This window comes from Meles meles, chromosome 20 (genome assembly GCF_922984935.1).
Source record: "Meles meles chromosome 20, mMelMel3.1 paternal haplotype, whole genome shotgun sequence".
Lineage (NCBI taxonomy): Eukaryota > Metazoa > Chordata > Mammalia > Carnivora > Mustelidae > Meles > Meles meles.
In genome coordinates, this window is record NC_060085.1 from 57,280,870 (window position 1) to 57,404,352 (window position 123,483).

Consider the following 123,483-nt stretch of genomic DNA (forward strand, 5'->3'; position numbering starts at 1 on the left):
CTTTGATTTTCAGTGAGGATAAAAAGATCATGCATGAAAACAGCATCTGAAAAGTCAAAAGCTGAGTGCACACAGAGGGTGTAATTTTCTCCTGCCTGGGAGAGAAAAAAAACCCAGGATATCATTTCGTTAGCATCCAAATGCAGCCCTTTTTTTGCCTAAAGACCCATTTAGTTCTGGGACAGCAAACATCTTCCCACCTCGGGGATCAAAGATTGGCGTTTGAGAACAACAAAATGTTTCATGGCAGCTCCAGGACAAGTTTTTTACTTTGCTTTCTCTCTCTCTCTTTTTTAAAAAATGACTAATATATCCTTGGGTCAGTGTGTCCCTGAGCTGACCTTAGCAACATAAAACTGAGACTAATTAGTGTGGAGATAATACAGATGGGTCCACTTCCTGTTTTCATGGACATCTCAAACTTGGAGAATAAAAACCAGAAAAGAATTCTACTTTTAAAAAAATACGTCATTGGGAATATCCTTGGCAGTGGCTTGGATGTCAGGAGAACTGGGTTTTAATTATCAGCAACCCGAATAATAAGAGACTCTTAACTATAGGGAACAAACTGAGGGTTGCTGGGGGTGGGGTTGGGGTAACTGGGTGATGGACATTAGGGAGGGTGCTTGAAATAATGAGCACTGGGTATTATATAAAACTGATGAATAACTGAACTCTATCTCTGAAACCAATAATAACACTATATGTTAATTAGTTGAATATCAATAAATTTTAAATTAATTAACTAATTAATTCTTAGTCTACCCACCGAGTGGTCCTGAGTCCCTTCAAAAGCCACTTACCTTGTTCAGTTTCCAAACCTGTAAAGGGGGTTGGTCTTACTTATCTACTGTGACATAACAGAAAAAAATATATGTATTGATCTTTGCCCCCAGTTCCTGGCACAGAGCTCCTAAAACCTTTGTAATTTCCTATGTCATAAGAGCACTGGGAACGTCTTTTGTTCTAATATTTGGTCTTTGACTCCAGTTCCTGACACAGAGCTCCTAAGTCTCTTGGCATTGCCTGAATGATGGAGGGGTGTCTTTTGTTCTAGTGAGGTGACTCTTGGTGGGCTCCTCCGTAGCTTCAGGCTGGAGGTGGTCCCCAGAGAGACCAAGCCGTGGTCAGAAGCTTGGAACTTTCAGCTCGCCCCACCCCAGTCCTCCAGAGAGGGGAGGTGAGCTGGAGATTGAGTTAATGATCTCTCATGCCTGCATGAAGAAGTCTGTGTAAAACCCCCAAACCGGGCTGTTCAGGGAGCTTCCGAGTTCCCGAACACACCCACGGGCCTGGATAATGACACACTGCAATTTCACAGGGACAGAAGCTCCTGTGTGTGGGGCTCTTCCTGAGTTTGCCCCCATGGACCTCTATATTTAGCCTTTATACTAAACCGGTAAGTATAAGTTAGTGTTTCCTTGAGTTCTGTGAGCCGTTCTAACAGGTTTATCAAACCTGAGGAGGGGATCATGGGAACCTCAGCTTAGACCTGGTCAGTGAGAAGTTTAGGTAACAAGCTGAATTCGTGATTGGGGTCTAAAGTAGGGACAGTCTCGTGGGCCTGAACCCTAACCTATGTCCAGGTCGATGGTGTCAGAAGTGAATGGAATGGTAGGACACCCAGATGGTGTAGAATGACTCGATGTGTGGAAAATCCACACATCTGGCGTCACAAGGGAAGTTTGGTAGCCCTGTGAGAGCGAAGCGGAAACACAGGAGTGCTCTGTCTACACACTGCCAAGCCGTGAGGAGGAAATTACATTAGGAAAACAGCTCTGACCCTGTAAAGAGTCCAGCACCCAGAAGAAAAGGTCCACACTTCTCCCTTTAGAAGGATCCACAGGGACACGTCCCCCCACGCGCACCCCTGCTTGACACTGGGTTGGGGGTTGTCTGATGGGTTCTCAGAACATCTTCCATTTTCCACTATTCTAGGGTAACTTGCATTCTATTACTTTAAACTTGAATTTATTTTTGTTTGCAGCCATTAGACATGTTCTTGCGAAAATCCAAACTCTTGGAAAATACATAGGCAGAGCTGTTTTGGGTCCCAAATGAAAACCTTGGCTTTCAGCCTTCCCCACTTGACTGTTAAAAGTTCTGGTTACCAGTTCAGATAAAGGGTGGGAAGTCCCCCTCCCCAACCCCCACGCCACCAAGCAACGTTCCAAGGCCCACTCAGTGTCCTACAATTCAACCCCATTCTGACACTCCCCACTCAGGAGAGCACTGGATCCCACCAGTCACACTCCCCACTCAGGAGAGCACTGGATCCCACCAGTCACACTCCCCACTCAGGAGAGCACTGGATCCCACCGGTCAAGGGCTCAGTCCCACAAGACTGCCCTCCACTTCAGATGCCAATTGAAAGTCCAGGTTGTCACCTGTGCCTCTGATCAATGGGCTCTAAATCAGAGATTCCCTCAACCCACTCCTTGCGGTTCCATTAATTTGCTGGAGCCACTCACAGATTTCAGGAAACCTGCTTACTCACTAGATTGTGGATTTATTACAAAGGTTAGTAAAGGAAAGAAACTAACAGTCTGGGGTGCCTGGATGGCTCAGTGGCTTAAAGCCTTTGCCTTTGGCTCAGGTCATGATCTCAGGGTCCTGGGATTAAGCCCAGCATCAGACTCTCAGCTCAGTGGGGAGCTTGCTTCCCCTTCTCTTTCTCTGCCTGTCTCTTTGCCTACTTGTTATCTCTGTCAAATAAATAAATAAAATCTTAAAAAAAAAAAAGAAACAGTCAAATGAAGACAAAGAAACTTCTGTCCTCACAGAGTTTGGGCACAGTGGTACATGGAAGTGTTCTGGTCCCCAACGTGGACAGTCTTGAACCCCCTTTTTTAAATTGAAGCCTTCATTACATAGGCACAATTGATTAAATCATTGCCTGTTGTGATTGATTCAATCTCCAGCCCTTCTCCCCTCCCTGGAGATCAGGAAGTGGGACTCAAAGTTCCAACCCTCATTCCTGGTTGGGTCCTCTGGCAACCAGCCCCCATCCTTAGGTGCTTTCCAAAAGTTTCCTCATCAACACAAATCCAGTTATGGCGGAAAGGGGCTTGTTATGAATAACAAGACACTCATTCCACCGTAAGGGTTCTGAAGCAATTTTGGGAACCACGGACAAGAGACCAAATACTATAACAAAAGTTGCTCATGAGATTTCAAGGGTTTGGGGAACTGTGAGCCAGGAACTATGGACATAGACCAAATACATATGAGAAATGTAGTTTGATCATCTGAAAGATAAAATATGTATTTCCTGTAAATTATATCTCACGCACTGGGAACAACCTGAGACACATCCTTCTCTTATTTCCCAGTTCATCCACTGGAGGAGAGGATACCAGGGCACTCGACCAGTATCTATCTACTCCATCGACGTCACTGTTTTTGGTTTTTTTTTTTATCGTTAAGCATGCTTTAAAGAGCTGTCCAAAGCTGATCTTTCTTACAGTTACAAGAGCTTAAAATCATTGTCTTGACGTTGTTAAAAAAATTCAACTAAGGAAATTTTAAAGATCTTAATGGCTTCATTTGATGATTCAGGAATCAGGCAACATCCCACCCAGCACATAGAAAGAAGCTATACAAAATGAAAGATCTTTATAGGCAGAGGAAACAAGGAAGTTACATCATATGAAGAGGAGGTTGGTTATTGGAAGGTTACTTTCCTGTAGGAGATGCAGTTTCTATCAGGCAGATGACCTCACTAGTGCTGATCAGGCAACAAGGTTTAAGATTGCGTTTCTCTGAGACCCAGCACTGCAATTAAGTCTCAGTTTGGTGACGTGGGGTTTAGCATAAGTGACTCTACTTTGGGCCTGTTGTCTTGTTTTCAGTAACATGGTATTTCCTTCAAACTATAGCATTCATGTGAAAGTAGGCCAAAAAAGGGAAAAAAACCCAAGAACGTCCCTATTATGAAATTTTACTGTACATTTAATACAAGTACCAATGTCAATCTGTAGCTTTAGTTCATTTTTTTAATTTCATGAATACGGTTTACATATATGTTCTTATATTGAGTGAAATTAGAGATGTTTCCAGTTGGCTCACATTCACAAAAAAATCTTAAAATAGATATCCTTCCTTCTATCTCCTTATACACATGTGAGAATTTCTCTGTAGTCGTTTTGTCAAACTTGGGTTGTAACCTATTCGTGGGTTAAGAAATCAATGTAAGAGGTTTTAGCCAGGGGCGCCTGGGTGGCTCAGTGGGTTAAGCCGCTGCCTTCAGCTCGGGTCATGATCTCGGGGTCCTGGGATCGAGTCCCATATCGGGCTCTCTGCTCAGCGGAGAGCCTGCTTCCCTTCCTCTCTCTCTGCCTGCCTCTCTTGTGATTTCTCTCTGTCAAATAAATAAATCTTTAAAAAAAAAAAAAGAGGGGCGCCTGGGTGGCTCAGTGGGTTAAGCCGCTGCCTTCGGCTCAGGTCATGATCTCAGGGTCCTGGGATCGAGCCCTGCGTCGGGCTCTCTGCTCGGCAGGGAGCCTGCTTCCCTCTCTCTCTCTCTCTCTCTGCCTGCCTCTCTATTTACTTGTGATCTCTCTCTGTCAAATAAATAAATAAAATATTTAAAAAAAAGAGGTTTTAGCCCTTTTTTTAACAGTTTTAGTAAGATACATTTCACATATCATAACATCTACTGATTTAAAGCATAAAGTTCCGTGTTTTTTAGTATTTCAGAGTTGTGAAATCACCATTATCTAATTTTGGGGTATTCTCAAAAGCCCCCCAAACACACCTCATGACGATTAGCAGTCACATCTCATTTCTGCTGCCCACCATACAGCCCACTCCAGCTCCAGGAACCCACCGATCTATTTTCTACTCCTACGGCTTTGCCCATGCTGGACATTTCACATAAATGGAATCAGATAATATGTGGCCTTGTGTGTCTGGTTTCTTTCACTTAGCGTAATGCTTTCAAGGTTCATCCGTTGGTTAGAACATATTGGTACTTCCATTGTGTGGATATACCACATTTGTTTAACCATTGGTTGATGGATAATTGTTTCCATTGGCTATTATGGAATGTACGAGGTATGTTTTCTTATCTATGGGGACTGGAATTACGGGATCATATGAGAACTCCAGATGTTTAACCTTTGAGAAGGTGCCTCATTCTACATTCCTTCCCATCAATGCGATGTGGAGGGTTCTGTGATGACCCGCCTGAACTGCCCCCCTTATTTTATTATTCATAAAATAATTTGAAGATTATTAAAAAATAAACACATTTGAGTTTCAGCAAATGCAGAAAGAGCCTTTTTGGAGCTTCCGTTATCTGATTAAAAGCAGAAACTTCTGGAAGTGAGGTTGCCATAAATCACCTCTCCAGGGGAATTTTACTAGCCAGAAAGAAGGCAAAGAAGATCACTCATATCTATTTAAACAAATATTGTCACAAACTTTTTGTTCTGTTTGTTTCCCTAGAAACTCATTTGCTCTTCTCATAGAAACCTTTTCTTCCCAATCTCTCTCCCCTATTAAGTTAGGTATGTAAACTCCCATCCTGTACTCTTTAAAGAGTCATGTTTTTCTGTGAACTCCACATACATATGTTAATAAAAGTTTTCTCTTGCTAATCTACACCTTGTTAGCTTAATTTACAGGGCTCCAAGAACTGAACCTAAGAGGGTAGAGGAAAAGGTTTTCCTTCCCAACAGTTCCAATTTCCCCATATCTTCACCGATACTTGTTATTGTCTGTCTTTTTTATTATAGCCATCCTGAGATGTGAAGTAGTATCTTATTGTAATTTTGAATCGCATTTCCCTGATGGGAAATGGTATAGGACATCCTTCCGTGTGCTTATTGGCCATTTGTATGTCTCCTTCAGAAAAATGCTTATTTGGCCACTGTGTCCATTTTTTAATTGGCTTATTTATGTTTTTATTATTGAGTTGTAATCCAACAATTTTTAAAAAGTTGAAATGTAGAAAAAATGCTTAGAGCTGCGCAGGTATGTATTAAACTGCCCAGAAATCTGGAATACACATCAGGGCGATCACCTGTAGGTAGAGTGGATACCGTTTCATGAAACTTTGGTTTGAATCATACAAGTGTATATGTGAATTGTATTTCTTACTGTGGATTGCATTCGTAAAAGTTCAAATCCCATTATTTTAAGGTGTCTACTTAGGAGATGACTTGACTGGTCATAGAGTATACCCGTATTCAAGTTTACCAAGTATGGATCCCAAGTCCCCTTCTGCAAATCTGAAGGCCAAGAAATTCTAGAAACCCCTTTTCCTGTATCTTTTTTTTTTAAAGATTTTTTAATTTTATTTATTTGACAGAGAGAGATCACAAGTAGACAGAGAGGCAGGCAGAGAGAGAGAGAGAGAGGGAAGCAGGCTCCCTGCTGAGCAGAGAACCCGATGCGGGACTCGATCCCAGGACCCTGAGATCATGACCTGAGCCGAAGGCAGCGGCTTAACCCACTGAGCCACCCAGGCGCCCCCCCTTTTCCTATATCTTTGCAACAAAGTCCTGTGGCAGTGAAAAGTGACCTCAGATAAGCTAAGGCTATTTAAAGTTTATATTTATCACATTTAATCTGAATATTCATGTTTCACTGCAGATGAATCAATGTGTTGACATTAGGTGTAGCTCCTGAACTCATTAGGAATGGTAATGTAAAAATGGTATCTGTACCTTTTACTTTCAAAGTAAAAAAAAAAAAATTTTTTTTCCAAAACAAATCTGATTGCAAAGATTTCCAATAAGAGCTTGCAGACATATGTACCAAAAAGCTCTCCAAATTGGTTGAACCAATTTACACTTCTTCCAGCAGCATGAGAGAATTCATGTTCCCCCGTCTCTGTCCAGACTTGATAGAGTGAGACCTTAAAAGTTTTTCTGACCAGTGAAAAAAGCTAGCTTGGGAATGTTTTAATTTGCATTTTCTTGGTTTTCAAAAGGGATGAACAGATTTTCAGATCTTACTGGCCATTTGGGCCAGTAATTTCCTCTACTGGGAATTGTCCGCTCACATGTCTATCTGTCTTTTCAGTTATGATTTCTTTGGCTCTCCACAAATGGACTCCAACACCATATTCATGCAATTATAATTTTCAGCTGTTGGAGAACTTGGATTTATTCTGACAAACTTATGTTTTTTTCCCCGCTTGAGATAATAAATTTAGAAGAGAAACTAAGAAATTCCCAGTAAGGATAATTTCTGCCTTTCCCAATACAAGAAATATTCAGGGCCCATAGTATAAAAATGGCTGAAAAAAGACGTTTCTCCCCCTCCCCCCAACTAATTAAATTTTGAATTCATTTAAGTTTCATGTGGATGCAAAACCCAATTTATTCAGACAAGCCGGTTTATGACTTAAAGGATACTCCAGTTTGCCACAGTCTAATGTGTATTTTTGTGATGTCAGTGTTGAGATAATGTCAACAGTTGAGCTAAATATACCTGTTTGGTCACTTAAATGATTAACTTAAGCAACTTCCTCCATGGGCAGGGAGGGAGACTGGAGCATCTCACAGGAAGTCACCCTCCCACTAACAGGAAGTTGCCTGCCCACCAACAGGAAGTTTCAGGTGGAAAGTCACAAAGCTGCGAGGTTGACAGTCGCAAAGCAGGGAGGTTGACAGAGCTAAGCCTGTGGTTTCCTCCTTCAAGAAGGTAATGGAAAATTATGGAAAACCTGAAAATGGAAAAGCTGCTCTTGATCACTGTGTTGCTGAGGCTGGGGGTGAAATGAGTTTCCTAACACGTATTTTGTTGCCTGGGTGTGAATTTTTATTTATGGTTTACATGCAGTTACACATTGTGGATGAAAGGACTACACTCAGAAGAACATAATGAGTAGAATATTGTGGGTGCTTCTTAATCAGAATACAAAATTATTTCCATTTGAAGAGTCCTTTGCAGTTACCAAATGCTTTTTAGAAAGTTTTATTTGAGTTGTGGGGCACCTGGGTGGTTCAGAGGGTTGAGCTTTTGCCTTCAGCTCAGGTCATGATCTCAGGGTCCTGGGATCGAGCCCTTCTTTGGGTTCTCTGCTCAACAGGGAGTCTGCTTCCCCCTCTCTCTCTGCCTGCTGGTCTGCCTACTTGTGATCATCTCTCTCTGTCAAATAAAGTCTTTAAAAAAATAAAAAATAATACAAATTTTATTTGAGTTGGGGAGGATCAAGGGGAGAGGGAGAAAGAGAATCCCAAGCAGACTCCATGCTGAGCCCAGAGTCCTGTGCAGCGCTCTATCTCATGACCCTGAGATCATGACCTGAGCTGAAATCAAGAGTCTGACACTTAGCCAACTGAGCCACCCAGGCATCCCTACCAAATGCTTTTTAAAAAAATTTTTTTATTTATTTCTTATTTTTTTTATAAACATATAATGTATTTTTATCCCCAGGGGTACAGGTCTGTGAATTGCCAGGTTTACACACTTCACAGCACTCACCATAGCACATACCCTCCCCAATATCCATAACCCCCTTCCCCCTCTCCCAACCCCACCTCCCCCCAGCACCCCCCAGTTTGTTGCTCTGGCCAGCCAGAGCAAGGGTATCAAAGCAAGCATCGTCTGAAGGTGGGCAGCGGGATTAAGAGTCACTTATGGTTTGTCTCCCTCCCAATCCCATCTTGTAAATGCTTTTATATTAAATATATTCTTTGACATATTTTTAAAACATTTTATTTTTGAGCAATCTCTACACTCAATGTGGGGCTCAAGCACAACCCCGAAATCAAGAATCACATGCTCTACTGACTGAGCCAGCCAGCCAGGATCCCCTGATATTTTTAATACTTCTTTGAGATGGAAATTGTTGGTCCCATTTGTCATTCAAGAAAACTGAGGCTACAGGAGAGGAAGTGGTTTCTATTTAGTTCACCTAATGGGCAGATCTGGGAACTAGGGTAATGGGATAAGTTATAGATGGGTCTTGAGCAAGGACCACATACTCAAAGGTCTACTGGGCTGGCAGGTAATGGAAATAATTAAAACTGATTGGGAGGCAGTAGGGAGTGGTGGGGACTGTGGCAGACCAGAGAGGTCACAAACCCTCTTTTAGAAGGTGGCTGCCCTTGATTTCCAACATAATATTGCCATGTGGGAATGTAGTAGGCCCAAGGTTGCCAGTGTTTCTGATTTTTCAAGAGAGATTACAAATGCAGACTTTATATCAAATACTCTGATTTTGAAATGTTTACAAACAATTCAAATGAAAGAAATCTGGGTAGGTGTTTTTGGCAGCTGATGAAAGGGAATAGAGGACTCCTAGCAGAGTAAATATTTGAATACTGTTTTAAGCACTGTCCTGAGAACTCTACATGTATTATTAATCAAATGTTTGTCCCAACTCTGTGAGGGAGATACCATGAAGGTTTCCATGTTACAGATAGCTGAAAATGTAACTAAGTAAATTTCTCAGGGTCACGCAGCCAATAGAGACCAGTGCTAGGATCTGGCCAGCCAGAGCAAGGGTATCAAAGCAAGCATTGTCCGAAGGTGGGCAGCGGGATTGGTCTGCTTTGGTTGCAGGTGGTAAGAGGATGGATGCATCATTCACAAAGAATTTAAAAACAGTAATAAAAATGGACTAAAGTTCATCTGCTTTTTATTATCACCATGCACAGTCATTAATGTCAGTGTGTGTTTATCACAGTGATGAAATACACAAATCCCTGGAAAAACTCCAGCAGGTCTGAGTTCTAAGGAATTGGTGTGGCTACTGTTGAGGAGTTTTAAAAAACCTCTTCTTCCTGTTGGTGGCAAATACATGTAACATAAAATGTGTCATCCCAGCCATGGTTAAATGCACAGTGTAAGCCTATTCACGTTGTTTTGTAAGCAATTTCTAGACTTTTTCTTTTTGTAAAACTGAAACTCTGTCCCCCATTAAACAATTCTTCATTCTCCACCCCCAACCTCTGGCAGCCACTGTCCTACTTGTGTGCCTATGAACTTGATTGATCTAGGGACCTCATGTAAGTGAAATCACACAGTATTTTGTGTGTGTGTTTGACTGTCTTATATCGCTTACAGTGTTCTTACGAGTTGTAGCTTGTGTTAGAATTTCCTTTTTTTTTTTTAAGATTTTACTTATTTATTTGACAGAGAGAGATCACAAGTAGACAGAGAGGTAGGCAGAGAGAGAGAGAGAGAGAGGGAAGCAGGTTCCCTGCTGAGCAGAGAGCCCGATGCAGGACTCGATCCCAGGACCCCGAGATCATGACCTGAGCTAAAGGCAGCGGCTTAACCCACTGAGCCACCCAGGCGCCCTCCTTTTTTTTTTTTAAGGTGAGGAATATTCCACTGTTACTCTTCTGCTACCTTTTCTTTATCCATTTATCTGTTGATGAACATTTATGTTGCTCTCACCTTCTGGTTACTGTGAATAGTGCTGCTTTGAACATTAGAGCACAAACATCTATTTGAGTCCTTGATTTCAGTTGTTTGGGTAAATATCCAAAAGGGGAATTGCTGGATTATACAGTAGATCTATAAAAATAGAGAAAACACCAGACTGTTTCCGTACTGGCTGCACCATTTTACATTCCCACCAGCAGTGCACGAGTGTTCCAATTTCCCCACATCTTCGTCAACACTTGTTTTGTGTGTGCGTGTTAATTTTGAAGTAGCTGATGGGTATGAAGAAATAGCTCATTGTTGTTTTTCATTTGCATTTCTCTAATGAATAATGATGTTGAAAACCTTTTCATATGAGTATTGGCCATTTATAGTTCTTTGGAGAAATGTCTACTTAAGTCTTTTGCCCACTTTTTTTTTTTTTTTTAAAGCGGGCTCCATGCCCAGCGTGGAGCCCAACATGGGGCTTGAACTCATGACCCTGAGATCAAGAACTGAGCTTAGGTCAAGAGTCAGATGCTTAACTGACTAAGTAAGCCACCCAGGTGCCCCTTTTGCCCATTTTTAAATTGGGTTGTTTTGTTTTTGTTATTGAGTTATAGGAATTCTTTATGTATTCTGGATGTTAACCCCTTAATATATTTTGTAAATACTTCCTCCTAATCTGTAGGTCAATTTTTCATTGTTGATCACATCTTTTTATGTGTAGAACTTTTGAAGTTTGATGTTGTCCAATTTATCTTTTTACTTTTGGTGCCTGTGCACTGTCGAATTTTAATAACATATAAGTTCTAAAATAATACACTTACAAAACTTAGGCTGTAGTAAACAATGTATTATACATGGATGTTAATTCAGGAAATTCCTAGTTACACAATTGGCTCCCCAGACACATGGATTTAGCGCGTGTTTTTGTTTCCAGAGTAAGTCTGTAATGTTTTTGGCATTATTTGAATTTGCTTTGGGAATAGTTATTGTCTCCAATCTCTAGGGCAATACACACTCCTATGTTTACACAGTGATTTCAGAAGAAACAATGATAGTATAGTGATTGTGAGGACAATGAAATGAAACCCTTTGTGATTCAACCATTTTGTGTAACCACTTATAATTCTTATTTGGTTTAAATTTTATTTAAAAAATTTTTAAAAAGATGTTTCCATTTATTTATCTTGGAGAGAGAGAGTCTCAAGCAGACTGTGCACTGAGAGCAGAGCCCAATGTGGGGCTCCATCCCAGGACCCTGAGGTCATGACCTGACCCAAACCCAAGAGTCGGACACTCAACCGACTATGCCACCCAGATGTTTTATTTGGTTTAAATTTTAAAACATGCAACAGAATGCCAACCACAAGGGGTAATATTTCTGATAAGTGCATGTCTTACCTTATACTTGAACTGTTTTACTGAATCTGCATATTAGCCTGAATTGGAAATTTATTTTTTCATTTTGTCGCTTTTTTATTTAATGGTCAGTCTTCATTATTGCAACAGGCAACTATATAAATGTAAGTTTAAAAAAATACATTAATGTCATTAATTATAATCCACTCTTTTCCCCTTTTTGATGGTAATATTTTATTTTTTATTAAACACTTTTTTCTTTGCTGGCTTAAAGCTCAATAAAACAGCAAAAAAAATCATTTTCCCAGCCATGATTATGTTGCATTTAACGTTCACTACTGAAAATACATTTAAAAAATGATCCTCCGTAGGGTGTCAGATACCGGGGACTTGAGGTATCTAGATGTGTCCAGGCTGGGAGAGGGGTGTGGGAGCTACACGTAAGAGGTTACACTGTGTGGTAAGTAGGGATGTGTTTTAGGGCCTGAGGACTGTGGGAAGGAGTTTGGATTCTCCTCCAAAGGCATCTGGGAGGCTCTAGGGCACCAGCTGGGGGAGGAGTGCACTGTGATCTGTGTTGACTATTCCGGCTCCCGCGTGGAACTGCGTGGCCTGGCTGGGGCATTTTGGGGAAGCCAGGAGTAGGATCTCCCCTCCTCTGGTTTTGGTACCGCGGAGAGGTCTGAGGGCTCCCTCGTGTGTTCAGCCAAGGGCTGCCCGTGTCAGGCTTTGCGGACTGGGTTGACACATGTAAGCCTGAGCTTCCTAGGGGGTCTGGCAGTGTGGAGCTGTGATCAGAGTGCTTGGGGTTGAAGGAAGCCAGGGGCTGAGGATGAAGGGCTCCAGCAGCCCACAGGAAGCTAACTGGCTAAAGTAAATGACCATGGATTCTGATGGAGGATGAACGTGTCAAGTGTGAGACCTTCCCGAGAGTATATGTACGACAGAAATCAGATCCACAGGCAGGCAGCTTGTCTGCACATTGATAAAGAAGAGCAATTTCTGTAATTAAATAGTGCCATTATCTTACACACGATGATGTTTTGGAAATCGTTTTGCAAAGGCTGGAGCCATTCCAAAGCTCCCAACCTTCTTCTTCTTCTTTTTTTACTGAAATGCTGAGCCTTCCAGCTCAGAGACCCACGAAGGTTCGTGTTGAGTCCCCCTTTCCTAAAGTCCCATGACCAAAACCTAGCTGCCGACTTGTGCAGCAGGGAAACCACTCGTGCTGTGCTGGGTGGCCAGAAGTATGCTACACGGCAGGCAGACTCAGCAGGAGGGGGCTCTGAAATACATACCTGTATGTACTCTGACGATAAAGGGGAAACACAGAAATCTCCAGAGGAAAAGCAGAGATCAAGGGGAAACCTAGAGGTTAAAGGCTTACTTCAGTCAATTGCAATATGTGAATCTTACTTGGATCCAGATTCTTAAAACACAAACTATGAAGAAAAACGACACTTGAGACAGTGGGAACTTTGAACTCACTGGATATAACTGAGGAATCATTGTTAATTTCTTGGATGTGACAATAGTGTTGTGATTGTGTATCTATAAAAGACTCCTCCTCTTTAAGAGATATGCACATTGAAATACAGACGAAATGATAGGATCCCTTGGATTTGTTTCAAAACGACATGGGGCGGAGTTTGGGGTGATCGGCAGAAGGCACGGGATTGGCCATGGATTGTGGTCATGGGACTGAAGGGTCATGGGTTTCATTATACTACCCGATCTACTCTTGTGAATGTTCGAGATTCTCCACTGCAAAACTAAAAAAAGAAATTCTTGTGAAAAGGTGGTGGATAGGCTCTAATATGACAACATCCCATTAGGGGAAAAGTTACCGGCCTTTTATTTTTTTGAGAGAGAGATTTTATAATAAAATTTTCATTTTAGAGAGAGAAGGGGCAGAGGGAGAGAGAGCATTTCAAGCAGACTCCGCGCTGAGTGTGAAGACAAAGTGGGGCTGGATCCCATGACCCATGAGATCATGACCTGAGCCAAAATCACGAGTTGGACGCTTAAGTGACTGAGCCACCCAGGTGCCTCTTCCCTTCCTTTTAAATTATCCCTCTACCCTTATCCACTCAAGGAGCAAGGCCCTTTGATTGGGCCAGTCTGTCTTCCATATTGTCTAGTGCTTGATCATATCCCAGTTAAACAGGGAGAGCAGGCCTTGGGCTCGGAGCCTTTGCTGGGACACCCTGTCTGTTTGTAACTTGATGGTATCCCTTTGTCTCATTGTATTTATTTTTTGGCTACTTCTGTTTTTGCAGCTGTACTGGTTTTCTATTTACAGAAGTGACAAAGTTTTCTTCTTAAATACATATATGTAAATAATCTCATTTAAAGACAAATAGTACGGAGGTGCCCAGATGGGTCATTTAGCTGAGTGTCCAACTCTTGATCCCAGCTCGACTCTTCATCTCAGGGTCGTGAGTTCGCGCCCTACACTGGGCTCCATGCTGGGCGTGGATTCTACTTGAAAAAAAAAAAAAGAGAGAGAGAGAGAGAGTACAGGTGGTACTCAGATATGGTAGGATTTTTTTAGGGTGGGGGAAATGACAGAAGTGTGGGAGGCAGTGATACCAGTCACAGGAAACATTTCCTTATTTTACTTTTCATGTGGACAACCGTCCAACACAAATCTGAGGTCCCTTCCATGCTGTTCTCTGTGCCTGGAGCAAGATAGTCTGCCTCAGGCCCGCCATCTCCTTGAATTTCAGATAAAGCACTTGACACAGAGAAGGTAGGCCAATGGCAGGCAGTGGAACCGGATCACACAGAGAAGGCTTGCTGGCAGAATGGACCCCAACTGGGCCCAGACACCATCCATTACTAGGTTCAGAGTCAAAGGAGGGGGACAAGTATAAGGACAATGTAAAGGGGAAAATGTTTTATCCATCATTTTGTTGTCTCCCATTGGTTGTTTTCTGCTGGGGGAAATATCCTGACTGTCAGGGGGTTGGCAAGCTATGTCTACCCAGATTCTTTAAAAAAAAATTTTTTTTTTTAATTTATTTTAGAGAGAGAGAGAGAGAGAGCTCAGAGGAGTCTGGGGAGGGCAGAAGGAAGAGGGAGAGACAACTCCCACCGATGGTAATGTCTTGCAAAAACAGAGGAAAATACTGCATTCAGAAAACTGACACGATACAGTCAAGATACAGAACGTTGCCGTCACCACAAGGGTTTCCCCCATTGAGCTTCTATGGTCACGTCACACGCAGGCCCACTTGGGCAGACCCTCACCCTTGGCAATCACCCAGAAGCTCGCCATTTGTAGAACTTTGCCTCTTCAAGGATGTTGTATGAATGCAGTCACACAGTACGGAACCTTTGGGGATTAGCTGTTTTTCCCTGGAGAGTCATCTGAGGTATCCATGTATCATTAGCTTTTTCCTTTACTGCTGAGTAGGACTGCATGGGATGGGTGGACCACAGTCTCTTTAACCATTATCCATGGAAGGACCTCTGTGCTGTTTCCATTTCAGGGTTACTCTGAATAAAGCTTCTATGAACATTTTATGGACATTTTACTGGTGAACATAAATTTTGACTTTTCTGGGATAAGTGGCCAAGAGTATGTATGTTTGTTTTTAGTGAATTAATTGTCATATTTTACAATCACAATATTTCACCTGTGAAAAAAACCATGTTCCTGATTTCAGTAATCACAACATCTGGAAAGATGGGGCACAGCAACTCATGATCCTAATGGCCAGAACACTCCAGTCCCCTCATGTCCTGCCTAGTCCCTTTCTCCTGGTTGCCAATTTAAGTGGGCAAAATTGGAAATGATGAGGTTATATCTATCTATATCTCTCTAGATATAGATATCTATCGAGATATAGATCTATCTATATATCTATAGGTTGATATATCTCTATATAGATATATCTATATCAATCTCTATATATAAGTACAACTGGGACGAAGTGCATAGATATAGATATATTGATCTAAAGATATATCGATCTATAGATATGTATCTACATCCACAATTTCTCCGCTCAAGCAGAAAACACTGGTTGCCTATGGGGAAGGGCATCTAGTTATGCGACAGTGAGTGGGAGTCACTGTTGGGGACCCCTTTGGGGCCTTTTTAGTTTAAACCATCTGTGTTACTTACTCAAAAATGAATGAAATGTGAAAACAAGAACACTGAAATTTCTTCATGGATCTCGCCTCTGGTGCTGCTTTCCTCATACTGACTTCTCTGTTTCTTCAGAGAAGAGAACCCATTGGAATTTCCCCCTCCTACAGCACCTGGTTCTACACCAGGAAAGCCTCCCAGCTCTGGGATCTAGTTTCCCCTAATGCACACAGTCCCTGGTCTGAGATCTTAAGGCTTTGATCCCAAAACATACCCAAAACACATCCCAAAGCCTGGGAGGCAAGCACACACATGTGCACCTCTCTGAATCCCAAAAAGGTTAGTGGCGGCCACCTCCAAGAAGCCTTCCCAGCCTGACTGAGATTCAGCATCTTGTCCTGCAGTGGCATTAACGTGTGCCTTTCTGGTTACAACTCAGTGCACACTTCCTCAACCTTTTACTAGAGCTGGGCTGGTGCACCCTCGCCCCACCCCTTTCCTGACCTTCCACTAGACTCCACCCCCCCTCCCCCGTGCGTGCAATAGATGAACATTTTAGAGGCACTGGTGCATGTTGTGGCCTCTGAACCCACGGCTCATGCAAGTCAGGACAAAGACCTCTACAAACCATAGAGCACAAAATGTAGACTGCATTTAAGAGCTAAGATTTCTGCATGCAGACGAATTCAGTGATGCTGAACTGAGGGGAGAGTGGGCAGAGTGTGCTCTGGCAGTATTGGCCCTAAATCCACCCTTTTGGAAACCTCCCTAGGACTTACAGAAGACAGCAGGTGTAGCACAGAAAACAAGGGCTTTGGGATCTGAGAGCCCTAGCGCTGCCCTTCTTGTTGGGTGATCTTTGGGCCACTTAGTCCGTTTCCTCCTGGAGGAATGGGGATCATAAGTTCTCTCTGGCAAGGCTGTGTGGAGGTTCAAGTGGGAGGAAGCACCCTGCCGGCCTTCAAGTGCTTCAGCGGTTCGCTGCTGTTTATGGTACCAGGTCCCTCTTCTGTAAAGTACGACCGGGACGAAAGGCATCTCGGCACTCCGCATCCCAGATTTCAGGGGTGCCTGTCCCTTTGCGTGTTGACGGTCAGTCACTCTGACCGAGCGCACTGTCATGGTCACGGGAACTCGGCGGCCTCGTTTGCCCTTCTCCCAGGCCCGGCTCAATCGCCCGAGGCGCGGAACACAGCCGAATGAATGACTGCACCAACGGCTGGAAGGCTCCACACTGGCGCCCGGTAACAGCCAGCGAGTTTGAAACCAGAAAACTGCGCAAGGATTCCCCCGAGGTCAAGGGGTGCCCGGCAGGCGCGCGCGTTTAGGCTAACTCCTTGTGGGCGCGCTCCCTAGCCCCTCATTCCGGGCCGGAGCGTGGCTCAGGCTCGGGCCCCACCCCCACGTGTCCCGGGGCGCGTGCCCCATCTCATTACCCACCCCCCTCCCCCGCCCGCACTGCGTGGCCCAAGGCGCGCGCGCTCCAGAGCCTCCCTCCGCCCGGCGTGGTCGAGGGCGCGCGGGCCCAGGCCGGGGGTGGGGTCGCCGCGGGCTCGGCCCCCTCAGTTCCCGCGCTCGTGCCCAGCCGGGGCCCAGGAAGTGGCCCTAGGCCGCGGTCCTCGCTCCGCCTCCTCCCTCCCGCGCTTATCACCTGCTGGCCCGGCGCGCGCGGGCGGGGAAGGAGGGCGCGAGGGGGAGCGCGCGGGCGGCCAGGCGCCGGGTCGCCGGAGGTGAAGCGCGGCGAGGATGGCGGCGGCGCGGGGCTGGGGGCTGCCGCTGCTCCTGCTCGCTCTGTCGGTGCTGCTGGCGCTGGGCCCCACCGCCGCGGCGGCCAAGCTCAACATCCCCAAAGTGCTGCTGCCCTTCACGCGGGCCACGCGCGTGAACTTCACGCTGGAGGCCTCGGAGGGCTGCTACCGCTGGTGAGGCGCGCGGCCCACGGCCAGGGGAGGGAGGGAGGGCCCTGGGCCCGGGGAGGCCGGCGGGCGGGAGCGCGCTGCAGGTGCGCGGGCGCAAGGAGAGCGCGACCGCAGCTCCCGGGACTGGTTCGGCGGAGCCTGCGGGCGCGCGCGGCTTCCGGGCCAGGGCGGGGGCCCGGGCGGGTGCCGCGGGAGGAGGGGGGAGCCGGCAGGGCGGCCGGGCGCGCCCCCACCAAGCCAGCGCGCAGCAGGTGCGCCGGCGCGCGCTGCCCCGGCACTCGGGCGGCGGCCAGGCGGTCAGGGCCGGCCGGAGCAACCGGCCGCGGCGGACTTGGCGGCGTGCTCGCGGGTTGCCGCCACTGCGCATGGCGCGGCCTGGGCCTCCGCGCCGCTCGGGCTGGAAGGCAGCGGGGCCTGCCCGCCGCTAGCTGTTTGTGGTTTGTGCGCCAGGAGGGGCGCAAGAGTCCGCCTGACATGAGGAACTGCGTCGGATGCTGCGGAGGGCCCCAGGAAGGCCTTACTAGGAAAGGGGGTCTTCAGGACTTCCCGTATAGGGAGAGGAGAGCACTGGAGCGCCAGGGATGGGGGGGTCCACGTGGTCTTACTTCCCCTTGTCCAGGATTCCGGGGAGCAGGTGGTCGAGGCCCTAGTCTGGAGACGCAAGTGTCTTGATTTTGTCTAGTGATTGGGGACTCATGCCCCGTACCGGACTGTTGTGGGAACTGGGTTTGTGGAGAAGCCTGAAAGCCATGTGTGGGAAGAATCCTATACGATGTTAAGCCTCTTTGGGAGGAACATAAACCTTGATGAAAGGTGTTGCGTAGGAAATCCTAGAGGCCCATTTTACAGATGAAAAATGAAACGCAAGGAATGGTTGGTGATTCACCCCACGTTGTCTAGGGTGGGGTTAGGCTTTATGCTCAAAACTTGGGCTTTTCTCGACAACTCCCCTCCTGGCTTCCTGGGGGTACTCAGGAATTCTACATTCATTGTGGGGCGGTGGGATCTTGGAAACCCCAGAAACTAATGAAACGAGAGGCCTCTCTTCTCCCCCTATTTCCGCCTAGACAGAGAGACCTGGCTAGGCCCCTGGCTGGGCAGGGTGATGTGGTCCAGACCTTCTGTCCAGCCGTCTGAGAAGAATGCAGCTTTTACTCCTGCGGGTTGGAGACAGCCCTGGGTGTGACTGGGGCCCCACCCACACTTACAGCCCCACCTTGCTACAGATGAAAGGAGGCTCTCTTTGCCTCTCCCTTTCTTTACCTGTTTGATGCCTGGTCAGTGTTGAAACTGACCGAGGTGTTTCCACTGTTACAGAGAACCAAATGTGTGCGTGTATGTTTCAGGTCTGTTTGCATATCAGTTTGTGCATATATGCAAGGATGGTCCCCAGGGCTCAGAGGAGCATTCTTCCTCAATAGCAGTAGTTGAGGCTATTTATTTTCAGAAAGTCAGCCTTCTGAAATAAGGTCATGCTATGTTAGCCAGTTGTATTTTGGGTTTAGTGCATTATGCACCTGGAGGGGTCTTGTTCCTGGCTGGGTATCAGAGGCTGAACTTGGGCTTAGGGTTTTCTGTATCCTTGACTAAGGCCTTGTCTTGTGTGGGATGATGAGCTGTTTAGTCCATACTTTCAGGAGATACGTGCTTGTTCTCTGGCTGAACTTGTCTGTCCTTCTTGATATATGGGCAAGAAAGAGGAAGCCAGTTATTAAAAACAGCTGCCTTCAAATGAATCCCTTTGGATGTATTTTTATGTAACTTCCTTTGAGATTCTATAGCTGCATCCCCCCCCCCCGAAGTAACCTCCCCCCCCCCCCTCCAAGTACATTTTCTTTTCTGAGAGAGTCTGGTGGTTTTTAATTTGCTTGTATAGCTGCTTAGGAAGGGGGGGGGGAAGCAGTCCTAATTTCTCATGCATCAGAGAAGTGCTAATACCTTATAACTTGTTTTGCATCTGATCCATAATTTTTATTGCAAATGTGTGACTGCTTAGCTTAAGCGTCTCCTCAGAGGAGTTGTGATTTTCCCCTTCACAGGAAAATCTCCCATCAATCAAGCATAAAATACTTATTTTTAGTAGCGCTGCTCCTACTTGAGGCCTCTGTTGCTTTAGTTTTTGAAGAATCTCCTCTGGAGGTTTTTAAGAGTTGGCAAGCGGACAAAGCTGTGTATCCTCAGTTATCTAAACCTGGGAGGAAAAACATCCTCTTCATCCAAGAAGTTCATCATTAAGTCTGAGATGAAGACCAAAATATAAAAAAAATTAAAACCCTCCTGGACTTTGGGGGAATTTTTGCCCACTCCTTTGTATTGGGGGCCAGGCTCCGAGATGACTGAAATCACGTTGTGTCTCAGCCAGTGGCTCTAAGCTCATTTTTCCCATTTCTTGATTTTAGGGCATCAAATAATCGGACAGTTTTCGGGCCCTAGGAGCCTTAGAGATCCATGTAGTCTGAACTACCCACATTGTCCTCTGAGCTTCTGAAAAGGAGGGGCTCTGTGTGATGTCCCGTAAGCACAGGTGACGCCCAAGTACCAACGGTTCCACTTAGATTTTTCAACTGCACAACGGTGCAAAAGCGATGGGCGAATGTAGAAACCGTACTTGGAACTTTGAGTATGGCTCTTTACCCAGGCTGGCAGTACACTTTCCCATGACCCTGGGCAGTGTCAGCGGTCACAGCTCCAGGCCACGTGATCACAGAGTCGGTCACCAATACCCTTACAGCCATCCTGTACTCCTACAACTTTCTGTTTTTCACTTTCAGCATAGTATCCAGTAAGTTGCATGATACACTCGGCACTTTGTGATCAAACAGATTTGTGTTAGCGGATTCTGCCCAACTGTAGGCAGACGTCAGTGTTCCCAGCATGGTTAGTGTAGGCCAGGCTCCCACACGGGGGCAGTGGGGGGTTTGGTGTATTAAAGGTACTTTAGACTTAATGATTTTTTAACATTTTATTTATTTGTGTATTTGACAGAGAGAGAGAGAGCACATCAGGGGGAGGAGAAAGGAGAGGGAGAAGCCGAATCACAGAGCAGGGAGCCCGATGTGAGGCTTGATCCTAGGACCCTGGGATCGTGACCTGAGCTGAAGGCAGATGCTTGACAACTGAACTACCCAGGCGCCCCTCGACTTAACGGTATTAGGTTGGGTCTTTCGGGGCCTAACCCCGTCACTGGTAGAGGAAGAGCTGTGGCGAGAGTCTCTGGGTTGTGTGGAAGCTCACAGGGACGCCCCCGTTCCCACCACATTCAGGGACTTGTGACCTCTGATGCATTTGCTGGATGCTGATTGAATCCTTCCCATTGCATTGCTGGTTATATGAGACAAGTTTATCCTTTTTTCTATTTTGTGTTACTGGAAGTGTTCATTAGGTCTTTTTTTTTTTTTTTTTTAAGATTTTATCTTTAAGTTGTCTTAACTCCTAACATAGGGCTCAAACTCACGACCCCTGAAATGAAGGGTTGCATACTTTGCCAACCGAGCCAGAGCCAGCCAGGTGCCCTAGGTCTTTTTTGTTTGTTTGTTTTATATACAAAATGACATTACATGGAAAATTGGGAAAGTAGAGAAAAAGAGAAATATACCATAATCTTTCAACTGTTACAGGGCTCGTCACCACTTGGGCTTTCTTGTGGGCACAGCTTTTCGCCCTTGGAGCTTGTACTTGGTGTGTGGGCCCCTTGGTACCCTCCTCCGCCAACCACCAGCTCACATTAAGACTCAAGTATTTTCCTCCGGTGCTTCATTATCTTCCTAAGCTTTAGGTGTCTGAGCACCATTCTGCTTGGTAGCTGTTCCATCATCTGCCCATGCCTTTCCCTGTGATTGAAGTCCCAGGGTGTTTTGGTTTCCCCAGTGCACTGCCCCATCTTGGAGAAAGTGTCTTCGGTTGGTTTCCTGGTTGGGTGTGTGTGTGTGGGGGGGGGGCTGTTGTGCAACCTCCTGGGCCTCTAGGTGAAGCAGGCCTCTTGGCCGGGGGTGTCTGACTGGATAGTGAGGGGAGGTGGTTGGCCTGGTAAAGGGCATCCTCCAACCCCCACTGAAGTGCCATGCCCAGAATTCCCCACCTTTCCTGCTCTGGAAGTTCTCCCCAGGGCACCCCAGAGCTGCCTGGAGTGTCTAGGTCCTGAACCAGAGTGCCCTTCTCAGTCACGGGGATAAGGATTCTTGGGGAGGCAAATGGGAGCCCTACCGGCTGCATGGGTCCCCACTCAGTGGGCTTGTCTTCAGTGTGTGTTGTGGCCCACACACATCAGATCCCCCTTGGGAATCCGTGGGTTTGAAAGAGCCAGCAGTCCCTCTGTCCTTGCTGACCTGTAGCGGTGCGAAGTCCAAGGCCAGCAGCACCTCCCTCCCTGCCCCCCGCCTCGTGGAAGGAAGCAGCGGAGTGGGCCCATTACAGCCTGGGGAACGTGGGAGAGAAAGGGGGAGGGGAAGGGTTTCCTCTGGCTTTCCTGAAAACCCCTCTACACACCGAGCCTGGCTGGAAAGTCATCCCGCCTGGCTGTCTTCTGCCAGAGGAGGCAGGAGAACCCCGGGGAAACTGGAGAATCAGGCACTATCATTAGAATAAAAAATTTACACTGCGAAAGCTTAACCCCAAAAGTGAGTTTAATTCAGCCGGAGGCCCACCAGTGCTCACTGTGAGGACCCATCCTGCCCAAATGCCCTGTGGAGGGCGGTGGGGGGCAGCACTGATCAGCGATGACAGCTGGGGCCCACTTTCCAGGTGAGGAGTATTTGTGACTTAGAGCTAATCCAGGCAGCGTTCTGGTCCTGGGTCATGGGATAGCGAAGAAGCAGATGGCACCTCCCCGGAGCCTGGAGCTGGTTGGGAGGGTTCAAGAATCACCCCAGATGAAAGCAATGGCTGCGTCTCTTGTGGCAATAAGTCTGCGATGGACATAAAACAGCGGGCCGTGAGTCTTGCAGAAAACGGTGGGGTGTGGTTTTGAATGGGCTGGCCGGGAGAGCCCTTTCTGGAGCTGACCTGGGACCTGAGCGGGTACTGGCCCCAGGCAGCAGCCAGGGCCTCTGGTAGAGCTCGCCGGCAGAGCACAGAGAAGGCGTGCCAGGCGAGGGGAAGGGCGAGGTTAGAGAGGTTGGCAGGGCCAGGCCATGTGGAACCTTGTGGGCTGTGGTGAGGAGGCAGGGAGGGGCTTGCCCGGGTCAGGACTTGGGCCGTGGTGGCTGGGGACCAGCTGGATCTCAGGGCCTTGCTCTCTGCTCTGCATCCGCCGTGAAGGCTGCCTGCAGGGCTGCTGGGGCCTTGCTCAGTTCCCTCCCGTGGTCCACGGCGGGAGCTGCCGCAGGCAAGTGTCTGTTGACTCGAGCTGACCTGGTCCTGGGTTGTTTTCTTCCTGCTTCCTTCGTGGTCTGCGCTGCCAGCCTCTCTGGGTGGCTTCGTCCCCACAGGCCTGTCCCTGCTGCGGAGGGGCCGGAGTCCGCAGGTAGATGGCGGGGGGCTGTGCTTCCTTCTGCCTCCACCCACTCACCCCTGTTCTTTGTGCATCTCACTTCCCCTTCCTGGACTCTCGCTTTCTGGCCTGAGCCTCCCACGTCCTTGGGTTCCCCTGCCCAGCTCCTGTGCCTGTGTTCTGAGGAGCGGGGAACGCCCCGCCGCAAGGCAGTGGGGCCCCAGAGCTCCCAACGGACATATGGTGTGTGAGTGGCCCTCGGGTCACACTGGGAATGGGTGAGATTTACCCTTTGGAAATCCACTGTCAGTCCTTTAGTTGCTCAAAATTAAAGCTTATCTCTGGCGCCAGTATGCTATTCGCCTTTTTTGTCTGTTTGCTTTTTTATTTTATTTTATTTATTTATTTGACAGAGAGAGAGGTCACAAGTAGGCAGAGAGGCAGGCAGAGAGAGAGGGAGAAACAGGCTCCTCACTGAGCAGAGAGCCTGATGCGGGACTCGATCCCAGGACCCTGAGATCATGACCTGAGCCGAAGGCAAAGGCTTAAAACACTGAGCCACCCAGGCGCCCCTGTCTGTTTGCTTTTTAAATTGTGGTGAGATACACATGTAAAATTTACCATCTTAATCATTTGTAGTCCCCAGTTCAGTGGCATGAACTACGCTGTCCCCATCGTGCCACCCTCAGCACCCTCTGCCTCCAGGACTTGTCCATAACCCTCAGCTGAAACTCTGTTCCCATCAGACAGGAACTCCCCCTCTGCCTCCCCCCATGGCCCTTGGAAACCACCACCGTTCTGCTTTTCAGAACACCTTTGAATATTTGCCTGTCTCCTGAGAGCGGGCAGATGGGCCCAGAACCTTTGCAGGCAACGATGCCCCCCTGCCCCCGCAACCTCCCCCCCGCCCCCCAGAGTCTAGCAACATGGTTTTGTTTCATGTTTGTTTTTATGGTTACCTGAGATGTATGGCAAATGATACGGGCTTTCCCTGTACACTAGCGATACACGGTTTCCTTTTAAAGGACTTTTTCTTTAAAGAAGCATCTGTTTAAAAGAAAAAAAAATGAGAAACAGATAAGATACAAAGTTTCGCTGGCTGTGACTAGACCAGGAAGGGCAGCATAAAGAAGGGGGCCTTAGTGGTGGGGACAGGTGGGCAGAAATGCAGATGTGTGGCTACGGGAACCAAAATAGCAGAACCAAGGTTGTTGGTTTTTGTTGTTGTTGTTGTTGTTGTTTTTTGCTAATCTCTTGGTATTATTTCCCCCAGTTGATCTTAAAAACAAAACAAAACCCCTTTTTTGGTAAGAATGATGACTCACCGCGAAATTGGGGAGCCAGGGATCAGGAGCCGGCGACTGGAAGAGCCATGTTCAAAACCAGGTCGCTGACCCCTAAGCCAGCTTGATTCTGGGGTTGGCCAGTAGTTGGTTTAATACCAGTGACACTTTCCAAAAGCAGTGTGAAAGATACAGGTGGGATAGTGATTCAGGAGAAGGTTGAGGCCATCTTCTGACAGAATCTGGGAGCCCAGGCCCTCCCCATGGGCAGCCCCCAGGTAGGGGCCAGAGGCCTTTGGCCCTGTTTCTAATAGTTGTGCCTTCAGCACAAGGGAGTAAGGCATTGTCCGGACCAGGGGTCCAGGACTGGGCTGGACTGAGCCGTTTTTCTAGAAATGGGACATTGGGCTGGTGACTTAATACCCGTGCAGAGGTCTCCTCAGGTATCAGGTGGTTTTTTGTTTTGTTTTAGTTTTAAGGAGGCTCCCCACCTAACGCGGGGCCTGAGATCAAGATCTGAGCCTAGATCAAGTCAGAGGCTCAACCAACTGAGCCACCACCCAGGCGACCCCCAAATGGGGGTTTTAATAGGATGTTCAAAGCAAATGAAACATTTGGGGTGCATTTCGCTCTGTGCCTGACAGAGAATAAGCATCTAGTAAATGCAAGGGGCTTTTGTTTCTTTTTTGTTTAAAAAAAAAAAAAGTAGTCTGAATGAAATCAAGCAATAAGCCTTAAAGAATTCAGTCAGGGGTGTTTCTTTTGTCTAGACTCTTCTGACTATATGCAACAGGAAACACAAGCCAAAATAGTTTAAATAACACAAAGGAATGTTGCATTGACTCCCCAAAACGGAAGCCCTGGCAGAATTTGTTTCCGGCTTCTGTCCTGCAGGGGTTTACATGATTGTCAGCAGGACCTGTGTTCTCAGTCCTCGTGTCTCTGCTTTGGCCAGGTGTTCTCCTGGGAGCCAAGGTCACAGGTCCAGCCATACAGTCCCCAGAGTTAAGTCTAGTGGGGCACAGGCCGCATTGCCCATTCTGGCTAACTTACCTGGGCATGTGCCAGGGTCTGAGCCCCTCTCTGGTCAGGGGAGCACAGAGTCGACTGGCCAGACTGTAGCCTCCTGCCTTCTAGTGTTGGGAGGAGTGTGAGCATTCTGGAGCCTTATGGTCTGAGAGCCGAAGAGAGGCAGCACCCACGGAAAAGCTGGGTGCCGTTACTGAGAGAGGCAGATAGAGGCTGGGCAGCCAAAATCCAACACAGGTCTCCTACGGGCATGATATCCTTGCCTCCTGTTGCATTTAGGACATTTGGTGAAATTAAGTTTTTAATTAAAAGCCTTCTCCTAAAGAAAATTCCAAACCCAGGTGGCCTGTCTGTAAATCCTATGAAATATTTAAGGAAGGAGTAGTACAAGTTTTTGTTTTTTTTTTAATAAACTCTTTCAGGAAAGAGACAGGAGCAGTTATTTCCTAATCATTTTCAGGAGATCATCAACTTTCTACTGATTGCAAACCAGACGAAAACATTACAAGAAAAAGAAATCCGCGGGCCAAAAGCACAAACTTCTTTCATGAAATAATAACAAATCAAAACCAGAAAAATATTAAAAAGAGGGATGAGTCATCATGACCCACCAGGGTAAATCCCAGGAATGCAAGGTTGGTTTAACATTAGCAAGCAGTGTAATTCGCAATATCTGTACAGTTAAAAGAAAAGCCATGTAATTAATTGTCTCCATAGGTGCAGAGCAGTCAGGGCCTGTTCGTGATAAAAATCTGTAGCAAACTAGGAATGGAAGGGAATCTATAACCCGATAAAGGACCTCTACTGGAACTCGTACCAGAGTCTTGTGCTAGGGGCAGTGGCGGGGGCAAGAAATGAACGTGCCACAGGCTCTGTGCTCATACTGTCTCTGAGGGAAGTCAGACGAGAAAGAGGGTCGCTGCTGAGGCTTTGCCTTGAGCCACTTGGTCTTACTGATCCTTTTGCCTTGAACACTCTTCTCCCAGATAGTTGAAAAGCCAACCTCTGCCTCTCTTTCAGAGATATTTAAGGCTGTGTTCATATGTCATCCCCTCTGATAGGCTTCCTCTGACCCTCCTGCCTTTCCCATCCCTACTTTATGTCTGTCCCTAGCCCTGTTGTGTAAGATCCTATATTTACATAATTTGTTTTTTAATCCTTATTTCCCACTGAGACGTAAGCTCCATGAAGTTGGGGATTTATATGTATTTTGTATTTTGGTGTATCCCCAACACTTAGAACAGTACCTGGAATACGGCATATGACCCAGTGAAAATGGATTCAGTGAATGAAGGAAGGAATGGTCCTCCCCCAAGGAGGACCAGTGGGGCTGTGGGTGCTGAGAGGAGAGGGGTGGAGGAGGCTTGGGGATGGGTCCATGGAAGAGTTGTCATTGCAGTGGGAGAGCTTGGTGCAGGGCGGGTGAAGTGGCAGGAACAGCAGCCGCAAAGGAATGGAGTGCTAGAGCTGAGAGCAAGGGGGAGGAGGAGGGGCGGGCTTCCGAACAGAGGTTAGACGCCAAGTGCAGTGGCTTGGGGTCTTGCCAGCGGTGTGGCCTTGGGCCAGCAACCCTGTCTCGGGCCTGAATCTTTGCTTGTGGTTCTGAGGATATCTGCCGTTGGGGATGGGGGGCCCCTGATGAAGCTGCTGTGGGGGCCCCGACAACAGAGACCAGGGGAAAGGGGTGGACAGGGTGAGGCATAAATGGTCACGATATGGAAGGACCTGCATTGTTTGCCTGTCTGCCTGCCTTCATTTATTTTTAATCTCTACACCTACCTGGAACTCGGACTCACAACCCTGAGATCAAGAGCCACACACCCCACCAGCTGAGCCAGCAGGTGCCTGTCTAACTTTCTTTAAAAAGCAAAGTTCTGGGGCGCCTGGGTGGCTCAGTGGGTTAAAGCCTCTGCCTTCGGCTCAGGTCGTGATCCCAGGGTTCTGGGATCGAGCCCTGCATCGGGTTCTCTGCTCGGCAGGGAGCCTGCTTCCCTTCCTCTCTCTCTGCCTGCCTCTCTGCCTACTTGTGATCTCTGTCTGTCAAATAAATAAATAAAATCTTAAAAAAAAAAAAGAGCAAAGTTTTTGTGGTCAGAATTGCACCAAAGACCCCTTCTTTGGGAACCTCCTCTTATTGCCTGATCTTCGGAGCTTACTATGTACAAGCCCGTGATGAGAGCTTTGTGTTTTCTACTCTACCTAATCACCCCAATCCTTTGCAGCAGGAATTATTTTTATTCCAGTGTGTAGAGGAAGAAACAGAGGCCCAGAGAGGTTAAATCGTTTGCCCAAGGTCAAACAGCAGGTGTCACTCCAATATCTTAGGACGTGCCCTTGCAGCAAGCAGACTGCCCCAGATGAGAGAACAGAATGAGGCATGTCACTGGCACCCAGGGCTGCTTACCAGACTGCAGCGGGGACTCCGGGGAGCCCTTGGAGCCTGTCCTGTGGGCCCTGGGCAGGGGGCGGGGGTGCTGGTATTGGGACGGTGGGGCAGACCTGCTGCGCGCCAGCTGGGAGGTACAGAGGAACCCCGGATGTGCAAGCTGGAACACCACAGATCCCTTCTGCGGAGTGGCAGTTAATTTAAACTGGGGGGCAGAGGCGGGCTCTGCGGCAGAAAAGCCGTGCGAGCTAGGACCTGTTTCTTTGGCGGAACACGATGCTGTATGCAAACGATTGGGCTGTGGTAGCAGGGACCTGGCTTCCGTGGGTGGCAGGTGACACTGCGGCCATCTCAGCTGTCAGGCCCACATGCAGACCTGCCTCCGGATGTCATTAGTGCTTGTCTGTCTCCAAGCCCTGTTGTGTCCCAGGCTCCGACTCTACACCCACCCTTCCTGAGGATGCCACATGCCGAGGATGCCCAGGATGCGTGTGGCCCCTGTGTTAGCTCCCGTGGCACACGGTGCACTGTCCCTCACAGGGGACTGACACAACCAGAGAGGGGGCTCCCTGGTGTGTTCAGAGCTGCCAGTACCGCTGGGCAAGGCTACGTGGTCCCCGTGTTTCCCGACACCTTGGAAAATGGCAGTGGATACAGTAGCACCAGAGAGAAGGTGTGGCTGCTGGGCGAGGCTCAGGCCCCCACTCCTGGAGCCCACAGGCCCCCCACTGCCAAACTACAGACTCTTCCTGCCACTGTCAGGCTTGGGCCTTTTTTTTTTTTTTTTAAATGTTTGACCCATATTGGAATTCGCTTTTTCCTACAAAATGGCTCACTTTTTAGGATATTGATGTTGTCATCAGTATTAACATGCATGAGTGCACGAGTTCGATATGTCTGTTTTTCCTCCAGTGCTTGCAACTGAAAGAATAATAACGAAAATCCATAAAGAGTCCAGGAAGAATAGTTCCTCTGTGTATCCTCTCCTGTGTTGTGTGTCACTCCATGGAGAAAACACAAAGTGGGGTAAACAGCTGACCTTCCCATGACCCCTGGCCCTGCCACTTACAGCAGTGTGGCTCTGGGGAAATGGCTCCCCCTCTCTGAGCCTCGGTTTCATTGTCCCAGACAGGCCTGCTGGAGGACAAGCAATCTGACGGACAGACATATTCACCCCTGGGCATAATACGTGGCGGGTGACTCCCTTTGCTGTCTTCTGGCCTCTTCCTGTATTAGTAAGGATTCTCTAGAGAGACAGGACCGATAGTATATAATTTTATTATATATAAAGAGATTTATTAGGAGGAATTGGCCCATGTGATTATGGAGGCTCACGAGCCTGAAGATCTGCAGGGGCATGGGTGAGCTAGAGACCCAGGAAAGCCCATGGTGTAACTCCCATCCAAAGCCTGGCAGGCTGCAGACCTGGGAAAAGCTGATGTTTCAGTTTGAAACATCAAAGGCATGTTCTGAAGGCAGGAATAAGCCTGTGTCCCAATTCAAAGGTGTTCGGGCAAGAGAAAGCCTTTCTTACTTGGAGGAGGGTCAGTCCTTTTGGGCTATCAGGCCTTCAACTGATTGGGTGAGGCCCACTGACATTGAGACAATCTGCTTTACTCACTGCACTGGTTAAATGTTAATCTCACCCAAAAATGCCCTTGTGGAAACACCCATAATAATGTTTGCCCAAGTAACCTCTTAGCCCAGTCAAGGAGACACATAAGATTAATTATACTCCCCCAGCACACACACACACATAATATATTTTTTAAAATTTTTTAAAAAGAATTTATTTACTTGAGAGAGAGAGAGAACAAGCGGAGGGAGGGAGAGGGAGAAGCAGACTCTCTGCTGAGCAGGGAGCCCGATGTAGGGCTCCATCCCAGGATCCCAGGATCCCAGGATCATGACCTGAGCTGTAGGCAAACGCTTAACCAACTGAGCCACCCAGGCGCCCCCATATATATATATTTTTAAGTTTTATTTACTTAAGTAATCTCTCCCCCCAACATGGGGCTTGAACTCATGACCCCGAGATCAAGAGTCACACACGCCTCCAACAGAGCCAGCCAGACAAGTGTCCCATGCTTTTTATCCTAATCAAAAAACGGTCCCTAGAGGTCTCAGCCCCAGCCAGATGTGAAGTGCTCCTGCCCATCATCCCGTCTCTTATCTCCTCTGGCACTCCCTTTCTCTGTCTGCCTGGCTTGACGTGATTAACAACGATGTCTCAAGAATTACCCGTCCATCCTCCCTCTCTGGAAAAGGTGATTCATCTCTTGCCAGATCCTGGCAGCAGAAACATTGCAGAATTGCATACGTGTGGCCAGCTCTTCCGTGCCCAACCCTGGGGCCAGCCTGACTCTTCAGGAACACGTATCTGTACGGTGTTCTGAGCCCACCTGGAAAGCTGCGGAATGCAGAGACCCCACTTCTGTGTAGCCGGGAGGGGACTCGAACTGCAAAAGACACCCAAATTTGGTCTTGGATCACATATGTCCTGGCCCTCGGCATGGCCTTTAACTAGTCCCCTCTTCTTTCTGAGTCTCAGTTTACTTCCGTGTGCAATGAGGAGGGCACAGCAATAGTTCTCCAAGTTATGTCTGCTGTTGGGGACATGTTTATATTTAGAAGTTGAAATAGTACAAAAAAGAATAATGTAATGAATACCGATACTCGTACCATCAGGTTTAGCCATCGTCAACAACTTCTGTCCTTGTTCTTTGTCTGCTGCTACAGCCCTAGGTTTTCACCCCTACCCCTACCCCCCTGCAGTCTCTGGTTGGACTTTGAGTCCCCATGGGACCTGCCCGACAAATTCCCGGCAAACAATTTTGAATGTGCTTTTTTATCCGTCTTCCACTTGACCCTCACTGTGACCTGGGCACATAAATTGCCAGGTTCTGTGGCTCTTTAGTGCCCCTTAAAAGTAGGTCCGAAGCAGGCAGGCCTCAGGATGTCCCAGAAAGAGCAGGTAACTGAAAAGAGCCCTTCTGCTACTTAACTAAACCACACCCAAGGCTGTCCTAAGCTGTCCTTTAGGGGGCTGTCACGAGGACAGCAGGACAGGACAGGAGGCCCAGCAGGACAGCTGGGCCAAGTGTCGGGATGATGACATCTGGGATATGCTGGGTTATACCCTAAGTCTAGTTGAAATTAACTCGCTGGTTACTTTATTTTTATTTTTTTGAATTTACTTATTAGAGAGCACAAGTGAGAGGGGAGGGGCAGAGCGAGATGGAGAAGCAGACTCCCCACCTACCAGGGAGCCCGGAGGCTGACATGGGGTTCGTTCTCGGGGCCCCGGGATCACAACCGGAGCCACAGACGGATTCTTAGCCCACTGAGCCGCCCAGTCACCCCCCACCTATTACTTTAATACGGCTTTTTCATAGGAACTTGAAAAACAGGGATGCGTTGGTGGAGCCCAAGGTTTCTAGGGCAGCGATGCTGCTCAGGGTCAGGTTATGGATGGCGGCTACACATCCTCATTTGCAGCCTTGAGAATGAACCCCCGCGTGAACTGGAGGCTCTGGGCAATAGTGATGTGTCTGTGGGTTCCCCTGTCGTCGCAAATGTGCCCTCCTGAGAGGCATGTTGACAACGGGCAAGACAAATGTGTGTATGTGTGTGTGTGCTGGGGGTGTGGGTGGAAAGTATGGGAAGTCTCTGTACTTAGCACTCAATTTTGTGTGAATCCCAAACTGCACTGAACAACGTTCAATTCATCTCACCTGTTAAATTTTTGTTAAGAAGGCCATTAAAATCCGCTAAATGGGATCTGCCTTATTCCTCTTGGACGGGGCTGCCTTGAGGCCCGCATCCGGATGTAACCTAGCTTGGGAGTGAGAGGTGCGCTGAGGCTAGCGGGGTCTCTCTGGGGTGGCTGCGGAAGGGCTGGGCGTGGGGGATGGGGAGGCGGGAGAGAGATTCTCCGGCCTCTCCAGCTTGACCTGACCTAGCCCCATTCTCCTCTGCCTCCGATTAACTTGCTGCTGTGCAGCAGTTGGAGGAGAGGTGGCTCCCCCTGTCTCATTCTTGAGACTGAGATTCAGAGAGTGGGGAAGGGTTTTCAGCCCAAACCAAGAGTCCCGATGTCTGGCCGCCAGGGGCCGTTGAACGTGACGTAGACCACACTGGTTCTCAAATGTAGAAATGGAAAATAGGAATTGGCTTTTGAAATAGACCTTATTTTTTTTTAGAGCAGTTTAGCTTCATAGAAATTAAGCCAGAATTACAGAGATTTCCCATATAGAATCCCCTGCCACATTCCCCACTGTCAACATTTGTTGTAATCGGCGAACCTACATCCACACGTCATTGTCACCCAAAGTCCATAGCTCACATCGTGGCCCCTACTTGACGTCATACATTCCGTGGGTTTGGACAAATGTGTAACAACCTGTACCACCATGATAATGTACAGAATGGTTTCCTGCCGTAAAAATCCTCTCTGCTTTGCCTCTTTATCCATCCTTCCATTGTTGTTGTTTTTTTACTTTAAAATTGTGGAATAATTCAGATTTACAGAGAAGGTACAAAGGTAGTACAGAGATCTCCTTACACCCTGTCCCCAGCTTCCCCAAAGTTCATGTGTCACACAACCAGGAACCTTGGTCAAATGAAGAAACCAGCTCCGGTGAATAGTCACCAACTTCTAGACTTTTCGCAGGTCACAGTTTTCCCATGGAGGTTCTTTTTCTGCTCCTGGACCCCGTCCGGGATCCCACATTACGTTTCTTTGTCCTGCCTCCTTGGTCTCTTCTGTTCTGTGTGAATTCTCTAATTTTTTCGTTTCCACACTCAGTTCTGTGTGTGTATACGTGCCCGTGTGTGTGGTTTAATGGCCTTTGAACACAAGTTTAGAGGGGCTCCGGGGTGGCTCTGCCTTCAGTTCAGGTCGTGATCCTGGGGGTCCTGGGATCGAGTCCCGTGTTGGGCTCTCTGCTCCGTGGGGAGTCTGCTTCTCCATCTGCCTCGTCCACGCCAGCTCGTGCTCGCTCTTTTTCATGCTCTCTCAAATAAATAAGATCTTAAAAGGAACAAAGAAAACTATGTTCGAGTCGCACAGCTGCCAGCAGCTAAACAGAGTGCGTTTCCAGCATGCCGTGAGCCTCATTGCCTCTCATCACCTCCTCTCACCTTCTCCTCTGCATGTGCATTCCTGCCCCGTGTTGTCATCTTTCCTCAGTTGTTCACATGCTCTTTTCTCAGAGGAAATCCCACTGCGAGGAGACCACGGTGTATTTCCTCGCGGGCTGGGGGTTCCTTGCATGACAGTGGGCGAGCTCCGTGTTCTGAGTATGTTCATGGAGGTGTTAATCCGGGCACCCCCCAGCTGCTCAGCATGGGTCTGTGATGTGTGTGCCACGCTGTCATCCTTAGGTGCCTGTGGTGGGGCCGCTGTGCCTACCTGGCCCCAGGAGAGGCGCTCGGTGACAAGCCAGAAGACTTGGAGAGGTCTTTTGGGCTCTGTTTCACACCATTGCTTTTTACACCGGGCCCTTTTTTTGTTTTGTTTTGTTTTGTTTTGTTTTAAACAAGTTTCTTTCTGAATACTCCAGATCGATGGTGTTCCGGGAAGTTTAAGCAAGGGGCTGGGAAGGAAGCAAAGACGGGTAGTTCCTGCTGTGTTCAGGCCGCTGTGCTGAGCACAGCCTCTAGGAATGAGTGCTGGACACTCTGCATGGGGGACACCCCTTCCCTGGGTCCTGGAGTACACCGTAAGCGCCCTGAGGGCAACACCTTACCCCTGCTCTGTACAGTATGCAATGGCTTGAATTGTGCACCTGCTTCAGATCCCTCCGTGGCTTGTCATTGCTCTCACAATAAATCTAAGCTCTTTGCTTGTGGTCTCCAGTACCTCCCCGATCTCGGCTCCTGCCATCCCTTTGGCCTCAAGCCCCACCATCTCCTTTAAGGACTTTCTCCTCCCAGGTTTATTGAGTTGTAATTGACGTATAACATATGTATGACGTGGGGCACCTGGGTGGCTCAGTGGGGTAAAGCCTCTGCCTTCGGGTCAGGTCATGATCCCAGGGTCCTGGGATTGAGCCCCGCATCACATCGGCCTCTCTGCTCAGCGGGGGGCCTGCTCCTCCCCCTCCCCCGCCTGCCTCTCTGCCTGCTTGTGATCTCTGTCTGTGAAATAAATAAAATCTTATTAAAAAAACATATGCATGACGTGTAACATAGTATTAGTGTAAGGGGTACAACACAGTGAGGTGATGCACGTGTCTGTTGCAGAATGATCACCGTGAATCTGGTCCATCACACACAGTTACGGCTCTTTTCTTGTACTGACAACTTTTAAGATCTATTCCCTTAACCAACTCAAATATGCGGTACAATACTGTGAGCTGTAGTAACCACGCTGTACCTTCCATCACCAGGACTTATTTAATTTATAACCAGAAGTTTATACCTTTTGATCCCCTTCGCCCATTTCCTCCATCTCCCACCTGCAGCAGCCGCCAGTCTGTTCTCTGCTGCTGTGAGTTTGGTTGCTCTTAGAGTCCTCATACAAGTGAGATCGCACAGTTTTTGTCTTTCTCCCTCTGACTTATTTCACTGAACGTAACGCCCTGAAGATCTATCCATGTTGTTGCAAAGAGCAGGATTATCTTCTCTTCTGGCAGAGTAATATTCCACTCTGTGGGTGTGTGTGTGCGTGCCACATTTTCTTTATTCAGTTGACCATCGATGGACACTTAGGTTGCTTCCATGTCTTGGCTGTTGTGAATAATGCAGCAGTGAACGTGGGGTGCAGATATCTTTTCAAGTTAGTGATTTCATTTACTTTGGATGTATTCCCAGAAGTGGAATTGATGAATCATATGGTAGTTCTATTTTTTTTTTGGAGGAACCTCCATACTGTTTTCCACAGGAGCTGCACCAATTTGCATGCCCACCAACTGCGCAGGAGGGTTCCCTTTTCCCCACATCCTTGCCAACACTTGTTATCTCTTCTCTTTTTGATGATAGCCATTCTAACAGGTGCGAGGTGTGAACTGTTGTGGTTTTGATTTACATTTCCCTGTGAGGATCAGACTCCAAATTTTGAAAGATTTTCAAGGAAAGCCATTAGCAGCTTGGGGTGGTGGTTAAGAACACAGGCTCTGGTCAACGTCTCCCATCTCCTTGACCTTGGCCTCTGTCCATCTCCTTGACCTGAGTCCCAGGCCTCAGATCACACTAGCCCTCCTGTTCTCTGAGAGCTCCTGGCTGCTCCCACCTCAGGGCCTTGCCCCAGACATCTGATCTTCCTGTGGTAGGCCCCGAGAGGCCTCCCCAAGCAGCTCCCTGGCACCCCCTGTCTGCAGAGAACCATAACCAGCTCTGTAGGAAGTATCTGCTCTGCTCATACCCACTCATTCCCATCCTGCCTGGATCCCAAAACTGTCGTCAGGCCGTGTCATAGGTGAGAAACCATGGCACTGACCTTGGGTCACTCCTCCTGTCACGCTCTCCCTTCCACCTGTTGTTGTCAAGCCCCGTCTCTCCATGGGAAGGCAGCTCATAGATTTTACTGGTCTGTTTGTGTGTGATGTGCCTTTCTCCCCGCGTCACCTTACTGTCAGCTCCGGGCGCAGTGGACTTTACGGTTGCTTGCTATCTTTACAGTCAGCGATCTCCAGGTTTTGTGGGACTTATTTGGTGGTGGCTAATGCTGGGTGCCTGCTGTGACACACGGTGGTTCTTCCTTACCAGACCCCAGAGGCAGTTTTCCCACCAAGAGAGAATTCTTCCTAGTTCCAGACTAGTCTGATCAGGCGACCATCTACTGAACATGGAGGTTTTTCCCCCGTGTTTGGTCTCCTGGTTCATTTGCTCGGTGGGCGCGTGCGTGTGGAGGTCCCGCGCACCCAGGTGGTCGCGTCTGCCAGGCACTTCTCCCTGGGTGGGAAGATCCTGGACACTGCCCACCTCGATTCTGTGTTTCAGTCTGGGACGGAGCCCGGGATGGGGAACTGCAGCTCTGGCTTCCGGCCCCGGCTGTGTCTCTTGGGGTAGCTCCAGAGAGTAAATTCTGACCTTTTTGCCCCAGGTCATCGACCCGGCCAGAGGTGGCCAGTATAGAGCCACTGGGCGCCGATGAAGCCCAGTGCTCCCAGAAGGCCGTGGTGCAGGCCCGCCTGTCCCAGCCTGCCCGCCTGACCAGCATCATCTTCGCCGAGGACATCAGTAAGAGCTTTGAGTGCCCTGTGGGAATCCCCGTGGGGGAGGGGGACAAGAGACCGGAGGCGGCACCCCCCCCTCGCCTTCCCTGCATCTGTGCCCCCCCGCCCGCCCCCCCCCCCACCCCCCCCCCCGAGACCTCAGCCCCACAGCCTGCTTCTCTCTCTTGTTGGGTCAGAAGATGCCCAGGCAGGACCCACCCTGGCCCCTCCCGTCAGCACTATGTCCTGTCTTCCCTCTGTGGAGTCTGCCTTTCATTTCTAAGTAATTACTTGTTAACCAAATAACTCCTCAATAGGTCTTGAGTCAAAATGAAAAAAAGTTGTTGCAGTTCTTTTACGGCCCATGTTTAGTTTAACCTGTTATGGTTGTAAACTGCTTGGAAGATAATTAATGGCATTTTCTGGCATGCTCTCTGCCATTTAACATGATGCGAAGTTTTTGTTTTTAGAGGGTTATTTTTAATGGCTCAACACCATTCCTCACAGGGGCTTGTCCTATAAGGATCCCCGGCTGTTGGACATTTAGACTGTTTTCCGTGCCTGTGGGGTGTTATATAGAAAAACAAATATATTTGTCCAGGGGACAACTTAGGATTCTTTGGAGTTATTTGCTGCCAAGGATGGGTTCCGAGTTTTACATACGAGTTTTTGGAAAGCTTTTGATGTGGTGCTTTCTAACGAGGTACCATGAGTGGGGCCCAGGTGGTTTCTTGGTGCCGGGAGGGTGGGCAGGAGGTTTTTGTGTCTCCTGCTGTTATCTTTCCGCTTAGGAGTCCCCTGGTGATGCCATTTATGAATTGCCCTTATGGAGCTCGTGAAAAAGGCTATGCGCTCGTTCACACAACCCTTTCATTCTGCAGTACAGTTGATGGTCTCGTATAAAAACCAGTGTAAGCTGACGAACTCCGGGTGCAATTCCTAATTGGAGCATAGGGACAAGCACTCCAAACTGCATTATCTTCTTGGGTGCTAACTCATCGGAACGTACCCTGGGCTTTTAACTTAGTGATCACACCCCAAGCAAAACCAGGTTTTCTCTGAGGAGTTTTCTCGTGTGCAGCTGTAAATGTAGGTGCTCACGTTGCTGAAGAACAAGAGAGGCCATGAAAATGCCTCCGAGCCCTTACTCTGCACGGGTCTGTGCTGACTTCCGGAAGGCCCGTGTGTTGGTCAGCGGCTTGGATGCTGAGGGTCAGTGTGGTTCTCCCAGCTGCACATCGTGGTGGTGGTTCTGTTGGGTGCTGACGTCCTTGCCAAAGTGCGAGAGCACCTGACCCAGGAGACCCTGGAGGTGGAGTGGCAGTCGGGTGCCGTCTTCTGTGCCAACCCCTCCGTTCCCATCCCCCAGCCACAGGCCAGGTCCTCCGCTGTGATGCCATCGTCGACCTCATCCACGGCATTCAGATCGTCTCCACGACCCGTGAGCTCTACCTGGAGGACTCCCCCCTGGAGCTGAAGGTCCAAGCTCTGGACTCTGAAGGTGAGGACAGGCCCCCGACAGTTTGCTCGCTGTCCCCTCACGTCCGGCCCTGCCGTTTCCCTGGGGAGGGTGGTTCCGGCCGATGGCAGAGCTGGTGCTGGGGAGACGCTGACGAGGTCAGGACCACCGAGTGGCTCTTGGACCCTCGGGGGGCTGACACTCTTTGCCCTCTGTGGCAGGGCCAATGAGATAGGAAATTTGGCAGTTTCTAGAGGCTGATTCTGTGCCCGGGACCGTGCTGGGTAATGCATGTCTTTGGGAAGCTGACCTCCGGTGTCATGGCAGCAGTAGGAAGCTGGGAGATGCTCCCTGGGTCACTGCGCTGGAAACAGTGGGAGTGTCCTCCTTGCCCGGCTTTGAGGGCTGGGGTTGGCTTCCTGGTCCGGGTTGCAGGGTGCACCGGGTCGCCTCCCTGTGCTGGCCCGAGTGCCGTCGTTCACTTTACTTCACCAGAGTCCAACTCTGCATTGTTCTGGGGTTCTGAGGAGATCTGTTCTTGGCCTGTCTTGGGTGCAGCCTGACCTCTTGGGAAGCTGAGCAAAGGGAAACTTGCAGGTTAAGATTCCCGTTGGAGAAAGTGACTCAGGCAACAGATGTCTTTCAGAGGAGGGATCTCCAAAACGTAGGCCCAGTCCTTGGCTCACCTTGCCTTTGAAACCTTCCCTGGCCACTCCAGCTCCCTCTGCTTAAAAATAAAATTCTCTAGATTGGAACTGCCCAACTTAGGGTAGTATCTGCACTGGGGGGTGGAGAGTTATTTGTGGTAGGGGCTGTCTCATGCTTTGTAGGGTGCTCAGTAACATCTCTGGCCTTCACCCATGAGAAGTAGTAGAATTCCCCAAGTTTGTTATTTAAAGACTTTGTTTGTTAGAGAAACACAGAGAGAGAGAGAGAGCACAAGTAGGTAGAACAGAAGGCAGAGGGAGAGGGAGAAGCAGGCTCCCTGCTGAACAGGGAACCTGATGTGGGGCTCAATCCCAGGACCTGGGATCATGACCTGAGCCGAAGAAAGATGTTTAACCTACTGAGCCACCCATGCACCCCAGAACTCAAGTTTTGATGACCGGAAGTATCTCCAGCCATTGCCGAGTGTGCCCGGAGGACAAAGTCACGGTTCTAGAGCATCGATCAGGTCCCTCCTTCCTGTGCATTCATTTACCAGATAAGTTGCCTCACTTATCTGATCTGCTCTCTGGTCTGTGAAACTGAGCTAGTGACGCTTATGTGGGGCTTGCAAGGACTCAGTGAGAAGCATGTACAGGGCTTCGTGCTGGGCAGCACAGAGCGGGTCTCAGTGAGCCAGGTGGCGTCTGAGCAGTTCCACCTGCCGGCCGTCCCGCCAGGTGCTGGGAAGGAAGGGCTGCTTCTGCCCCAGTAGCTCAGGCTGTAGGGGGGACCACGTGCATCCCAGTAGGTGCTGCTTGTCATCAAATCAGATGTAAGGCAACCTGGGCACGTTGGAAATTGGGTGTGGGGGACAGAAGCTAGGATGGTCTCTTACGGACATGCTGTTTGCCCGAGCCATGAAGAGTGTGTTGTTTGCCCACCTTGGAAGGCCATTTTCTTCTGGAGTAGATGAAATTCACAGCAGGGTGGCAGGGCAGGGGATGTAGGAGGTAAAGGACCTTGCATTGCCCACATGGGGTTTGCACTTGGTCTTCAAGCGAGGGAACTGGGGGAGGGGTTTGCACAGCGAGATGATAGGAGCTCCCCACGGGGATGACTCATTGATCTTGGGAACAAATGACCACACTTGACGCCATGCTGGGGCCAGGCACTCCTCTGAGCACTTTGCATGTTCTAACTTCATTTCACGGCCAGTGATGAGACCGAGGCACAGAGGGTGAACACACACACACGTGTGTGCAGGGAGAAGACATATAGTTAATATGTAACACAACCAGAGTCTGAGCTCCGGCCTAGTCCTTTAGTCCACTCTCTTGGCCTGGGCTCAGCAGACTGTTCCAGTGAGGGGCCAGAGAATAAAGGTTTTAGACTTTACTGGCCACGCCGTCTCTGCTATTAACTACTCGGCACCCCCCACTGTCGCTCTAAAGCAGCCCTAAAGGTTGTATAGTGGCTGTGTTCCAATAAAACTTTATTGACCACCTGCTCTTGACTACTCTGTTTTATTTCCTGCCTTAACTTACTTGAAAAAAAAAAAAGATTTGTATACCGTGACATTCATCCATTTAAAGTGTACGGTTTGGTGGTTTTTCATATATTCACAAAGTGGTACAGCCATCACACTAGCTGACTTTAGAACATTTGCGTCAGTACAGAAAAGAAACCAAGTACCCTTGAGCAGTGACTTCCCATTCTTTCCTCTCTCCGGACCCTGGCAACCACTACTTTTGGTGTGTATAGATTTGTCTATTGTGGACATTTTCTATAAGTAGAATCATACAATGGTACAGTCCTTTGAGTCTGACTTCTTTCACTTGGCATAATGTTTCCAAGGTTCATTCACGTTGTGCCGAGTATTTCCTTCCTTTGTATGGCCGAATGACATCCCACTGTGTGGAGAGAGCACATTTGTTCATCCAGTCCTTTGTTGATGGACATTTACGTTGCTTCTACCTTTTGGCCGTTGTGAATAATGCTGCTGTGACTATTCATGTGCAGGTCTTTTTGTGGACGTGGTTTTCATTTCTCTTGCGCATCTGCAGGGGCGGAATTGCTGGGTCACAGTGTAACTCTGTGTTGGCCTAAAAGTAATGGCAAAGACAGCAGCCCGGTTTTCTGGGGCTTCTGCTAAGCACTGTTTTTTTTGGCTTCTGAGATCCCACAGGTGGGGTGGAGCAGGACCTGGGGCCCATCTGGCACTAAGTGCCTTACCCTTTGCACTGTAGAGGGAGCTTTTCCAGATCCCAGATGCTCTTATCTGGGTTGCCAGCCAGGCAGGGAATGCAGATGAGGACTATTGCGGGGGGGGGGGGGGGGGGGGGGGCAATAGGGCATGGTGGGGAGTGTGGCAAATCCAAGACCATGATCCCTTCTAGCAAGGCTGAGCCAGCCACTGGTCTACAGAGGGACACTGGCCTAGGAAGCTGGCTCTGTAGACTTTCCAAGAGAACTTGGGAGTTGGATTTATTTGGTGCATTTCTTCATTTGAGATGATGGGACATAACTCAACAATGTGAAAGCAGCATTGCCTAGGTGAAAGCAAAGCCACAGCTCCTAGGAGATGGGGCCTCAGAGCCACTGGTTGCCATCTCCCACCCCATTGCGGGGTGTTGATTGACGCCCAACCAGACCTTGTACTCACACTAGAGTGTTAGGACCCACTCTAAGTCCTGTCTCCAAAATCATTACTGGGTCCCAATTGGGCTCACATGTCCTGACATCCCAGACCGCAAGCCGGACTGCAGAGCTAAGTCTGGCTTGGGTGGCTTGCCATCTCCTCCACACAGGGACCCTGGGAGTCCCAGCATCCAGGGGAGAGATGAGCTGTTGCCCTTCATCCCCTGACCCTTGAAGCCTCAGTTTCCCTTTCTTGAAATGGGGGTATAACACCTGCTTTGCAGAGGGGTGGTCCTGAATGCATTTTCCTCTCCCCCTGGCCCCAGGGAGTTAACTCTGATGCCTTTCTGCTCCCCGCATCCTCCCCCATCTGCTCCTGCAGGGAACACATTCAGCACCCTGGCTGGGCTGGTCTTTGACTGGACGATCGTGAAGGACACGGAGGCTGATGGGTTCTCGGACTCCCACAACGCTCTGCGGTAAGAGGTGCCTCACCTTTGCAGGAAAAGCAGGAAGGAGGTGTCATTTGGCTCCACGCAGGGTGGGGGCTTTGAGCAGCAGCATCAACATCAGCAAGGAACCCAGGGTCGTCAGGATGCTGGCCGGCATCCCCCATGACTGAGCAAGGACAAGCATTTCGGCTCCCACAGCTGTATGGGAACCTTGCTGCTTCTGCTGCCCGCTGGGGTGCGCTCTGGGTGTGGGAAATGGTGAGGGAGGCTGGCATGCCCAGGTGTGGAAGAGAAGACTTGCCCCAGATAATGGAAGCCGTCACATGGTACAGGGAAGGGTTGCACGTGGCCTCAGAGAGCAGCCCTCCGCTGGGGGTGAGTTAAAGGGGAGACAGGTTGTGGCTGGGAAGACATTTCCAGCCCTCACAGGAGCAAGAGGCTGTTGTCCAGCACTGGGGGATACAGATGGGCTTGTTCCGTGCTATGTACCACCATTTTTGCCGTTTTGCAGACATAGAAACAAAGATTTAAGCCGCTGGTCAAGTTGGTCAGTGGCAGAGCTAGAACTGGACTCACATCTGTATAAATCTTCACTAGCCGATACGGTAGCCGCCGGCCCTGGCTATTTACATTGACATGAGGTAAAATGAAAACCCCAGTTCCTTGGATGTACTGGCTGTGTCTCACGTGCTTGTTTGCTACGTGGCTAGTGGTTATGACACGTTGCACAGAGAAGATGGGGAGCAGAAGGTCCTGATGGCCAGTCCTGGTGGAGACCCAAGGGCTGGGCTCATATCCCTTGCTACCGTGCAGTGCCTCAGGCCTTATCGAATCAGGTTTTAAAGTCTCTTAAGGGAAGAAGATCTAATTTTTAAAAAATATTCTCTTATAATCTTTATAAATTTTATTTTAATTTCAGTATAGTTAGCATACAATGTTATGTTAGTTTCAGGGGTATAATATAGTGAGTCAGCACTTCCATGTATCACCCAGCGCTCATAAAAGTGACCCCCTTAGTCCACATCCCCTATGTCATCCATCCCCCCACTCACCTCCCCTCTGCCAGCCACAAGTTCTCTATAATTAAGACTCTCTTTCTTGGGTTGTCTCTCTCTCTCTCTCTCCTTTTTCCTTTGCTTATTTATTTTGTTTCTGAAATTCCACTTGTGAGTGAAATCATATGGTATTTGTCTTCCTCTGACTGATTTATTTCACTTAACATACTCTCTAGTTGCGGAGGAAGACTTAAAAAAGAAATTCTTTTAAAGATCTTTTTTATTTGTTTGGCAGAGAGAGAGCACAGGCGGAGGGGAGCAGCAGGCAGAGGGAGAGGGAGAGGCAGGCTCCCCGCTGAGCAGGGAGCCCGATGTGGGACTCGATCCCAGGACCGTGAGATCATGACCGGAGCCAAAGGCAGATGCTTAACTGACTGAGCCACCCAGGTGCCCCTTTAAAACTTTGCAGCTATTTTCAGCTTACAGAAAACTCGCAAGTATAGTACAAAAAATGGTGTCCCAACCATCTGAGAGCCAACTTGATGTCCCTAATTATTTTAATGTGCCTTTGCTACCACGAAGACATTTTCTGGCATACGCGCAACATCATCAAAATCAGGAGATGAGCACTGATGCCTACAGTCATCAGACCTCATTCAAGCCTTGCCAAGCTATCCTAGTTATGTCGTTCACAGGAAGCACAAAACCCAGCCAGAGTCACTGGCTATCTGTCGTCCTATCTTTCTCAGCCTAAGATAGCTCTTTGGTCTTTCTTTCTTTTGGGACCAAGATGCTTGTGAAGATTTCAGTTCAGTTGTTTTGTAGAATGTCCCTCATTTTGGGATAATCTGATATTCCCTCCTGATTAGATGCAGAGCTTTGCATCTTTGGCAGGAAGATCACAGAGGTGAGCTTCTGTATTCTCCTCATTGTATCGTATCACGGTTTGGTGGTCTGTCACGGACGACGTTCACGGTCATCACTTGGGGTTGATGGTGCCTGCGCAGGTGCCCCACTGTGAAGTCACTGCCCTATCCCTTTGCAATTAGTAAGTATTTTGTGGGGAGTTAAGAATCTGGTCTTTTGCTTACACTTTTCCAAGTCCAGGCTTTAGGGAACATCTCGGCTTAACCCATGCCTATTCCCATGGCAGACATCACTGATACTGTGCAAGGTGGGTTGCTCTTTTGGGTCAGAGATCTTGGGGGGGGGGGGAGGGAATGGGGCCCTCAACCTTTGTCTTCTGCATGAGCTCTGGAATTTCTGGTGTCTCACAAAGCCAGGAACATGGGCTGGACAGTCAAAGAGACCCGGATTCCCAACCTGGCCTTGTCACTTCCTGCCTATTGCCTCAGTCAAGGAGTGCAGCCCGTCTGGGCATCGGCATCCCCCTCTGTCGGAGGGAGGGGAGTATTGTGGCTAGTTCTGAGGGCGGCTGTGTGGGTCCATATGGTATTCGGAGCCCTGCTCTGGGCCTGACACCTGCTAGACATTCAGAGAACACTGGTTCCCTGCCCCAGTCCGTGCTAGCAGGTGCGTTTCCTACCGTGACAGCCCCCTGAGCGTCCACGCACTCTGCACACGAGCTGAATGTCAATCAAAATCAAAAGCACTAAGGCAGGTTGCAACCAGAGTGCCCTGGGTTTTTCATTAAAAGCAGCATGTGACACCTAGTCAAACCAGACAGGGAAGTCAGTCACAGCACACTACCGCAGCCGGCAGATCCTGGGGAGAATGGAAGCATGTCCAGCACACTGCTCTTGTTCAGGTGGAAAGGCGGGCTCCCCTGTAAGTCACAGGCTGCGAGAGAGAGAGACCACGTGGAAAGGGTCCCTCAAGCCAGCCCTGCTTCTTGCCTACACAGTGAGGTCTCTGCATCCCAATTTCTCTCCCAATGTGGGGCTTCTCCCCACAGCCCAATGCCTTATCGTGGGGCGGTAAGATGGGTGTGATACCCTCTTCCCAACACTGGAGGGTCATTGAACATCATTTCCCAGTGGCAGGAGCTGGCCCAGAGGGGTGGGTAGAACATCACAGGAGGCCCTGGGAGCCTGGTGGGCACTGCTGGCCCCACCCCAGCTGGGTCTGTGCCCTTGGGCCTGCTTCCTAGTTTCCGTGGGCCTCACCTGTCACACCTGTGAGCGTGAAGCACTTTGTCCAAGCAGGTGGTACTCATATTTCAGGGTTTACCATCATCACATGTGGATTTTGATAAAAAGCACAGTGCCAGGCTTCTTGCAGACAAAGACCTGTACGGGGCCCAGGAATCTGCACTGTTCACCAGGAGGTGGGCAGTTCTGATGTAGGAGGTTTGGGGGACACATTTCTACGCGGCGCCAAGCAGGGTACCGCCACTCACTTAAGGGTCTGGCCCCTCCCAGGAGGTGCCAGCAGCCGGTGAATCTGTCAGGGTCCTTGCTTTTGCAATCAGGTCTGATGACATCTTCCTTCTCTAGAATCCTCACGTTCTTGGAGTCCACGTACATCCCTCCTTCCTACATCTCCGAGATGGAGAAAGTGGCCAAGCAGGGGGACACCGTCCTCGTGTCCGGGATGAAGACAGGGAGCTCCAAGCTTAAGGCACGCATCCAGGAGGCCGTCTACAAGGTGGGCCCCCGGGCTTGGGGGGCACTGAGCTCCTTGAGGTGGCTCACGCCTGTGAGCACATTTAGGCATGGTACCGTGAAAGTTTCACTCTTCATGAACTGGGAACTTCAGGGTGTGATTCTGTGTTTCTATGCGTTGGGTTTGGTTTTTGGAGGAGGGGTTCCACAGCTTTTGAGGGAGGTAGTTGGAGGACCAGAGGGCACCATCTCCAGAGTCACAAAGTTGTTGGTCCGTGGTCCGTTTCGAGGCAGGTCAAGGAAGGGGATGCCCATTAACCCACTGATGTTCAGCAACCCCCCTGCACTGGTCCCTGTGGAGGGATGCAGCCAAGCCTTTGGAGCTCTGAAAAAACTGGGGGCTTCCAGGTGTCCTCCATGCCATTCCCTCCTAGGTCCCACTCTGAGCCCTGGACTGGTGGTCCCATCTGTGGAGAGCTAAGACTCATTCCGTCCCCTCCCCTTCCCCCAGTTACCCTGGCCTCACTAGCACCTGCTCCGGCACCATCTGGAGAGGGGTATAGGACAGCAGAAAGGAGAGGTCCTGGTTCTTTCCGCGTTCTCATGGGCACATGTCTGCCCTGCCTCCATTGAACTACAACCCTGAGACCTTCCTTTCCTTTGCCTGGTTCCTGGAGCTCATACGGGAAGGGTGTGGTACTCCATCCACCATTGACTTTCTAAAGTGACAGATGAGAGAACGCCTCCTGATGCCCTCTTCCTTCGTTTAGCCTGTAGACCAGGGGTCGTGGGGGGTTTTAGAAGCACAGGACATGCCATGTTACAGGGGCTCATCCCGTAGCACCCTGCAGATCGTGTTTGGAGACCATTTGCCTCTTGTTATTCGGGGCCTGAGCCCAGCCTACCCCGCCCCTGAGCTGGAGTCCCTCTTGTCCTGCCTGGTGTCTATAGGAGGCTTCCCTGCCTGCCACACTAGAAAGCACTCTCCAGAGCAGATCTGGGCCCAAGGGCTGCTTTTGTCTCTTTGGATGAGTCAAAGATACTATGCAATTACCTATTAAGTGAGGAAACCTGTAAGATGTTAGACCTGGGGCCCAGGAGACCCCTAAGAATTTGGGAACAGACGCAGAACTGGTCAGTACCCATGGGGTGCTGATCGACGCCCTCTCCACCTGAGACAATATATTGGCGTATCTGTGGATGAGAATCATTTTCTTTGCCAAGTTTTCTCCAACTTGATGAGTTGCCAATAGATCAAAGGCAAGGGAAGGCACGGGCCCCCAGAGACTCCGGTGACCCAAGGGGTGTGCTGGGTTCGACACCGGTGATTATTCTCCCATTTCAAGTCTTTCACGCCATTTCCTGATGAGGAGGGAGGTCATGGCGTGGTGGGGGTGGGGTGGAGGGACACGTGTCGCTCCTCTTTTCAGGTTTGCTCTCGGCTCCCCAAGCTCCCTGATCTTTGGGCTTTCGTGACTGGAGCCCCTGAGCCCCTGGTGGCCACAGTATCCATGATCTCACTCCTTACTTTTCTTTCTGTGTAACTATGATGACTGCACACTGAGCTATAGTGTATGTTAATGTAAAGTGACGTGCTCAGCACGGTCCAGCAGTAGCCACTGGACACGGGCCTTGTGAACACACAGGGTTCCCCGGGGCTTTGAGGGGTCTGAAGGTATGGGGCTCAGAGCATTGCCTTGTTTCTTTACGCTAACTTCCCTATCCCCATGTAAGCATCCTGAGAAGTTCTAGATTCTCTTTTTCCTGCCCACACAGCTCCCTGTTCCCCATTCGCACCTCACTTCTTCTTCTTCTTCTTTTTTTAATAAGTAGGCTCTGTGCTGGGTGCGGAGACCAGCGCCAGGCCCAAACTCACGACCCTGAGATGGAGACCTGAGCTGAGGTCAAGAGTTGGAGGCTTAACTGACTGCACTCGCTGAACCCCCCTCCCCCCACCTCACTCTTTTTATCCTCTTTCTTCCAAGCACGTGCGCCCCGCGGAGGTCAGGCTGCTCATTCTGGAGAACATCCTTCTGAACCCGGCTTACGACGTCTACCTGATGGTGGGGACCTCCATTCGCTACAAGGTGCAGAAGATCAGGCAAGGAAAGATCACAGGTGGGTCACTGACTCAACGTGGTCGCCATGGTGGAGACTACCCTTTCTATCGTTGTGGTAAAACGCCCATAACAGAACTGCCATTTTCACCATTCTTAAGTGTGTGGTTTGGTGGCACTGAGATAACTCACATTATCATGTCACCATCCCCTCTAGCCCTCTCTGGAACTTTCTCATCTTCCCAGAAAATACGAGCTCCGCATTCGTCCTCCCCCAGCCCTTGGCAGCGGCCATCTTTCTTGCTGTCTCTGTGACTTTGACTTCTCTGGGGACCCCAAAGAAGATGAATCCTACTGTATTCATCCTTTTGTCACTGGCTTTATCTCATTTAGCCATAATGCCCTCAGGGCTCATCCACATTGTAGCGTGTGTTAGAATTTCCTTTCTTTTTAAGGCTGAATCACACTGCAGCGTATGAGTATTGATATTTGTTGAATGCTTATCCATTCGTCTGTCGATGCACGCTTGGGTTGCTTCTGCGTCTCGGCTATTGTGAATAGTTTTACTAGGAGCATGGGTGTGCAAATACTCTTTTCAGGACACTGCTCTGGTCCTTTCGGGTGTGTATCCCTCCCTTTGTTTGGAGAGCGTCAGAAGCTGTGAGTGCCACACAGCAATGGGTTTGCCTTTGGTCTGCTACTAAGTGCCGGCCAGTCTTGGCCGGCTACTGCCCACCCTTTGGGGCTCAGTTTCTCCTTCAGATACCTTGAGGCCTTTCTGCCTATGCTTTGAGGCCAAAGTTAATTAGTGGATATGGATTTGTTCTGGTAATTCTAGAACGCTGTGGACCTGGGGTACATTTTATATGGTGAGTCTTCTTAATGCAGCACCCATCCTCCTAAGAATTATTACTATTATTATCGCTTTTTAAAAAAGTTTATCCATGTCTCATGGCCAGAGCCCAGGAGGTCAAGAGTGTCACTCACCTGTCCGAGGGCTTTGACATGTGTTGAGGCAGTTGTCTCCCCCAGGTTGGAGGGTCACTCTGTGATGCAAGGTCTTGTATAAGAAGCACATAGATGCTTTGGTATCCAAGAAACTTGGGTTTTGTTCCATAGAAGAGGTCCTGAAAGACCCTGCCTCACCTGGGAGCAGTGGATCTGGGGAGCAGTTATACTGTGAGAGAGCACTGTTCCCCTCAGACTGTGGAAGCTGGGACGAGGCTCCTTCTGGGTAAGAAGCAGGGCAGGGGCTCGTGGCCAGAGATCTGAGAGCTGGGCCCCAACCAGGGAGGGCAGTCAGCACGGTTAAGGGTGGATGATTTAATGAAGAGGTCTTAAGAGCCCACCCCGAATTAGCTCAGCTGTCACAGTCCAGAGGAACAGCACATCTCAGGGGACCCAGAGAATTTGTGGGCTGGGTCGCTGATCTACCATAGATCTCAAAGGGTCAGAACACACAAAAGATAGCCCAGGACAGGAATTAGGAATGTTGTTGCCTCCCTTTCATCAGTGGAGAAACGGGATCGAAACTTCCTCCAAAAATGAACACAACCTGTGTAACTGATGGTTCTGGTTGACTCAGGTCTGGAGCGGCTTCCACAAGGAAGCCTCCAGACGTGAACCATCAAGGTCCACCGTGACCTAGTCATACAAATGGAAATTCTGCTCATTTGTTTTAGATGGATTGGGCTTGGGTTTTTTGTTTTGTTTTGCTTTTTAATTGATGTACAAGTCACATCACTGTCATTTTGAATGAGCTGACTGGACAGGGCTGAGGACTGATGACAGGACAGGGATGTCAATTTCTGCTGTTGCCTGTCTCATGCAGCACCCTGCATTGGCTTAGAGAATCCTAGGTTAGAGGCCAGTTACCTGGACTTAAGAACATGCAGATCACTATAACCCCAATTAATTCTTTTTCTTTTTGTTTTTAGTTTTCCTTCCTTAAAAATTTATTTTTTCCTCTTTTCTTCCATGTCTTTATTTCCCTTTTGTCTGCCTCCCTTTGTTGGGTGGCTCACTTTCTTGCAAGCCTGTTTATTGAGCACCTACTCAGTGCCATGGTCTGCGGGCTGCTGCATATGTCACCCGGGTTCCTGCCTTCCTGGAGCACACAGCCCAGCAGTCAGTCTGATCGTTACTCTGCAAACATCTTACAAGTGGGGGCAGGGGAGGGAGGAGAGGGGCTCTTGGAGCTCCTAAGCAGGGGGATGCGTGTTGCCTTCAGAGCAGTGTTTCCAGCAGGTGGGGGGTGGGGAGACGCTGGTCCCTCCCCTCAGTTCTTAATGGTGTTGGTGTTTGTGCTGCTTGAAGACATGATTGGCACAGTAACCAAATTACCAGACAGAACAAAATGCGGGAAGGCCATGCTGACTGAGGAACTTGGTGTCTGAAAGAACTTGGGTGGAACGGTGGAAGGGACAGAGACAGAAATGCACCGAGGCTGGGAGAGTCACCTGCCGAGGCTGGTGTCAGTGACCCGGGTGTCAAAGGGACTTGGAGCCCAGCACCCCCTTGAGCTGTGGCTGCCTAGAACTAGCTCATATGGGCTGTGTGAGCAGGGGCTAGAGCCAGAGGTAGGGGAGTGAGCTTCCCATCCTCCTGGACTCAGATCCTTTCCAGGAGCTCCATGGTCATCCCTGGAGCCTACCCTGGTGGGGGGGTGGCAGGGGGTGAAAAGCATGTCCAGAGGGTCAGCCAGGCAAGGTCAGGAGGGTCACAGAGCCTGGTCTCCTAGAAGCATGTGGGCTTCCTGGCTTACAGAAGGGCAGCCCTGGGGATGGCCCTTTGCCCCCTGCAGATGATAGATGGGCTGGTCCGGTGCCCCAAGAACAGCCTTCCTATTTTTACAGATAGACCGTGACCCTGAGCGTCTGCAAAGCCTTCCACATTCAGTGCTTTTCATAGTAGCAAGCTCTGCATTCCAAGAGGTGTTCCAGGACTCAAGCCCCTTATTTTCATTGTCTTAGGATTTTGTAATTATGTTGTCATGCAAGATCTTTTGAGAATCAGTATGTTCATTTCTCAAAATGGCCTCTTTGTGTGGAGAAGTTTAAATAAGGGAGGAAGCTAGCACTTCATAAAACAGCATAAAGTAATACTGCTTTATGCTGTATTGATTGAGCAGTGGAGTTATTTTCTTACGGTGTGGATCCTTGATGCTCTGCTGCCATATTCTGAACATAGAATCCTCAAGAATCTCAGCCCAGTTTGGCTGGGCTTCCCCCGGGTAGAGAACGAGGAGATGGGCTGTGTATATGCTAAAGGATTCTCCATTCTAGCATGTGCCGGAATCACCCAGAGGGCCTGCGCAAGCTCAGAGCTTCGCCGCCCCCCCCCCCCCACCCCAGAATTTGTTTCAGCAGCTCTGGGGTAAGGTCAGTCATTGGCAGCTAGTAGGTGACATTGATGGTCCAGGAGGGCCCATACCTTGAGAACCCTCTGCTCTACGGCAAATTCTTGGGGATTTATCAGAACAAACAGAAGATACCCTAAGACAGGAGGTGGACCAGTTGCCTCCCTTTTAGAGTTCCCTTGGGAATTCTTGGAAGTCTAAGGATGCTCTAGCTGAAATTCCTCCTGGCCTTGTCCCCGATGCCTGCAGGCCCTGAGCTGGGACCCAGGGAGAAATGGTGACCAAGGGTACGATCTGTGGCTCTCCCTCCCTCCGCTCCCTTGCTGGAGGGCCAGGATGTGGCCACGCCTACAGGGTCCTGAGCAGGTTGCTTGGTAGGAAAGTTGAGGGACAGGACTGGGAGGGGTCAAGTAAAAGTGTTCCTGTGCTCTTTGGTTTTTTAGTTTTTTGGTTTTCTTGCTTTTTTTGTCTTCCTATTGTTGTTGTTGTTGTTGTTTTTTAATGTTCAGTTAGCCACAGTATAGTACGTCATTCGTTTTTTGTTGTAGTGTTCAGTGATTCATCCTGCTGTCTTTGGTTTGAATCCCAGCTCCACCACTCCCCCGCCGGAGAACCCTGTGGGATTCTTGCCTCGATTTCCACAGCACCACCGTCTTGAAGGTGTGGGTATCAGCAGTACCCGCGCCAGGAGTTGTTGTGGGATAAAATGTGGTGATGAGCCCCTAAAGCAGCAGGCACGGTCCCGCCACATCTTGTTTTTGTGGTCAGCAGTAGCCATTTATAAGAGCATTTGTGGTCACTACCCACAGAGTGTGGAAGATGGACGCTGAAGTGGCAGGTTTTGCAGGGTCCCTCATTTCCTGGGGAAATCGTTTTTCATCCCGGTCCAGATTGAGTGAGTTCTCTTCTACAACGTGACACTGAGCTGGGAAACCTTGATGGATGGTCAGGATGGTGACAAGAGAACATTCTTTGCAGATCCTAGATTGAGCTCCCTAAACCCAGTGGGAAACCATGGACTGATGCCTTTTGGAAACCCCCCACTCCCAGAGGCCACATGGCTCCAGTGAGCCCCACCCTAGGCCCCTCGGTGCAGCAGCAGAATTCACTTAACTCATGGATTCTGCAGGCAGCCTACAATTGCTGTCAGAAGCTGTGCTTAATTAGGAAAAAAAAAAAAAAAGCAGTTTATGACAGTCACTAAAAAACTGATTGCTTCTGAAAATTCATGGAGTGTCAGTTTTGTCCACGGGCATAGAGAATACTGTTAAAATTTAAAGTGTCGAGAAATTATAACACTGTGTGTTAACTATACTGGAATAAAAAAAAAAAGTGTTGAAGAAACTAAGCAAAAAAAAAAAAAAAAGAAAAGAAAAATCAAGCAGTCATACGATGGTCGGGTCCAGGGATTTGGGGTGGGGCGGGAGTACTGGTTCATAATGTTCCCTGTCTTTGCTCTTGTCTCTCCCACTTGGTTCTTTCTGCTTCTGGGCGGCCAGAGCTGTCAATGCCTTCCGAGCAGTATGAGCTCCAGCTTCAGAACAGCATCACGAGCCCCGAGGGAGCCACAGGCCAGTCCGTGGCCATCTTGGACCAGGAAACGTCGACGGTCACCGCTGTGCAACTGGGACAGAGCAGCCTGGTCCTGAGCCACAGGAATATCCTTTCTCCAGCCCGGCTGCAAGTCCATATGCGCGTCCTGCAGAGGAGATTGGCCTGTTTAGGAGTCATTTTTCTCCCCGAAAGCTTGGCTCGGCTAAAAATAACCCTGTTTTCCCTCAAGGTCTGAAAAATCAGAAAGAACTGAAATAGCAGCACGGCTGTGTGGCATCGCTCACCTCCGTGGGTGACTCACTAGAGAGGCTCCGGGCTGGGAGGTGGTGGCAGGAGCAGAGCCTCGCTTCTTACCTCCAGAACCTTCCCTGGCACGGACAGCCCCATCCAAGGGGCCTGCCCAAGGCTGTTTGACACCAGCGTGTGGGTTGTCTCTGTCCTAGCCTTGTCCGCGTGGTCTCCAGTGTCCCTTGCAAGAGACCCTCCCCTGCTTGTGTGGGAAGCATGGCGGGGCCTCTGATTCTAGAACATGGCTTTGTTCTACTTGGCCTCAGGCAAGAGGGTTTTCATCCTCTCTTCCATGCATGTGATGTCTCGGTGGTAATCAGGCTGCCCTAGCCTTGCTGAATCCTGCCACCTGCTCTGTTTGCCTTCATGTGTTTTGTTCCTTAAGTAAGAATTCAGGTATCCGCATGCAGGGTGCTTCCAGGTTACCCAACAGCACCATCTACGTGGTTGAACCCGGATACCTGGGTGAGTCTGGTCATCATGAGTCCTTGCAGATGCTATTGACAGGAGTTAAAAAAAATAAATAAAGGCAACAGCAGTTGCTCAGAAAAAGCTTCACCCTGGCCAGCTCTGCCAGCTTTTTTGCCAGGGCTGCTCCCCAGTCCTTCCTGCATTGATGCACAAAAACAAGCAGAGGGTAGGCCAAGGTCAAGGTAGGTGGGTAGCTCCAGAAGGAGAGAAGTGTTTGGGTAGAGTCCAGAGGGTTTTGTCTCCTCCTGCTTCCTATACCACGGCTCTGTCCAGACCTGACCATGGCTGTGGACATCTAGAGGTTGGGGGCCCCAATGATCAGCTCAGTGACAAAGGAGGCCCTCAAGCAAGGAGACACTTGGTAAAAGTCTCAGTGGGGAAGAAGGCGAGGCATTTGACCAAGAGAGGAAGGGAGGAGCCTGTGGTCACGGAGGACCTTTCGGGGCAGAGCCCGGGCCCAGAGCTGCTGTGACTGTTGAGTGTTTGAGAGATGTCTTGGACACACGTGTAGCCCAGGTCATAGAGATGATGCTCCCTTCGAGTTTCCTCCCTGTTGACGTACCTGCTGGGTGTACTGAATGGGTTCAGGCAAGAGAATATGCAGCAAACCCCCGGGTCCTCCTGTCAGCTGCCACACGAGCTTGCTGACTGGTGCAGGCCTGAGCGGACAATGTGGAAACACCAGGCAGGGTAGCCCTATGGGTACTAGGAGCCTCATTCATTCAGAAAGGCGTCATTCAGGTGTAGACTCACTGTGGATTCAGATGTAGACCTACTGAGGATTCAAAGGGTAGACCTACTATGGATTCAGAGTGCAGATCTTGTGTGGATTCAGAGGGTAGACCTACTATGGATTCAGATGTAGACCTACTGTGGATTCAGATATAGACTCACTGTGGATTGAGAGGTAGACCTACTGTGGATCCAGAGCGCAGACCTACTGTGGATTCACATGTAGACTTACTGTGGATTAAAGGGTAGACCTACTGTGGACTCAGAGTGTAGATCTTGTATGGATTCAGAGGGTAGACCTATTACGGATTCAGATGTAGACCTAATGTGGATTCAGATGTAGACCTACTGTGGATTCAGATGTAGACTCACTGTGGTCTTGGAGAACAGACTCACCATGGGTTCAGAGTGCAGACCTATGGATTCAGATATAGACTTACTGTGGATTCAGAGCGCAGACCTACTATGGATTCAGAGGTAGACCTACTGTGGATTCAGAGCGCAGACCTACTATGGATTCAGATGTAGACTCACTGTGGATTCAGAGTGCAGACCTACTGGGGATTTGGTTCATACAGTTACGATGGATTCAGAGTCTAGCCTTCAAGTGGGCAGGCTCAGGTCTGAATGAGCCCTACAGCAGCTGGTGTGGGATATGCTCAGGTGGTGCTGGGGCCGCTGAGGGCTCTGCCCCGCATCTGCATCCCCAGGGCTGCTGGTGGGCATTAGGTCTCCCCGTGATTAGCAGCTGTTCTTTCTCCTTGGAAGAGTGCAGGTGAACAGTGTGTGGGTCCTACAGGTATGCCTCCTACCATCTTCTTCCTCAGCAGCATGCCCCTGTGGCCCAAGTGGTCAGGCTTTGTTGCCTGCCTGTTTTGTAGGGTTCACAGTCCATCCTGGTGACAGGTGGGTGCTGGAGACCGGCCGCCTGTATGAAGTCACCATCGAAGTGCTTGACAAGTCCGGCAACAAGGTCTACCTGTCAGACGTGAGTGCCTGCCTTGGGTCCCAGCGGGGTGTCAGTGCGGGATGTGTCTCCTGGAGTGGCCCCCCAAAGCTGCAGAACCCCCATATAGGCAAGCCGAGTTCAGGAATTGCTGATGGTGCTGCTATGTTCATGGGGGACAGTACCGTGACATCCCTGGTGCCTCTCTGGACTTTGTGAACCTGCGAATCTCTGCCCCCCCAGCCCTACCCCTGCAGGGCCCAAGTGGGGAGAGGGGGGCCACAGGCTCAAGAAGGTTCAAGAAGGCAGTGATGGAAAGTAGCATCTGCCAGCTACCTTCCTGCTTCCTTGTCATTAGCCTGAGACTTCATGGTGCTGAGAATCTGTCTCTGCCTGCTCTACAGAAGATCAGGGAACAGTTCCTGACCTTTCCCTGCGGGCCAGGAATACTTGTAACTGTCTAATGCCCGTAACTATGACCTAGGCCAAGCTTAGCTTTCTGGCTCTAGAAAGGAATGGCAGACATAGAGGGACAGGAAATCTCGGCAGGTTTTGGTCCTTTGTGAGAAGTTCCCAGGATCATCAGCTAGAAAGTCTGCGACCTTCTTAGGGGCTTCTGGGGTTTTAGAAGAAGGAAGCAATGTTCCCCCTTGGGCAGCTTTGCAGGTCATTGCTTTCCTTGTGTTGTTTTACATAGACTGTCGATCAACATTTTGGGGGGAAGAAAGCTCTAACAGATATTGGTGACCTTTTGGTGTTTGCTGGTTTCCTCTTTGGAACCTCAGGGTCTGAGAAAGCTGACGATAGTAGGCTTTGGGCTCCCCTGAACACCGCATGGGTAATCACAGCAGGGCCATGTGGGGAGAGGGTAGTTTCCTGGGAGGGGGTCAAAGGCCAGAGGGGACAGAGCCCAGTTCTACATCTCGTCTAGCTGCTCTGCTGGTTTTGGAGACCTCTGGGCCTCAGGGGGCCCCGTGGCCCAGCCTGGCTGCTCTCTGTGGGTCACATTGCACCTTTCCTGCGTTCTGACTCCCAGACACACTCCCAGAAACACCTCTTTCACTCATCCTGCCTCCCTTCCAGAATATTCGCATTGAAACCGTGCTGCCTGCTGAGTTCTTTGAGGTGCTCACTTCCTCCCAGAATGGGTCATACCATCACGTCAGGGCAACAAAGAGGGGCCAGACGGCCATCGAGGCAGCCCTCACCTCCGTGGTAGACCAGGCAAGTCGGCACCTCCCTCCCTCTGTCCCCTGTGCCCTCCCAGGCTGGACACGCACCGGGGGAGCAGGGTGCCCAAAGTTCAGCCTGGTGCGCCACTCTTGTGGGTACCATGGGGGTTGCCTCTCATCCAGGCTCGTGGGGGCATGTCTGGTGGCATGGCTTTGGGCCTTCCCTGTCCCCTATGTCCACACGGGGTACCCCTCCTCCTTTGCCCTTTGCCAGCCTCTGTCAAGGTAAGCCTGCCCTTCTGGGATTGGGGTGGAAACCCTGTTAGGGAAACGGAGCTGGACTCGTATGTCTAACTGTGCCGTTTCCAGGAGCCATGAACACCCCTCTGGCTATTTTAGCTCTTGGATCCTTTAAAGTCTTTTCATTTTCCCCCTTCATTTAAAAGGCCAGTCTCTTCTAGGCATGCATGAGCAGTTTTTTATTGATTGGAACATTAGCACGGGTATTCTTATCTTCCTACCCCACACGAAACCTGTCCTGGCCCCTTAACAGGCAGCAGAAAAGAACGGTCTGCAGGCCAGACTGCAATTCCTACCAGTCTGTCACTGCAGCACCAGGGACTTTGGGCAAAGTTGCTGCAGTGCCCCATGCCTCAGTTTCCCCATCTGTCAAGTGGGGGTAACCACAGCATCCCAGGTAGGGTGCTGCGGAGGTGAAGTCAAGCAGCATTTACTTGCGTGGCTGTTCCAGAGCCCTGGGAAGCTGTCTCCATGGAGACAGAGAAGGCTGCAGGGTATCTAGCATCTTCCTTCCTGCTCCCAGACCATCAAGGAATCTCTTTGTGACCTGATCTCCAGGGAGGGGCGGGGGTCTGCTTGACTGGGAAAACCTCTGATGACCTGGTTGTCATGGTGATGTGCGGCACCCTCACCTCTTTGTAGGACGGAGGGGTCCACACATTACGGGTGCCTGTGTGGAACCAGCAGGAAGTAGAAATTCACATCCCCATCACCCTCTATCCGAGCATCTTGACGTTTCCGTGGCAACCAAAGACGGGCGCCTATCAGTACACAATAAAGGTAACCGTGATTCCCCACTTCTGGGTGCATTCTTTTGGGTGTTTCCGTGGGATTGGGGCTTTTCACCCACCCTGTTTCTTTTACTATTACCTTCTAGTGGTTGGAGAGAATTTAAAATCAGGGAATTATATGCTTCTTGTATTTTCTGGGGTTTCTATCACAGCATTGTATTTTGGTAAACAGAAAAAAAAAAAAACCCTGAAAAACAGAAAAGAAAGCATAATAAAGAAAACCTGGAATACAGATTTAACTTCCACCTGCATTTTTTGTTGTTGTTGTTAAAAACAAAAAAGATTATTTTCTACAAGTAGTGTAACTATCCCCGGAGAAAAATGTGAAATTCCAGGGAAAAACATCTCTAACTGTGTCCCTTGTCTGTCAAGTGTTCTCAGTCTCTGATATTCATGTGCCCACCTGGCCTTCACTGGCAGGGACTGACTCCCATGGGGGCTTGAGTCCCCATCAGTGACCAGTAGAGTGCCCATCAGTCCCCGCTGCCTCCCTGGCAGTGAGGACTGTCACTGGGATCTGCTGCCTGTTCACGCAGGTGTCTCCCCTTCCTGGTCTCTCTTGGGCTCCGGGGTGGTGGCCCCTGATGTGGGAAGCCACTGGGCTGTCTCTACTCCATGGTGGACGACCAGGAGTGGCAGGGGTATGTGCTGGGAGGGAGTGTTGGACCTGGTCAGGGAAGTAACTTCTAGCACCTGACTGTGGCCCAGGGTTCTCCCACTCCAGTCTGTAGGTGCTCCCTGATCTGGGGCCACTGTCACAGGTGACAGTGGGTGTCAGCCACAAGACCCCCAGAGTATGAGGAGGAGAAACGAGGCAGGGCAAAGAGAGTGAGGTGGGGAGATGGTCTCCAGCCAGAAATCAGCCGATGCCAGGGTTTTCCATGGGGTAGGAAGCTGCTGACCATGCGAGTCAGAGTGAGACAGAAGGACGGACAGAAAGACCAGGCAGGTGGACTAACCTGACGGTTCTTCTCTGCAGGCCCGTGGTGGGAGTGGGAACTTCAGCTGGTCTTCGTCAAGCTACGTGGTTGCCACTGTCACTGTCAAGGGTGTGATGACCACAGGCAGTGACACCGGGCTCAGTGTGATCCAGGCGCATGATGTGCAGAACCCGCTACATTTCGGGGAGATGAAGGTGAGACCTCAGGGGCCCGGAGCTCAGGATGGCGGTCTCTAGCTACCTCCTCACATCCAGTCCTCGGTCTTGTACTTGGTATTGGTGGTGGGCAGGGGGATGGACATGACATTCCCCACCAGCCAGGGGATGGGACACAGAAGGGCCAGGGTCAGCATAGGTGGAATTTCTGAAAAGGAGATCAGAGAACACAGAAGACATGAGATACTCAAAGGAGTCATTCTAGAAAACTCCTCAGACCTGAGAGGTCTGAATCTCCAAATCAGAAGGGCCACTGAGTGTTGGTAAATTCACAATGAGAGGGAGGCACCAGACTCCAGGACACCTGGCTCTGACTCCTTTCCTCTCCATGTACTGGGCCCCTACACCTGGCTCTTCATCACAAGTGATGTTGGACCAACTCACTTAGCATAAGGCCTTGGGTGGGAGTGGTCACCGGCCGCTGAGCCTCTGCCAGCCCCACCTCAGCCTCCTGACTTCTTGACCCTGACCTCAACCTACCATTGTTACTTCATTGAGAGCAAAAGTCAAAGCTCCATATGTGATGTGTCCAATCCCAGCCTGCCCTTTTATTATTTGGAACATGGATGGACAGATGATTGTAGTCTTTTTATTTGGATCTGCATAGACACACACACACCCATCGAAAGATTGATCTCATTCTCGCATACAAAGTGTTGTAACTGAGACCCTTCAGCTACAGCCCAGTTGTGGAATATGGGATAAACTATGACCACCTTGCTCCCTTCCCCTGCCTCAAGCTTCCTGATGTCAGCACAGGTACCACCTTTCACCTGGTTGTCCGACCAGAAGTCCGAGGACAGTTCCTCGAGAGACAGTGTGTGTCATGGCTAGAGCCTGGTTCTGGGGCCAGACTGCCCAGGCCAGACTCCACGGTGGGTGGGCAAGTCCCTTAACCTCCCGTGCCAGTGTCTTCATCAAATAGAGATTACTAAGAGAATCTTCTTAAGAAACAGGCTGAGGGGATTGAACTTAGCAACATTTTTCAAATAGAACCTGGACTAGGGAAAGTTTTGTTTCATCAAAGTGTTAGCTGTGGCAAGGTCACCTCTTGCCCTGTACTGTGGCCTTCTTTATAATTCCTCCAGTAAGCCGAGCTGCTGCTTGGCTCAGGATCTTTGCACATACTGTCTCTTCTTCCTACAACGTCTTTCCCCCACGCTTCTGTGTGGCCACCTCTGACATGCCCCTAAGGTCTGAGCTCCTGTGTCACCATCTCAGAGGGGCCTTCCTGGACTCCTCTGTCCCTGAACTCACTCCAGTCCCAGCACCCATGTCCTCCAAAGCTCAGTCTTATCACTGACGCATCCTTGGTGCCCAGAGCATGGCAGCTCTTAGTAAATACTGGCGCAGGCCCTTCCTCTCGCATGGAGCCTGCTGACCTCCGTCTGCACCCCTGCCCTCCAGGTGTATGTGATCGAGCCCAGCAGCATGGAGTTCGCCCCGTGCCAGGTGGAGGCCCGTGTGGGCCAGACCTTGGAGCTGCCCCTGAGGATCAATGGCCTTATTCCTGGCGGGGCCAACGAGGTGGTCACCCTGAGCGACTGCTCCCATTTTGACTTGGTGATTGAGGTGGAGAACCAGGGCGTGTTCCAGCCGCTTCCAGGTAAACCAGCACTGGTGAGTGGGTGGGCGCCAGACAGGGATCAGGCCAGACTGCCGAAGTTCTCAACATGGGCTGCCCCAGATTCCTAAACGGAGGGCTTGAGGGTTACAGCATCAGGAATGGCATCCGTAGCCTTGTCCCACCATCAGCAATGGTCCGGTCTAGCTCTTGCCCACGTGTGAACTGCTCTGTTGCTGGGCTTTCAGAACCTCGGGTTCCACATCTCTAAAATGGGTATCATCCTAAGTAGAATTGCATGTCCTCGTGCCCGTTACAGTATCTAGATGGTAGGAGGAGCTCAGAATACACTGTCCATGGGGATTTTGGGTGGTGACAGAGTCCTGACACCTTGGTGGCATGCAGGGTCCGACCCCCTGAATAGTCGAAGCTGTGCACATTGCTCTGTCCTCTTGGGCATGCCGGGCAGGGTTTCATTGGTGATATAGGTGGTCTCAGTCTCTTTCCCAGGCAAGATTGCCCAGGTTGAGAGGACACGCGATGGGACTCAGGTCCTGGTTCTCAGGAAGGGGCGGCCCCAGGCTCCCAGCACCCTCTGGGTCAGTTTGAGGTTCCACCCTCTCCCTATTGGAGTTGGCTGCTGGGGTCCCATTTCCTCCTTGTCCTCATCATTGAAGTCCCCCTGAAAGTCCTGGGGCTGTAGGCACTGTTAGGGTCCGTGATCAAAGGAACAAGACTGACACAAAGCGAAAATCAAGCAAAGTTTAATTTCGCGCCATGCATCAGAAACCAAACTGCATTAGAAACCAAACTGCATTAGAAACCAAACTACATCAGAAACCAAACTGCATCAGAAACCAAACTGCATCAGAAACCAAACCGACTGGTAGGTGCCCGAGTCTTGCTGGGGACCACCACCTCCCAGTCGCTGGGGTCCCCCCTGGAGGCTCCCTGCCTCACCCTCACTGTACCACAGACCCACTCCCGGCGTGGCTGCACCGTTGGCTCTTGAGAGGCTGCTCCTGATGGCGGCGCTGCCCGAGGCGGCGTGGCTGCTTGCGGCGGCGCTGCTGCTGCTACTCTGGCTCAGGGTGGCGTCGCTCGTGGCATCGCGGTGGCGCCGCTGCCGCTGCTGCTCTGGTGCACGGGGCGGTGCCGCTGGCTGTGGCGCCGCTGCCGCTGCTGCTCTGGGCGGTGCGGTGCACGGGGCGATGCCGCTCGCTGTGGCGCTGCTGCCGCTGCTGCTCTGGGCGGTGCACGGGGCGGCGCCGCTCATGTTACAGCTCCAGGCGGCTCCGCTGCTGCTGCTGCTCTGGTGCACAAGGCGGTGCCTCTTGCTGTGGCGCCGCTGCCGCTGCTGCTCTGGGCGGTGCACCCGGCGGTGCCCCTCATGTTACAGCTCGCTCGCGGTGGTGCAGGGCTCTTGCTAAAAAAAAAAAAAACCCTCCCCACCCAGCCTCACGGACCATCTTTTATAGAGGTGGCTGAGCCCAGCCCACACACAGGTGGCCAATCGGATTTCAACCTACCACAGTTAATATATGCACACCCCTCTGACTGAATACGGCGATCTGGCCTGGCCCGCCCCTATATCCGGGGTTTACAGTTCCTCTGCCTAATCAGGCCCCTACAGGCACCAGGGAGCTTCTGGTGGAGCCCCAGGGCTTTGGACTTGACAAGGCTCAGTGCCCAGGGTGGGCACATCTCAGCTCTTGCTCCGCCCTGTCCCCTTCTCTTCTCCCAGCCTCCACTGGTTTTCAGCATCCTGTTCACTGAGCACCACGTAAGTGCCGTGCTCTGGGGGTTCCTGGTAAACACGAGGGCATGGTGTCGCCTTCATGGCCCACACAGTCTAGCAAGACCCATCCTTCCGCAGGCAGTTATGGCACTTGGAACGGAGTGCGCCTGCGCGGAAGCCCAGGCCCCGGAAGTCCCTCCCACTGTTGGGCGGGTCCTCGGCAGAAAGGCCCCAACGTATTCCCGAGCAGAAATATGCCCAAGGTGGGTGCCTAAGCCAGTTTGGGGGTGTCTGGGAAGGCTGCTTAGAGGAAATGAGAGCGGAACCCGAAGGATGAGAGGGGACAAATTGGGGAGCGTACCGAGGAGCGGGAAGAGTATGTCAGAGGCCAGAGACCGCAGAGGCGGTGGCACGTTCCAAGTTGGGCCCAGGTTCGTGCAGGTGGATCTCTCATTGCTACGGTGGAGGCCGCAGGATGGGGAGAGCCTGGGTACTGGGGGAGCCCTGAGTCTTCCCACCATGCAGGCTGGGTGGGAGGAAGCTCAGGGGGCTCTTCTGCCATGTGTCAGGACCCCCGGTTCTCCAGCACCCTCTTCCCAGCTATGCAGAGAACCTGGCGTCCTGGCTTATAATTTAGGGCCGTGTCCAGAAAAGCGCTTGCCCAGACTCCCCGCCAGCAGAGTCCACGCTCAGACCTAGCATTTCCCTGTCCAGTGTATGTAGCTATGAACACAAATCGGCCTATTTGGCAGAGTTGCAGTTCCCGGAGCTTGTGGGCTCTGCGCGTGGACTCCCTAGCCCACCCTTGGTGGTATAGGGACTCCTGCCCAGGGCACAGCAGACTTAGCTCCTTGATCACCCCAGCCAGGAAACAACCCCAGTGCTCATCAGCTAGCAAATGGATGAGCAGACTGGAACCCTTGCAATGGAGACTCAGCAATAAAGGGGAGCCAGCTATCGGCCATGCCACAGGCTAGATGAATTTCAAACACATGCTGCGTGAAACCAGCCCTACGCAAAGAACCCACTTTATTGATGTGCAGTGTGAGGCAGACTGATCCTCACAGAGAGACTGGTCATGGATGCAGGGTTTCTTTTTCCGAAGAGGAGATGTTCTAAAATTAGCAGTGATAGCTATGCGACTCTATGAACATGTTAAAAACCACTGAATTGTGAGTACCCTCTAAATGGGTGATTCTGTGGTGAGTTATAGTTCAATGAAACTGTTATTAAAAAGAAAAAACTAACAATGAACACTGTTATGCTGTAAATAAACAAATAAAAATAAAAAAAAAAAGAAAAAACTAAACTGGGACACTTGGGTGGCTCAGTCGTTAAGTGTCTGTCTTCAGCTCAGGTATGATCTCAGGGTCCTGGATTCGAGTCCTGCATCGGGCTTCTGCTCAGCAGGAAGCCTGCTTCTCCCCCTCTCCCTGCTTGTGTTCCCTCTCTTGCTGTGTCTCTCTCTGTTGAATAAATAAATAAAATCCTTAAATAAAAAGAAAAACTAAACTATGGTGGAAAAAAATCGGAATGTCATAGTGATTGCTTCTGGGAACGGTGCGGGGGTGGGAGGAGTCACCTGAGAAGGAGCGGGAGGGAACCACAGGGGCAGGTCATGTCTCACATCTTGGTAGAGGCTCGGGTTTCACAGGAGGATGTGTTTGTCTGAACTCATGGTGTGGCCCACTTAAGATCTGTGTATCTCACTTTGTGTAAATTTGACCTTAAGAAAAAAGAACCAGGAAGAAATACTGATCTGGAGATAATTATGCGTATCTAAAGCATTTCGAATGAAGTGTGCTGATGCCTGCAACTTACTTTTAAATGCATTGAAAAGTAAGATCAGTTGTTGGATGAGTAGGGGGATGGATTGCTATGCAGTAAGAGAAATGCACCGAAATATTCTTTGCAGAATCTAGGGGATGGGTATGTGGGGTGTCACGGAAATTTTTTCTACATGTTTAGAAAGAAAACAGTAAGATGCTGCTACCCTCCCACGAGAATGGCTTTTTTTTTTTTTTTTTTTTAAATCGTGGGAAATACTGAGTATTGGTAGGAATGCTGTGTAGCTTCTAGTGGCAATATGACTTGATGCATCCATTTTGGGGAAGATATTTGGCAATAATGATGAAGAGTGAAGATACGCGCGGTCCTGTCAGTAAGGATGGAGGACAGACATACCGTACTCTTAGGGGTACACGTAATAGAAATGCTAGAATATATCCAGCCCGGAAAAGATGTACACATGCCGGTTCATAGGTACTGCTATGAGCCCCACCCTGCAAACAACCCAGATTTTTGCAGTAGTATGGGGACATCAGTGGCTGTCTATTCACACAGTGCAATCATACTACAAGTGTGGATCAAAGGTCTACCTCATGCAAAATAGAAGGAGGGCTCTCACCACCAATACTGAGCTCAAGAGGGCAAATACAAAGGGGTTTATGTGTAATGATTCACTGTGGTTAAAATAGGGCAGCCAGCAAAATTAAACTGGTGGTGAAAAGTCAGGTAACAGCGGTTTTCCTTTGGGGAGGGCTAGCAACCAGAAAGATCTATGGGAGATGCAGGGTTATAGGTCATCCTGTTTCTTGATCCTCGATACAGGGTGTGTTCAGTTTGTGGGGAGGGATGGGGAATCACTGTGAATTGTACGCTTATGCTACGTGTATTTTTGGTATGGGAATTAGACTTCATATTTTTAAGTTGAAAAAATTAGATTTTGTATGAAGGCCAGGATGAAGGAAGGGCTGTCAGCCTGTCATGTTTTTGTAGGCAAAGGCAAGTTCACAGTAACCATTTGACTCTCTTCTTACAGGGAGGCTGCAGCCAGGGTCTGAGCACTGCAGTGGGGTCAAGGTGAGAGCAGAGGTCCAGGGCTACACCACACTCCTTGTGAGCTACAGACATGGCCACGTCCACCTGAGTGCCCGGATCACCATTGCTGCCTACCTGCCCCTCAAGGTGAGCCTGGGGTCCCTGCCCTCCACCTCCTCCCCCAATGCGAGTAATTCATTGGCTCTGGCAAATTTGTATTAAAACCCCGATTGGTGAGAATAGCTTTTGGAAGAGCGACCACTCCCTCTTGTCTGAAATCGGGAGGTATGTTGAAGGAGCAGAGCCTCCCCAATGGGAGACAGTGATTGTTAACACACGTGTGGATGATAGGTTCCCTGCAGGGGTCCGGACAGGAAGGCTTCTGGTCCACTCCAGAGCTATCCGGGTCTTGATGGAACCCTGGGATGGCACATGGTGCCGACTCTAGCGTCTGGGAGATGCAGCTCAGGTCTGGATTGTGCTGTCTGCCCTCTGTCAGGCAACCAGCTGGCGTGTGAGTCCCCCTTCGTCCATCTGTGGCCAGAGGCAGCTAAAGCCTCCGCAGCTCAGAGCCCACTGTCTCAGCTTTGACACCGACTCCCTAGTCACCAGCTCTGACACCAACTCTGTGGCATTGGTTCATTTCATTTTCCAGACCTCTCCTTTCCCTGTCTGTAGAATGAGACTAAGACAACACCTAAACAGTAGGGTTGTGGTGAGGAGTAGCAGAGCTAATGAACGAAACGGGCTTGGAACAGTACCTGGAAGGGAGTGAGTGCAGTAGGGTTAGTTATTAACATGTTAATGAAAGAGAACCAGACCTTCTTCCAAGGGGGGTTTGGAAGGGTTCACACAGCAGCTTGCAGAAGGGGGAATGGCAGACATACTGAGAACTTCGCCTCTCACACGGGAGGCCCAGAGTCTGTGAGTTGGCCCCCCCTGCAGGGGAGGGCGAAAGGGTCATCCTCCTGGAGGCCCCCTCCTCTGCCAGCCTCCCAGGCTGGGCCAGTTAAGGCCACATTTCCCTGACATCCAGCATCAGCCTCTAGAACGGCTCTGGTGTCTGTGGTTTGTGGGAACAGGTTTTCTTCCCTCTCTCATCCATTAGAAATGGAGTCAGTGAAGTTAGAGCCTTTTATCTCTGAACCTCTAGCCCTGAGCATAGTGCTTAATACAGAACAGATAACCACCAAGGGTTGGTTTTGTGTTTCTTTTGGGTAATTGACATGGGACATACTAGTTCCGCTGTACAAGGTAATGATTCGTATTTGTATACATTGTGAAATTGTCACCCCAGGAAGTCTAGTCTTACTCTGTCTTACCAACTTTCTTAGTCATAATCTACTCTCTTAGCGACTTTGAAATATGCGACACAGTGTTATTGACTCTAGTCTCCGTGCTGTACAGTACATCGCCAGGAGTTACGTATTTTATAACTGGAAGTTTGTACCCCCTGACTCCCTTCACCCGTTTGCTGCCCCACGCCCCTCCCCAGCAGCCCTGCCACCACCAATCTGTTCTCTGTCTGTGAGCTCTTTTTCTCTTTTATACTACAGTGAGATCATACAGTGTTTGTCTTTCTGTCTGATTTATCTCACTTAGCACACTGCCCTCAAAGTCCAGCCATGGTCTTGCCCATGGTAGGATATCTTTCTTTTTTATGGTTGAAAAATATTCCTGTGTATGTGTGTGTATCACATTTTCATCCATTCATCTGTTGCTGAACCCTTAAGTTATTTCCATACCTTGGCTGTTGTAAATAATGCTGCAAGAAACAGGGGAGTGCAAATATCTTTTCGAGTTAGTGTTTTCATTTCCTTTGGTTAAATACCTGGAAATGGGTATTTTTTGAGAAGGGTTGTTTTATTTAGAATCAATGAGTGTGCACCTGTGTCCAGACTTACTAGCCAGGACGGAAACCAACATCTCCCTTAGCTCTCCCCACCCCTCCCCTCCACTGCCAAAATCTATATGAACACCTTTTCTGCACCAGTCCTTGCTCTGAAACTTAGGAATGCACAGTACAGAGAACACACAGAAGGGGCATCTGGGTGGCTCAGTTGGTTAAGCGACTGCCTTTGGATCAGTCCATGATCCCAGAGTCCTGGGATCGAGTCCTGCATCGGGCTCCCAGCTCCATGGGGAGTCTGCTTCTCCCTCTGCCCTTCTCCCCCTCATGCTCTCGCTCTCTCTCAAATGAATAAATAAAATCTTAAAAAAAATAAAACACACAGAAATCCTTGTCCTCATGAACAGACATGCTGGCAGAGACAGTAATAAACCAGTGCTTCCCATGGAAAAAGTGAAGTAGGAGAGGGCGATAGGGAGGGTAAGGAAGGGGGAGGGTGGCAGTTTAAAAATAGGAAGTCAGGATCCCCTTCCTGATCAGGAAGCAGGGGTAGGGCTCAGAAAACAGGGTTCCAGAGATGGGCAACCTTCTTGAAGAACCCTGCCACAGCCTCAGGTGGAGTTTCTTTAGGACCCTGGGGAGGAAGTTCCACAGGGCTCTTCCTTGGTGCTTGCTCCAAATGACCAGACACCGTATTTAACTGGGGCGTGTGGCTGAAGTATCAGAGGCAACCGACTGAGCTCACTGTCCCAAGGTGAGATTAAGTGTGAAGAAAATATGGACATGTTCCCTATCGAGGCTTCCTGACTGGACATATTATAGGAGAAGGATATAGGTCTCTTCTTCTCTTTTTTTATCTTTTTTCTGTCTTGATAACAATTAAGATGAAGTTTATTTACATATAACAAAATCCAAAACTGTGGCTTAGCCAGTATAGAGGGTTTATTTCCCTTTCACATGAGAGCCTTCACATGGGGCTAGTGTGGCAGCTCCATAGTCACCAGGGCCTCAGGTTTCTATCTTTCATCATTCTAGTACATTGCTTTCATCCTCACGTTTGCCTTATAGACTAAAATGGCTGCTGGAGCTCCAGCCATCACATCTGCATTCTGTGTAGCTAGAAGGGGAAAGGGCTCTCCTCCCAGCTGAGGTAGTTTTTTCTAGTAACCTCGTCAGAAGTTTAAAGGAACAGTTTCTACCTCATTGTCCAGAACTTAATCTGTTGGGCATGTCTATCTTCAACAGAGGCTGGGAAATATTTTAGCTGGACAATTACCTACACTAACAAAATGGGGTCCTTTCTCTAAGGAAGAGAGCAGTGTAGAAACTGGGAAAGCAACATTCAATGACTGTTTGCTTGTCCATTCACCAGTTTACTCTGCAAATCACCTCTGAGTAAGGTACACAGTTGGTACCTGACCCAGGCTGGGGAGACAGAGATGCAGGGAGAAGTCCCACACTGTGCCCTGGCGGGCCACCAGTCTGTGGGGAAGGCAGGTGCTCAGATAACTTCAGTGAACATGGTAGAGGGAACGAAGAGCTCCAAGGGGGCAGGTCACTGCTGAACACAGAAGTAGAAGGAAGGCCTGCTTTGCAGGGAGTTTGGCTGATGAGTGCACTCGAAATCGTGTATCTCAGGTGATATAGGAGGCCGTGAAATCTTCCTGGGTCAGATCAAGGAGGTGTTTGAATGCTGGGTTGGGGTGGGTATTTATTCTCTTCTTACCTAGCAGTGGACAGCTGGTGAAGGTCGGGGAAGGACAAAATCAGGTCCACATGTAAGATGGGACTTACATGCCCTGCCCCCCGAAATACATGGTAACCCCCTCTATTTGGACCTTGGAGGGGCTCCTGTTTGCTGGCTACCTCATCCTTTCCACAGTCAGCACCCCAGTTACAATTCGGCTTCTGTCTGCTATAAGGATTGGCATCCTTCAATCTACCAGCAGATTACCGCCTGGGAGTCCCTGCTGCCTGGGTCTGGGGACCCCACCTGGCTCTCCATTCCCACAGTGTCAGTATGACTGAACGTGACGATCTCTGAGCCTCTGGGACAGCCAGGTGCAGTGGGGCCCTGAGTTCTGCCCACCCCACCTCTCTCTTTCTATCTCTTGATCCTGGACCCAGCGTGAGCATTCCTGCGAGTGCGCGCCTGGATGCCGGCTGCTGGAAGTGTAGGCTGTCTGTGCTGAGGGCCTCCTGATGTCTAGACTCACCCTCTTGTTCTGCAAACCAGGTTCCCAAGGCCCCAGAGTCGGGGTCTCATCTGAGGTGCAGGGGCTCTCTCCTCTCTGGCCTGGCCAGTTCAAATACCTGTGCCTTCATAGCCTCCGAGGAACCTATACGATTTATGGGTGTCCTTCATTAGCTGGGCTGATTATTAACCTTTCTTCCTGTCACAGGATGCTGTGACACGTTTATGCCTGAGTGGGAAGAGCATTACACGTGAAGGTGATAATTCATTGTTCTCCAGCTGTTAATTACAGGCCACGTGGTGCCTTTACCCCATCTTTCCCTTTGGACTGGCCGAGGAAAAAAAAGTCCTTTGGCCACATTTACAGTGACCTGCTTTGCCTGCAGCGAAGTTTTGCTGGTTGTAGCATTGAGACTTGGGGAAGAACAGAGCACTGGACTTGGAACAGACTGGGTGAACCTGGATACGTGGTTTCACTTTGCTGGGATTCATGCTTTCCATCTGTAAAATGGGGATGACAGTTAATAATGATGGTTGGTAACAGCAGGGGCCATTTATCGAGCATGCGCAAGACATGTACCTCAGGGCTTTTGTTCACATGCCCTTGAATCTCTACAGCAATCTTGTGAGGCTTGGGTTCTTGTTGTGCCATTTTACTGGATGGGGAGACTGAGCCTTATAGAAGTTAACCTGCTTAAGGTCGCACAACTGGCCAGTACCAACTTCATTCTAGTTGTGGGGACCGAGAAACATAATCACATGGAAAATGGTGGCAGGGAGTGAGAAGGGTGGTTGAGCTGGGAAAAGAGGTAGCCGGGGACAGGAGGTTCTGTCTGAAGGAGTCAGAGAAGGCATCTCCGAGGAGGTGAAGTCTGAGCAGAGGCCTGAGTGGTGCAGGCCAGGAGGCTGTCTTGAGGAAGAAAAACGAAGGCCCTGATGGTGCTTTGGCCATTCATGTGCAGGAAAAGGGCTCTTTTGATGGTTTCGAGACCTGGGCTCACAAGCAAGGTAGAGTCTGTGGCTGGGGCACCCCAGGTTTTTTGAAATTGCACGTGTGTGTGTACGCACATGCGTACACACATGTGCATGGAGGGAGGCCTGGAGAACTGATACCCAATTAACAAATTCAGGAAAGTGTCCATATTGCAAAAAAACAAACAAAAAAGTTCAAAGGACAGAATTCTCATTGACAAGTGATGCACTTTCTTTGCTAAGGGTTTAGTGTAAGTACCCAGCCCAGAGAACCTGGGCCCAACAGGCACAGGTCATGTCACCTTGCCCTCCTGCCTCCATCTTGGAGGGTATGTGGGTCTTAAACCTGTCACTCAGGTCAGACTCCCCGTCCATATGGAGGAAGATGGCCGCTTGCTGGGACACGGCTGCAGGTGACAGCCGAGAAGCCATCAGTCTGTACCTGTGAGGACTTGAAGCTCTCGGCAGTTGGGGGATGAGAACCTAGCCACCATGGGGGTGTGAGCATGGAAGGACCTGGGTGGAGGATTAGGGGCCCTGGTGAGTGCCTGGGTAGACTGGAGTCTATACTGACCGTCCAGTCTTCGTGACAACCCAGCAATACATTCTGGGCTCTACCTACAGAGGGTCTGAGATCGGATGTTCTGCCCAGAGCGGCACGAAAACTCAGGGCTTTATGGATTCCAGGAGAGTAGAGCTTGGGGAAGCGGGACCGGATGTAATTCTGGATGCTCTAGGCAGTAAACCGAAGACACGCTCAAGGTGTGTTAACAGTGGCCTCCCCGCTGCCAGCATGCTGGCCATTCTGAGCTAGAGGTGGCCCTGCCCATGTGGATGCCAGTCTCTGGCAAACGTTACACCTGTGTGTATCCATGCCCACAGCAGACATTGCTAATCGATCCTGGCATCCTTTTTTGCCTGATGCTGATTCCACCTTCAGAACCAGTCCCCCTTCCCCCATCTTGCCAGCTGTTGCAAGCCTGTCAGGGTAACAGGTATTTGCAATGCTTGCTGAAAATGTTGGGGATCATGAGAGGTCAAGGGATCCTTGAGGCCAAGAGTAGGGGACTGGTGCAGGTTCCGTCACTGCAGCATTGCGGTGACCAATTCTTCAGACTGATCTGTTTCCCTTTCTTCTCGATTTTAGGGTTTGCTTTCGGTTGATAGTTTTTCTCTTTAATTTTAATGCATATGTAAGTTGTTTATGTGGTTCCAAAGTTAAACCTGTCTTAGGAGGATCCTTGCAAGTCTTGCTTTCACTTCCCTTTAGGGAAGTTACACATGGACTTCTGACTGCCTGGTGGGTCAACAGCTCGAACCCCGGCATTGTTCAAGGGTCAGCTGTGCGTACAAATATTGAATAGTTACACTATACCCCTGAAACTAGTATAATGTTCTATGCCAATTATACCTCAAGAAAAAGTAAATTTTTCCTAAAGGGTGCACGTTTCTCTACTGACTCACCAACAGAGCATGTGCTCAAACCTCCTAGATTTTTTGCTAATCTCATGGTTAAGGGTTTTACCCGTGATTTTACAGAAGAGGCAAATCCGTTTACCTCCCACCACCGCCCCCCACCACCAGGCAGTGTATCAGAATGGGCACATAGTTCTTCTCAGAACACTCATATGCCTTTGGATCTTGATGACAAACCGCAGTGGTGCTGTCAATGAGCAGACCAAGTTCCACGGAAGGGTTGCGGTTTGTCTGACCTCCGCGGGGTCAAGTCGGTGGCAGGGCGAGGACTCCCGTGCACATGAATGCTGACTTTCCTTCACCCCACCCCCCAATAGGCTGTGGATCCCTCCTCTGTTGCCTTGGTGACCCTTGGCTCCTCAAAGGAGATGCTGTTTGAAGGAGGTCCCAAACCCTGGGTCCTCGAACCTTCCAAGTTCTTCCGGAACATCACCTCTGAGGACACGGACAGCATCAGCCTGGCTCTCTTTGGGCCCTCTACCTCCCGGAATTACCAGCAACACTGGATCCTCGTGACCTGCCAGGCCTTGGGAGAACAGGTGAGAGGGCAGCCATCCCTAGACCCATCTTGTCCAGAAGGAGGGGTGTAAAATCCCCTTCCCTGAGTACTCTGCTGTGTGCTTACAGCGCCATTTCCCAGACAGGCAAACTGAGGATCAGTGGGATAGGCAGGTTGACCCCTGCCAATACAGGACAGCTTTGCTAGAGCTAGCTAGTTCTGGCTCCCTTTCCACTACTGGGTGACTTCTCTCCCTGGGCTTCATCATTGCCTGCCACCAAACTGGGGGATGGGACAAAACCTGGTGGGGGGTTACAGTCAGAGGCAGCCAGAGTCAGGCAGATGGTATAAATGAGCCCAGGTTTTGCAGATCTTTTCAGTGTTTCAGGATAAGCCAGGAATCCCGATATTTTTTTCTGCAAAATCCTTCCATTTTTATTGCAATGCTAAAAAACAGAGAAATTCGGAGACTGAAAGACTGAACCCAACACGTCGGTGATCTGAGCTCTCATGGGGATGGTGTGGGCTAAAGAGAGCGGCAGCTCACCTATCCAGGCCTCCTGTGCCTGCCACTCCAGAGGCTCAGGGCCCAGTGCTCATTTTGCTCATAGTAAGGACATAGCCCACAGGGTACCCCAGAGCCGGGAAATCAAGAGCAAGGTGGGAGGCCAGCAGAGATCAAGAGAGCTAGGAGAGAGCCCGTGTCTTTAGGGAAGTGGAGAACGTTAGGGAAATGGAGAATGCCCTTGCACGCGCAGTAGCGCAAAGGATGTCAGTTGCTGTTAGAACACACGCGCTCACATCACCCGAGGTACACTTACAAAGCTTGCCCAAACCCAGACAGCCTTGGTGTGGATGGAGAAGATGCACAGTGAAAGGCCCTGATTCCCACTGGCTTTGTTTTGTATTTTTTTTTTAATTAATAAGAAAACTTTTTTAAAAAATTAAATAAGAAAAATAAATAAATAAGAATAAACTTAGTCCGGAAGGAAATGAGAAGTTTCTCCTCCCTGGCTTGGCGTCCTCATCCATGTCCCCACTGGGCCATAGGACTTGGTCCTCTGAGCAGAGGCCCCTCCGGGATCCTCCCACTCCGTGCCCTGTGCCTCTCACTTCCTTGGGGCATTGCGGTGGAGGCGGGGGGCCTACAGGTCAGCATGGAAACCACCCTTTTCCTGCCCTGTGGTCAGGAGGTGTGAGGGGCTCTAGGATCGGACCACTCGGTCCTACGACAGTATCATGTCTTTTGAGGGGCCGAAGGTGCTCCCTTGGCATGGGTCATTCGCGGGGGTGCTTGCAAAACTCAGGCCTGGCCAACAGACACATGAAAAAGTGCTCCACGTCACTCGGCATCAGGGAAATACAAATCAAAACCACAATGAGATATCACCTCACACCAGTCAGAATGGCTAAAATTAACAAGTCAGGAAATGACAGATGCTGGCGAGGATGTGGAGAAAGGGGAACCCTCCTACACTGTTGGTGGGAATGCAAGCTGGTGCAACCACTCTGGAAAACAGCATGGAGGTTCCTCAAAATGTTGAAAATAGAACTACCCTATGACCCAGCAATTGCACTACTGGGTATTTACCCTAAAGATACAAACATAGTGATCCGAAGGGGCACGTGTACCCGAATGTTTATAGCAGCAATGTCTACAATAGCCAGACTATGGAAAGAACCTAGATGTCCATCAACAGATGAATGGATCAAGAAGATGTGGTATATATACACAATGGAATACTATGCAGCCATCAAAAGAAATGAAATCTTGCCATTTGCGACGACGTGGATGGAATTAGAGCGTATCATGCTTAGTGAAATAAGTCAATCGGAGAAAGACAACTATCATATGATCTCCCTGATAAGAGGACATGGAGAAGCAACATGGGGGGGTAGGGGGATAGGAGAAGAATCAATGAAACAAGATGGGATTGGGAGGGAGACAAACCATAAATGACTCTTAATCTCACAAAACAAACTGGGGGTTGCTGGGGGGAGGTGGGATTGGGAGAGGGGGAGCGGGCTATGGACATTGGGGAGGGGAGGCGAACCATGAGAGACTATGGACTCTGAAAAACAACCTGAGGGTTTTGAAGGGTCAGGGGTGGGAGGTTGGGGGAACAGGTGGTGGGTGATGGGGAGGGCACGTTTTGCATGGAGCACTGGGTGTTGTGCAAAAAGAATGAATACTGTTACGCTGAAAAAAAAATAAATAAATAAAAAGGGAAAAAAAAAAAAAAAAAAAAAAAAAAAAACTCAGGCCTGGGCTTGACTTCTGAGTTCCCAGGCTAAACTAGACTTCAGCTTCCTTCTTCTGTTGCCTCTCTAATGGTGGCTTCTGCAGCAGCCAAGTGAACTTCTCTCCAAGAGAAGGACAGCATACAGGCTAAAGGCCCTCACACAGCCTCACAGGCCGGAACCCCACAGCCTGTTGTCTGGTCCGTCTGCCATGCAGCTCTCTGTCAGCGCACTCCCTCCCAACACCTGTACCCCTTTGTAATGGATCTTCCAAGTCTATGTGGGCTCCTCATTTGAAAACCCACAAGCTTGGGAATTTGCCCTACAACTCTGGGGTCTTCGGAGGGTCCCAGCAAGCTGGGAGGCCTCACTGCTCCCCGTCCTCCCTGGGTCACAGAGCAGGCAGTGGTTGGGCCAGCATTTGTAGAGGGCCCTAGAGCCCCTGTCCAAAGGCCTCTTGCACACTGAGAGAGCCCTCTCCCACACATACGTCCCTGGCCCTTTGTAGGCTGGTGGTGCAGGTCTTTTTTTTTTTTTTTTTTTTTTAAAGATTTTATTCATTTATTTGACAGACAGAGATCACAAGGAGGCAGAGAGAGAGGAGGAAGCAGGCTCCCTGCTGAGCAGAGAGCCCAGTGCAGGGCTCAATCCCAGGACACTGGGATCATGACTGGAGCCGAAGGCAGAGGCTTAACCCACTGAGCCACCCAGGCGCCCCTGTGGTGCAGGTCTTATCTGCCCGTTTTACAGGGCAGCAGCCTGAGTCCAAGGGAGCTGGCTCATGAGGCCAGGCTCACAGTGGAACAGGCACGCAGACTCTGACTGCTCCTCTGTTCTGCCAAGGTCATCGCCCTCTCAGTGGGGAACAAGCCCAGTGTCACCAACCCCTTCCCTGCACTGGAGCCCGCCGTGGTGAAGTTCGTCTGCGCCCCGCCCTCCAGGCTCACCCTGACCCCCGTCTATGCCAGCCCGCAGCTCGACCTGTCGTGTCCGCTGCTGCAGCAGAACAAGCAGGTGGTAAGTGAGCAGTGCTCGGGGAGGGTAGCAGGTCCATGCCGCGCCCTCACCTCCATGCTCAGTGGCCCCTGCTTGGGTCCTGCTCCTGGCCGGCTTTTACATATCAGAGGGTTGGGGGCTGAAGACCCAGAGAGGTGAGGGGCTCACCTAAAGTCCAAGTTGCTCGCGACAATGCCAGGTGGAGGTAGGGCGCCTCTGGTCCCAGGCTCGGCTTCCCCTCTCTCTGCGCGGCACTTGGCAGCTGGTAAAATCTCATCATCTTCAGTGACTTGGGGGCGTTGAGGTGGGCCTTTGGTCTGTGGGTGGCCAGTGTGTGTATGGTCAGAGGGGAGACTGCTGCAGCTTTCTCCATGGGTGAGGGGAACGTAGGGAAGCCGTGTTTCAAATGTACACATGGGAGGGGAGGAAAATCTTTGGGGATTGCTCTGACAGGCAGGGATGGAAGATGAACCCCACAGGTCTGGTCCTCCTGGGGTTGTGGCCAGTCTAGCCCTCTACCCCAGGACATCCAGAGGCCGGAGTGACAGATACAGAGGACTCTGGAGCCCTCCTGTTCAGGCTCAGGGGCACCAACAACCTCCCGGCCAGCCCCAGCCCCCAGGCCCTTCTCAGAGGCAGAGACCCGGCCGGCAGCTTTTCCTTCCTTCTTCAACATGTGTTCATCCAACACCTTCTGTGTGCCGGGTGCAGAGTCCTGGGTTCGAGAATACAGAGTACTCAGGACAGGTGAGGCACCTAGAGGGGACAGGAGACCAGGAGGCCCATGGATAGCAGACGAGCAGGACGAAAGGTGGGGATTGCTGTGGCGTGAGGAAGACAGGGTACGATCCCTACCAGCAGAGGCCACTTCAGATGGGGCCACGAAAGGCCTCTGTCAGGAGGACACTACCATGTCAGGCCCCATGGTCAGGAGATGCCAGCCCAGAAGGGCTGAGGTAAGGGTATCCCAGGCAGGTAGAATGGCAGTGCAAAGGCCCTGAGACTAGCCTAGGGTCTCTGTGTTCCTGCTGCCCACACGGTAATCAAAACAGTTGTGCCAGGAACTCTCACCTGTGTGCCTCATTGCCCATTGCCAGGAACATCTGGGCAGCCAGGCTTGTTGGATCCCATTCATGGCTTTGCCCACGAGGCCTGGAGGTGGGCAGAGTCCCAGAGGAAGAACCTAGATCTGCCCACTCCCATGTTTTCCGTGCTTCCTCTATGGCCCCTGCGGCTGGTTCTTTCCTCCCAGCCCCAGCCTTACGATCAGCCCCAAGGCGTGTCCAGCTGCCCTCTCCCTTGGTGGCTTCTGAGGGGCCCTGTGTCTCCTGGAGCCACCTCTAGGGATAGGACCCTCTTACCTCTTTGCTGTTTGCCTGGAGAGGACTCAGTGCCTAGCCTTTGTGCACACAACGGAAGTGCACACAACGGAAGCTTTCTGAAGCTATTTACGTGGGTAGCCTATCCCAGCGGGAGAGGAGATTTGGGGTTTGGCTCCCCTGTGGGTAAAGGAGAACAGCTTTGTGTCTGGCCAAAGTCACATTTCTTTGCAGCTCCGTGGGGGTCCCCAACTCCAGTGTCTAGGACTCAGGAATAGCTCTGCCTGTCTGGCGTGTAACTCTGCCTCTCGGCCCCTGCATTCCCTGCAAGCCTGGGTGACTTGTCTTCCTGCTGTCCTGGCGGGCGTCTCCTTTCTCTCAGGCTTTCTGGATTGCTCAGCTCTGAGGTTCTGGGCCATGGGAGCCCCTCTGTTTCCCCCGATGCTGGTCCCTTTAAGGGTCACTGCCTTAACAGCATTCAGCACAAAGGGAGGGTTCTTTGTGCCCAGCCTCGGTGCACTCTCCTGCCTCCCCCACTGCTGGCCAAGTGGTACCCCCCCTGTGGTTCCTCTCGACAGGTGAGGCTCTGGGGGCTTGTCACCTTGAAGCCACATTCACCCCTAGCCCAGGCCTGGGTGTCGGTGGCAGGGAGCAGGTGGCTGTCGTTTCCAAGCTGAAAATCTGTGTATCCGGGACTTAATTCTTCTCCCTGATTTGACGGGTTTTTGAGATGGGTGTCCTGAAAGCTTCACATCTTAAATCACTTTCATGTATTTATTTAGCACATTATCCCTGAAGAATATAGTCAGGTGAAGTCCAGACTCTTCTGGAAAACCTGGCCTGTTGGTCCCCTGGGTGTGAGGCCAGGAGTCAGTCAGCAGCTGACATCAGTAGGGACTGACAACTGGGGCTGGATCCCTCCTTGAAGGACCCTGATGACAGTGGTCTTCTAGGGTTGTAGGGGACAACTGTGGGTGGACCGAAGGTGTTCAAAGCAGGAAATGTTACCCTTTTTACCTTATTCTCTGCTTAGACCTGGCCGGCAGCTTCCCATTCCCCTAGAGCAAAAGCCAATCCCTTTCTGTGACCACCAATCCCTGAGTCCAGGCCCCTGTTAATGTCCCTTCCACCTGCTCCCCCGTACTGGGACACCCTGTCATGCCACGAGCACCCCAGAACACGCCCTGTGTGCGCCCCCAACTTGCTGTTCCCTCTGGCTTGGCTTCACTCCTGTGTTCCCAGGCCTCCCTCCCTGCCTCCTTCACTTCTTTATTCAAATGCTACTCCTTGGAAGGGTGTCCTCAGCCTTTAGAACCTACCCAAAGTTTTTCCCTTCCCTCAACATTTTATATTCTGGCTCTCTTCTCCCCCTGCCCCCAAGCTCTTACCATCATCCAGTGCCGTAGAATTTGCATGTTTATTTCCTTCTTTGTGAGTCTCTAGAAGAGCACTACTTGGGGTAGGAGGTCAGTAATGTGATGGACAAATGAACACAGGAATGAGCATCCCATGCCCATGTCCCTGTGTCTTCTGCCCCCCCCTTTTTAAGATTTTATCATTTATTTTGACACAGAGGAGAGAGAGAATGAGTGCATAATCAGGGGAGTGGCAGAGGGAGAAGCAGTCTCCCACTGAGCAGGGAGCCCGATGCAGGGCTCGATCCCAGGACCCTGGGAGCATGACCTGAGCTCAAGGCAGATGCTTAGCCGACTGAACGACCCAGGTGCCCCTCTGCCCCTGACTCTTGCAGGGTCAAATGCCTGGAGAAGCCAGGTGGGGTGCTGCTGAAGGAAAGGGGCCAGGGGTAGGGGACAGGGATGCTAACCTGGAGAGCAGGCACTCCTTTGCAGGACAGCCTGCCCCCCTCAGCTCCAGCCCCTTCAAGCCCAGGCTGGCCAAACCTTTTCATTTTCAAAGAAAAAACCAGGCCAGGCAGATCGATGGGCATCTTCCTTGTCTTCACACTCTGGGCACCTGCCAAGTGAGCTGTGTCTGGCCGTCTGTTGGCTGTGACCTCGGGGTCAGCGTGGGGCTGTCTTTCTTGACGGAAGGATGACAGTCAGGTTGCGGAGCATTGCTCTGAATGGGCTTGTGCGTGCCATAGATCTCACTCGTCAGGAAATAATGGACCTCAGAGACAGGATCACTGGCCCATCCATCAGGCCTGGTGTTGCGGAGCTGTGAGCTGCACAGGCACGGCCCCTGCGATTTCTGATCTCACTAGGGGACCTTGAGAAAGATATATCTGTGCCATGCATTCCCGGGTGCAGTATCAATTTAATTTTATACCTCTCCAAAGCCAAAGGCCACCCAAGATGTGTTTGCAGAGTAAATTATGGGCAAGGCCAGACACCGGAACGCAGCTGAACAGTCAGAGTGACAAAGTGGAACCAGACTCCGGCCTGACCCCAGCCCTCGGCTCTGGTCATCCTGCGCTCAGCTCACTGCGGCTGAGCCCCGTTGCGCGCCAGGATGACTGATGACCCGGGGCATGTGTGGAGCCCTCGCTCGACCGGTACTCTGCGGAGAGGCCACACAGGGGAGGCCGCAGACTCACAGGGGAGGCCTGTGGGCTTTAAAATCAGACCAGCAGAGTTCCACCCCAAAACCTGTGTGACCTTGGGGAAGCTGCTGGATGTCTCTGAGTCTCAGCCTTCCTGTTTGTTAAAATGAGGATAATGTTGCCCCAGATGCCCGTTGGAAGGATCCAAGTGTGCTTGGCACAGGGTGTTAATGTCCTTCCCTGGGAGCACGGTGGTGGGGAGGGGGGAGGCATTAGTTCTCCACCCGGGTTGCTTCTACAGGAAAGAGAAAATGCTGCTACTCATCCCTGCCCAGAGTCAGCAGCTGCTGGGTGGAATCCAGACTTGTTACAAGATCCTTTGCATCCCTGGGGGTTTGTGCTGACCTGGGTTTAAAATTTGCTGTATGCTTTGGCTCGGTGTCATGTAGGGGAGAGAAAGCTAGAAGGGCCTGGGGAGGAACCTTCCTGGCACCAGTCGGAAGTTTGGGGTGGTCTCAGTCCGGATAGGCGAGGCTAGGCTGCGGGAACAAGCACCCCCAGATCCCACGGCCTTCCCACAGCAGTTCATTTCTTCCTTGCACCGCCCATGCATCACGGTGGGGCGGGGGGGGGGGGCCCGGCTTTGTGTCACTGCTCTCTTCCTTCCGAGACATAGTGGGACATAGTGGGAACCCCCTATGGGAACCCCCCCAGGTGGAATGTGGCCAAAGAGAAGGAGAGCCTGGCAGGTCGCTTTGCCCTGGAGGTGTTCTAAGTCAGTTTCTGCCTTTCACCGGTCAAAGCAAGTGATCTGGTCCCTCCTAACTGCAGGGGCCAGAGAAGTTGAGCCCTGCTCTCTGGACCCATGGCTGCTGGAGAACCAGACACACTGGTAACTACCGCGCATGACTGCCCATTTCCAGACTTGCTCATTTGTTTCGGTGAGCCGGGCTCTTGAAAAGGGTATGACCCTTATTTAAAACAGGGTCCTGGGAGGTGGGTTCTGCTGCGGTGCCCACTTTACAAATGGAGAAACTAAGTCTCTGGGAGGTGGGCAGCTTGCCTGGATGGTGAGAGGCCGAGGTTTGAGTCCAGGCAGTAGAATCTGGATGTCTATGTGCTTAGGGTCCCTGCTTTGCTTCCTGCCCCGCCTACCCCTTTGCCATCCGGGCAGGGAGCAAAGGGGATGAACCAGCCTCTGGGAGGAATGAGGCCGACTTGACATGGGTTCCAAGGGGTTGATTTGCTCAGGGAGCCAGAGGTAACGGTACAGTGGCTGTAATTCAGGGTTTGGAACTGAGCCCTGACGGTGTACCACTCATTTGCCAAGTCGCCTTTGATTTGTTCCTTTTCTTCCCCGGGACCCTGTTCCTCACCCTTAATATGGCAGCTCCCATCTCCTTGGGATATTTAAGGATCAGGTGAGAACCTGGCTCTGAAAGGAGCTTTGCAGGCTGAATGACTGGGACATTTCGGATGTTGTAACTGGTGTTCTTGTTAAACCCTTGGGGGCGGTCGTCTTGGAGGGGCTGGGCTGGGCGTGCATGGGGCAGAGAGGAGGTGGCAGGGATTTGGGAAAGTAAGGCCAAAGAGGAAGTAGAGCAGCCTGGCCAAGGTGCTGGTGGGAGGCTGTGGGCTCTAGGGTGGGGTCTCCTGACCTTGGCGTTCTCAACATTTTGAACCAGATCCTTCTTGAGGTTGGTCCTATGCTTTGTGGGGTGTTAGGCCACATCCCTGACCCCTAACCTTTACCTACCCGTTGCACCCCCTGCCCCGTCCCCATTGTGATCATCAAAAAGGCTTTCAGACATTGCCAGGATCACCCTTGGGGGAACAAATGTTTCCCCCCTCAAGGGGGACCATGGGCTGGAGTGAGAGGCCAGGTTGGACAGAGCTATGAGGCATCTTGATGGCGGGCAGCGCAGTGAGTGACTTGCCCCCTCACTCTCCCCAGGCCCCAGGGAGCCCCGAAGGCAGCCAGCCAGGTCTAGGGTGCCCCGCACGGTCAAGAGCAAATGTGCCTGGTTCTGGGCATGGCCGGGATGCGAGATTTCTGCCCCTTGCAGGTTCCAGTCTCCAGCCACCGCAACCCCGTGCTGGACCTGGCCGCCTATGACCAGCAGGGCCGCAGATTCGACAACTTCAGCTCTCTGAACATCCAGTGGGAGTCGACCAGGCCCCTGCTGGCCAGCATCAGGCTGGAGCTGCCCATGCAGCTAGTGGCCCAGGACGATGGGAGCGGCCAGAAGAAGCTGCACGGTGAGCCCAGGTTGGGAGACAGGGGTAGTCTGCTGACCCAGGCCAGGAGGACAGAGTGTAGTGAGACCCCAGATGGATGGGAGGGACGCTGAAGGAGGGCTGGCGGCAACTATGGACCCCACTGGATCACTTTTTCAGGGATGGGCAGACAAACTGAGGCTCAGGGCAGGGGATTCTCACATCCCAGCTGGTCCAGATCAGCCAGCCTCCCAAACCAGTGCTGCTCCCCGAAGCCGCGCCGAACTTGGCTCCATGGGCCTGGTAACTCATACGGTGCATACAGTTTAAACCAACTTGGTCATGTATTTTTAGGACCAGAGACTTAAACTGCAAGAAGGAGGGAGGGGCTGCTTCCCTGGCAGCAAGGGGGCAAAAACCCAGCATCTGTTCTCCTCTCCCCGGACTCAGGCTTGCAGGCCATCTCGGTTCACGAGGCATCGGGGACCACGGCCATCTCCGCCACCGCCACCGGCTACCAGCAGTCGCACCTCCGCATGGCCAGAGTGGAGCAGCCGGTATCTGCCCAGGCCCCGGGCAGGGAATGGTTCCCCCAACCCCGCCCCACTGCTCCTGCTCACATCCTGCCCACTGTCTGAGCGTCCGAAGCCCCCTGAGCTTGCTCCATTCACCATCCCACACCCAAATCAAATGCCATGGGCTCACATGAACTGGGGTGCCTTCCTGCTGGCCTCCTGCCTCCAACACCCCTATCCCCCAGGCCTGGCACTCAGACAGCTGCGGGGGGGAGTCCAAATTAAAGGCATTCTGGCCCCGGCCCCTCATGGCCCCTGCATACAGCTTTGGGAGCCCTCAAGCTCATCTGTCCTGCCTCTTCTCCTGCAAGACCCTGACCTCACATCCCACCTGGATGTGCCTCAGGGGTTTGGGCCTCCATGACTTTATACCCAGAGTCCCCGCTGCCTGGAACACCATCCCCCCCGCTTCCCTTCACTCCTCCCCAGCTGGTGGCCTCCTGCTCATTAGTCCCAGCCATACTGTCAGCCTGTCTGTGGAGCAGTCCCTGAGCCTGGGCACTGAGTAGCTGCCCCCACCCCCAGCCTGGTGTAGACGACCCCCACCCCCATACACACAGTTGCCATGATCCACATACACTTGGGTCAAGGCCGGTTGAATCTTCTCTCCCCACCCTAGCATCTCATGGGCCGCCCATAGAGGCACGGCTTGTGGACAGCAAGGAAGGGCATATTGGGGGGCATGAGAAGCAGAGTGGTCTTACCTGGATGATCCCCACCCCATGGTGAGGGAGGGGCAGCAGTCGACTTGGGTTTCATATAGGGTGAAGGCAGCAGATGGTGGCTGGAAGGAGGAGGTGGGACTGAGTTCCAGGAGACCCTAAGTGCCAAGATGAAGAGCTTCAAGGTTCCTTCTGGGTAGTGGGGAGCAAGGGAAGCATTTGAAGGGGGTGGAGCCCCAGCGGGAGCAGCACTGAGGCTGGCCTGGGGGGAGGTAGCTTCCCCCTCAAGGAGGACACCTGTATGCCCCTGGTGGCTCAAGTTTTGGGTCATCTGTTCCCACCTGTACAGGGAGTCCCTTGGCTGTGGGCAGCCTCACGGGCCTCCCCCTTCCGGGCCTCACCACTTAGGCTCTTTGGCCTGTGGGCTTTTCTCTAGTGGTAACTGCCCTTAACCTTCACTTCCTTGGTGTCTGCTCACCTGCGAGTCCCCCCACCCCCGCCGCCTCCAAACTGTCCTTTACTGCCTTGGCAACCCACCCTAAGCTCTGACACAGGCCATTCATTTGCTTTCCCTTTTAATCCTGGCCTTAGATTCAATTCACATCATTGCCAGGGGCATTTGTTGGACCCCTAGGGCTAGCACAGTGCTGGGCACAGGGGAGGAGCTCGAGCACGAGGACACGGGTGGGTCCGAGCTGGGTCAGGTCCAGCAGTCTCCCTGAGGGCCATGTGGCCGAATCACATACTTGGAAATGTGCGCCACCTGAGGGAGTGAGGGGCAGTGCTCGTTCCCTTGTGAGCCCACTGTGACGACGCCCCCTCCACTCAGCCCCTTTGCTGCTTACCCGAGCCCCGGCCCCTTACACATGGCTCCACAGCTGGTCATTTGCTATGTGTTCCCGCTTTCTTGGTGAGGGGAGGTATGAATTGCCCGTTTCATGGGGCCTGGAAGGTGGAGTAGGGTGTAGGCCTGTATAGAATCATCGGATGTCTCAAAGGGATGTGGCCTCTTGGCTGGGTTGGAACATGATGGTTTTCCTGGGGCTTGTGTCCCCAACATACTGAGTGCCCTGAGGTAACACCAGGACCCAGGCTTTCTAGAGCTGCTCTTTTAGTGGGGAAGCCCGTGGGCTGGCCCTAGGATGGCCCATTGCCTTAGACCCGATGGCCCTGTTTTGCTTCTCCAGTACGACCCCCTCGTGCCCGTGTCAGCCTCCATAGAACTCATCCTGGTGGAGGACGTGAAGGTGAGCCCAGAGGAGGTGACCATCTACAACCACCCCAGTGTGCAGGTACAGAGTCCTTTCCCTGTTACTGTGACGCCTGGGCGTGGCCCACGTGGTGGGGGTGGTGGGGGCTCACCTCTGACACCCAGGCTGACCCCTCCTTGCAGGCGGAGCTGCACATCAGAGAAGGCTCGGGCTTCTTCTTCCTCAACACCAGCACCACGGACGTCATCAAGGTGGTCTACCAGGAGGCCAGGGGCGTGGCCACGGTGAGTGTGGGTCCTGTCCGCACGCTCCTTGCAATTCCTCCTTCGGGTGGCCTCGGGTGTAACAGAGTGGTTACTTCCAAAGTAGGTGCTTAATCGCACCAGATGCAATTGGTGAGGCCTTTTGAGTCTGTAGTTCATTGCTTGTGAAACTCTCGTCATTTGTGAGCTACCTTTGTGACTTCCGTTCCACGTCTATAAACTGCCCACGCTATTAGTGAACTAGCGGTTTCCTGTCAGTCTTTTAATTAAAACATGATATATAAGCAGCAGTGTGACAGTGATAAGGAAGGCTGCTTTTGAAAGGTGTGTCAGCTTTTTCTGTTTTTCCCTATATCTTTCTTGACCTGCTCCCTGTTCTGGCAAATACCGACTCAGCTGTGCCCGCGGTGTGGAAGGATTTAGGGTTCTGCTTTTGTCAGGAGTTGCACCCTTAGTTTCCCCGCCATGTTTCTATGTAGGCTGCCTGACTTTTTTTTTAAATATATTTTTTAAAGGTTTGTTTATGTATTTTAGAGAGAGAGAGAAAGTGCTGGGGGGAGGGGCAGAAGGAGAGGGAAAGAGAATCCCAAGCAGACTCGACTCTGTGCTGTGCTTCGAGCCCAGTGCAGGGCTGGATCCCATGACCCTGAGATCACGACCTGAGCCAAAACCAAGAGTCAGACGCCCAACCGACTGTGCCACCCAGGCTCCCCGAGGCTGGCTGACTGCTTTTATGTAGTTGTTTGTGCTTAGCCATTCTCTCTTTGTAGAGGATTTCAGTTATCCAGATCTTTTTGTTTTTTAAAAACAGCACTACAGTTATAGCAAAGAGTAAAAGCAAACAAACACCAAAACCCTAAATGTCCGCATATGTACACAAGGAGTTATTTTGCAGTCACGCAAACAGAACTTTCTCCAAAGCAAACGTACTATGGAATGTATTGAACCATAAATGCAGGCAGCCACGAACAAAGACACGGCACCCAAGCGGTACCATTAAACTGCAGCTCTGCCGTGGCTCTTGGACTGCTCCGAAGTCCATTTCTCTGTTTGCACTCGCTGACCGTCTTGACACAGGGAGTCACTGTTATTTGCCTCTGGAGTGGCCAGGTGTAAAGGACATGAGGGTCACAAGCAGGGTTTCCCGGGATGGGGAACATACCTGGAGGTGCTGTGCCACGTGGCCCTGATGTTTACTTTCAGTGTCAGAGAGTAGTAGGGAGTGGTGGGGACCATGGCAGAGTAGAAAGCAGAGACTGTTTCTGAGGGACAGCCACCGAGTGCCTCCAGGTGGCTTTTGTTTAATTTTAATTTTTAAAATTTATTTTTCAAAAGGTTTTATTTATTTCTTTATTTTGAGAGAGAGAACACATGCATGCAAGTGCTGGGGGAGGGGCAGAAGGTGAGGGAGAGACTCTCCCAGCATGGAGTGGCAGACTCCATGCTGAACTTAGAGCCCGACTCGGGGTTTGATCCCATGATCATCACCTGACCTGGGCCAAAACCAACAGTCAGACGCTTCACCAGCTGAACCACCCAGATGTCCCCCACCCCGCCTTTTGTTTTGTTTTTTGTTGTTGTTTTTAAAGATTTTATTTATTTGAGAGAGAGAGAGAGAGACAGAGCATAAGCAGGGGGGAGGGAAAAGGAAGAAGCAAACTTCCACCTAGTAGGGAGCCCTATGTGGGTCTTGATCCCAGGACCCCAAGATCAAGATCTGAGCCAAACGCAGACGCTCAACCAACTGCGGCCTCCAGGCACCCCGTCTTTTATTATTTTTAATACCAGCTTTATTGTGGTATAATTCGCATGCCATAGACCTTGCCTATTTCAAGAGTAAGGTCAGTTGGTGGTGTTTAGTCACTAGTAGACACGTGCAGTCAGGACCACGGACAGTTCTAGAGCATTTTCATCCCCTCAGAAAGAAACCCCTGTACACTCTATCTGTGCCCTCCCTGTTCTCATTCACACACAGAGACAAAAGAGCATTGGATTTTGTCAAATGCTTTTTCTATGTCTCTTGAAATACTGATGTGGTGTTTGTTTTTTATCCTATTGATATGATGTGTTGCATTAATTGCCTTTCAGACGTTAAACCAACCTTGCATTTCTGGGGCGAATGCTACTTGATCATGATACGGAATTCTTTTTACATGTAACGAGATTCTGTTTGTTAATATTTCGTTGAGTTTATACTCACAGCCCTAAGAGGTACTGGTCTGTGCTTTTCTGTCCTGTGATGTCTTCAGCCGGTGTGGGTATCCAGGTAACATCAGCCTCACAGAATGACTTAGCAGTGTTGTTTCTTAGTTTTGGTAGAGTTTATGTGGCATTGGTATGAAGTGCTCTTAAATATTGGGTAGAATTAACCAGTGAAGCCATCGGGACATGATCTTTTCTTCTGGGGCAGGTTTTTGATAACTAATTCCATCTCTTTATGTGTTACAGGTCTATTCACACTGTTTCTTTTTGAGTCCATAGCTTGGGTCTTTATAGGGCAGAATGCCCTTTTTAGGACAATTCAGGTTTTTTGCTTTCGGGGTGTTTGTTCTGTTTTCACATTTACATCCCTCCAGTGATTGACCTTGGTCTCTACCTGGCTGTGGAGAGGCTTTCTTTCAGTTCCGTCCCTTGGTGAGGAGGCATGTCATAATACTCCTGTTTTCTCAGAGGCAGAGTCTCAGCAGACTGAACCCCTTAGGTGTGTCGCCGTAAATCAGAGCAAGAAAACACTGTCTCTCGCCACCTGGGAACAAATGTGTGTTGTTAGAGGCAGCAGGAGGGTTGCTAGAAGTCTGAGATCAGAGGAAACTGTCTCCAGAGTATTTTTGTTCCCTTTATAAAAGAATGGATAGTTCCCTGGCCATCCCTCCTGCCATGTAAATGAGCATTCACTGTCACATCCTTCATATTAAAAGGAAAAGCCCGAGTCGTAAATAATTCTGACCACTTGAGATGTGCCTCGCTTTGCTTTACTTCTGGAGATTAAAAAAAGAACTCCCTTGTTATCAGCAGGGCACCTGGGTGGCTCAGTCAGTTAAGGGTCTGCCTTATGGCTTGGGCCATGATCCCAGGGTTCTGGGATCGAGCCCCGTGTCAGGCTCCCTGCTCCGTGGAGAGTCTGCTTCTCCCTCTCCCTCTGCCCCTCTCTGCCACTGGTGCTGTCTCTCTCACGCTGTCTCTCACACACATAAATGAATAATATCTTTAAAAAAAAGTCCCTGTTATCAAGAAAAGGGAAGCCTCGAGTTCAGAAAAAATGGGTACAGTGCCAACAAAACTTGGAGACCCCTTTAGTCACATTTAACTTGCCTCTTATCTTTTGAATAAGCCCAGAACGTAGACCTGCAGCCAGAGAGAGAATTCTCCTCAAAGAACAAGAGCTTCTCAGAGCCTGTGTTGGACTCGGCTGCCCCTATAGGTAGTGAGTCCCCCATCTCTGGAGGCAGCCAAACAGGAGGTGGGACACTTGTCTGGAAGACTCGAGATGGGATTTCAACATCAGAGCCAAGTTTCCCCAGGAGACCTCGAGTGCCTATATAGTCCCACAGTACTAGGTTTACCCCCATGCTGTCCCTGTCAGCAGCAGAAGCGAGGCTTCTCCAGTCAAGACAAGTAATGATGTTCCCATTCTAAGAGGGTCCCAGGAGAGCCCCAGCAGTTCTCTCTTGGTTGTAAGCGAGCCCTTGCTCATGTGTCTCATCCAGCCCTGGTTCCTGTGGGGTGGGACAGAGCGCCCAGGACAGGCACGACCCCCAGGACGAGCCTAGCACTGTGGAAAGCACCACAGCGTCCCATGTGGCAGGCCCCACGAGGTGTTCTGGGGGGCACCTTGACCCTTGGGGTCTCTGCTTCCTGTCGGCTCAGGCCTGGCAAAGACCCTTGCCCCTCAAAGGTAGAGCTTAGGCTCCGGTCCCCTCTGCCTCTTCTGTAACCTGCCGGAGGGGTTTTTCATGGAGCGTTGACAATCGGTGACAGTTGTTTCTGAAGGACGTTTACACATTTTCTTTGGCATTTTCCAGCTGCTAATTAGCAACATTCTCGTTCCCCTTAATCACAGAGACGAGAAAGCCCACAGCAGTTCTTCAATTAGCTCACAGAAGATGTTTCTTTCTTTCCTATTGATACACATTCAGGATGCAAGAATGGCTCCTGGGTGTGCTTCGGCTTCTGAGCGTCTGCGGAAGGGAGCTGTCACGCTCACACACCAGGGCCATTGTGAAGGCTCTTCTGGCCACACAATGGAGGGCCGTGCGTGGCTGTGCTGAATTCTTACATCCCCCTCCCCCGCCACAAAACTCCCTGCGAGTGGCCTTTAGTTCATTTCTGGCTGGCATGCCCCTAGGAGTGCTTACCTGACTGAAACTTACGGTTCCTTTTTTCTCACCCATTCTTTCCATTTCAAATCAAGTCCTCTACGCAGAACCCACGTAACTAGAAGGGGAGGCAGGGGTGGGGGGCATGACCTACTGTGTGCCATGCACTTCTTACCTTTAAAGTAATGCATTCATTCTGCAAAGATTGGTGATGCTCCAGGTGCTGGGAGTTGGTGGGGAACAAATCACGAGCCACATTGTCTCTGTATCCTCCCTCAGTCCTGTGAGGCCTAGCCAAGCACGGCGACCTTGTATATTCAAGGAGTGTTTCTGGAGGCAAGAGGGGTTGGGTAGCAGGTGGCAACCGTGGGCTTTGAACTCGGGTGTGTGTCCTGCTTTTCCCCCAAGAATGACCCGAGGACAGAGGTACCTGTCCCAGTCCTGGATGGATTTTCATCCAGCATCCAAGCCAGGGCTCTTCCCCCTGCCTGTGACTTTCCTGTGTTCATGGTCACCACCTACAGGTCTCAAGGACATGCCCTGACCACCGCCCCCTACCCCATGCCATTGACAAGCACTCTCTAGTAGGAAATGGGAGCTGATGACTCCTGGGACGTTTGGACATATTTATAGGGTCCTTCCTCTTCTATAAACACCACCCATCAGAGGACAAGCCTGAAGCGTGTGGGGGCCCAGGGAAGCAAGGAGCTGAGCCGGTGCAGGCGGCATCTCAGGGGCTGGACGGATACGCGGGGACATCCACAGCATCAGCCCACTCGCAGGCGGAGCTGCCTCTGGCTCCACTAGCAGGGTCTTAATGAGCAGTAATGCATTCATCGTCTCCGAAGAGATGACAGGACTCTCCTCTCGGCTCAGTATGCGCTGAAGTTCTCAGGTGGCACCTTCAACACCTAGAGATGAGAATTCGCTCTGGGCCTGGAGTGTCCCCTCCTCCTCCCCTCCATACGCAGTGCCCCCGGATGCCAGTCAAGAAGCAGGTGGACCCAAAACGCCTGGAGAGGCAGACAGGCACAGTCTAGAGTTAGTAGTGATGCTGGTCCCCTCGCGGCCAGTAGAGGCCCGGCAGACACCCTCCCTTCCCCAAGAGGAGCCTGTCTCACAGGTGGCCCAGCAGAGCTCGCCCTTGACGCCTTGCTCAGCAGGGGCAAGGGGAGTGGCTGTGTGTGGTGGGGGGACAGCTTGATGCTGCCCTCTGCGTCCGTCATCCGGAAGGCATCCAGACGTCCAGCCTCTGGGAAGTCAAGTGGAAGACGAATTGATTTCCGCTCGCCTTTTTGTCAGTGTTTAAAATGCGCAAAATGGTCCTTTTGAAGGGGGAGGGGAGAGCTAGGAAAAGCCCTCCGTGCCTTTACCTGCGAGGGTCCATCTGCCGCCAGTGCAACATGTAATTTCTCAGCGCCGTGAAGGACGCACCGGCCCCTGACAGCAACGAGTTCTGCAGGAGGATTAGATTGAAGCCTTGAATTAGGTTTTCGAAGATAGCTCTAGTTTCTCTCTTGAATTTTTAAATGCGTTCACAGTAAGGGGAAAGGAATAAGCTGGGGTGAATCATCCCTGGCAAAAGGGGAGGACTGGTGCTTCCCAGACCCCACTCCTCAGCCCGTATTTCGTACCAGACTCGGGCGGCGGTGGCTCAAATTGCCGAGGCATCCCTCCAGGATACGACCATGATTTCCACTCTGGGATCTTTGTTAATCGACTTTAAGTCATTGTGCAAAAGAACTTGGGCTCACCTCCTTGGGGCTGGTGTGCCCTTGAGCTCAATGATACTGCCGGAGGTTCCAGCGTGGCCAAGCTTGCTAGTCCTCCACGCCCCCAGCTCACTGTGGGCTCAGGCCTCCGTCTTAGCCCTGGCCTTTTCCTGGCCTTTTCCTGTTCTGCCCTCCTCCCTTGCCCATGGTTCCATTTTGGTTGCTGCGGGCATCTCGCTCTGGCAGAGTGTGGTAGAAGGAGCCCTGAACTGGGAGCTCAGGCACCTGGGTTTCCTTCTCAGTGTTGCCCCTTCAAGGCTCGGTTCCCACCCTGTGTGGGCCTCAGTTTCCCCCATATGTGCACTGAAGGAGTTGGACCGCAATCAGCACTTCCCAAAGAGATGAGGGTACATGGGTTTGCAGACTTTTTTTTTCCCCCTAAAATTTCTAGTTCTTCACAAAGCTAATATTAAAGCTAAGCAGACAGATTAGAATACCAGGCTTCTTTGCCATCACTACAGTAACCTAGAGCTGTGACCCTGGGTCTTGGTCTGATCAATACATGTTTATTGGGGACTGAGACTGTGCCAGATGCTAGGCCCAGCCCTGAGAGAGGCTGGTGAGAAGACAGCCTAGGGGAGGATGGACACTAGACCGTGGTCTCTGTCACAGCCTAATTATAAGCAATAAAACTGCACCAGGAAAAGTGAGCAGCAGTAGCAAAGAAGCCTTAGCTGGCTAATTGGGGAAGACTTTCCTCGGAAGGATGCTTGAGCAGAAGCCTGAAGGATGAGGAGGAGCCAGCAGGTAAAGATGGGTGCAGGGAATAAAGCCCTAGGTTGTTAAGATGGGCTACGTAGCCCTGAGGCAGACAGGCCCTAGCTGCCTTTGAGGACCAGAGCAGAACAGTGGCTAGAGCCTGATGGCGGTGAGGGAGCAGGTTTTGTAGTGACATTAGAGCCCTGGGCAAGGGCCAGCCTCATGCCAGCTTCTTCCAGGACGTATGAAGGATTTGGACTCACTTTCTGGGCCACCTTCAAAGGGTTTTAACCTGGATATGATGTGATCACATTTGGCTGTCTCCTTTGGTTCAGAAACCTGCTTTTCTTCCCCCCACAGGTTCTTAATACTGACATTGTAGCTTTCCAAACACTGAATCCCTGTAAACCGCCCCTCTCCCCGCTCCCTGCCAAATGACTCTACCAGCACAAACTGCAGCCAGCAAAGCCAGGGCCAGACAGGGATGGGAAACCACCCTCTGGACCGAGCCACCAGCTCCGTAGCTTACCCCCCACCTGCGCAGCCCCCCGACCACCCCGTTGAGATACATGCCTAAGCAATACAACATACCACTGTGGGCACGTGGGCAGCGTGAGATAGTGATTATGGCGCAGTTTGTCTGGGGAGAGATGCTTCTGAATGTGGGATCCGTGAAGCAGATAGGGAAAGAGGGAGGTTTAAAATGGGGGGGGGGGGTCTTTGCAGCGAAGACTGGAACACAGTCACTCGGGTGTGTCCCTCCACTCAGAATGTTCCCATGGTCCCTACTTCAAACACGGCTAAGGCAGACATGAATGTCGGGATGAATGAGACTCACCGAGCGAATATTTGAGACTGTGGTGGCCTCTGTGGTCTGTTTACAGGTTCTGAGATTCTTTGGGGTCGAATGAGGACCCCCAAGTGAGGGTTTCGTTCAGAAAGGAGCTATGTCACATATATATGGCACAGTCTTCTATTACCGAAGCTGTAGAGGCAGGTGGCGTGCACTGGAGACGTGAAATCCTGGGTTGGTGCCCTTGTGTGTGTCTGTGGCCTCTGACTGCCCTGCTTTGAGCAGCTTCCATTTTTGTGAATCTTACCAAGTTGAAGTAAATGTTCTTCTTCAAGATCCACCCTGGTTCTATCATGTTATAATTTCAAGCCCTTCGCCTGGCTGGCAGTGGGGGCTCAAAACGAGGAGTAGGCAGGACAGTAGCTGGGTTAGGATTTTCCTTGTCTGCTGCTTCTGTGTCCTGGCCTGGAGGCCTCCTGGAGGTGGTGTCTCATGGGTGATGGGCTGATGCCACAAGCAGCTGTCGGACTGAGCACCACCCCCCACCCTTGCAGGTGCATCCTTTGCTCCCAGGCATGTCGACCATCATGATCCATGACCTGTGCCTAGCCTTCCCAGCCCCAGCAAAGGTGGATGTGTACGTCTCAGACATTCAGGAGCTCTACGTCCGCGTGGTGGATAAGGTCAGTAGCGACTTCCTAACAGGGCCCGCCGCTGCTGGTTCACAAAGATGGGGAGAGTGTCGAGGCTGCAGGAATTACTTTCCTTATGCCCTTTGCTCTTTCTTCTGGTTTCTGGGTCCCTCTACCCACCTCCTGAGTTGTTTGGAGCTTCTAGAGCTGTCTTGCCTCCATCCCTCCTTGTGCACAATGTGGAGGGACCTCTGAGTTTAGACTTTCACGCCAGTTTACGTCAGGAAAGTTCAGCTGTAAGTCCTGCCCGAAGTTGTCTCCTCCTTAGCCCCGACGTGGAAATGCCTGTCCTCTAGCTGATGTAGGTTACTAGCCTACAGTAAGCAAGGCTTACACCCTGCTGATGGTGAATTTCTCCCTGGTGTGGGGGTTATGGATTCTTGGGAATTTTAGTGGCAAATGAGTAAAACACACCTCTGCTAAGTGCTTTTGGGAAAGGAATACATGACAGATCTGGGCTTTTCTTGAATGCCAACGAGAGTTTATATTGCTCCAAATACCTGAAGGAGCTATGGCCGGGCTTACAGAGGGTCACTGTCTGGTTCCGAGGTTCCTGACCGGAGAGAATGGTTAGTAATTAAAATGTTTGAGCAGCTTACGGTACCCCAAAAGCCTCTTATGTAACCTCAGATATTCCTCCGGTCCTATTTCCTCATCAGACTTTGGTTTACTTCACTAAGCATGTCTGACGCTCTGTATGCCAAGGTTCTTATTGTATACGCTGCCAGGTGTGAGCAGTTTGGTCAATGACCATTATTGAACGCCTACTGTATGTCATCCTGGCTGCATCTTATCACTCTAACTAGCTTCTTAGCTCTTTAAGAGTGGGGAGTGTAATTGATGAATCTGAGTATCCCCAAAGCCCCCTGTATACAGGAAGCACTTAATTGATGTTCATTTGTTGATTGGCCTGTTATCTGGAGCTCAGCCTGGGCCGGTGGGTTTGAGGTTAGCAGCGCTTCAGCAGAAAGCCTTGGAGTGCCCCCAGTGCTAGGATTAGTCACTCAAAGGCTACCCTGAGTCTCTGTCCCCACGATGCAGGTGGAGATTGGGAAGACGGTCAAGGCCTATGTCCGCGTGCTAGACTTTCACAAGAAGCCTTTCCTGGCCAAATACTTCGCCTTCATGGACCTGAAGCTCCGAGCGGCTTCTCAGATCATCACGTTGGTGTGAGTCCTCCCAGGCGTCCCAGAAAGCCATCTCAGGGATAGCACTGGCAGGTTGAGGGGAGAAGTCCCAGCCCTTCCCTCTGTTCCAGGGCCCTCGACGAAGCCCTTGACAACTACACGGCCACGTTCCGCGTCCACGGTGTGGCCATTGGCCAGACCAGTCTCACTGCGACAGTGACGGATAAAGCTGGACAGCGAATCAACTCGGCCTCCCAGCAGATCGAGGTAAAACTAGGCCTCCTACCGCCATGTGGGATCCGTCCATCCCTCGCCGCCTGTACACATGGAGTGGGAAACATGTCGTTTTTGCAACAGGCTTGGAGTTCTAGGGGTCATTCAGGAAGCCGCTGTGGAGAAACCATATTAAAATCTCTGCCCTGCCGTGTCCTCTGACTCAAAGGGAGCCCTCCCCAGTCCCCAGGAAGGCAGCACCACAGGGAGGGGCCTGAGGAACTCCAATCTCCCTCTGGGACGTGGGGGGCAGGATGTCTCTCAGGGGAGAGCCACTTGTCAGGGAGGGCACAATACTCTGTAAAGCCTTAAGTGCCAGAAAGGAGTAGCTGGGCAGGAGCTGTGGGCCGATTAGGCTCACATCTAGAAGCTCATCTTGACCCATGCTCCCAACCAGGGGCTCCTGTCATGGCAGCTCCCAGAGCAAGTGGGGGTGTCAGGGGTCATCTCCATGTGTGACTTAGGACTGTCTTGTGGCCTTAGGTGTTTCACAGGAGCCTCCCAGTCCCCAGGGGCCAAGGCAGCCATGGCTCCAAATTCAAGTCCAAGTTTCTCCCTCAGTGGCAGTGCCGAAATGCGTGCCTTCCTGCTGGCATCCTCCACAGGCCTGTCCACGCAGCAGCTGGCAGGCTTTCTGTTAAACGGTTCTGAAGCCGGCAGTTGTGGTTTGTGCCTCTGGATTTGAGGGCTCCTTTCTGGTGACGGAGAATTCATTTCTGCCTATAAATAGCACAACACCACGGAGACTAATCCTCATGCACAAAGCAGCCCCTTGGCCAACTGGGCTCTGTGCTCCCGTCTGGGTTCCTCCTGCACTCCTGCTAGGCGGGGGCCAGGGAGTGGGGACCAGGCAGGAGGAGGATGTCAGGCCTTCCGTGGTGCAGAGAGACAAGGGCATCCTTGTCCCTGACCCCCCCCCCAGCCCCTCTTCCTTCATCTGAGAATTTTGAGAGCATTGGAGAACTGTCCCCAGGCAATTTATCAGTAGAAATTGGAGAAATGCTGTGCAAGGGGGAAAACCTTGAAGGCAGCGGAATGTGAACGTTGCCATGTATCGGAATCCCCTGGAAGACTTGTTAAAACACAAATTTCAGGGACAGTCCCCTTGCCATTCTGATTCCATAGATCGGGGTGGGCTGGAGAATGGGTATTTCTAATAGATCTCAGGTAATGCTGATATGGCTGGCCAGGGGACCATGAGGTAAGAGCCTTATAGGAAGGTTTCATGTGAGAAAGATGAGTTTATTTTCATGGGGCTTTGGGTCTGGTGAAACGAAGCATAGTTGCAAACAGCAGAACTTGCCCCCGGGAACCACAGATCTTCAGGCCCCAGACAGGCTGAGATCCTGGGGAGGGGAGCTCAGGCTCTTCCTGAGCTCGGCAGGACCCAGGTCCACCCCAGTCCCCCTCCCAGAGCCGAGACGTCCAGGAGACACATGTCCCTCTCCCTGAATACGTTCAGGGTGGATTCTGCCCAGCCGAGTGCGCTCAGAACACAATGGCCCCCTTCTCTCTTGTGTTTCCACATGCAGGTCTTTCCCCCATTTAGGTTGATACCGAGGAAGGTGACGCTGATCATCGGGGCCATGATGCAGGTAGGAGCCGAAGGCTGCATGCTTGCCCACACCCAACCTGTGGCCCCTGCCTGGCTCTAGGCACGCGTCCCGCCCCCACCCTGGGCGTCAGGAGGCTAAGATGGAGAGCTGGGGTGTGTCGGCGCCCTTGCCTCCAAGGATGAGACCCGGGGGCTGACTGGGCACTGCTGCTTCTCCCTGCTCCAGATCACCTCCGAGGGCGGCCCGCAGCCCCAGTCCAATATCCTCTTCTCCATCAGTAACGAGAGCGTTGCCGTGGTGAACAGCGCGGGGCTGGTGCGGGGGCTGGCTGTCGGCAACGGCACTGTGTCTGGGGTCGTGCAGGCTGTGGACGCTGAGACTGGCAAGCTTGTCATCGTGTCTCAGGTAACGTACGTGGGGTCCTCTGGTCATGGGGGCTCCTGAAGCCTCTAGTTGTGGGGTGCACTTCTCCCCCCAGCAGCTGGCACGCCAGTCAGCCATGATGGCAAGGAGGTCTGTTCACTGGGGTCGGGCTCCGGTCCCAAGGACCCCCCCGCCCCGAAGGTCCTGCAGAAGGTCCTGCTTCTGCCCTCTGAGTCCACAGCCCCTCTCTGCCATCTGCCCTCCACCAGGGCCAGCCTGGGCAACCTGGGGACCTCTTCTCCAGACTGAGTCTCCCTAGCTGCCTTTTTTTTTTTTTTTTAAGATTTTATTTATTTATTTGACAGACAGATCACAAGTAGGCAGAGGCAGACAGAGAGGGAGGAGGAAGCAGGCTCCCCGCTGAGCAGAGAGCCTGATTGGGGGCTCAATCCCAGGACCCTGAGATCATGATCTGAGCCAAAGGCAGAGGCTTTAACCCACTGAGCCACCCAGGCACCCCTCCCTAGCTGCTTCTTAAAGGACAGGGTCTCCAATGCTGTCCCTGCCCTGGGGACATTCCCGGGCACGATGGTGGTAGCAGCTATGACAGTGGTCTCTGCACTGGGCACTTTACCCTTAACTCCTTTAGCTCCCCTGGCATCCCTGCCCCCGGACATTTGCTGCCACCCAGTTTCCCTATGATGGGCCTAAGGAAGAGCTAGGGGCCCAAGGCTTGGGGACATTCAGATGGAAGAGAAGGGTACTGTCGCCTCCGACATGCTTTGTGGCTTACGGTGTGGGTTTTCAGGGGTGTGCGTAGCTTGGCTCCTACTGTAAGCATGGACAATTGGACATCAGTAAGATTTCAGAACCAGACTTGTATTTTCAGGAAAAAAGGAAAACCTGAATCATGCACTAGTCACTTTTGCTCCACTGGAGGTTAAGTTATTCCCCTAGCTTCTTGGCTGGACTCGGGGACATTTACGAAGTGCTTTTCTGGATTAGCGGAATGTGAAGGCTCAGCTAGGGGAGTCTTCCCCATAGTGGGGGTTCTTCCTGCCCCCAATCAGCGGCCCTGACTCCGGGTGGGAGAAAGTTGGTTTCTTTTTTCTTTCTTTATTTTTTTTTCTTTTAAGTAAGCTTCACACCCAGTGTGGGGCTTGAACTCATGACTTTGAGATCAAGAGTCGCACGCTCCACCAACTGAGCCAGCCAGGCGCCCTGGACATTGGTTTCTAAGTCTGATCGTGTTCCTTGTTTCCCGGGGGTGGGCACCTCACTGGGCTCCTCGGGGGAGATGGGAGATGGTCTCCATGTGCTGAGGGCTTGAGTTCTCCCTGACATCCTGTGATCATGGTGACTTGCGGAAGCGTCTGCTCTAATAAGACCATGGACAGCCTTTTCAGAACCCCATCTCCTGGTTCCTTGTCTGGCATTAGGGGCTCCCTGGAAGGTGTCCGTGAGCTCCCCTGAGTTCACCACATCTGAACACAGGGCACCCAGGGGAGCTGGTGTGCGTACCATCCTGGCGAAGGGGAGGCTGATGCATCCTCCTTCCCCGAGGCTGACTTTGATCCGACATTGAGTTCATTGATTTACTCCCTTTTGCCGGAGTTTCAACAAGAGACTCTTTTGCCAGAGTCTCTGCAAGGATTGTGCTTAAACCACAAAGTCTTTTTGAATCATGGAGGTAGATGCCCTGATTCTACCTATCGATTTTATAAGGACGACAAGAAAGCCTTGGGAATGTGAATCGGTCCTGTGGCATATAGCTGGATTCAGAGAGACGTCCTGGAGAATAAGATGAAGGACCAACGAGGCGATGCTTTTTTTTCTCCCCTCTTCTAAAGAAAGGATTGCGGCTTCGGGAACAAGTTTATTTTTCTCCTCCTGAGGGCCCAGGTGTCTGAAGTGGTAGCTGGCTGTGACTTCAGCTGGAGGGGCAGACAGCCATGCAGTTCCCTCCCAGCCACTTCTCTTCCTGGTCTGACCTCGCTGGGCCACCTCTCTCTGTGTCTCCCATCTGGCGGGTCAGGAGAGGAGCTGGGGAAGGTCCTGGTGCCCCCGGCAGCGGGAGAGGCTGGGCCATCAGTGCCAGCTGAGAGCCGTCTTCTTGACCCCAGGCAGGTGGGGGCTCGGCTGAGGCCCATGTATCCACAGAGTATGTGGGAGCTCAGAAGCTCCCAGTTCCATCTGTCCAAACCAGGTCGCTGATGCAGCACCCGTGGCCAGGGTGTGGGCCGGAACTAGCAGGAGACCAGGCTGTGAAAAGGACAAAGGGAAGGAAGGGAATGGATATTTATTGAGTACCTGCTAAATGCCAGGCCTTAGTCCAGATCACAAGACACAGGAGGTGGGCCCTGTATGAGTCAATGCAAAAAAGGCTTACAGGTTTTAGTAGCCTGGGTTTAGCAAGAGTCAGTAGCACTATAAAGAAACTTAATAAAGTCAATCTTTTTTTTTTTTTAAGATTTTATTTACTAACTTGAGAGACAGAGCATGAGTAGGGGAAAGAGCAAAGGGAAAAGCAGGCTCCCCGCTGAGCTGGGAGCCTGACGCAGGGCTCCATCCCAGGGTCCTGGGATCATGACCTGTGCCAAAGGCAGATGCTTAACTGACTGAGCTACCCAGGCGCCCCTAAAATTAATTTTTGACCAGATTAATTCGAGTGTAGACTTTAGGATGAAAGAGCCTATACAGTCTGCTCTAGCCAGATTCTGTGTCCTGCCTTTGTCACGGTACCCTGTGACTTACGACACTTACAGAGAGACACATGCCAGATTTGGGGTTGGGAGACTCTGGAATCCTGTCCCGTGAGGGCCACCCAGAAGAGCCAACCCCAGTCACTGCCCCCAAGTCCCTGAAGTGCTGACCTGGAGCAGCTGGCTCAGATAGGCCTCTTAAACTCCGAGGCCCAGGGTAGGACCCCCCCAGGGAACAGGAAAAACAGCAGCCAGATCTCTGGGGGGTGAGCCACCCACAAAGCCAGGCTGCGTCGGGAAGAGGAGCAGGTGCTGGAGATCTTATGAGGGCCTCCTGGCCTGCAGGACCCTAAGCTGGCCTTGACAAGACCCGCCTTCCCTGGAGGGGTCCCTTCGTGTGACACCTGTTGCTAGCCCCCAGTCCCTCCTGCAGCCAGCCTGAACTCCCAAAGCCCTTCTCCTAGGACCTCGTGGAGGTGGAAGTGCTGCTTCTCCAGGCGGTGAGGATCCGAGCCCCCATCACTCGCATGAGGACAGGAACCCAGGTGAGGCGGGAAGCTCTCCGGCCCCTCCCATCCGTGCTGGCTGTCTGAGCAGCCTCCTGGCGGGTCTTGGGCTCTGAGTTCTGGTTCGGGATGAGCTTGGCAGAGTCATGCCTAGGTCGCTATTCCCTCTCCCATTCAGCAGGCCCCCCAACAGTCCATGGGTTCAGCTCTAGCTTGAGGAGCCTTCCCCGTATTTCCTGCTCCAGGTCCCTTGTGTTTTCTCCAGCACGAACACTGAGGGACACCTGTGCCCTGCCCCACCCCCCCGGAGTCTGCCAGCTTCCCACACCTAGAATAGCACCTGGCACATAATAGGAGCTCACGCTTGTATGGCGGGTGCCCTGCTCCACGCTTTCTGTGCAGTGATTCGGTCAGTGTTTGTTAACAACCCATGAGGTTGCCCCTCATGTCATCTCTCCATTATAGATGAGGAAATGAACACACATAGAAAGCTTATGGCCTGGGCCCTAGGTCACACGGCTAGTAAGTGCTAGAACTGGCAGCCTGGCACGGAGTCGGCTCTCAGCTTTTGGCAGTATTCCTCCACGTGTTTTCCCTGGCGAGCACTCAGAAACTGCAGTTCCCACCCGTGCCCATCCCCCACTCAGAACCTGCAGTTCCCACCCGTGCCCATCCCCCACCCAGAACCTGCAGTTCCCACCCGTGCCCATCCCCCACCCAGAACCTGCAGTTCCCACCCATGCCCATCCCCCTGTGTGCGGGGACCCCCGGCTAGGTTGAGAGAAAAGAGCAGAGGCAGGGACCCCAGGGCAGAATGAGCTGTGCCATCTGGGAGGCTGTCGGCACCCTGGAGCTCCGGGGGGATGGGGTGGTCACATCACGAAGAAGGGGGGTCGGTCAGCCAAGATGAGACACTGTTCACAGCCTAAGAAGGACCGTGCACGGAGGGGCTTGTTCTGTCTTTCATTTGATCATTGGCTGTTCCACCCGCCCCTCCTGCATCTGCACTGGGCCCATCTCTGGTGAAGGAAGAATGGGGCACAGGTCCAATGGCATGAAGGAGACAGGCAGCCCTGGGGCTCTGGGGGCCCCTCTCGGCAGCGGGACTCCGGTGGTCATGGGCCTGACTTCTCTCCTGCAGATGCCTGTTTATATCACCGGGATCACCAACAATCAGAACCCTTTCTCCTTTGGCAATGCTGTGCCAGGCCTGACCTTCCACTGGTCTGTCACCAAGCGGGACATCCTGGACATCCGGGGGCGACACCATGAGGTAACTACCCACCCGGGGCCCCCTCCCCGCACGTGAGCCAGTGTCCGGAGCAGGAAGGTCTCTCCTCATATTTCTGCCCGTGAGGTCTGCACCCTCCCTCCCAGGCTGCCGCTGGCCCCATTCTCTCTCTCAAGACTCGTCGGGACAGTTTCTTGCAAATGCTGCCACCACACCACCCTCCCATAGTGTCTTTCCTCCACTCCCAGTCCTCTCATGTCCAGGAATCTGGGCTCCTAGCTCTCCCTCCTCGTAGCCCTTTCCACTTGAAGCACACGCTGCTAAGCGCTACGGACAGGCTTCATAGTAGCCAACTTCAGAAGGCAGCAACAATGGCAGGCTGTGGGGAGGCTGCAGAAGTTCCAGAACATCACAGAGTCTGGGTCAGGGTCCCTAGTCTGTAACTTCTCACCTCTCTGAGGTGATGCCAGGCAGCCCTGGGGCTTTTTCCAGATTTTTCCCTGAGGACAAACTCCCCTCCCCTTAGCCCTTCCTAGGGGGACCTTGGCCTTTCCTCAAACCTCAGAGCTGGAAGAGAAGGTACTGGCCCCCCTGTTTGTGCTGACTGGAGCCCACCTAAGGGAAGGGACTTGGCGTATGTCAGCCAGTGCACCAGTGGGGAAATGGGACAGGGAGCCAGCCCCGGTGACTCTGGTCTGCCACCCCCAGTGCGCTGTGCTCATGCAGGGCCCAAGTAGGGGTTGGTTTGGGGAGGTTTCTTCTTGCCTTATCTGTGCACAACAGGGAGGGGGTGGTTGGGAGGGTCCTGTCCCCAGGACCAGCTGTCAGGGGTACCAGGGCCCTAGGCCCTTCCTGAGAACGCGTTTGGTGTCTGTCCCAGGCTTCGCTACAGCTGCCGTCACAGTACAACTTTGCCATGAACGTGCACGGCCGGGTGAAAGGCAGGACTGGGCTGAGGGTGGTGGTCAAGGCTCTGGACCCCGCTGCTGGGCAGCTGCACGGCCTCGCCAAAGAACTCACCGATGAGATCCAAATCCAGGTAAAGGGTGGGGGGACAGGAGCCACCATTAGAGGGAAAGCCAGTGCGCCCGCCCCTGCCCCCCTGACCCAGGGCCATTCGGGCCCACATGAGCCCTGCTACCACCCCCACACCTGATGGCTTTGCGGTCTTCCAGGAGTATATAAGGTGCCGTGGGAGCCCAGAGTCGAGGCTTCCCTGGGCCAGCAGGACGGGGGCGGGCGGCTGGCAGGCCAGGTGGCAGGAACGGTGTGTACAGAGTCCTACAGGTCTGAAATAGCTCGGTGTATTCCCCAAATAGCAGATAATGCTATGCTTGGTGTTGGAGGCACCTTCGTGGTAGGAAGAAGCTGGAAAATTGTGAGGCATTCATTGAATTGTCTGTTTATTTCACAAATACTCAGCACTTAACGGAGGCAGACTTGCCTTTCTCCACTTCCCAGTGTTGTCTCCCCTGGGAGGTGCTCCCATGAAGTCCGCGGGGGCTGCTGCTTGAGGACGAGCCTGTGGCCCAAGGGGGAAGGGGTCCAAGTGTCCCCTCCAGGTTGTGGTGAATGGGCGGTGGGCCCAGAAAGGCCTAGAGGGCTGTGCTGTGTGGACGGCCTGGGATGGCCCTTCTCCCTCCCGGGGCTCGACACCCGTATTTCTGTCTCCGGCCTGCCCTCCTACTTCCCCTGTCCTTCGGGGACCTTGTGAAACCAGGGAGGCAACGAGTTGCTTCCGAAGAGCATTTTTAGCTTCAGAGGGCCCCGTTCTACTCATCTGGGACTCATAACCTCTGGGTCCCCCTAAATTGCAAAGAAAAGCTGAAAGTGGTCCCTAAATATCATGAGGAAAGAAACAGATTCAAGCCCCCTCATGTCTGGTGCCTCTCATGGGATTAGATAGGGCTTTGCAGCTTCCACATTGTGTGACCTCACGTGAGTCACTTAATAGCTTTGTGCCTCGGTTTCCCGAGCTGACAGCTGGAGGCTTGAGTACCTCAGAAACTTCAACATGCTGGATCCAGCTGACAGATGTATTTGCTTTGGCTCATGCAGCGCTCTGAAACAATTTTTATTTGTTGCCAGCATTTAAAAATAGGAAGATGTTGTCTAAAAACCCAGTAGACAGCTTGTCCTGAAGATTCGGTGTCTTGGCACACGGCAGAATCAGCAGGTGATGAGAAGCAGCCTCCCCTCGGTGGAGCCAGCCTCACCGCTCCTCCTCGTCCCCCGGGTGGTGAGGCCACGGGTCCATCACTGTTGACCCTGGTACTCGCACTGTTGCTTTCCTGACAGTTGAGTTAACAGGAAAGTAAGATCCCTCTCACAGCCTCCCCTCCCTCCAAAGAGGGGCAACAAAGAACATGCATGTAAGAAAAGCAGGAGGAAACCTATTTATAATTATGTCTCCCAGCCCGTGCATGTGTCCAAGTCAGAACCGGTGCTCTACGCTGGGTACCCTCTGCCCAGTGCAGGGACCCCCCCCCACCCGACATCAGAACCCCATCTTGCTCCCAGAGACGATTTATCAGTCACCATTTAGGAAGCACTGCTCCCATTGCCACATGAGGCCCGCAGCTATTTGAGACCAACATGGCGAGGATTATTGCTTTTAGACCCATTTTACAGATGAGGACGTTTGGGTTTATGTATATGATCAGAATATAGCAAGGCTGGAAGGGAAGGAAAATTGGACCTTTTAGAATCCAGCCCATCTGATGAGATCAGAAGCCAGTGGGGGAGGACAAAGCTGGACTCAGCATCCAGGCCCAGAGGCCAAGAGAGGTCCTCCCAAGGCCCCCTAGAGAAAAGGACTTGGAAGGGTGGTAGGTAATTAGGGTGCTTGTCGGGAGGGGTCTAGAGTTCCCGTAAGAGCTGCGACCATGGGCTGGAGAGCTGTGGCAGGCCTTGGGGCTCCTGGGAAGCGAGGATCAGATTTGATCCGATTCGCTCCGACATGACCAGGTTTCTCACCTGCCCCTGGTTCACTGACCCACCCGCCCCCGCACCATGCGGCTCCCAGGAGAGCACGGCAAGAGGGAGGAAGATCAGGGCCGAGGGGCAGCTAGGGGTTATCCCAACTTGGGCACAATGAGGATCAGCTGAGACAGACCCTGAGCCCTGTAATTCTGCACACCTCCTTCCATGCCCACAAAGATCCCCCCACCCTGGGAACCTGGGGAGCAGCCTGTGCTCCCTGGCTTCATTGGGGTGTGCACACATGAGCCTGACCACTCGTTCTCATTACACCCCTGGCCTCTGTTAAAAGCCTGCCCTTCCCATCCCATTCCCTGCCACCTGGCGGGTGCCCCCAACGGTGTTCCTCGTCTCTGCCCCCCCCCCACCTGGTCTCACTGCCAAGAGGCGGGACGGGGGCTGGACGGGACTACAGCGCCTGCCAGGGAACCAACTTCGCCCTCTGTTCCAGGTATTCGAGAAGCTGCTGCTGCTGAACCCTGAAATAGAAGCAGAACAAATACTAATGTCACCCAACTCATTTATAAAGCTTCAGACAAACAGGTACGTGACTCAGCGCTCGTTTGCTGCAGGCTGAGGAGCGGCGCTCCGTGTCCGACGACTCATTTGTCAAAGTTGTCAGGAGCCGCAGATGCTTCCAGCCAGCTGCGTCCCTCTCTGTGCGAAGTGGGTGCGGCTTCTGCAGGCCCCTTCCCTGGCCCGCCGATTGCTCTTGTGGCTCCACGTGGCTGGTCCCCGTGGGCCTGTCTCTTCTTCCCTGGCGCCCAGCGAGCTTGTAATGCCCAGTGCTCCAGTCCGAGACTCCAAAGGGGGAAAGTATACCACCTTGGAAGAGTTAAACTTCCAAATGCCCCTTTGTCTTCAAGACACGCTGCCCGGCGGGTAGCATTGCTGAACCAGCAGCATGGGCATCACTGGGGCACAGGGTGAAAGGCAAGTCCTGGGCCCCACCCCAGCCCTGCACTCAGCCAGGGCCCCACTCAGGGGGGATGCACACCGGTGACTGCCGGTGTAATTCCTGTCTTGCTTCATGCGGTGCCTTTGGTAGCCCTGACTTGCGTGTGAGCGGCGGTTTGCCAAGGGGGGTGCTCCGAGGACCATGGGGTACTTGCATGTGAAACACACACGTGTCTAAATACCATCTGGTGTGCCCGTGGTGGGGAAGAGGAGCACAGCACGAGAAGGGCGACAGTCAAACAAGGTATGATGGTTAAGCTGTAACCCAAAGCAGGGCCTTCTGGGCGAGGATTTAGGAGAGACATGTCAGATAGAAATGCTTGAACTAGGTCTTTTTTTTTTTTTTTTAAGATTTGATTTATTTGAGAGCGAGAGAGCTCAGGCAAGAGCAGGGGGAAGGGCAGAGGGAGAAGCAGACTCCCCGCTGAGCGAGAAGCCCTACTGGGGCTCCATCCCAGGACCCCCCGGAATCATGACCTGAGCCAAAGGCAGACACTTAGCCGACTGAGCCCTGCAGGCACCTCTTGAGCTGGGTCTTGAAGGGTGAGCAGGACCTCTGCAGGTTCCAAGGAAGGGGCTGGTGATGGGGCAGAAAGTTGCAGCCGAGGCAATAGCACTTATTTTCATCGTCTGAGGAGGGTCCGTAGGGCTGCGTACAAAGAGCAAGGTGACAGGGGCTAGCCCTGGGGGCGAGCACATTTCCTTCTTGTCCTTTTGGGTTTTGTTTGTTTGTTTTGTTTTTTTAAGATTTTATTTATTCATTTGACAGACAGAGATCACAAGGAGGCAGAGAGGCAGGCAGAGAGAGAGGAGGAAGCAGGCTCTCAGGGAGCCTGATGCGGGTCTCGATCCCCGGACACTGAGATCATGACCTGAGCCGAAAGCAGAGGCTTTAACCCACTGAGCCACTCAAGTGCCCCTTGTCATTTCTTTATTAAACAAAACCCATGGGAGAGAGTATAAAACACTGTGGTATTTGTCTTCTAACCAGTGAGGATCATCGGCAGCTTTACGAACTGTTTTCTGAGCAAGTAGCCCACTTTCACTGAGTCCCTACCCTTAGAAATTAGACAGGGCAAGACCACTGCTTCCCTTTCACAGTTGGAGAAACTGAGGGCCGAGAGAGGAGACAGGAGGTGCCTCGAGGCACGCAGCTGTCTGCCGGGCACTGGGACTGTGCTCAGGATCTGCCCGACTAGGGGCCCTAACCACTTTCCACTGTGCCAGGCTACCTTATGTCACTAAATGAGACAGTCTGCCCCAGAAACGATCTTTACAGCAAATGTCCCGTGCGAGGCACGAGAGAAGCTCAGCGGTCAGTCTTTTCTCCAAGAAGCGATGCTCTCCTTGGAACTATCGGTTTTCCATATTAGGTTTCCCACAGGGGACCAAGGAGGTTATGTGCAGGCTGCCCACCTAGGTCCTGATGTACAGTGGGGCCAGGTTCAGGTCTTTTCTTCTCCCAGGAGCCCTCGGGAAGCCCAGATGGCTGCATCTCAGGGCAGAGACGCCGGGCCCCTTCGCTGTGACCTGCTCTCCCTGCAGTGCTCTGAAAAACTGGGTCTGCTTGTTTTTCAAAGGGATGGCGCAGCATCTCTGAGCTACCGCGTCCTGGGTGGGCCAGAGAAGGTCCCCGTGGTGCACGTAGATGAGAAGGGCTTCCTGACATCCGGGTCTGTGATCGGGATGTCTACAATCGAAGTGACTGCCCAAGAGCCTTTCGGGGCCAACCAAACCATCATCTTTGCCGTAAAGGTAGGATCGTGTTCTCCTCCTGTTTTAGAGTAATGAAAGCAATAGCATTGAAGGAAAAACCTGCCCCTCGCAGGTGTGAAATGGATCTATTCACCTTTGAGCTGAGAAATTGTATGGAAGAATTCACTGAAGGATAACTTTGGGGGCAAACGTCCCTGAGGAAAAGCTATAGCATCTTCTGGATGTCACAGCTGAAGGTCCTTGGAGGTTACTGATCGCAATGGCCTCATTTCACAGAGGGGGAAACTGAGGCCCAGCAAGGCCTATGATCTGCTGGGACTGGCACCCCCCGTGTCCTGATGGGGCTGCTGGTACCTGATTGGTGCCAAGGAGCAGTGGCTGTGTGTGCTAGATGCCCGGTGCAGAAATCATCGCATTATATCCATGGCGACATGGAGAATTCAGTAACCCATTTTACAGGCAAGGAAAGTGAGACTTAGAGTGGAAGTGAGTCACTCTTGGTGACTGTGAGGCAGAGCCTGGGCCCTAATCCACATGGGCTCAGCTCGGGGTTGTGTCCCCCAGCCTCATCACAACACTTTCCATGGTCCCCTGCCATTCGGTGCTCCTTAGTGCTGGGGGCTTTCTCCTTGAGCATCCTTGGGGTGGGTCCCCCAGATTTCCCTCCTGTACCTCCTCGCCACAGGCTGAATCCTGAGTGACAGACAAGACATGTGACTTCAAGTTTTGAGATTTTTGCCTGGGTCCCTGACCTGCTTCCTTAATTAGTGCCTTTTTGTTTCAAGGTGGGTGCCTTGCAGGGAACCCTCTACCCTACTTTTTGAGTAAGTGGAAGCTACTCACTCGTCATCCTACTTCAGCAAATAGGTATTGAGCACCAGCTGTTTACCTATCACTGCACCCACTGAGCTTTATCTCAGAAATTAGGTCTTTCGAGGGAGCGAACGTTCTGGCCAGGTTAGATTTTACTCAGAGTTAGGGGGCCAAGGCGCCGTCTCTGGACCTCGGGTTCCCTCCTCCCCATCCTGCTTTCCTTGGAGCACCCACAGCCTCCCAGTGCCCCCCAGTTAATGCTTCCCCTGTAGTCCCCAACGGGCATTCCTTCACTTGAATGCCCAGAGAGCCAAGTTTCCCCAAAGAAACCGAACATTAAAAGCCTAGGGGATATTTTTGCAAAATGAATAACGATAATTTTTCAAAGTCACGGGTTTTGGCTCTTGTAGGTTGGGTTTTCTTTTCATGAGTCTGGCCTGCTGTGTGGGAAGGCAGGAATCTCATCACTAGCTCAGGACTCTCAGGAGACCAAGGCCTTTCCTCCTTCCAGGACCCCCACGTCAATCCAGTCCCCGGTCCTTCCTGAGGGCGTACCCAGCTGGGGAGGCCGGTTCCCAGAGCGGTCACTACCACATCTGCTCTTGTCCTCAGGTGTCTCCTGTTTCTTACCTGAGGATCTCCATGAGCCCTGCCTTGCACACTCACAACAAGGAGGCTCTGGCAGCCCTGCCTTTGGGAATGACTGTGACCTTCACAGTCCACTTCCACGACAACTCCGGAGACATCTTCCATGCTCACAACTCGGTGCTCAGCTTTGCAACCAACAGGTAGGCTGTGGGAGACCCTCATTTCTCACAGGAAAGAGTGCCTCAGTTGGACCTGGATGGCAACTAGACAGTTTAGTGTCACTGAAAGGAGACTTCATTACCTGCGGTCACCAAGAGGAGGGGACGTGCCACACTTGTAGGGCCCCAGGGGGAAGCTCTGGGCTTGCTCAGGAGGCGGGAGTGAGGGGAAAACGGGCCCAGAGCCTTTATTACAGGAAGCTATCGGTGATGTCCCTGGTGGGCAGGAGGTGACACACAGGTGTCGGGGTTTGGGTTTGGGGTTGGAGGGCTTGAGGTAAGACTTCTGTATACCTGGGAAAGCCCGTCGCAGGGGACATGGAACCACGACACAGTCATGGCCAATGCATTGGCTCTGTGATCGGCGGATGGAAAAGGCCCACACCTTCCAGCACTCCGGTGCTGGTGAGGAAGTAGTCTGATGTTCACTGCCTCTGCTGTGTCTCACTGACACCTCACTATAGCCCATTTGCCGGGGCCCAGAGAGGTCAAGCCACTTGCCCTGGGTCACACAGCCAGGAAGTGGGGTTTGAATACCAGTCGCATCTGGCTCCATGGGCAAGTCATTTTGGCCATCTCTTACAGCTGTTAGCTGCGGCTGTATTTTGGAAGGTCTCAGGTGAGGTGGCAGGGCGCTCTCCAGAGCAGGAAGAGAGCCGTGGCCTCCATCTGGGCCCACTGAAACCTCTGACTGGGTCTGCTGGAGCAGTGAGTCTCAAGACGTGGTCCCCAGACCAGCCGGGCCAACAGCACCCAGGAGCCCTTAGAAATGCAAATTCCCAGGACCCAACACTTGGTGTTTTAAGGAGACCCCCAGGTGATTCTAAAGCCTCTGGTACAGATTAGCTAAAAGCAGGAGAGAGAGACGTTGGGCACAGGAGGAAAGAGGACAGCTTGGGCAGGGGTTCTAGGGAGTATGGGGACAGAAGAGTGTATGCAGGTGCGAGTGACCGTTGCACGTTGGCCTCCCGCAGGCCTGCGACAGATGTGTTCGCTGTGGCTCACGTACCCAGGGCCAAGCACTAGGGAAGCAGCATGGTAGAAGGACTGGGATTTGGAGTTAGGCCCAGTTCAAGCCCCAACTCTACCCTTTGTGGACCCTTCCCACACAAGGCAGCTCATCTCTCTAGGCCTCAGTCTCCATACCTGTCGTGTGGGGAACCTCCCTCGTCCTCAGGACTGTCAGCGGAGGCCATAGATGCAAAGGCCTCCGGCAAACCGTGGAGCTCTGTGCCCGTGGTATGAGCCATGCCTCGGTCTGGGACCAAGGCTACCCTGGAGGAAATGGAGGCAGGTTCTCCCAGCCCCTCGGCTACCCCCACAGAAGTCGTGCTGGCCCTTTTTTGGTGGGAACCCCTCTCCTGGGGACCTGTCAGGGCTGAGGGATCAGAAGGCACAGTGGAGGGAAGTGATAGAGCCAGAAACCCTGCCTCTCTGGCTGGCCAGTCCAGGCCTAGTGCTGACCAAGCACATGGCGCGCACCAGCTGCTGGTCCCTGTGCTTTATAGCCACCGACCTGGTTTAGCGCTACGTCAAGCCTAGGACGCCATGGGTTTATCCTCATCCCCATTTTAGAGGAGGCAGGGGGCAGAGGTCATGCCTCCTGAGAACCTCCCCCCCTGCTGTTGGGAGGGACTGGCAAGCGCTTTGTAACTCCCCTTGCCCTCTGGCCTCAGCTTTCCCTTCTAGAACATGGGGACGTACTCCAGGCCACCCCAGCTGTGGGCCAAGGGCTCCTCCTGGGACAGAGGAGAGAAGGTCAGGTTTAGCGTGTCCTGTAGTGGCCCCAGATCTGCACCAGCTGCTCAGTAACCTTGAGCCGGAGGAACGTCTGGGGCCACGGTCAGCAAGAAGCTTGTCTGGGCAGGGGCCTCCACCTTTCTCCCTCCGGGGTCAGGCACCTCTTCCCTGAGACTGAGCGCCCACCTCCCCCTCCTGTGCCTAGAGACGAGTTTGTGCAAATCGGGAAGGGCACCACCAACCACACATGCGTCGTGCGCACCGTCAGCGTCGGCCTGACGCTGCTCAGCGTGTGGGATGCCGAGCACGTGGGCCTCTCCGACTTCGTCCCGCTGCCCGTCCAACAGGCCATCTCCCCGGAGCTGTCTGGAGCGCTTGTGGTGGGAGACGTGCTCTGTCTGGCCACAGTCCTGGTCGGCCTGGAAGGTAAGAGAGATGGATACGGGCCGGGGACTCCTTCTGAATCCGGGCAGCCCCAAAGATGGGAGCGGGCCCCCTTGGTGCGGGTAAGACAAGCAGAGCTCGGAGGAGGTCCAAGAGCAAGCATCAGAGCCCTACAGGCAAAACCCAGTGTGCTGCCTCTTTTGGCAAACAGGATGGCATTAGAACTCCGCCACCCCTCTTCGCTCACGTGCTGTTGGTGGCTGTGTCTCCCCTACACCAGCCGGGCCGAGCAGTGGCATCAAAGACCTCCAGGCCCCCACGGCCTGACACATGTACCATCTGGCTCTTTACAGCGCAAGCTTGCCAGCCCCTGCGCTCGCGTAGCACTGTCTGGGAGAAGTTTCTGCCACCGTGGAGACATCCCATATCCGCTAAGGCGGGGGGCCCTCCCAGTCCAGCCCTCAAAATGCACCCAAGGGACTACCTATTTCATATGAAGGCACGTGTGCCTAGCGGTTACAGGGCTGGACAGAGTACATCCGAAAGGAAATGTAAGCAAAAATGTAGCTACTGGGCCCGTTCCGTGGTTCCCGGTTTCAGCTGCTCCCACGCCACCCGTGTTGTACATCCGTGACCTACATCATTTGGTTTTTTTCAAATTTTCAAATTGACTCCCTATTTTTTCTTTATCTAATTCATTTTAAAAGGAAGTTAAACACTGCTCTTAAAAACAAATCTAACTTGCCAGAAATAGAATGTGGTTGTTATTTTGTGGTCTGTATTCTGTAACGTGATTGGCTTTTAACTGCGAAATGTTGTCTAGCGCCGCTCTCAAGCCTGACACCGGCTTTGTTTGCTAAAAACATGGGATAAACAGTTGGGGGTGGGCAGGGGTGGTCCTGTGGAGAGGGCCAGCTCCCAGGTCATCCCAGGACGAGGGAATGATTAGGAGATTATAAGCAGGGAGAGACTGGAGAGAAAGGAGGGCGGGAGGTTCACTCTGAGCAGGGGTCGCAGCTGTGCCGAGAGCAGGTGCCCTAGGCCTGCAGGTAGCCCTGGGTGGCTACAGCCAGGAGCCTGGCGGGGGGGTGGGGAGTGGGCCCCAGCCAGGGTGCCAAGGTCAGTGGGATGGATGGCTTCTACCCTCAGGGTGAGGAGTTGAGCCCCCAGGGCAGCAATGTGGAGCATGGGGCTGGGCGGGGCCAGAGGCTGATGCGGTCCCCTGGGGGACAGAGTTTGGCCATGGTATTGGCTGTGGGAATGGTGAGTGACAGCCAGCACTTCCTCTCCCAGGCCTCTCTGGAACCTGGAGCTCCTCAGCCAGCAACGTCCTCCACGTCGACCCGAGGACAGGCGTGGCGCTGGCCCGAGAGGCAGGATCTGTGACCATTTACTACGAGGTTGCTGGGCACCTGAGGACCTACAAGGAGGTGGGACTTCGGGGCCACACTTGGCTGACCCTCTGGGGTGAAACCCTTAGCTTTCTCTACTGAATGACTCCCTTTTCTCGAGCAAAGAGGCAGTAGCATCTTGCTAGCAGTCAAGATCCGGAGTCATGAGTCCGGGTTCCGCTGCCCCCTGCCTCTGGGATTGGAACAAGCTCCCTTTTTGGCACAGGCCCCTGCCTCCCTGCATTCAAAATGGTGTCATGACAAGGGCTGGTATCCTGGAGTTGCCGTCCCCCCATTCCCCGGCTCCCACACACTCTGGTGGACCGGCAGGAAGGTCCTCCATGGGCATCCCCCCGGGAGTCCTGGGGTGGGTGGGCCGGTGTGGTGATTTGGCGTCACTGACGAAGTTAAGCCTCCCCTGCAAGCCACCCCTTGAGTCTTTCTGGAGGCGAACAAAACCGTTCTCTCCTCTGTTTATCTCCAGCCGAGAATGAATCAATGAGCCACGTCGGGCCGCGTTCCAAATGTGTCTCATTTTAGAGCCAGCATGCACGTGACCGAATCCAGCAGTTTAACCTAATAGCTCGCACATTTAGTGCTGGGGCCGTGCAGTGGGGGAGCCGATCCCAGATAGGGGCACCTGGTGACTGAAGAAGCTGTGTTCTCCCGGGAGGAGCCACCGAGAGTGGGCAGGGGCTGGGGGAGGGAGGGAGCGCCTGGATGAGAGAGCGTGGCATAGGCAACGTTGGCCCAGCCCTGACGGCGGGAACCTACCTAGGCTGTGCGGGGGAGTGGAGGCCGGCATGGCCATCATGATGCAGCCTGGGTTCCAGGGAGTTCTGTGGAGTGGTTAAGCATGTGAGCCTCAGGGCCAGGCTGCCTGGGTCACTGAGAGGCTGTGTGGCATCAGGTAAGTTATTTCACCTCTCTGTGCCTTGGTTTTCCTGTCTGTGAAATGGATAGAAGAGTGTTGTAAGGATTAAGGGCACTCACATGTGTGAATCGCTTGGAATGGTCCTCAGCAAACCTTCAGTAGGTTTTAGCTGCACTGTTACTACTTTACAGCAAAGAGACAAAAGCTTATGCCAAAAGTGACTAGATCAGAGGTAAGGTTTGGAATGGGTCCCAGTGTCTGGCAAAGTCTAAGAGCCCAAGAGAGGGAGAGGAGCTGCAGGGAAAGCAGGCAGGGGGCTGGGGATGGGACTGGCACCATTGGGCGGGCAGAAATTAACAGTGGGTTTGGGGGAGTCATTGGAGATCGATGACCACTTGGAAGTAGGGATTGAGGGAGAAAGAGGCTTTGGGGATCCGGGGTCTGGCTTGGGTGACAAGGTGGATGTTGGTCCTTTACGCGGACTGCGGTGGAGGGTGGGTAGGGGTGCAGGAGGAGGGGCCGGCATGGGTGGAAGATGAGTGAGTTGAGACATGGCCAGCCTAAGGTGGTTACTGCTCCTCTGTGTGGGGCTGGTGGTAAGGCAGCAGGTGTTCCTGGAGCTCCAGAGCAGGGAGGAGAGGCGTTGGGGGGCTAAGGACAGGGATGGTTCTGGAAGACCTGAGAATGGACGGGACCATGCAGAACATACTAGAGCAGGATGGGAGAGGGGCAAGGCCTTGGGTCCCCTCTGCAAGGTGTGGAGGAGGAAGAAGAAGAAGTGGGGAGAAGATGATAGCATGGTGGTCAGAAGGAGTCCAGGAGAAGATGGGAAGACCTAGGGCCCGGGTGCAGGTACCTACCAGTGAGTCTGGAGGCCCTGGGGCCAGCCCGTAGGCCTGCCTATGCTTCTGCATCAGCCATGGCCCTGGTAGCTGCATGGGCTTTGGGGAGGAGTGAGACCGCATTCCTGCTCTTAGGGAGATCACATTCTGGTAGAAATCAGATCTGTGGGAGGCAGGAAGTGCTGAGTGCCTGCCCAGAGGTGGGTAGACAGGCTTCCAGCTAGAGCGGGTGACTCGAGCTAGGCCTACAAGGACCAACGGGGTCAGTCTCTGCTGGGAGGGTGGAAGCTTAAGGCAGGCGCACAGCTGGGGCGAGGGGTGGGGGAGGTCTGGGTGTGGCCAGTGCAGGATGAGCAAAGGGGATGGGTAGGAAAAAGTCTGGGAAGACTTCAGTCTGGCCCGGGGCGGGGGGTGGGGTGTCAGTCCTTACCCAAGGTATGTGGGTTGCATTTTCATCCAGGTGATTTATGTTGAATAAATGACAGTAAAGTAGTAAAGTAAAACAGTGCCTTCTCTCCTCACCGAAAGCCTAATTAACCAAACTGATGAACAGAGAAGTGATCGCAACTGTTCCAGGAGCCAAACTCTGTAGCCCACTCCAAACCATTGAACGAATTCAGGCCCGCAGTCCAGCTGGGTCTCTGCTGTTCTGGAAAAACAGTCAGCTCAAAGAGAGGGCAAGGCTGCAGAGTCTGACTGGCCCCAGGGCCTAACCCCAGCTCTACCACCTCTGGGCAAGTCTCTCAAATGTTGAGCCTCAGTCTTGTCCCCTGTGCAGTGGGTTGTGTCTCATCACAGGCAGCAGGGTGAGGTCATGAAATTGTCCAGCCACCAGGCCCACACGTGGTCGGTGCTCAGTGCAGCTGCCTCGGCTCCCTCCCCAGATAGCGATTGGTGTCCCTCAAAGGATCGTGGCCCGTTCCGTCCGCCCAGGCCAGACCAGCTTCCAGGAGGCCTCCAAGGTGACCGTCACCGTGGGAGACAGAAGCTCTAACCTGAGAGGTAGAGAGTGAGGGGCTTGCTTGGTCCGGGGAGGGGCCCTGCCGGGCTCAGGGGCTCTGCTGCCATTTTGTCTGCTTTTCCCACTCAAACTCACGCCAGAGCTGCATTTAAACTCCTTCTGGCCCGTTGCTTCCAGCTTTTTAGAAACCCAAGTCGTCCCCAAGCAGAGACAATGAAAAGAGACTTTCCTAAAAGATCCCAGTGCCCAGAAATAGCCTGTGTCTAAGCCAGAAATGCCCCTTCAGCCCTGGGTCACCTGAGGAAAGAAAGCCACACTTTACCCCTATGAATCCCATAGGGGTAATGACTTAGCAGAGATCTCAGGGCTGATTCTGTTGTTTTTTTTTTTCTCCAAGAATTTATTTATTTATTTGACAGAGATCACAAGTAGGCAGAGAGGCAGGCAGAGAGAGAGGAAGGGAAGCAGGCTTCTTGCTGAGCAGAGAGCCCGATGTGGGGCTCGATCCCAGGACCCTGAGATCATGACCCGAGCCGAAGGCAGAGGCTTAACCCACTGAGCCACCCAGGCACCCCTGACTCTGATTTTTGTAATTAGCTCTTCCAAGCCATACATGGAACATTCGACCCTGTCCCCTGCCCATGACAGCCCTGGACAGCAGCTGTCAGGAATAAATACATCAATACAGACTGGTTTTTTGTTTGTTTTTGGTTGGTTTTCGTTTTCTTTTTTTTTTTTAACCACTTAACTGGTGGAATTAAATACGGCTGTCCTTGTTCTGATTGATGAGACACCTTTACTGTATCCACTCACCTCTGTTTTCCTACCTCAGTGTGCGGGGACAGCACCATGCAGTCGCCGAAATGACCCTCAGTGTATTCATGGGGAACTCTTGCGCTCCTGATGTCCAGAAATAAATCGCCCATCTCTCCCCGCTGACGGGACAGACGATGCGCGTTAGTGGGCCTGACCCATCCAGCTGGGCCTGGGTACAGCCTCTAGCACAATTGCTCGGATTCGGATCTGGACTTGCCCCAATTCCGAATGGCCCTCCTCCTCCCTAGAATTGTCCTCGGCTTTTGTAACCTCCAGCAGCATTGCGAAGCTGGGGGCAGCTCCCGGGCACCCCGCAGGCGTCAGTTCGCAGCCCCTCCGGCCTGTGTGTGCGGCCTGCCCTCGCTTCCCCGTTTTGGGACGGCAGGCATGTGCACAGGCCCCGGGCGGGCCTGGCCCACACCCTCCTCACCCACCTCCCATCTCCAGGGGAGTGCTCGCCAGCCCAGATGGAAGTCATCGAGACTCTGCGTCCAGAATCCCTCATTAGCTGCCAGGTTCAGTTCAGGCAAGATGTCTTCGATTTCCCAGCACGCGAAGTCTTCACCGTGGAGCCAGGATTTGACGCAACTCTGGGTGAGTTCGCGAGGGTTCGAATGGGTGTGTTTGGCCCACTATGCCTCTGTGCAGAGGGGCCCTGTCTGTCAGGAGCCCAGCCTGGGGACTGAGGCCACCCTCTGGACACGGGTCCCTTGTGGCCACCAGGAGGGCTTGGCCGGCCCATGCTGGGTGACAGCCGCTCCCCGCAGCCCCCTCCATGCGGCAAGAAGGACACACTTCCGAGCTGGAAAAGCTGGGCTCAAGGCCCAGAGCCCGTGGTGTCAAGGCTCTGCAAACTGGGCAGGATGGTGCGTTGCCCGCCCTGCTGACAGGGCTGAGCAGTGCAAGCGAGCAGCGGCGAGAAGGGTACCGGGAAACGAGTTGGGGGCTACACGGCGCGTCAGCACGTCACCGTTCCACGGCCTTTGGAGCTGAAGGCGGGTGCCCTGGCGTCGGAGCGGCCGCCTGGTCCCCTGGCATCCTGGCCAAGTGACACTGTCACCAATGCACCCTAAGAAGAGGGGTGCCCTCCTGGGGCACTTCAAGGGTTCAGTAGGATAGTGCCTGTGGCCTGCTTAGCACGGGCCAGCACACACTCCTATCGAGTCCCTGATGGTCGCTGCCAGCATCGGTATGATAACGATCGCTGATGAGCGTTTGGCCCGTTTTTCAGTTCCTTCCAAGAACATGCAGCCCAGTCTTAATTAGCGGGAATTAGACACAGCACTGTGCCAGGCCCTAAGCCCAGCCTGCCACTCCCTGTGGCTCGGGTTAGTACCCAGGCCACTGCCTAAGACACTAGAGGTACGTCCTCAGGGCACGTCGTGTGTGGGGCCCAAGCGTACAGAGTGGGCATCCGGGGGTCCCTTATCCTCTTTACCCACGAATGTGGCCCCATGAGGGGCAAAATGTTATTCCCACCTGACCAAGGGTCAGCAAGAAGGCCGACTCACGGAGGGGCACGTGGCTGGCATGGGCATGGAAGCGACTCCAGCACAGGCACCCAGTTTCTCAGTTGCAGGGGAGGGCTCTCTAGGACCCCCGTTGGCAGTATTCATTTGACTCGTTTGTCCACTCAGCACAGGCACGGTACCAAAATAGTCCCAATCCATCCCCTCCAAGAACTTCCTGGCTCTGTACTGGGAGTCAGCCCCAGACAGCCTGTAAGCCCAGCATCGGGTCAGGGTAACTGTTGATCATTGACTCACGGTCCCTCTGAGCCAGGATGGCTGGGCCCTGAGATGCAGCCCTGGCCCACGCCTTCCCACCCCGGGGAACGTCAGGGCAATGGGGATCTGGTGAACCAGAGCATTCTGGGAAGGGAGCCAGAGTGCTTGTCCCAGAGAGGGTGTTCAGACCACCAGGGTTACATCCCTGGAGGGTCCCAGAGGAGGGGATGCCTCAGGGGGGCTCTGAAGGAGGGTGGGAGTTGTCCAGTTAGAGAAGCCAGTAGAAAGCATAGCATCAGGACACGGGCAGGAGAAGAGACCATGGGGAACCTCCTCGTCTCCACAGGCCGGTACCTGTGCTCGGTCACGATGCACAGGCTGACAGACAAGCAGCTGAAACATCTCAGCGTGAAAAAGACGGCACTGCTGGTCACCGCCTCCATCCCGGGCAGCCACGCCCCCAGAGAGCATGTGGGCGCCGAGGTGCCCTTCAGCCCAGGGCTGTACACTGACCAGGCCGAAATCCTTTTGAGCAACCACTACACCAGCGCCGAGGTCAAGGTCTTTGGTGCCATGGAGATTCTCGAGAACCTGGAGGTGAGTGGCATCCACACGTGAGCCAGGGACCTCAGAGATGACCCGGAAGCAGGGAGGCCCGGGGGGAACGTGGAGGCCTGGACCACCTCTCTTTTAAATGAGAAATTTAAAAGAAAATGTGAATACACCATATCCTTTTCTTTCTTCCCACGCCACTACCATTATCTATGAACCTGTCTCACTGTATGAATTACTGTGATTTCTGCAAGCCTTCCCCAACCAGCAGTTAAGTACGTGGAGCCAGTATTTAGCATAGGGCTTCCCGGGCACATAGTACATGCTCAGTGAACATTTGGTATGCTCAGTGAATGAAGTCAGTGCAGGACTGCACACTGACATGGGGCAGGAGGGAAAACCTCTAATCCCTGACCTGTCACTGACACCTACACAGCTGGGGACAAGTCCCTTGCTCTGGGCCTCAGTTTCCCATCTGCTGAGCGAATGGTGTCCTGGGTCCTGCCATGCAGTGCGCTGGGAGATCTGGGGTGACAGGCCCAAGGGGGTTTTGGCTCCTCTGTTTACCTCAGCCCCTGTCTCGCTGCAGCGAATGTGGCTGAACATCCTTGGAGAGAGACAGGGATGAATTTGTTGCTGGTGACAGAGGGTCTGCCAGGCCTTGGGGTTGAGCTGCTGGCGATCAGCCAGGAACAGAGCTCCAGGCTGTTCCCTTGGAAAGTTGGCATTTGGTGATGGTTCATGTTAGTTTAACATTTTTTTAAAGAGCCCTTGATAAGAATTCATGGTATTGATTTGTCCTTTCCTTAAAAACACTCTAAGTATAGACACCGTGCTCCTTCCCTGACTTCGCAGATTTCCTGCTGTCAGTTAGAAGCACCCAGGCATCATCACCTGCCTAGGAGGGGGGCCTGGGGAGGGGTCTCCACTCCTCCACCCTCGGGCCCAGGAGGGCAGCACAGCATTCCAGGCAGAAGTGAGGCATGCTCCTCTCCAGCCCTAATGTCTCTCCCAGGTGAAATCGGGGTCCCCAGCCGTGCTGGCCTTTGAGAAGGAGAAGTCTTTGGGGCTCCCCAGCTTCATCACCTACACTGTCGGCATCTCGGATCCCACAGCCGGCAGCCAGGGGCCTCTGTCCACCGCCCTGACCTTCTCCAGCCCCATGACTAACCAAGCCATCACCGTTCCGGTCACCGTAGCCTTTGTGATGGATCGTCGAGGGCCTGGTCCTCGTGAGTCATGGGACGGAACACAGCTGGGGTGGACCTGGGTAGGGAGGGCTGGGCTGCATGGTCCTAGCTGTTTGCGGCAACCTGGGGGCATCGATAACAGGACGACTCAGAAACGCAGAATATCCTGCGAAGCAAATATGGCTCATTCGAGCAGCCACACGTGCTTTGCTTCCCCGTCTGCTCTCAACACGGCAGTTAGAGGGATCCTGTTGAAAAGTGACTAGTCCATGCCCCTCCACTGCTCAACACTCTGCTGTAGCTCCCACCTCCCTCAGGAGGTAAAGCCCAAGTGCCCCCAGGATCTTGGAAAGCCCCACATAATCCCCACGCTGGCCTCCCTCCTGTTTGGGGCACATGTGCGGCCCCCAGCTAAGTCCCTGGCATTCACTGTTCCCTCTGCCTGGGATGCCTTTCCCCCAGATAGCCCCTTAGCCAACACCCCCCGCCTGCATCCAGCCAAACTTCCCTCAGACTTTCTCTGCTCATATAGTAGGAAACGTCGAACCTTACTTCTACTCGAGTCTTTTTCCATCTTCCATGGCACTATTCTCAACTGTCAGCCTATGGAATAATTAATACAATTAATTATTACTAAACTAATCATTAGTTAATGATTAATTAATACAATTATGATTGCCACCAGTCTTCCCCGACTGGAAGCTGAGCACTGTATGTGGGGACGGCACCTAGAAGAGGGCGTAACTAGCATACCATAGGTGCTCAGTGTGGGCGACTCATTGATTCTGTAGACATTATTAGCACCTGCTGCGTGCCAGGCCCTGTGCTGGGCAGAGGCCTGAGAAGCCCCCCACCCCAAATAGGGCATGGATTATAAACACAGCAAGAAAGGAATGAAGGCACACAGAGGGGGTAATTTTACCTCTGCTGACTTGAGGGTACCATTCAAAGGGGCTGTTCCACCAGGTCCAGAAGGAGGAGTAGCTGGGGGAGGGCAATGCAGTCAGTAAGACCCTGGGGTGATATGCAGGATAAGAGGCTGGGCCACGAGGAGCCTTGAATGCCAGGTCAGGGGCTCAGGCCTTTTCTTGAGAGCAAGAAAGTGGCCTGGTCAGTTCTGGCTGGGAGCAGACTGTAGGGATGGGACCAGGGTCAAGGGCACTTGAAGAGGCGAACACCTCCTGACTGCCAAGCAGGGATGTGTCCTGACACAGGACAGCCCAGTGAGGGAGAGGAGGGTGCAGGATGAGGTAGAGGGAGACGGAAGAGGAGGCCACAGTCTAGACCACCCCGAGGCAAGCCCCCAGGGGTGTGATGGCTTTAGAGCAAATGATACTGGCATCCCTTGGTGCATGGGCCTCAGTTCTGAGAACGGCAATATCCCTGTCCAGTGCCTTTGCCCAGCACTGACTGGCATTGTCCTGAGCAGCGCAGCTCATGGCTGGACACTTTCAACACTGCCTTGCCTTTCCAGGCAACACAGCTGCCTCCCGGGCATCTCCCCCTCCCCCTTGACTCCCCCACACACGTCTGTCCTTCCTTGGAATGGGTATGGACACGGAGCCCACCTCCAAGGAAGCGGGGCCTCAGATGGAACTGGGTTGGTTCCAGTGACCCAGAGTGGGCTAGAACAGAGCACTGGTGTGACCGCCCTACAGTACCGGACACTGGTCCCGCACCCCAGGCTTGGGCAGGCCACCTCACCCTCTGGCTGGGCACACAGACACAAGGCAACTCCATGTGTTGGTTTGGTGACTTGTCTTTCCATCGATCGCAGACGGCGCCAGCCTCTTCCAGCACTTCCTGGACTCCTACCAAGTGATGTTCTTCACGCTTTTCGCCCTGCTGGCTGGGACTGCTGTCATGATCATAGGTGAGGTGGGCCGCACTGTGTGCCCTGGGTTGCTCCCCCCGCCCACTCTAACCAGCCACATGGTCTTGCAGCCTACCACACCGTCTGTGTGCCCCGGGAGCTCAACGCACCTCCGGCCCTCTCCCCACGAGCCAGCCCTCGCCACAGCCCCCACTGTGAGTACCCCCTCACCGGCGGATGCAGCCAGGCAGGGCTGGGGCTAAGAGGAAGGGGTCCTAAGGGAGGAAGTGGGGATCAGGGCCCTGAACCCCAGGTCTCAGGAGCTCTGGCCCTGGGCAAGAGTGGCAGCTGAGGTATGAGGCCCAGAAGGCAAATCGGGGAGCTGGGGAGGGGTAACAGAACACTGGTCCTGGGCGAGGAGAGCTTTCCCCAGGCAGAACCGTACAGGGTGGCAGGGTGGTGGGCTGGCGGGCTGGCGACAGGGAGCTGTCTGTGGGTGTGCTCGCTGGGACTGGCTCCCCGTGCAAGAGATGCCACAGAGGGCTCGAAGCTGGGTTGGGCTTACTGACTCAGGTGCGGGTTCAGACAGCCCCAGTGATAGATCTCCCAGAGGGAGAGGAATCACGAGGACCATTCCTCTTCATGGTCCCGTTGTCCCTGGTGACCCTGTACAGCTCCAGGGGATACTTCTGTCTGTGAGAAGTGCAGTGTCCGACCACAACGGCGCATGGCAGCCCTTACATCTTCTGTGTTCCGTTGGAGGGTTCTTTCCTCTGAACAGGTGTCTGCTGAGCCCAAGAGGGCAGGGCCAGGCTTCAAAGAATCTGAATTTTTGGAAGAGAAGAGTTCCGTATATAGATGCATTTTCCTGGGTGACAAGATCCCGCATGCACCCTGGACCCCTAGCACCATAGCCTTCCACCAACGTCCCCCAGCCAGCCCCGCAGTGGGCACTCACCTTTTCTAACCCCGTCTCCCGGTGCACCCCTCCCTCAGGGTCTTGGGGCCACTGCGGAGTTGTGGCTTTGTTTCTGGAATACTCTGGACTTTTCTGCTCACATGGGAGCCTTTGTTCATGCAGCTTTCTCAAGGAGCTCTTCCTGCCGGGATGGCCAGACCCTCCTCCCAGCATGCCCCGTGGGCTCATGGATGCTTCCATGTGGTCCTGAGACCCGCTGCTTGCTCTCTCCCACAGGTCTGCTGTGGGGGAGCGGGGGGTCAGGGCTTCCACTCCAGGTCTCCCTGCATGTCCAGCCATCACTGCCATCCCTTGGGTGACATCACGCCGCTGGCCCAGGGCTGCCTGGGGGACTGGTCGCTGGGGGAACGAGGTGGCCGAGGTGGGCTGCCGACACTTCTTCCCAGAGGCTGTTCTGGCGCAGTCACTGAGGAATCCCCGGGGAAGGCCGAGCTCTCCTGTTTGCTCTGTTCCTCACTTCATCTCTCTCCCCGCCTAGATTTCGCCGCCTCGTCGCCGACGCCTTTCAACACACTGCCTCCCAGCCGCAGACCCAGCCCGCCCTCAAGGCTGTGGAGCCCCGCATACACCTCCCACTAGTCGGCGGGCTGGCCCTGCGCCCCCACGGTGGGGACACCCCCGCTCGGCCCGTCCTGGAGTGCCAGGCCCCCTCTCTGCCTGTCCTGGCCTGTAGCTCAGGCCGTGCCCGCTAGCTGCTGCTGACACGGAGGAGTCCCAGGTGGCTTCCGTGTGGTTTTGTTCTTAGCCTTCGCGAACACGCTGGCTCATTCCTTCATGCCTGGTTGTCTGGGGTTTCTGGACAACGTGCATTCCTGCTTCTCTTTTCCCTCCAGCCTCTAGAACCCCCTTCTTCTCAAGACTTTAAACAGGCAGAAGCTCCGTTTCCTAGGAGGGGTTGGTACTGCAGTGGCCTCAGGGATTTTTGTGGGGTTTCCCCCGCCGTGAAAGCTTTACCCTTAGTCTGGCTCCTGCTAGGAGATGAGGAGAGAGAACAGACATGAGTGTCAGGTGTGGGCCCCATGACCACACAGAAGCCTCAGGAAAGCGGCAACGGGGACCCCGTGCTGGCTCAGCCTCCCCAGGGGCCACTACCGGGCCGTGGGAGCTGTGAGCTGGCTGCTCTCTGACCCTCTGTGGACCACTGTGAATTGAAGGCAGCCTTTGTGTTTCTGTTTCCTAAGCATGGAAATGTCTCCTGGGACGTGGCCGCAGCCCCTTTGGGCTATCCGGTGGGGTCTGGTTCCTTCTCTCTCTCCCCGCTTCTCTACGGAATCGTAGTTAGGAAAAGGTCCTTGAGCCAGAGACCAGGATCCTTCCTTCCACGCGTTCTTCCAGAGAAGCCACCGTGCTCCGCCCAAGCACAAAGACCCAGTGTTACCTGTTCCTCCTGCCACATCTCAGCAGACCTGAGCCTCTGGCCCGCCCAGTGCGGGCCCCAGTCTCCCCATGGCATTCCCCCAGCGAGCCATGGAGCCCGGCCTGGCCAGTGAGGGCAGTGGGCCTGCTTTCCAGGAAGGGACTGGGAAGGAGAAGACAATGAAGAAAAGGCCCTCTTCCTTCCCAGCCCGTTGTTCATTCAGCACCAGAGGCCTCCAGACCGCGGCCCCTCTGCCTGTGGCCAAGAGCCGGGCCACTCTCAGGATGAACTCGAGACACCCCCCGCCCCCGAGCCAGGTACGCATGGCTGCTGCGTGGGGAGTCGTCCACTTTGACTCTGAGCCACAAGTGTGAATCCGCTTCAGGCCTCTAGGGCTGGGCCGTGCGATTTATTTTTGTAAAGCTGGAGACAGGAAGAATTGTGCCTTGCATATTACTTGAGCTCAAACTGACAACTTGGATGTAAATAGGCGCATTTCTACTTGGTTTATTTAATAAAGCTCTCTCTAATTTCGTAAGAAGGGCGTGCTCGTTGCCAGAATTGCCGACGTCCTGCCTGGAAGGGACCAGGCTCTGGTGACTTTGCTTCTGGTTACGTGGGTTTGGGGAGCAGATCTGTTCCGCTGCCCCTCTGTGCCCCACTCCCCCTTCTCTGGCTGGCCACCCAGGCCTCCCTCCCACGCTGTGTTCCCATGGCTGCCAGCCTGGGGCCCCATAGGTGCCCGAGGACATGGGAGCCCTGCCCACACGTCACCAGGTATCACCACGGCCTCCCCACCCTATCTCCCTTTCTCCCTCGGGCACCTCTCACTCTATAGCTGTTTCTTCCTCCTGTCCCCCTGGTCTCCACCCTCACTCTCCTCAGAAGCTGACCTCCGTGGGATCACCATCCCCCTGCCTATTGGTCCCCAGCCCCTCACCCTCTGCCTGTCCGGGTACTTGCTCCTCTTGGGGGTGGACCTCAACTGACCCATCACAGGCTCACCGTGAGAGCTCAAGGCAGTTTCTGCTGTCCTGTGTCATGGAGCAGATGCCTAGAGAGACCAGGGGGCCGCCTGGTCCGGGGCCACAGGCTACCCGGAGGTTCCTCCGGTGGAGGCCACCTGTCCCCCATGTCACCCGCCTTCTTCCTTAGGTCCCACACCACCAACCCGGAGCTGGGTGGAAAGTGGCCACAATACACTCCAGGCCCCGCAGCACTTTTGGCTGCTGGAAGCCAATACACGACTGTGCTGTGGGGACAGAACACGGGCAATGGTGCCCCGTGCAGCTCGTGAAATGGACGAAACGGCGGGTGGTGTCCCCAACACCACGTCATCCCTCCCCTGGCTAAGCAGACCAGGTAAGGGCCACCAGAACGGCTAGGTCCTTGTCTGTGGAGCCTGTGCCGGGACCCGGGACAGCCTCCCTGCGCAGCAGAGGACACACCCAGCAGCCTCAAGATCCAGCGGGTCTTCTGCCACGGCCAAACCTCATCCCCGTGGATTCAGGGGCATCGCCCAAAAGCAAGCCCAGCGGCCCAACTCTGTGACCCTCCTGCAGGCTACAACCCCACATCTAGCCGCTGCCTCTCGGGAGCCCTGCCCCAACCACTGCTGACACACTTGCTTCTGCTCGACAGGTCACTCCCGCAGTCCCTTGTCACCCATAGCTTACATCTGGCCAGTCTCTAAGTTCTCATGAATCTGCCCTCCCCGTGGCCCTCTTCATGGCCCAGGGGCCTCCCCCAGCATGAGGTCCCAGGCTGCTCGCAGATCCGACCATCACCCCCTCCAGCTTACATGCAACAGCCCGGCCTGCCCTTGGGGCGGTTGCTGACCCTTGGGACACACCCGGCAAACTGCAGTTTCCCAGACAGGCTCTGCACCTTCACCTCTGCTCTTTTCCCTCGGGCAGAAGCTGCCCCCAGGCGCTGGGCCTTTGATACGAGCCAGGACTGGGTTAGGTCCTATACCCGCCTGCTCCTGTGTGGTCTCTTCCCCACCCTGGGCTTCAGTTTCCTCTGCAAAGTGGGCATAGCAGCGGCTTCAGAGTTACATAAAAATCAGCAAGAGACCGTGTGCGAGGCCTTCTTTTGGGGCAGTGGGTTGGTGACAAGGGGTGGCCTCTCTCCCAGAGAAGATGGCTGATGGGCTCTTAGAGGGGATGGTGGGGGCAGGAGAAGCTGAGGGAGAGGCCCCGGCTCCCTGCGGACAACTCTGTGCAGCAGACCTGGACTGAGGGCCCCGGGCAGTGGGGGTGGCTGGGCACACAAGTGCTTGGGGGACAAGGGCCACTTTTAGGATATGTAAGCCCGTGTCTTGGCCTGCCTGCACTGAAGAGCTGAGTGCAGAAGCTAAAAAGCTAAAAGCGCCATCAGTGCCCTGGGCCTGCTTTCCCTGATTGGGAAAGAGGAGGACACTGTCCTCACGAGGCTTCTGAGGACAAAATGAGCCGACAGACGGGAGGTGCAGTGTGTCCACATATGCTGCTCGCACTGTTGTTGGGGAAAGCTGGCACGGGGCCCACGAGGAATCCAGATGGACACTGTTGGCTTGCAGAATGGTGCAATAGACAGCGGGTGAACAGGAGGGAGGGTGCTCCCCCAAACCCCTGGACCTCTGCTGTCATTCCCTGTACTATGTTGGCATTGTCTGACCCCACTATCCCCTCCCAGCTGGGACCTCCTTGAGGCTGATCCTACTATGGCCCCAGGACCTGGCACATATGAAGACCTAGAAAGCATTCAACCAATGTCCTATGTTCAGCACAGGGCCTGCCTGGAATGCAGCACTCAATTCAAGTGTCAGTATCGCTTTCAAGGAGACCCCCTCACCGACACAAGATGGCTGCCAAGATCCAGGCATCACATCACATCCAGACATGA

At 52.2% G+C, this 123,483-nt stretch overlaps 1 protein-coding gene across 1 annotated transcript; it reads left to right on the plus strand.

The window, feature by feature from the left end:
- The first annotated feature begins 16,331 nt into the window (after positions 1-16,331).
- Positions 16,332-121,135, plus strand: NUP210 (nucleoporin 210). Its single transcript, XM_045990659.1, has 40 exons — positions 16,332-17,709; positions 35,880-36,016; positions 37,361-37,492; positions 41,118-41,214; positions 44,639-44,789; positions 46,732-46,864; positions 51,661-51,819; positions 52,400-52,468; positions 54,088-54,194; positions 55,236-55,376; positions 56,267-56,404; positions 57,395-57,550; positions 58,979-59,177; positions 63,695-63,840; positions 70,502-70,723; positions 73,768-73,941; positions 79,809-80,001; positions 80,410-80,516; positions 82,384-82,488; positions 82,590-82,691; positions 90,805-90,933; positions 91,984-92,111; positions 92,201-92,336; positions 93,875-93,937; positions 94,124-94,303; positions 97,428-97,508; positions 98,611-98,742; positions 99,581-99,739; positions 102,131-102,222; positions 104,217-104,391; positions 105,778-105,953; positions 107,917-108,137; positions 109,389-109,525; positions 112,087-112,204; positions 113,427-113,573; positions 115,053-115,303; positions 116,274-116,490; positions 118,226-118,321; positions 118,393-118,476; positions 119,719-121,135. Exons 1-40 carry the CDS (start codon positions 17,534-17,536, stop codon positions 119,817-119,819), a joined length of 5,667 nt encoding a protein of 1,888 aa, XP_045846615.1. The 5' UTR covers positions 16,332-17,533; the 3' UTR covers positions 119,820-121,135.
- Positions 121,136-123,483: the final 2,348 nt, after the last annotated feature.

Excerpts from the sequence above, each read along its gene's own strand:
- NUP210 (XM_045990659.1), top strand. The coding sequence starts at position 17,534 with ATGGCGGCGGCGCGGGGCTGGGGGCTGCCGCTGCTCCTGCTCGCTCTG. Across the intron at positions 52,469-54,087 it reads GGTTGAACCCGGATACCTGG|GGTTCACAGTCCATCCTGGT; the intron begins GTGAGTCTGGTC and ends CCTGTTTTGTAG. Across the intron at positions 93,938-94,123 it reads TCATCGGGGCCATGATGCAG|ATCACCTCCGAGGGCGGCCC; the intron begins GTAGGAGCCGAA and ends TCCCTGCTCCAG.